Source organism: Haliotis rufescens, unplaced genomic scaffold, assembly GCF_023055435.1.
Source record: "Haliotis rufescens isolate VD_foot unplaced genomic scaffold, xgHalRufe1.0.p SCAF_22, whole genome shotgun sequence".
NCBI classification, from domain to species: Eukaryota; Metazoa; Mollusca; class Gastropoda; order Lepetellida; family Haliotidae; genus Haliotis; species Haliotis rufescens.
The window spans coordinates 450,536-594,714 of NW_025963913.1; the positions used below are offsets into that span (position 1 = coordinate 450,536).

Below are 144,179 nucleotides of genomic sequence, written 5' to 3' on the forward strand. Positions count from 1 at the left end.
CCCTTTACGGAATAAACGCATTTATTCATTCAATGGGATTAATACATTGCATCCATGTGTAGCATCAAACCCAGTCATTCGGCGTGGTGAGGGAAAGCTGTAACCACAGAAAGCTTGAGAAAAACCTTAACTGATGTAAGAGCAGTATGACGTTCTTTGAAATCTTCGTGGAAAGACCATGTTCGTTTGTACCTCAACAGTTGTGAGATGAAGACACTAAAGGCTGGAGCTGCTGGAATATTGCTCGACATAAACTGAACGTTGACTATTGGAAAGTGAAACCACGCTCTTGTCATACAGTCTTGTGGATATTTAGTAAGGATAAGAATTTATGGATGAACAACTTCTTATTACAAATAAGACCGACGCTTGACATCACTTGCTTGATAACGGCGTTAGAACCTACACCGAAACGTCGCTCTTAATTGTAGTAAGAAGTTGTTCATCCATAAATTCTTATCCTTACTTAGTATTCCAACTTCTAGATGCCTATCAAAGTACAGTAAAGTACGGTTATAACGAACTCAAAGGGACTACTAATTTTAGTTCGTTATAACCGTAGTTCGTTATAAGCATATATACACCACTACTACAGCAAATAGTCGGGACCAAAAAAGTAAGTTCGTTATATCCGTCAGTTCGTTATAAGCGTGTTCGTTATAACGGTAGTTTACTGTAGTTGTGGATATTTGTTGTCACACTCTGCATTTGTATGCAGAAGAACGGTCATGAGAGAACCTTCAAGTCCCACTCTACACGCATGACCATGTCCTTGACCCAAGATGATTTCACTTCATGTTTGAGAAAATTAATTTGAGTCAAATATTCGCTCATGTTCAGTTAATGCTTCATGAAACCTCTCCAATCAGATTTTATGCCACATTTTAGCATCACGTTTGCTAATTTATTGCTGTCAGAATTCTATTCTAGTTCTCAAATATATGAAAATAATTTTCTCAAATTATACAGAACCAGGGCCCCAAAAGGGCCCCCATCGCTTTGTCTGCTAATAAATACCAGAAACCAGAAATAATATTTCTTTTCTCATTTTTTCGTAGTACAATGTGCCGAATAATATCTTGATTCGCGTCTTTCCCACTGGAGATGGTCCAACACAGGTAGGGGTGTACGGTGATCGAGAACAAAACACTCAGTGCAATAAGAATAGACCTTTATTACATTTCTGCTGCATAACATTGGAAACCAAGTGTTTAGAAATATAGATGTATTTATAACATGGGCTCACACATTCCATGAACACGCCGTGTCACATTTCCTAGATGTGAACATGTCTAGTTTTCAAATGTAGCCGAAACCGGTACAGTTCCCCTGACAACAATATATATAACCCGACAAAGATTAATTTTGACGAATTCTCCCAAGTATAACACACTTTAAATATTCGGGTCCACGCGCCCTCGCTATTTTGTCATGAAGCTTAAATCAAGCAGACATCAATGACTGCTGTTAATGTTGAAAGTAGAAGATTTAATTAAAACTCTTCGTAATATGATAAATCAAAACAACACACGAATACATTAAGAATTAAAAAACAACAACATTTCTACTCCAACCATATGACATTCACTGACTAATATTGATATTGGGCTCCAAATTATTTTTTAATGACCAGTTGAGGTTTTCTATTCCTAGTAATATTACAATCAGATAATAAAATAAATAAAAAATGTAATTTTATCATCCATTTTCAGCTGGCGTGCTATAGGTTACGTACAACAGAAACAATAGTGCCTCTTGTTTATATGCCGTGACCCCTGGCATGAACTTAACCTAACCACTAGACGTAGACTAGATTACATGTTTTCTAAACACTGTTCTAGGATTTACATGGTGTAAACAAACTCATGGGTATCAATAATTAAACGGTGGCCCCTTGACTGAGCACCTGTTTCATGACGTAAGGATTATTTTGTAGCTGATAGTATCGTGAACAATATTTTGAGAACACTTTTAACACATTGTATTTCATCCCGTAGGCAAAGGACAGCGCCCTGTAGTGTGTGTTGGTACCTCCAGGAATAAAGTTTGAAGTATTCGCTACTCCGCTAACACACCCAACCGTTCAGTTGTAAGCAACGCGCAAAGGTTTTCTCATTTTCAAAGACGGTCCATGTCTGGGGAACGGGTCATGTGTCTCTTTTGACCAATCAAAGCTCAGCTTTTCATCATCTCGACGACATTCACTTTTCCGATTGCCATGGCAACATGAAGACTTGGATGACCTTAGTCGGGTCCTTCCGTTTCGAGAAGCTACCGAAGTCTATAGGGGTCTGGTGCCAGGTCCCTGCCATTGCAGAATCGGTCGAATCTGCAACAAAAATGACAGCTCAATGCAAGAGAACAATCAGTCTAGATTATCCACCGAAACAGATTACATTTGGCGCAAAGGGGGGCACGGGTGGCCCAGTCGTCTCAGGCGCCGCGATTCGCTGTGCAGAGTTGAGTCCCTTGGGCACGCCAGAAACCCACGATTGTGGTTTCGAATCCCGGTTCGCCCCGATTATGTTTCTAGGTTTGTCAGCACCATACCCATGCTCGTGGGTTTCACCGAAGCGGTAAACGTCTGAGACCTGCATCACTTCGGGCTTTCCTCCCACATTAAGCTGACACGCCGTGGTATAACTGGAATACTGTTAAAAGCGGCGTTAAACCCAACTCACTCACTCACTCACTCATTAAGCGCAAAGAGCATACAGCTGTGAAAGTAATATGAATGGACCACTGAAAATCAGTGATGACATCAGTTGAAGAATCTACATCGACACGTCGCTACATGCAATAAATCAGACCTTGTTTTCCACAAAATTGTACTCTTTGTTAATTACTCTCTAACTAGAATAAATCAAACAGTTAAATACAGATGTAATTGTCCACTTATATCTTGACCCTCCCCAAGTTTTACTTTTCATAATCACAAGTTCACGATTGGCACTGTAAACATCGTCATCGGGGGTTATTCTGACTGAGAAATACTATGACAAAAGTGTCCCATGGTATAACCATAAAAAGCGAGAAAACCCTTTCCATAACCCTAAGAAATCTCAGAGTTCATTGTACGATTCTTTTTCCTCGTGCTTATGAACCACTATCAAATAGTAATGATTCCAGGTGTTTGCACGAAAAGGTTAGTGTATCCTACAGTCAAAATACGAAAGGCAACGGACATCATTTTTTCACTGATGCACGTAAAACATCCGATATATTCAAACTAAAACCAATTGTTTGTATTGTTGAATGCATGCACGGACAATAAAACAAATTCCCTGGCATATGTGTTTTAATAACCCTCCCCCGATTTCCTTTGGCCCTTCGCGACCCCCCTCCAATTCCCAGCTTACTCCCACCCCTAAAAACAAACAAACAATATCCCCACCCCCCCACCCCTCCGCCAATCCCCCATCCCCCCCAAAAAAAATGATAATGATAATAACAAATCGAAACCAAAAGAAACGGAACCAAAAAAAAGAAAAGAAAGAAGAAACACCAAACACCAAACCAAAACCAACCAACCAAATAAAAGAACAAAATAAAACCAAACAAAACACACCAAATAAAAAAGCACAAAGTATGTCACTGCAGTTACGCTTGCACATTTTGCTATTCACTGTCAATGTTCTTCAGTATTATCACTGAAGTTCACTTCCGCATTATGTCCTAGACACTGCGCATGTTCTTCAGTTTATCACTGTAGTTTACACTTGCGTATTATGCCCTGGACACTGTAAATGTAGTTCAGTATTTCTGAGTAGACAGGATGGACAGCTCCATGTAAGTGGTGCGATGCGCCTATTTACAGGGTGATCTTGTAGACTACTTTAATCAATTATCTATTTAGTGCACGGATTGTTAATTCCCACTAGACTCCCCATAGACATTCTAAGTAGAGCATGTGTACCACTGTCAAGCCGCAGATTACCGGAGTTGAGAGTTTCCACAAGAGACCATTGTTGCTCCATCACCTCGATAGATGTGCCGCTCCTCGACTGAAGGCGTTATTGACCAGGTATTGGATACATACAATAGAACACACGGCTGACTGTCAGCAACACAGCTATTAGTCGACAAAACTTCCGATCGGGATAAATTATGATTTTTACCTCCGGAAACAACCAATGCCAGGTTTAGTGCAATATATAGCAGTTACGCCGGAAAGCCGTATCTCGACATGTCTCAGGAACATTGAATTATGCCTACACTTTGCATGGGCTGCGAAACCGAGCAAAATGACCGACTTAAAGGACCATATATGGTTGAATGGGGAATGGGGAAGGTATAAAAATTCTTTGATAATATTTTCAGATAGTCCTGGAATGCATGGCTTTAAGCTTTAAGTATACCCTTGGAAAACAGCTCGGCACGACTCTTTCTTTATTTTCCTATACATCAATGCCAAGTGAATACATGGCATTTGATTGGACATCCGACTGTTTGCCAATCACAGCATGGTACACCGCCTCATTCACAACGAGAAAGTTGATACATGTCATCATATACGAAATGCTTAGATGGATGCTCACGATGTCAGTCACTGGATTGTCTGGTCCAGACATAATTATTTTCATGTTGCGGGTGCGGCGTTAAACAACAAGCAGACAGACACGAGAAGGACGCAGCGATACTTCAGAAGGACCTGGCAGCATTGTCGCATTTGGAAAGGAGATGTCGGACGGATTTCCATCCGAAAAAATGCCATACGGATCACAAGCAAGAGACGGCCGATAGAGACATCATACTGGTCATACAGACAATGGAGACAATGTGGAGCAGTATGTACCTCGGAGTCGCCATCTTTGAGGATCTCACGTGGACGAGACATATAAACCAGCTGACAGATAGCCACACCAGGTTTCCAGTGCAGGAATCTGAGAGGGAGTAAACCCGGCGGTGAGAGCATCGCTGCACACCATCTTCATCCGGCCGGAATATGCCGCGTCAGTCTGGGACCCGCACCGACGCATGCCGACAAGGCGGATCGAGTACAACGAGGTGGATCCTGTTTCGCCTGTTACAGCCACACTGATAATAACCCCGGATGCGTGAAAGCCCTGTTGGATGTACTAGGATGCGACACACTTGAGCACAGAAGGACCAAACAGAGGATAACTACATCTTTCGAGGTCCAGTCCGGACAAGTGGACAGTTAACCAGAAAGATATTATACAGCAGGGGAACCCAAGGACCAGGGGCGGACACAGACTGAGGCAGCCGCAAGAGGGGAAGGGCCGTCTACAGGACAAGGACCCAGAATTGGACCCAGAATCCAGGACCCAGAATTGGACCCAGAATTGGACCCAGAAGTGGACCCAGAATTGGACCCAGAATTGGACCCAGAAACTAGGACCCAGAATCAAGGACTTTGAGACCTCAGGAGGCAGCCGTTATATCTGATTCGTTGGAGGAGTTTCAGGCAAACCTGCCTCTTACCCAGCTCCTGGGGCGGTCGGGTAGCCGAGTGGTTAAAGCGTTCGCTCGTCACGCCGAAGACCCGGGTTCGATTCCCGACATGGGTACAATGTGTGAAGCCCATTTCTGTTGTCCCCCGCCGTGATATTGCTGGAATATTGCTAAATGGGGCGTAAAACCATACTCACTCACTCACCCACCCAGCTCCTACCAAACACGACATACAACCAGCAGATGTTTACAATCTTTCACGATTTCACCTCGAACATGGAAGAAGAACCAAGTGTTTCCTTTGTTTATGTATCATAAACCTAAACAAATTAGGCCACTCCCACTCGCGTACTCTCTTCTGATTGGATAATTGTTGTTGAAATTGTGACCTGAGCGATGCCACTAATTTCGTATCGTTGTCTACAGATTTTATGTTAATGACTTAACATGCATAAATACAAAAACAAATATTGATGTCAGTTCTTAAATTTTCCGAACTATGTCTTTTGGAAATATCTAATATGACATTGACGTCATTGTTATGTAATGACTGTCCCCGATACCACCGACACACTCACTCACTCACTCACTCACTCACTCGTTGCACAGTATGACATTACCCAATCTATTTCGGTTTCTGTATTTCAATATAAGTATATCACGTTGTAATCAAAAACACATTTGTTTGGCCTCTTTCGATTAAATAAAATGCTGTATGGACATATATGACTTGGTTTGATGAATAAAGGTTGTGATATCCTCCTTCAATAGGCATTCGAACCATTGTGCCACCCACTACGAAAATAGCTGTATGAAAGCTATTTACATCAATACTATTGCATTGTAAAAGGCAATGTACGCAGGTCAGATTCCGCTATATATTGATATATCTGTAGCGACACATTCTCCTTGGAAATGCTTCACAAAAGATTTCATTTCGATATTCCATTCTGGATAAATCAGTTCTTTCGTAAATTACAACCATCATAAAACTATCACAATCTTTATATTTTAGCGTTCCCTTTCAACATCGAATAGACATTAAGACGGAATAATGTCGATATGGCCGCGATATGGTTAACGACTGCATGTTGCAGCCATGTTTTCCAAATTAGGCTAACAGCAATCTGAGGTTTGGCTCTTTTCAATCAGAAAATGCTTCAATATGTTAGTCGTCAATATTCGCGAAGGCACTGGTTGACAAATCAGAAAGATAGTTGTCCATCATTACGTTCATGAACTTCCTGTAACCACGTGACCCTACATACCACGTGAGTGGAAACGAAGTGTTTCTACTCCGATAGCATAAAATGTGAACTCTGTAATTACTCAACAGGAATCAACATTAATCAACAGGAATGTGTCATTTGTCCTATATACACATACACGAGATCCCCGTGTTCTATATATTAACAGTCAGGTCAAAGCCTGGTCCCATGTTTGACATTACTGCAATATCACAAAATAACACAGTAACAATAACCCCCTCTATTTCTGAAGTCAATAACAGGAAGGAGGCGTTGCCGTAATGTCGTCTCTGTAACGTAAAGCCGCCAGATTACACTGTACGTTAACAAGACTCGTACGTTGTGTGTAGGATATTACCACCCACATCATGACACTTCCTCCACCAAATCTGTCCATTTAACGTTCACAATTACGGGCGAAAAACGTTCGTTGACACGTCTGTACACACGAATTCGGCCAGCCAGTCTTTGTCAGGGGAAACGTGATTCATCACTAAACCATATTCGTCTCCAATGTCGCAGATTCCAGAACCGAACGTTAGTTTACCAACGAACGCATTGAAGGCGCATTGAAGACGTCGTAAGACGTAGCCAAACTAAGGTCTCCTGGCTTTTAATCCAACCTGGCGAAGACGATTCCGTACAGTCTGGGCGCATATCCTTCGTAGTCGTCCTGGCACATTGGCAGCTGTGTGTTCGACCATGACAGTCCGATTACGTAAATACAGCACCCGGATGTACCGACTTGGGGCGGCTGTAGTGACTCGTGGTCAACCGGAACGTGGACCATTATTGTTTGTCCCAGAATGTTGAAATCGCACAACGAGATATTGAAGACATTAAATTGTACTCTGGTTGACATTAAGACGACGGCCAACGGATGTCTGAGACTCTCCAGTTTAAAGTCAGCCTATGGCGATAATGCATGTTGTAGAGTCAAGTTGTGGCATGGTAAAGTTAGTTCTCATCCATATAACAAATCTGTAAACAGGTGTTTTCATTTTGTAGCCAAGTAAAACCTATACATTTTCCATAATTTGCACGTGAGAAACGTAAAATGTTGCGTTTGGACGACAGATTTTAGAAATTTGTGAACAACGCATCCAAAATGAAAATTTCAAAACCAAATGGCACAACTTCGTATACCAAATACTCACATCCGTGTACGCAGATGATCCATGGCATATTTCAACATGTGTGAAGCCATTTTGGTGAAATAAACACCATTCATTGTAATGCAGTTTGTTATGCGTTTTTGTTTTTTGTGAGATTATATTTACATTCTAGAAGAATGTATTTATTGCAGTCATTTTATCTGACAGTGTGATATTTGCTATGATACTTTAATAGATTGACGACATAGTTCTAACCGGTTTGTAACGTCCTGTTGAATGAATGGACTGGTGATTGGTCTTGTTGCGGGTTGCATGGCAACCATTGAGTGACTCTGGTCTTGTCTCCACCAAGAAATGCATTAGTAGACGTCCATTGGGCTTCCTCCCCGCACAATCACAAACCGGAACCATCAACGCAGATAAAAAGTAGGCCTGTCCCATGTCACCAACCAAGAATCATGACGTGTCCTGAGTTCCGCCATCACTATACGTAGTTGTATGGACATCAGTGTCAGAATCCGGGTCACGTTTCCCATCAATGACCCACGAAGAATCGTTGTACTAAGACGGCTTTCTGCAAGTGGCATCAGAGCTGAGCGAACTTGTAGTATCTCAACTCTTCATAATGAACAGATAGATGGCTTGAATAAACATACAGTTCATTCCCCCAGACATCCAGTCAGTGTTCGCACGCCTTGAACAAGGCTGCCGTGTGACGTAATACCTTCACAGTTATTGTATTTCGTAGACGGTGGTGACGTTATCGGGCATTCGTCTCTGTATATAGTAGAGAAAGCTATACTCTCAAACCCCTGAGAACCAATAGCTCGATAAATTTTAGAACGCCCATAAACAGTCGTAACAATAGTCGTAGCACCCTGTCAGTGGCAACAAGGCCCCGTTTCACAAAAGTGATATTTGTGCTACGACCATCGTTACTACGACACATCAACATTGACTTTGGATCGTCGGAGTGCTGAGATCACTTTGTGAACGAGACCCAAAGCTTCTATCATTGCTCGTAATACATTTACCATTATGCACGGCAATGGCATCTTCTCGAGGCAAGGGAGTTCACTGATTGTAAACGTCCAGTTTCTACCCTTGCCAAACCAAGTTGGAATTTCTGGGCTCGTTCGTAGCGCCACCAGTGGCTGTTGCGAGTTATGTCCCTTCTATATACCTACTATTGACCAATCAGATTCCACCTCTCATATGACTTGCATTTGCTTCAAACGAACAAAATGTTGACACCCAGTCAAGAAGATCTGATCTATAATCAAGATTTATATTCTTTTTTTTTTGGTAATAAAATGGGACTTACAACGCGAAGTGCATCAAATCATGTGAGCACCTTGATTAAAACATGAAGAGATTTGGAAAATATCTGTTGGCGGTACTCATGCTTCACAAATCCTGCAATGGACGAAATCTGCACGGCAGTTTATTTCGTTACGCGATTTCGTTTCGCGATTTTGATTGGACTAGGCATAGCCTCGTTAATCCAGCCAAAAAATAATTCTATAATTCCAGCCTCGTTCGGCAAAGATGGAAACTTGACTTTTATAGTCAGTTAACCCCCTCGACTCGGGAAGATGGCCAATGGTTGCTTCACCTACTTTAGAGTTGTTGATTCTTTAGACATATTTACGGTAATAACCGATATCATACAAGTGAGAAGTGCGAGAGCAGTCATTGTGAGTCCGAAATCAGCATACAACCGGAAGCGGTTAAAGTGACAACGCTCCTTCACAATGCCATGTGCCACCGAACATATGGTGTCTTGTATTTCTTTTCCATTTGTAAGAATTGAAAGCGACTCATTTTATAGTCAGTCTTAACTGTGCTTTTAGCATTAAACAAGGAGCATAATGGGCCAGTAGTCATCTAACGGTGTTTACCCTTTAGTGTAACGGTAAAACATCGTGTTACATTGCCCCTTAACAGACCTCTCACAGACAATCCCCCCGACTCAATATTGCGACACAAGGAGAAACGACGGACCGTATTGTCGGCCACGACACTACAAATCATTCTTAATGAATCGAGTATTAGGTATTGACAAATACTGTCTATTGTCTATCGACAGTACTGAACACACAGATGTATGTCGAGGGACACTTCCGACGAGGCTTGAAATAGTGTAGACCAGAATATGTAATTGGTAGACATGCAACACGTGACTGGTGTACAGTATTTATCGTTTTATTAAGACTGATTGATGTTGTATCAAGATTAGCCGAGGGATGTACATTTAAGGTTTAATCTATCCTACAGGGGCAATGTAAATCAGCCCTTCAGAGTGAGTGTATCATTTCCTTTGATAGCACTTAAACAAAATCTCCCCAAACCCTAGGGATGGAGTCTCCTATTTGAGATGCAGAGCTACCACAAAACAGGTGCGACTCACGCGCACGTACAATGTACTGTCTCTCGATGCAGCCGGACATTAGGCCAAGATAAATGTCTTCAGTTTCTGGCTATGTTCTTTCACTCGCTCAACCGCCTCCGTGGTCTAGTGGTAGAGCGTCCGCCCGGAGAGCGGAAGGTCCGGGGTTCGCTCCCCGGCCGCGTCATACCAAAAAGACGTTAAAATATGGTTCTTGTTGTTACCCTGTCTGGCGCTCGGCATTGGTGGGCTAAAACAAGACTGATCGGCTCGGAATCAGTATACTGTGTCTGAGTGGGGTATTCATGTTAAACTGCGGCATGGTATTTCAGTGAGCTAGCACTATAAATCGGCATCAGTCCGGACTAGTACAAGCAGTCACACACACACACGTGTATGCACGTCGCTATATAAGTGCAATAATCTTGGACGCAACGTTAAACCACATTTCACCTCACCTCTTTCACCCGCCCATGTAATCGATCTTGTTTCCATGTCAATTAGCAGTACGCCTTAACGCAATCTGCATCTTTGATAAACAATTATAAAATAACTTCTAGGCTCTGAACCGAACATGTATTATGAAGAAATAATTGCGGCCATAGCTGGGATAATTCAAACAAGTTTCAGCTCAAAAGGCCTTGTGGTTTTAGAGGAGATGTATTACACACTAGAAACACTTGATAAGTGAAGGTCCGAGATTGATGAAATATCAAAATGCTTGTATGCCAAAAAAATATTACATATTATTCTACACATCACATGGGTTAGAATAGATCTTCAGCAACCCATACTTCCCGTAAAAGGCGCATTTGCTTGTCCTAAGAGGCGACTAACGAGATCGGGTGGTCAGGCTCGCTGACTTGGTTGATGCATGTCATCATATCCCAATTGCGATTGGATTGTCTGGTCCGAGCTTGATTATTTACAGGCCGTCGTCATATAGCTGACATATTGCTGAGTGTGGCGTTAAACAACAAACAAACAAACAACATACTTACTACGAATAAAAAAAAAAATATTACATGAAGACATTGCTGAGTAATAATGGCGGCGAGGTTTATAGTCGGATAGAAGTTTGTTAGCTCTTTTCAGAGATACAAATTTTCAGTTCTATCTTTCACAGATGTTAAAAGGAATGTAAAAAACTGACTGACGGACGGACGGACGACAGACAACGCACCGCGACAGATGATCCCTTGACCTTCCACCAAGTCGTCCGTGTTGCACGTGCAAAACAGGAAGGTATCACACCATGTGCTGTGTTGACGCGTTCTCAAATTTGATTGACGAGTCCTTGCCACAAGCAGGTTGTTGAATGGAATTACTCGCGTACCCTTGATATTTCGAGGGGCACAATGCGGACACAACCGGCCCTCGAGATCTCATGAGCACTTGTAATTCCATTCAACATCGAGCAGCTCCTTTCAAGCGTCAGTAATTCCAGGAACATGCTACCTCGGTGGTGTGGAGTAAACAACTCCTTTCCTCATCATCGGGGTTAAACAATTCTTTTTTTGACAACAATTTTTCGAAAGACGAAAAAACAAGTAACTGTTATAATTACTTGGTTCACAACTGGATAAATGTCAAATCAGACTGCTGATAGTTAATAAGCGATGAAGACACGAGTCTTGATTTGAATGTTGCCTTTGTACGTCCAAATTCTGTGCTCTGAAGATACCAAAGCAAAACGTCAGCGCAAATACTGAAAAGGAACACACAATTATATCGCCTCAAATGAGGAAAATAGAAGAAAAAATGGGAATAACCCGTGAAGATCCGTGTTAGAACTGCTCTTCAGCAAACCCATGCTTGTCATAAGTGACGACTAACGGGGTCGGATGGTCAGGCTCGCTGACTTGGTTGATGCATGGACTCTTGAGTTATAAATGATAATGTCTACACACACGTGAAGATCCGGGTTAGAAAAGGTCTTCAGTAACCCATACTTGCCGAAAAAGGCGACTATGCTTGTCGAAAGAGGCGACTAACGTGATCGGGTGGTCAGACTCGCTGACTTGGTTGATGCATGTCATCGTATCCTAATTGCGTGAAACGATGCTTATGATGTCAATCACTGGATTGTCTGGTCCGGACTTGGTTATTTACAGACCGTCGTAATATAGCTCGGCTATTGCTGTGTGTGGCTTTAGACAACAACAAAAAAACAAATGAGAATAAGTGAGCTCAGGTTGTGGTCTACATGACATTTAACAGCAGGTTTGACCTGTAACGTCATATATCTTCAACCAAATGTTTGGTGTGCAGACACCTAGAGTGAAGAGTTACCTCAAGAAGTAATACCATAGTGCCAGCGGTGCCTAACAAGACAAAGCGACATGCCATATGGAAATAAGTGTTACATGGCCGTGCATAATTTTCCTGTCGGAGAGCAAAGACAAGATAACTAGCCCTTGTGGTCGAACAGGATTTCACCAATACTTGTTAGTAAGGGGGAGGGGGGGGGGGGGGGGGGGGGGGGAAAGGGGGAGGGGGGGTGGGGAGGGGGGGGGGGGTGGAGAGATTTTTGATGCACTAATGTACTGCATATAATGACCCTCCTCTAATGGTTGTCATAGTTTCCGCTGACCCTGCTCATGTCCTCATACATTGTTTTCACGATCTTCCCTGATTGAGTGAGTATGGTTTTACGCCGCTTTTAGCAATAGTCCAGCAATATCACAGCTGGGGACACCAGAAATGGGCTTCACACATTGTACCCATGTCGGGCATCGAACCCGGGTCTTCGGCGTGACGAGCGAACGCTGTAACCACTAGTCTATCCGACCGCCCCTCTTCCCTGATACAGACAAGTAGTAAGTGCACATTTGAAAAGGTCAATATCCCTCCCCAAATAGGAGGAACATCTTTTATAATCCTCCCCTGTCATGTTTTAGGTGACCCACCCTTACGGTCAAACTGTAAATCGGTATTTATAATGCGATATTTAATTATTCCAGCAAAGACCACTCGTACTTTTCGCATTAAATTCACGCTCGCGTTAATTTCAAGATTTACAGTAATTCACTAGGAATAATGACAAGGCTTTAACAGCATACATAGTTTACAATATAAGAAAAACCATTCACGCGAGAGTAATCATCTGTGTATGTTTTCGATTGATACAATGCTCTTGAAGATGGGAGGGTTTCTAAAATATGACAAATAGAAGCTCATCCAGCGATAATATAATATCTATATAGGTTTATCTGAACACGTTTCGAAAATAGCAAGAAAAAAACGGAAGGTGTCAAAAGCTCCGATATAAGGAAAATGGTATTCCCAACATGTACTCCTCCCGTTTGGATCCGAGGATGTAACGTTACCCTTGGATGTGCCAAATGTGGTTGTGTGTGAACAGACGGAAGTTACCTGAGGCAGACTGCACAGACGCACATCTGTGGTCGACGCATGTGTAGAAGCCATAACACGAGCACTCGCTGTTGTCTGAGCAGGACTTTGTCAGGATGGTGTCGCAGTCCTTCTGTAAACAGAACAGCAGGTTTATGATAGAGTGTCACTTTGAATTTATGCATGACTCGTTCATGTACCAGAGCTGTTCAAACAACCCATCCCCAAGCTAACCGGTTGGATTCCCCCAAATACCCCAATATATACTGAACCGCAAAAGAAACGTCCCCAAGTAACATTGCATGAAAAGTTGTCATTTAAATATCTGGGTAATTTTTGTCAACGTTTCTAAGATTTAACATTACCTTGTCCGGAAAAATGAAATGTGGTGATAAAAAGACAAAGCAGATGACAATAATACCGATCGCCCAAACGCATCACGGCAACGGCCATGGTAACCCGATGCACGTTCCGTTCAAATTGAAATGCATATGCGTTCTCCGATTTCTTGCCCTATAAAAATCTCCCCACATTCATTCGTTATTGAATTGCTACCACATGCCAATATTGACAAGAAATCAGCGACACCAAGCCCTTGGACGATTGCAAGCTGGACAAACCGCCTGGCAAGTAGCCAATGCATTTCAAGTCCACGTAAGGACCATATACAGGCTCCAGCAACGGTACCAGACCACCAACACTACAGATGACCGACCCCGTTGTGGAAGACCAAGGGTCACCACCCGAACGTCGGATTGTTCGATAGCATTTTAAAGATCGCTTTGTTACTGCTGCGGAAACTGCACGACAGACCATGGGGACACACCAGCAACACATTGGTGCGGACACCGTGTGTCGACGATTCACGAGCAGACACCTCCACTGTCTTCAGTGGGCAACACGGCAACAGCATTGGCGCCACCAGCAGTGGAGAAGAGTCCTCTTCTCAGACGAGAGCCGTTACTGTATCCCAAAAGCAGATGGCAGAGAGAGAGTCTGGCGACGCCGTTGGGAATGTTATTCGGATGCTTGTGTTGTTGAGAGAGACTCGTGGGGTGGAATAGGACTTGCATAGAGGGTCGACCCTGTGGTCTTCCATAACATCGGTCCAGGGAGAGGCAATGTGTTACAGCAGCTGGGTACATTGATCAAGTCTTGAGACCACACGCCATACCTCATTTGGCACGTCGCCGCAACCACGAGTTTCAGCATGATAATGCCAGTGCCCACACTGCGAGAGCAACAAGAGACTTCCTCCAGCTGAATGGTATCAGAACCATGCAGTGGCCTGCTCTCAGTCCCGATTTAAATCTCATTGAGCACCTTTGGGACGAGATTCAAAGACGGCTGAATGCGTCAGGCGTTCCTCAGAGTGTGGGCTCAAGTGCCTATGGCCTTCATCAACCGCCTCATCCATTCCATGTATCGACGTTGCACGGCAGTCATCAATGCACATGCCGATGTTGTAATATCGTAGATGGTTTTATGTCGAAGATTGTGTAATATCGTAGATGATGTTATTTAGTAGATATTGTTATGTCGTGGCTGCTCGTACTAGTCCGGAATAATGCCGGTTTTATAGTGCTAGCCCACTGAGATACCATGCCGCAGTTAACATGCATACCCCCCTCAGACACGTATACTGTCACCAAGTCGACCAGGTCTTGTTTTAGCCCGTTAATGATTTTAGTCCCTTTGGTATGACGAGGCCGAGAATCAAACCCCCGACCTTCCGCTCTCCGCGTGGACGCTCGGCATTAAGGGAATAAAAACAAGGCCTGGAGTTAGTATACTGTGTCATAGTATGGTATTCATGTTAAACCGCGGCATGGTATCTCCGTGGGCTAGCATCGGGATCAATCCAGACTAGTACAAGCATACAAACACACACGTACATGCACGTCGCTATATAAGATCAATATTCTTGAAGGCGACGCTAAACCCCATTGCACCTCACCCATGGGAGAGACTCCGCTACCACACAGAAGTGTGTCTACAGGAGAGGTGGTGAGGTGAGGTGAAATGGGGTTTAACGTCGCGCCCAAACTTATAAAGCGACGTGCATTTACGTGTGTATGTTTGTGTGGCTGCTTGTACTAGTCCGGACTGATGCCGATTTATAGTGCTAGCTCACTGAGATACCATGCCGCAGTTTAACATGAATACCCCACTCAGACACAGTATACTGACTCCGAACCGACCAGTCTTTGTTTTAGCCCCTTAATGCCGAACGCAAGACAGGGTAACAACAAGTACCATCTTTTAATGTCTTTTGGTATAACGCGGTCGGGGATCGAACCCCGGACCTTTCGCTCTCCGGGCGGACGCTCTACCACTAGACCACGGAGGCGGTCCTACAGGAAAGGGAGGCTCCACCATGAAATATACACATGTCTACAAGACATGTCTTCCAAAGGTACGCTTGTACAAGAGAGACTCCACTATCACACAGTGGTACTTGCGTGTTGATAGGTGAGACTCTTTTGTAAGTTTGTCACATCTTAACTGTAAAGATCGATACCACTAATCACGCACTAATTTAGGTGGGGGAGGCGTGTTTACCCATTCCAATGACTTATGAACCATTGCTGTTTCGCTAACAAGCCTGCATTTCAAATTAGCGGAACCATTCATTCCAATCGAAGGAGGATAGAAATAGAACGAGAGGGGCATGATTGGCTTTATTTTGCTCTGTAACTTCTCTCGCTGGTAATTGTTGGTCTTTTCGATAGGGTACATGTGTTCCGTGTCGTATTGATTGGAGTCTTAACCACACATTAACATTTCCCCCAGACAATTCAATTACTGTCCAATAAGACACAGGACCTATTAGGCGAGGATGCGAACGTCTTTGTAACACATTCAGTTTAATTAATCTTTATTTAATGTGTTGCCTCCAACACGACTTATCAAATACGCAAACTTATCATATAAAAGACAGAAAAAAGTGCCCTGTGATATTGTAACTCAAAGAATAGTAACAGCAGTATTGATTTTTAGAGCTATCTGTACACATGGACCAAATCTAACCCTTGCCCTTGAACGATCACGAAGAATGCAGTGCAGAGTTGCCCCCATTAACCATGCCAGGATTTGCTTGTCATGGGTTCAACTCCCGTGTTAGTTCAGATTATGATCCTCAGTCTGTCTGGTACTCCGACTTGTGATCTGAGTTTTATACTAAAGTATTAAACGTCTACGACCTACGCATTGTGTTTGACATTGCTTTTTAATTTAACTTTTTTATTGATGACATGCTTTTAGATGTGTAAAACTTGATCTCGTCGCCCTATAGCTGAAATAATGCCGATGCAACGTTAAATTCTCACTCACTTACTCACTCTACGACCTACATCGGGACGTTATGGATACACCTCCGATGGTATCACACGTCATACCTTCCACAACAGGCGAACGCATTATCCACTGGGCCATCTCAGCGTCCCCACAAACCGTTAAGAAGACACCATCATGAGGTTATGTATTTCATCTTGATAGGATTGTTGTTTGCCACTTGACCGAATTTGGGTTCCATAAAAGTTGACACGACCTTAATTGGTGGTAGCCTGGGAACCTGACCCGACGATCTCAGCACGACATGCATGGATCAATGCTCAGATTATCAATGTCCCAGACCAATGTTCAGATTTCCAATGATTCGGGTCAGTGACAAGATCATTGTTCAGATTGCCATTGAAATGGCTCATTAACAGGATCAATGTTCCGATTGCCATTGAAATGGATCAGTGACAAGATCATTGTTCAGATTGCCATTGAAATGGCTCATTGACAGGATCAATGTTCCGATTGCAATTGAAATGGATCAGAGACAGGGATTCATGTTTGGACTGCCTATGTCTTGGATCAGCGACATAATTCAGTGTTCAGATTGCCAATGTCCTTTATCAATTTCTGCAGGCTGCCGTTCCTGGCCGCACTGCTTCTGACCGTGACCCAAGACCGTGACCTCAGTGTTATTGGAATGTCCATCCCTATGTCAGTGACCTGCATATTCAGTGTTTTCTTGTTGTCGTTGATTGTTGAATCCCATCCACTTAGCGAAGGTTTGGTTAGCAGGGACGTGAATATATGGATGTCTCACGTCACACTAACATCCCATGTACCATAATATACTTGTTCTAGCAACCCACTCAATGCATCAGAGACAGGTTCGTCATTTGACCATTCATGCTTCCACTGAACTGGCTAGTTGTCCTGCCACACATTTTATAATCTTAAGTCTTATAATTAATACATCGTATTTAAGGAGAATGTTTGTTTGTTGTTTAATGCCGCACTCCATCTCTTTGACGGCGGCATGTAAATAATCTAGTCTGGACCAAGTCTGACCACGTGACCTATTCGGGCGCCTCTTACGACAAGTATCGATTGTAAGGGACCTATAATTCTAACCCGGAATCCTCACAAGGGGTTGAAAGAATGTGTATGTTGTTCTTTCTTTTTTGTAACATGTATTCATTACGATGGAAGCTATATCACCGTGCTTACGTACCGTTTCTGCTGAGAATGAACCTCCTCCGATCGTTCCGAAGCCATCACTGCCAGCAGCCGGATTTCCCCAAGTCCCGGATGACGACTGGGCCGCCGAAGAGGCCCCCACAGCTCCGAACCCATCACCTCCCCAGCTCCCAGAGTCGGACCAGGAAGTGTCCCCCATGGACCCAGCGTCAGAAGAGAAGGAGCCTGTCCCAAACCCAGTCGATGTCTTTGCTGCTGTGTCAGCCTCGTTTTTAAGAGTTTCGGATCCTGTTTGACGTATTGGTAAAAAATCATTTGAAAATCCACCGGCTGGCTGTAAATCAAATCCATCCTCGGCTATTGTTCCAAATCCGACGTTATCAAATCCGGATTGCGTTAATTCCTTGACCTTTTTCTTTTGAGAAGTGGATGGTTTCTTGGGTGTGTGAACCATTCCGAACGAATCCTGTACTGAGCCGATACCTCCAAAATGAGACTTGTGTTTCCGAGTCTGTAACGTACTTACTTTTCTGAACTTCTCAGCGGAGAACAGCCTGTTGTCCATCGCGTTCACTGACAACGATGAACCGTACGTTGTAGAGGGGGCGTTAGTTTTCCATACATTTTTGCTTAATATGCTGTTCATCTGCTTTTTCCTATTATACTTGTCCAGCAGTTTGCGGTATTTAGACACATAGGCACTCCTTTTTCCGCTAAACAAATTCCTGCTCCTGCCAAGTACATTAGAAATATCCAATGTAAGGTGACTTCCTTCTCCCTCCTTCCGCTTCCGTCGCTTCCACATATTGTACGGGTACCATTTTGGGACTGACTGGTGCCACCTTTGGGACACCATATGGCTTTCGACGGGGGCAGTCTGTGAACGAGTCTGGCTAGGACTATGCCATGCAAAGCACGTCACCGTGGATATTTCTAGGTATAAAAGTTGTAGCATAATACACAGTCCTAGCTGGGACCAGGTGTGTTGATATATATCCATGTTTACAAGTTGGTGTGGCGGTTCCTTCTGTAGCTGGAAAGAGATAAAAATCCTATAGATGTCGAGTCAATGCAATGCAACACACAGATTTACTACTTATGAAATAATGTTAAAGACTGCTTAAATTCTTGAAGACAAACCTGGCAATCTGAAAGGACCTTTAGATGGCAAACCATGTTCAGATGTTTAAAAATGGGTGGTTATATATTCAGCATTTTGTCCTGGTTAAGATGCTCAATAAGACTGGTGCTCATGTGACCTTTTTAACTGCAAACTAATATAACGTTTAGTAGAAAAAAGCATATTGATGGTGATGTCAAAAGGCGTGATTGAGATGTTCTGAGTCTCACATAGGGAGACTTGACATAAAGACATTAAAATGATATGTGTTTCAAAGTAATCCCTTCCCACATCGATACACTTTTGCCGATGATGTTATAGGTATTTTATCTTAGTTTCGTAGAAATCATTTTCTTAGCTCTTCAAAACGTTCTCAACAGATGCTATGATGTCATCGTTCGATTCAAAATGGGTTCGGCTAGACCTTTCTTCATGCTTTGGACCAGGTGGTTGACGGAGCCGATCAGGAGAATAAGGTGGAGACTGAAGGAGTTTAAAGCCACACCCGTGGATTGTGGCCTTGGCAATTACTGATGTTTCCACTAACGCATTGCCCGGGTGGAAAAGCAATCGTTTTCTAAACGTCTCTGAGTCTTAATTTCACCCCGTGATATTCTCAAAAGTGCACATGATATGCTCTGGTTATTGTCTGAACAGCTGGACAAAAGACCGCCATGATGACACCCTCGGCATCCAAGAACACAGAGGCCAGAGCTAGATGTCACGTGACACATTGTGCCTGCTGCGCTTTTGATCAGATGTCAGAAGCCTTGGAACCCAAAGATCTGATATATTCTTCTAAAGTTTCTGTTATAATGGAATGTACTCACTCCTGTGAAGGGCCTACAGAAATAGAAAAATGGCGCTCAGCGTGTTAACTCCACAGAAGTGCTTATGTGACGTGTTAGCTGCAAAGTAGTGCATATATAGCTTGTTAACTCCACAGTAGTGCTTATGTGACGTGTTAGCTGCAAAGTAGTGCTTATATAGCGTGTTAACTCCACAGTAGTGCTTATGTGACGTGTAAGCTGCAAAGTAGTGCATATATAGCTTGTTAACTCCACAGTAGTGCTTATGTGACGTGTTAGCTGCAACGTAGTGCTTATATAGCGTGTTAACTCCACAGAAGTGCTTATGTGACGTGTTAGCTGCAAAATAGTGCATATATAGCTTGTTAACTCCACAGTATTGCTTATGTGACGTGTTAGCTGCAAAATAGTGCATATATAGCTTGTTAATTCCACAGTAGTGCTTATGTGACGTGTTAGCTGGAAAGTAGTGCTTATATAGTGTGTTAACTCCACAGTAGTGTTTATGTGACGTGTTAGCTGCAAAATAGTGCATATATAGCTTGTTAACTCCACAGTAGTGCTTATGTGACGTGTAAGCTGCAACGTAGTGCTTATATAGCGTGTTAACTCAACAGTAGTGCTTATTTTACGTGTTAGCTGTTCAATAGTGCTAAGGTGACATGTTAGCTTTTCAATAGTGCTAATGTGACTTGTTAGCTGTTCAATAGTGCTAATGTGACGTGTTAGCTGTTCAATAGTGCCAATGTGACGTGTTAGCTGTTCAATAGTGTTCATATGATGTGTTAACTGTGCTCATGTGATGTACTAACGTTGAGATGAAAAGTAATGTGATGTGTTCAGTAGTACTCATGTGACATGTTAGCTACATAGAAGGGCTCATTAGGGGCTTACCAGGTGAGAATCATGTTGTGCGGGGCGGTGGGTGGTGTGGAGGGTGGGAGATGTGATTTTGTTGAAAAAAATATCTGTTCCGAAAATGCTAAAAAAAATAATTTGTCATCCGGTTCTACCAAAAAATCGTAATTGTTCGCGAAGCTCTGCAAAATAGTATTATTGTAAAAATAATTGTATGTCTTCTCCGCTCAGAGAAAACATTGTATGTTTTGAAACCCCAAACATCACCCCACCCCACCCCACCCCACCCAACCGCACCCCACCCGACCCCACCCCACCCCAACCTCACCAATACGCCCTTTTGATGAACGATTTGTCCGTGTCTCCTTGTATCTGGTTCACGGCTGAAGGTACGGTGACCTTGTCAATGAGCACGTCAGTGTCAGAACAGAAGTCATGTTGAAATACAACATTACTACGTCTAAAGGGATTTATTAACCCAGATGGAAAGGGTTTCATTGTGGATATTCAAACATTGACTCTATACCGACACAAAGGGGATCATCATACATCTAATTCCAACACTCACTTTCACGTATTTCCGTCCCAGCTTCAGAAACGTCTTCATTCACTAATTACATTATTTTCAGCTCTTACTTTTTACAACATGCCACGTAGTTTCATTAAAAAAAGACTGATGATAACATTGTTGAGTGCATCTGTTTGCTGATACTTCCAGTGTTGCAGTTCTCACAGCTGACAGCCGCTCGCTGCAGCAAAAGGAAATGAGATAATGCGCCCCCTTCAGCTGGACGCTCTCACCTGAATGATTGCAGTAGAGCACTACATGGCGGTTACAGTTTAAAGCTTTGAAAACAATGCAAAAACACTCTTGTATCAAACTGACAAATGTTGGCATTTCCATTTACTGCTTCTGTTTCTACAATTCATTGTGGTTAGTTTCTGTAAACCTGTAATTTCAATGCGATATCGGAAGAATTAAAGTGAAACAAATGAGCACGGATGTCGAGTGAATGAATGCGCTGGGTTTGACACCGCTCTTAACAGTATTCCAGTTATACCACGGCATGTCAACCTTATGTGGGAAGGAAGCCCGAAGTGATGCATGCGCAGGTCTAGACGTTTACCATGTCGGTGAAACCTACGAGCTGTGGTGCTGACAATATGTATCGTGATCAGAACGTACTGGGAACCCACCACAGGATTCTGGTACGTCAAAGGGACGCAACTCAGCACATCCATAAGTATGGAACTTATCTGAACCAGTCGATCCTGTCTTTTTATTGTAACGGCATGTCATTTGTACAACCGTCTCCTCACCCCACGATTGGTTTTGGAAGCAATGGTTAGCACCATGGCAACCGTGGTTGTCCGAAGAACCGGTTCAACTTCAACCGGTATATCTGTTGATACCGCGGATACAGCTTCAGTTCTGCCGAAACGAACTTTGCTCATTCACCGACGCTTCGATGCAAGTCTTGCACCCTCTTCACGTGTTCAAGTGAATAATTGACATGCCTTTGCAAGTGTTTGTGATGGATACATCGGTGGTGATGGGTACAATCAGCTTGTGTGATGGGTACGAACACCTGGTACCATCACTCTTTCATAGTGATTCAGATATACTTATGATAAAGTCGGAATATTACAATAGACTGTTAACACTGATTTCTATACTCATAGAAAGAGTTTTGTCGTTGTTTTTTTTATAAAAGTGACGCTTAGGTGACGTCACTGTGTGACTTCCACTGGATATTTGTCGACCCTGTAAATTTTAGCAAGCCGACATTGGAACCAACGATCACACGTTTCTGGCACGCCTAAGGGGCGCAACTCTCCACAATGGTTGCGTCGCCTTATACAAGTGAGCTCCACGTGCCTCGCAAGTGCAGCTGCAGGTACTCAAATTAGACGTTTTCTTTCTTTTTTCTTCTTCACTATCTTTTGTTACACAGATGCGAGGACAATGATATTTCTAGTTTTTTTCGGCTGTGGGAGAGAGTATAAAACGCTACATGAATGGAATTAGGGCAAAGTGCCTTCGAACATGAAAAGCCAAACTTAAAAATAAAAAATTGTCTGTACACTTTTACCGAGTGTCCAATGTGTGAACAACGCTGCAGAAAGTCGTGACCAATCGTGCACAAAAAAAAAGAAGAAAAAAGTAAAATATTGGTACATGAAAACCTATCGATCGCCAACTTTAAGCAATTATGCTGTTCTGTTAGCTGTTGATGAATAAACAAAGTTAGCCCTCTCACTCATTTCCTTTATTTTCTTCAGTAACGTGTATGCGCACCATAAATTAAGTTATGATGAACAAAACGTGTACACCGTACGGTAAGCAACCACAACAGCTTTTAAGGTCACGTTAACGTACAATAACGTACGACAGATTAGTCTTTGCTGAGAGAATTATATTATTAACGGATCTTTAGTTGGGATTTTGGGGTGGAACAGGTCCGCAGTACACCATGCTGGTGTGAACTAACTGACAATGAGGATCGGATGGTTACAAAGTGTGTCCATCCAATCAACCACTGGTAACTCCATTACAAAAGGGCCGCTGTACACCATGCTGGTGTGAACTAACTGACAATGAGGATCGGATGGTTACAAAGTGTGTCCATCCAATCAACCACTGGTAACTCCATTACAAAAGGGCCGCAGTACACCATGCTGGTGTGAACTAACTGACAATGAGGATCGGATGGTTACAAAGTGTGTCCATCCAAACAACCACTGGTAACTCCATTACAAAAGGGCCGCTGTACACCATGCTGGTGTGAACTAACTGACAATGAGGATCGGATGGTTACAAAGTGTGTCCATCCAATCAACCACTGGTAACTCCATTACAAAAGGGCCGCTGTACACCATGCTGGTGTGAACTAACTGACAATGAGGATCGGATGGTTACAAAGTGTGTCCATCCAATCAACCACTGGTAACTCCATTACAAAAGGGCCGCTGTACACCATGCTGGTGTGAACTAACTGACAATGAGGATCGGATGGTTACAAAGTGTGTCCATCCAATCAACCACTGGTTACTCCATTACAAAAGGGCCGCTGTACACCATGCTGGTGTGAACTAACTGACAATGAGGATCGGATGGTTACAAAGTGTGTCCATCCAATCAACCACTGGTAACTCCATTACAAAAGGGCCGCTGTACACCACGCTGGTGTGAACTAACTGACAATGAGGATCGGATGGTTACAAAGTGTGTCCATCCAATCAACCACTGGTAACTCCATTACAAAAGGGCCGCTGTACACCATGCTGGTGTGAACTAACTGACAATGAGGATCGGATGGTTACAAAGTGTGTCCATCCAATCAACCACTGGTTACTCCATTACAAAAGGGCCGCTGTACACCATGCTGGTGTGAACTAACTGACAATGAGGATCGGATGGTTACAAAGTGTGTCCATCCAAACCACTGGTTACTCCATTACAAAAGGGCCGCTGTGTTACACCTGGATTAGTGTTGGCAGTGACGTTAAACATCATTCATTCACTCACTCACCCAGATAAGTTTGGAAATAAGCTGAACGTCACGTGGTGGTGGTCTACTGCAAGTGGATTGATCAGGGCTATCAACCATGCAGTCATTCATAGCTTTGTACATACTCAACTGAGAGACATAAAATACGACTAGAATAAGACTTTGACCTGTTGTAGCAGTGGTACTAGTAGCACCCTCGAAGCAATGTTACAGCTTTAAGACAAAGACTTACATTCCGACTGGTTCCAATTGAGAATGATGAATTGTAAAATAACTCAAAATTAGGAATAGTCTCTTAAATGTCAATACGGAACACGGCAATGAATACCCTGTACCCCAACAATATCTGCTATTTGTAATTTTTATTCCCTTTACTGGAAAAAGTTGTTTAAGAAACTATCATGTTATTGTGTGTACATTTGACATCTTGAACGTCAGGAAACGCTGAGATCTTGTTCTAGTGGGGACACAACCAGCATGGGCCATCTGGGTGATAACTATATCACGTGACACCATGCTGAGGGCAAAAGGTCAAATAGCAAACGGAGAGAAATGGAACATACGTTGAGCACCTCCATTAGCAGCGTCATTCAAGGCATTCATTCCACTGAGCATGAAGCTACATGTAAGTTCATTTGTTCGAATAACAATTCAATGAATTCAAGATAGGTCACTGAGAACAGGAATGCGCGTGCTTGCTAAACAAAGTCAAACATTGTATGCAAATAAATAATAGTCCCCGCCATGACGACATAAAGAAATCATTACATTAACGTGCGTGTGTGCCCTAAAGGAATTTGTCTTTGACGTTATATATTTACATTCTATAGTGGTGTGACATACGTGTGGATTACTTTGTACAATCAAACCCACTATTGATATGACGGTCTGGAGGACTATCACAGAAGGCAATTATCGTTTCAGAAACATGGGACCTAAGGGAAAGTGTGACATAATTATACCATAACACACCATGAAGATCACCCGGAACAATAGGTTTTGTGGATTACTTTTTTAAATGGATTGCCATACATGTGGATTACTAGTCCTTTTAAAATGGTATGCCATACTTGTGGATTACTTTTGAAAAGGGTATGCCATACACATGTATTACCTTTTATTATGGAATACCATGCATAAGGATTATTTTCTATAATGGTATGCCATACATGTTGATTACTTTCTATGATGGTATGCCACACACGTGGATTATTTTTTATGATGGGATGCCATACACGTGGATTACTTTTTATGATGACATGCCATACACGTGGATTACCTTTAATAATGGTATGCCATATATTGGGATTACTTTCTATGATGGTATGCCACACACGTGGATTTTTTTTATGATGACATGCCATACAAGTGGATTACGTTTTATGATGGCATGCCATACACGTGGATTACCTTTAATAATGGTATGCCATGATATATTAGGATTACTTTCTATGATGGTATGCCACACACGTTGATTATTTTTTATGATGGCATGCCATACACGTGGATTACTTTTTATGACGGTATGCCACACACGTGGATTACTTTTTATGATGATATGCCACACACGTGGATTACTTTTTTTGATGGTATGCCACACACGTGGATTATTTTTTATGATGGGATGCCATACACGTGGATTACTTTTTATGATGACATGCCATACACGTGGATTACCTTTAATAATGGTATGCCAGATATTGGGATTACTTTCTATGATGGTATGCCACACACGTGGATTATTTTTTATGATGACATGCCATACAAGTGGATTACGTTTTATGATGGCATGCCATACACGTGGATTACCTTTAATAATGGTATGCCATGATATATTATGATTACTTTCTATGATGGTATGTCACACACGTGGATTATTTTTTATGATGGCATGTCATACACGTGGATTACTTTTAATGACGGTATGCCACACACGTGGATTACTTTTTATGATGATATGCCACACACGTGGATTACTTTTTATGACGGCATGCCATACACGTGGATTACCTTTGGTAATGGTATGCCATACATGTTGAATACCTTTAATAATGGTATGCCATACATGTGGGCTACAATTCATAACGATATGCCATACATGTGGATTACTTTTGATATTTGTATAACATACATGGGGATCGGTTTGCTTTATCTGTTTTAGTGACAAAACAAGAGGAATTATTTCAACTTTGCAACAGTCAACTCTCCCTTTCATGTGAAGCAATATTCTAGCAGCTCCAGCCTCTCTATGTTGATGGGCGGTCGGGTAGCCAAGTGGTTAAAGCGTTCGCTCGTCACGCCAAAGACCCGGGTTCGATTCCCGACATGGGTACAATGTGTGAAGCCCATTTCCGGTGTCCCCCGCCGTGTTATTGCTGGAATATTGCTAAAAGCGGCGTAAAACCATACTCACTCACTCACTCTATATGTTGAGGTACACTAGAGCATGTTTTTGTCTGCATTTCAACGAGCGTCAAATGTTTCTTGCTCAAAGTTTGTTTGATCAGGGTGACACTATTCAAACCTTTAGTACAGTTTTCAAAAAGTAATATTGTAGAGACATGTGAATGACATTTTCAAATTTGACGTATCAATGAAAAGAATTATGTCGACGCAATTCTCTATTTTGACTTGTGCCATTTGTTCCAATGTGTTTTCTGGTGAACAGTTCACACGCCTTTGCATGTGTTTGTGACGGGTGCACCAGTGGAGCAGGATAAGTTCACATTATCGCAAACACCTAGTGTCATCTCTATTTGATCAGATAATGGAGATTTCTTGTGATTATGAAATAGGTCTTGTCGCTTTATCTTTATAATGGTATGCCATCCATGGTGATTACTTAATGGTGCAGGTATGTATTCCATAGATTTCTTGCCGAAGTGCCATATTTTTCGTCTTTTTCAGTCGTATTCATAAATTTGCATTCAATGCAATGTAAACCGAACACTGTCTCAAAGCATAATTGACTCTTCTCTCTAAATGCCTCTGTGAGTGAGTGAGTATGCTTTTACGCCGCTTTTAGCAACATTCCAGCAATATCACGCCTGGGTACATACATTTTACCCATGTCGGTAAAACAACTTTTCGGCCTTCGGCGTGACGAGCGAACGCTTTTACCACTAGGCTACCCGACCGCACCCAAAAGCTTCTGCGAAGTACAAGTCAAACAAACAGCAGTTTGATGATAACTATATTTCGGGAACAAATAATAGAGTAATTTCCGACATGTCTGTTAAACTTGTTCTATAGCAGTGGCCTCAAAGAACGCACAGATAAGTGCCTGACCTTTTAAGATCTTATGAGAAAATACTGTGTAAATGTGCCGGGACCTGATCCTTGATAAATCAAAACCTTACCTATTTAATCAACACATCGCACATCATGATCAAGGAATGATTTTGAACTGGATGTTTTTGAACGGGTACAATCTTCATGTATTTCATGTTACCCACGATAATGAAGATAGTGATGCCGCATTCGATTGAACTATTTGAGATGATAATAACTTTTATTTAACTACTTGAACTTCAAATCCCGGAAGTTGATCATGTAGGATGGAACACTGATAACCTGACAATACCCTATTTCCTGCCCAATCTGTCAAGGGATGACTGACATGTATCATGATGTCTGGGGGGATGGGGTAGCTTGGTGGTTAAAGCATTCGCTCCTCATGCCGATGACCCAGGTTCGATTCCCTACATGGGTACAATGTGTGAAGCTAATTTCTGGTGTTCCCTGCCGGGATATTGCTGGAATATTGCTAAAAGCGGCGCAAAAACCATACTCACTCACTATGGCGATCTCGACAGAAGTAATGTCTCATTATTACAAGTGACAATCTGTCAAGGAAGGCCTTACATATGTGGCGATCTGTCAAGGAAGGCGTTCCATATGTAACGAATTGTCAAGGAAGACCTTACATATGTGACAATCTGCCAAGGAAGGCCTTACATATGTGACAATCTGTCAAGGAAGGCCTTACATATGTGACGCTCTGTCAAGGAAGGCCTTATATATGTGACAATATGTCAAGGAAGGCCTTACATATGTGACGAGTTGTCAAGGAAGACCTTACATATGTGGCGATCTGTCAAGGAAGGCCTTACATATGTGACAATGTCAAGGAAGGCCTTACATATGTGATAATGTCAAGGAAGGCCTTACATATGTGACGAGTTGTCAAGGAAGACCTTACATATGTGACGATCTCAATGTGACACATGTGACAAAACCTAACAAAACACGATAACGAAATAATACCCATCCCAACTCTGACCGAATCAATAGCAGTCCAACCACATACAAACTCCATATAATCCCCCTTTCTCGCGGTTACGATGCCATGTATTACCTACTAAGTAAAACCGTCTTGCGATAGTGTTTCAGCCCCGAGGGGTGTACAATAGCACATTCTGAAGTAGGATTTGTGCCAGTATATCCGTATTTTGGAGGCGTTAGCGAGCGCAGGGGCGATGCAATCGAGGGATAATACGCACCTCATTAGACCAATGCACTGTGTTCCGGTTTTAGATGGAAAGATGACCCGTGGGCCAGTAATAGTCCTAGCCTGCTCTGATGGCTAGGGATACTCAGACAAGATCAGGGAAATCCGAACTGCCCAACAAATTAGAGTTCTTTATGAAGACCCTTGTTGCATTCGAAGAACCCACGTATAGAGTTCGTACCCCATTATTATACAGATTTAAGTTAGCAAATATGAGGTTGGCAGAGGTCGGAATTAAAGTTGGTAAATGTCTAGACATTATTGTAGTTGCTGTATAAAGAATGTTTCAGACACACACATACACACACACAGACACAGACAGACAGACAGACAGACACACACACAAACAGACACAGACACACAGACACAGACACAGACAGACAGACAGACACACACACACACATACAGACACAGACACAGACAGACATACAGACAGACAGACACACAGAGACACACACACACACACACACACACACACACACACACACACACAAAGAGGGATAATAGGAGACAGGTACAAGAAGTGTTGACAGACAGGAGCAAGTCCGGCAATCAAATGTTTCATTATCAAAACGATTGACAATAACAATTCTAAACTCCCCCAAAGTATAAATGTAATACAGTATACTTTTGCGTCGAAGAAGAAACACATGTACAATTATTGTAACTTCATTCTTAAATAGACATCAGTCAACAACGTCAATATCTAAAGAGATGAAACAAAAATATCCAACAACTCCAACGTTTCCGTTTTGATATTAACAATCATAACATCAAAGATAACCTATGTGATTAACAACGTCACGTGTATTTATCTATATTAATCACTCGATTAATAGGTACTGGCTATTAATGAAATAATAATAAAACCTTCCTATTGTATAGTAAAGAATACAAAGAGTGCTGACAAAGTCATACCTGTTTCTTATCCTGATGTCACTTCACCTTCTCGACGACTGTCGTGTACCACGACTCAACAGCTACTGTGCTTCGATCTCTTTTCTTGCAGTTGTTGCCGATAAACTCGTAGGCGATACCCCACGTGAAAATCAATCCAATAGCATCGGAAAATATTGGGTTAAGCCCCATTAATTATTACTTTTCAGAAACTACATTAACAGTCGATAACCTGTTTGTTTAAGAATGAAATGTTGTCCCGAGTTCTATTGGTTTGTGCTTCAGGAGAACCTTGATATGGTCGCTCGCTGGCCGTGATGGGATGGGGCCTGTGACGTTGGCTACAGAGTTACCGAGAGGGAGGCGTGCTTAATTCATCACCTTCAGTTATACATCAGCCACTCGGATGTAGAATATATTTACTCAGTTACATTTACAGTTGATGGAAAACAAGATAACAATATTAACGCTCACAATCGCGATTCAATCCTCACGTTTTGTTTTGCTTGCAATATCTTGATAATTCCCAAGTTATAAAAGTATTTATTTTGTTTCAAAGGTCGTGTCAAAATGTGGATGAATGTGATAGCAAATCGTTATCTGAGACATTTTCGACATGGAGAGGACACATATCCTCAGGCTTGGATTTAAATATTTAATCACCCTTTTAAGATGCGTTTCAGCCAATTGATTTATGAAACAACAGATAAGCATGTGTATGATCACGTAGGTAGGATGTTACACGTTCTGTAGGATTTAACATCTTTCACATATATGGAAAACCAATTCGAGTCTTTCGCACAAAGCCATTTCCCGACTGTATTAAGCAATATTATGTGACAATATTTGGATGTTTATATTTGATCATCTTCATTAAGAAGCAATATAACTGAAACTTGAAAGCTCGAAGTGTTTCCTAATTTATGAAGAAACAAAACTTCCCTGGTGTCATTCTTTGATTTGATAACAAAACGCACTTGGCTTGTAGCATGTTTTCGCTGAAATGGTTAATGCTTGTGGAAACTAGGCCCCGCACGGGGTGTACGTGTTATCGCTTGAGGAGTCTTTCCGTAGAAGAATACTTAAATGCGAGGTCATCAAAATATTGCTGATGGCTATTGGGTGACCAACTGTCCTTTTCTAGTTGACGCCCGGGAGCACACAGCACGCAGAAACCATACCCTGGCAGCGTTGTCCGCATATACATGTACCAGCTAATCATCCTGTCATTCCATTATAACGGCACCGAAACAAAACGTTCAAGCTCTCGTATTTGCATTCTGTTTCGCTGGTCATGAAAGAATATTCATCAAATAATATTCCCATATTTCAAACTTAATATTTGAAAAATCTGCAATTTTACCATAATCTTGCATTAGTTAAAAACTCCTTTATAATCAGGTTATGTACTCTCCGTAACGATGGGGCACGGGTGGCCCAGTCGTCTAAAGCGCCGCGATTCGCTGTGCAGAGTTGCGTCCCTTGGGCACACCAGAAACCTATGATTGTGGGTTCGAATCCCGGTTCGCCCCGATTATGTTTCTAGGTTTGTCAGAACCATACCCGTGCTCGTGGGTTTCACCGAAGTGGTAAACGTATAAGACCTGCATCACTTTGGGCTCTCCTCCCACATTAAGCTGACACGCCGCGATATAACTAGAATACTGTTAAAAGCCGCGTTAAACCCAACTCACTCACTCACTCCGTGATAATGCTTCTGCATTCTGACAACATCTAACTATAGGCGACATGAGAATGATAACCTTGACCTGTGTTATCGAAAACAGATTGCACACAGACATGGCCCCGTTCGACAAAACATCCTTAGCTAAGGCTAACCTTAACCACATAGGAACCTTGTCTCGTCCTAACTCCGGAAACCCTTAGCGGTCGTAAGGCACCATATGACACCATCTGGTGAAACCATAACTCGACACAGCCCAAAAAAGTGTAGGTTTCCGTTTTCCGGAAACCTTCCGGATACCTTCCCACTTTGGATCCGGCCCGGAAACCTTCCAGATACCTTCAGCACCCTTCAATTTTCTTGGTAATTTTCAGATTTCAGATTTTCATTTTTTTTATATGTTTCACACTTAATTGAACAAAATGCACCCCCAAATTTTGACATTTTTTTGGAAGGTTTCCGGAAGGTATCCGGGCCGGTTCCAAATTTGGAAGGTATCCGGAAGGTTTCCGGAATGTTTCCGGAGAACGAAAACCTACACTTTTTTTGCTGTGCGATATCCTGTTAACAACACGAAAGTTCAGGATTTTGTTGCCTACTTCTAACACAACTTTCTAGACCTGTTTACATGCACTTCTAATGCAATTTCAAAACATGAACGGCTACGAAACTATCGCTATCTTCCACCACATTGTAACCTATCTATTTCAAATGTATGTCTACGCGTTGTTTGATAGGTAAACACACTGCAGAATTCTGGATCAAGAAGATGAAAACAAGTTAGAGCAGTTCCCCTTCAACTAGACTAAAATATGAATCCAACTTCAGACAAAAATCTAAAGATGAAACAGACACATGCCTCGATAGTTTATCTGAATAATCACCATGCGCTTTTTGAATGTGTTAATTTGTATCTCAGCAGATCGGGTGGTGGGGATTCTCAAACACGGGAGGCAGTGCACAATACCTGGCATCCAAAAGCAAATCCATGTATTAGAGAGTTATTGTGACGGTTCGAAACTAAATGTAAATATGGTTAAACCAAAGTTGTAGTTTTTAGAAATGGTGGTAACGTGTCTAGAAAAGAAAAATGGCATTATAGAGTTGCTCCATTTTATAAATACTAGTACTTGGATGTGTGTTATACAAGTAGATTAACTTGGCCAAAGAATGCACATTAATTACATTTCATTGCAAGCCATGACATTTTTGTCGGCATATTAAAAAGTCTTAGAGTTTTGGACAATATTACATTTAATGTTTACTTTTAAAATATTTGATCCAAAAATAATCCCGACTTTACAGTATGGATCAGAAATTTGCGGCCTAGAAACCTTGACTGTTATTGAAAAGGTACACTTTATGTATGTAAAAAATTCTTGGGTGTAAAATCTAGCACAGACAACGCAAGGGATATGGTGAATGCGGAAGGTTTTCCAAGTCTATCTATAGTTAATTAAAGGTTTTTTAAATACTGTGTCAAGTTATTGAATATGCCATCTTCAAGTTACCCAAGAAAATGTTATAATATGATGTTTCCCTACGGCGCCATAGGAAACTAAACTGGGCATCAAAAGTTAAAAACATGTTACACGATTGTGGATATGGTTATGTTTGGTTACAGCTACATGTAGATAAGCCACAGCATTTCTTCTCCCGTTTGACACAGATCTTAAAAGATATGTACATCCCAAAATGGCATGGTTCCCCGTACAGTTCTAGAAAAGCAAATTACTACACTAGATTTAAGACTAATACAACATTAGAACCTTAGCCATTAAGTGTAAATTTACGTAAGTTTACAGACCCGTGTAGATCCGAGATAGAATAGGTCTTCAGCAACCCATGCTTGCCGTAAAAGACGACTATGCTTGTCGTAAAAGGTGACTAACGGGATCGGGTGGTCAGGCTCGCTGACTTGGTTGATGCATGTCATCGATCCCAATCGTGGATAGATGTTCATTATGTTAATTCACTGGATTGTCTGGTCCAGACTCGATTATTTACAGATCGCCGTCATACAGCTGGAATATTGCTGAGTGCGGCGTTAAACAACAAACAAACAAACAAGCATAAGTTTAGAACAGCTCTTTCTCGATTTCGTTGTAGCTCACATGATCTATTCATTACAACTGGCAGATATGTTGGTATTGCAAGATAACATAGACTTTGTAGGATTTGAAAAACTGTTTTCCTTAAGTTTGTCATGTTGGATTGCAGTGTACAAAGTTGAAAAATCAAATGTTTCTGACAGAATTTAACTTTGAGACAGGGATTTGGTGGTACATTTGCTTAACTCAGCAATTTTTCTTTCTTTGTACAAGTTTTATGGAGCTTTGGAAACAAGTATAAAAGAGGGATGGTCATGTCTTCAGGTTTTAGAGTCAACTCAAAAGTTATGAACACACAATGCCATTTAGAAAGAGGTCAAATGTAACATAAGTTATATTTTGGATAACACTTTCTGAGTAAAGTACAGATTCTCGTGGTGGCTGAGTGGGTTAGAACGCTGACTTTGTGTGCTGGCCACTAGATGCCTCACTCTGGCAGTGTGGGTTCGAATCCCGGACAGGACTCAAGCCAAACAAGAATCTGTACTTTTCTCAGAAAGTGTTATTCCAAATATAACATTTGTTACATGTCAAAAGTTGATGGTATAAGGCAAGTGCTGACCAGAACAACAACATACAAATACAAGTCAAGCTTACATCGGAAACGGACTAAGGACGTTTATTTTCTACCTATGTTCATATATCATGTGGGGCACGGGTGACCCAGTCGTCTAAGGCGCCGCTGTGCAGAGCTGCGTCCCTTGGGCACGCCAGAAACCCATGATTGTGGGTTCGAATCCCGGTTCCCCCCGATTGTGTTTCTAGGTTTGTCAGCACCATACCCGTGCTCGTGGGTTTCACCGAAATGATAAACGTATAAGACCTGCATCACTTCGGGCTTTCCTCCCGCATTAAGCTGACACGCCGTGATATAACTGGAATATTGTTGGGCGTTAAACCCAACTCACTCACTCATATATCATGTGCATATGTACTCATTTCGTCTTGTGGATGTTTGATTCAGTTGCTAGGGGCAGTGGGACAACATCAGTACATTCACACAGCGCCACAACCTAGAGCTTTCGGTTATTTAAGAGTAGACAGCATAAAAAGGGTTATTTCTGCCCCCAAATTGATAAATTGTCATATGTCTGTAACATTAAGGAGAGTAGATGAAATAAGTAAGTGATACAACGCCTACCACTGTTTCGGCAGACCACATTTCCCACTCTGCTATTTAATATAAGGGCGTATATTGACGTGACCACCGCAAATTGCCCTCATTATGATTCTAAACGTCCCTTCGACAAACTATATATGGCGGAATTAAAAACCAATTCTTCCATATTAACTTGGCTGTCTTGTTTCCTAAATTGAATCACATAGTTATGGCGTGCTTGTAGTTTTGTTCTGTCAGAATTGTTCCGGTAATATCACAGCGACCTGTAAGTACCCGGGGTAGAAGACACCAGTGGGTGGTGAGATGGGTACTGGGGCATGACGTCACACAACCATCCCAGTCGCCGAGCCCGATCTCCCTATCTAAATTAGTTGCCTCTTACTATGTATAAAGTGGTGGTGATCTATTCTAACAGTGGTAAACCACAAGGTGCCTCTTACGATGTATAAAGTGGTGTTGATCTATTCAAACAGTGGTAAACCACAAGGTGCCTCTTACGATGTATAAAGTGGTGGTGATCTATTCTAACAGTGGTAAACCACAAGGTGCCTCTTACTATGTATAAAGTGGTGTTGATCTAGTCTAACAGTGGTAAACCACAAGGTGCCTCTTACTATGTATAAAGTGGTGTTGATCCATTCTAACAGTGGTAAACCACAAGGTGCCCCTTACTATGTATAAAGTGGTGTTGATCTATTCTAACAGTGGTAAACCACAAGGTGCCCCTTACGATGTATGAAGTGGTGTTGATCTATTCTAACAGTGGTAAACCACAAGGTGCCTCTTACGATGTATAAAGTGGTGTTGATCTATTCTAACAGTGGTAAACCACAAGGTGCCCCTTACTATGTATAAAGTGGTGTTGATCTATTCTAACAGTGGTAAACCACAAGGTGCCCCTTACGATGTATGAAGTGGTGGTGATCTATTCTAACAGTGGTAAACCACAAGGTGCCTCTTACGAGGTTTAAAGTGGTGTTGATCTATTCTAACAGTGGTAAACCACAAGGTGCCTCTTACTATGTATGAAGTGGTGGTGATCTAGTCTAATGGCGGGCACGGCAAGGTTAGATAGGTACGGGTTTGTAGCAATAATTGAATTATTGAATAATTGGCCTTAAGTGTATGACCACCAATCGTATCATGCGCCATGGTCTGTAGATTATGTTGGCAATGGTTTTCATCACTGCTTATGTACACTTCTAGTGATTTTCCTGAATTAAATAGACATGACACAATGGACTCGTCTATCGATATAGATTGTATTACCCATGTGTCTAAGTGTAAATATGTCAGCAGGAGTCGATTAAAGCAGCAACCATGAACCGACCATAGCGCATGATACAATAAGTGGTCATACACTTAAGGCCAATTATTTAATAATTTAATTATTGCTACAAACTAAAGAGAAAATGTATTACTAAATTACATGAATGGTGTCTGGGATACATTAATTATCCCAAGTGCATTAATAACGTACGTCGAAGGTGACATTGTCGCTTCGGAGTGCTAATTCTGTCTTGGAATAATGTTTAAAGATTATGGAGAGGAACGGCCTAATCCATCTCACAACAATAGTGTATATGGTCAGATTCTCTCATTGGCTGACAAAGAATGTGTCCCCACAAGGTCAGACATCACATACGAAATGAATTCCCGTACAGACTCGTATCAGATTACACATTTCTCACAATGCGCCAGTCACATAAACCTGCTCAAGCTTTGATGTTCCTTCCGTTGTCAGAACAAAAAAATGTACAACTGCTCCAGACATGATGTCAGTTGATGTTTCGTGAAAAATATAGCCAAAAGAAACAACACAGGATCAGACAGTATGTAAAGATAAGAAACTATCACAAGATAACAAATCATTAATGCACACATTTGTAAGAGAATGGGGTTTTCTTTAAAGGGAAGCATAAGAGCAGAAAAAAAAAACCATAGTCGAGAAAGCCATGTCCTCACTCAAAACAGCAACGTAACGGCGTTTCTTGTATGACGCTGTCCTAGTCGGAATTGGTATTCGTCATTAAATCCAGTAAATGTAGTACTAACAACGCGAGTTATTTTGAGATCAAGCAATTAACTTCATCCATGGTATAAATAAAGGGAATCTGGTTTTTCGCTGTACCTAGTTTATCATATAGCTCGATGGGGAGGTTTCGGTTACAAATGATGTGTCAACGTTTATATTCCTGGAGATCGATTGCATTAACGTTCTCCACAACAAGTGTTATAACCGCTCATTCTAGCTTGCCACTAGTACCTGTCTTCAAACGTAGCTCTATCTTGACGTAACAGTATTGTTAACATATTACCTATCTTTATACGTTGCTTTATCTTGACGTAACAGTATTGTTAACATAGTACCTGTCTTCAAACGTTGCTTTATCTTGACGTAACAGTATTGTTAACATAGAACCTGTCTTTCAAACGTCCCTCTCTATCTTGACGTAACAGTATTGTTAACATAGTACCTGTCTTTCAAACGCCACTCTCTATCTTGACGTACCTGTATTGTCAACATAGTACCTGTCTTTCAAACGCCTCTCTCTATCTTGACGTACCTGTGTTGTTAACATAGTACCTGTCTTTCAAAAGCCACTCTCTATCTTGACGTACCTGTATTGTCAACATAGAACCTGTCTTTCAAACGTCCCTCTCTATCTTGACGTAAGGGTGTTGTTAACATATTACCTTTATTTCAAACGGCCCTCTCTATCTTGACGTAAGGGTATTGTTAACATATTACCTGTCTTTCAAACGCCACTCTCTATCTTGACGTTACAGTATTGTTAACATATTACCTGTCTTTCAAACGTCCCTCCCTATCTTGACGTAACAGTATTGTTAACATATTAGCTGTCTTTCAAACGTAGCTCTATCGTGACGTAACATTATTGTTAACATATTACCTGTCTTCAAACGTTGCTCTATCTTGACGTAACAGTATGTTAACATATTACCTGATTTTCAAACGACTCTCTCCATCTTAACGTAACTGTATTGTTAACATAGTGCCTGACTTTCAAACGAATCTCTCTATCTCGACACTACAGCGTCCTTCACACTTCACCTGCGTCTTTCAAACGTCTCTGTCTCACTCTCCGGGGACTAAAAGAAACGATTTATGTTTTATGTCAGGATCTCGCTTTCCTGTTAATAATGACTTTCTAAAATGACATCAGTAGAATTGGTATCTCCCCTGTATGTATAGAAGCAGTTTTGCGTCATTAGTGAAGGTGCAACCTCTATTAGACACGTACAACTACTTGCCTATCAGAGGGATCGACTGTTGGACGAAGTCGCGCTACCTGGATCAAGATGTTCAGAACACAGCTGGGACATCGTCGCAATGATATATGAACCGTCGCATTAACAGAATAATGTATAAGGAGCGTGTCATTACAGATGGTATGGTCCGAGTGAAGTCTTTGCAGGGGACATTAAACGTTAATGCTACTCTGGACCATTAACCCGTAAGTCCGAGTGTCGAGTGGACTATATTTCTCCAAAACAGTGTACATGGTCATCTGTTACTAATCATGTCAGGTTTGTGAGACCACCCCATTGCCAATATCAATCCGTGTGTGTGTATATATCGATGGTTAAATAGTCTTCTACATCATGTAATCAATGAGAATCTATTTGAGATTATGTTCATGATGTCTATAACAAATACAGGACAAGGAACGCGCTTAGGTGTGTGTTTTGGAAATAAATACATTTCTTACAGTGTATTAATTGCGTTGAAGGTTGTAGATTTGTGAATGAATGAAAAAGTAGTTCGGTCGTAACGTTTCACCAATCAAATTACTTAATCAACCCTATCTCTCTCCCATTTCGTTATTGATAAGAAATATGCATTAATTGGTTCTGAGACACATGTAACATATCTGCAAAGTTATCGTCTTTTCGAAACTAGTCAAGACACCAAGTGAGAGTGAATGAGTGATCCTGTCACGCAAAAGGGAGGTAAATCAGCAAAGCGAATTACAGTGCTTTAGACGTTTGTCCATCAGTGCTCATGCACGCTCTGTCTCAGCCATTGTTGTATATTAAAGATGCATGACCATAGTCAAATTAATGTCACCGATGTAATATTGCTGGAATATTGCTAAAAGCGGCGTAAAAGCGGCGTAAGTGCAGATTCGACGGAGCCGCAGTTTCGCCTTACTTTACGGCCATAGCGTTTGTTTTATTTCACAGTTCACATGCCATTATTGACCTCGGAACACTTTTTATGATATTATTGTTTCAATTTACAATAGTCACTGCACAATATTGTGTTATTTGTCGAGAATGCAGCACACACTGTAATAAAATCCACTGTGTTGCAAAACGAACTTATTTCTTAAACGTGTTTTCACTATTTATAAGCAGCAGGCTCTCTGTACTTGTGAACAGAAGACGTAACTCAGAATTAACACTGTGAACTCGTTTTTAGTTCCAAGAAATCAGTAAATGCGCTAACGTGTCACTGGATTTTCTGGTCCTCCGCGTCTGGTTGTTTTACGGCCATCGTGGCATGACAATACTGTTGTGCGACGTCAGACAACAAACACACACTTGCTTTTTTACACATGATGATGAATGCTATCACTTGACTGTCTGGAAAAGATTCGATTGTTTAGAGGCCACCGTCATTTGGCGGGAGTACTGCCGTGCTGCCCTAGGAAACAAACGCTTACGTTTTTATGCAAATTTTGGTGGGCGGGGCTACAGGGAAAGCAGGCAGGCTTACCCCTTTCGCGAACACCTGGTGTCATCACTTATTTTTACAGCCAAATTGCCTTTCACCAAAATGGAATCTGGTTCGTGGGCTAATCGAGACTGGGCATTCTCTTGCAAATACGTGTTATATTCACACACTCTTGTTCCTGTATTTGCGATGCTTCACCTTCATGAGACATAATCCTTTCTCGATTAATAGGAAATTTATTTGTAATTTTATTTTGTGCACAGCAGGGAATCGAATTTTACACTTAGGCATTTTCCAAACATAAACTTTGAAATCTGATTTTACCGTAACGGCAAATACTGCGTGGTCAACTCACTGGTGAGTGCATTGTATGACCATTGTATATATAAGAATAATGTCGTTGTACACATGAAGAAGGCCGACTTCATATCCATTTCAAAGGTGAAGTATATTGCCTTCATTAAGGTGCGAAATTGATCCTCCCTGAGCGTGCGAGTTTTGTTAATGAGACTGCACAGTCCACAGAGATGAGGTGAGGTGAAATTGGGTTTAACGTCGCGTCCAAGATTATTGCACTTATATAGCGACGTGCATGTACGTGTGTGTGTTTGTGTGGCTGCTTGTACTAGTCCGAACTGATGCCGATTTATAGTGCTAGCTCACTGAGATACCATGCCGCAGTTTAACATGAATACTCCACTCAGACACAGTATACTGACTCCGAGCCGACCAGTCCTTGTTTTAGCCCCTTAATGCCGAGCGCCAGACAGGGTAACAACAAGTACAATCCTAACGTCTTTTTGTATGACGCGGCCCGGGATCGAACCCTGGACCTTCCGCTCTCCGGGCGGACGCTCTACCACAAGACCACGGAGGCGGTCCCACGGAGGCGGTCTCCACAGAGATGAAATCATCAGTGTGCGTTGATGCAGTGGATCCGAGAGACCATCGTGGCGCAGCACTGTTTAAAGGAGGCTTTGAGAAACGGAACCGTTACCGCTGTTAATATAAAGACCATGGTGTAAATAAGAACCGTTACCTCTGATAATGTGACGGCTATAGTATTAATAAGGAACCATTACCGCAGTTAATACGGAGACCATAGTATTAATACGAAACCGTTACCGCTGTTAATATAAAGACTGTAGTATTAATACGAAACCGTCACCGCTGTTAATACGGAGTCCATAGTATTAATACGAAACCGTCACCGCTGTTAATATAAAGACTGTAGTATTAATAAGAAACCGTTACCGCTGTTAATATAAAGACTGTAGTATTAATAAGAAACCGTTACCGCTGTTAATATAAAGACTGTAGTATTAATAAGAAACCGTTACCGCTGAAAATGTGAAGACTATAGTATTAATACGGAACAGACACCTCTGATAATAGGAAGACAATAGTATTAATACGGAGCCGTTACCTCTGATAATGTTAAGACTATAGCATTAATACGGAATAGTTACCGCTGATAATGTGAAGATAAAGACTGTAGCAGTAATAAGGAACCGTTTACGCTGATAATATGAAGGCAATAGTATTAATAAGGAACCGACACCTCTGATAATATGAAGATAATAGTATTAATAAGGAACCGACACCTCTGATAATATAAAGACTGTAGTATCAATAAGGAACCATTACCGCTGATAATGTGAAGACTATAGTATTAATACGGAACCGACACCTCTGATAATATGAAGATAATAGTATTAATAAGGAACCGACACCTCTGATAATATAAAGACTTTAGTATTATTAAGGAACCGTTACCGCTGATAATGTGAAGACTATAGTATTAATAAGGAACAGACACCTCTGATAATATGAAAACAATAGTATTAATAAGGAACCGTTACCGCTGATAATATGAAAACAATAGTATTAATAAGGAACCGTTACCGCTGATAATATAAAGACTTTAGTATTAATACAGAACCGTTACCTCTGATAATGTGAAGACTATATCATTAATACGAAACACTAAGTTAACCAGAACGGAAGAGTTTCGTGATTTCGGCCAGTTTAACTCTTTTCCTGATAAACTAATCAAAAACGCTGAGAAATGTGATATACTTTTACATGAAAAATACATAAGAGCTGTTAATAATCACTTTCCGTTTATGATGAGATATACACGAAGTTGTCAGCTGGTCCGATGAATACTGGAAGATAATCATTTGTAAATACTAATATACCAAAACATATTCCAAAATCTCGATTTTATTCATTAAACCAAAGACACTTCTTCCTTGGGAAGGAGTAGGTTTTCATAGGTTCATTTGTCAGTGATCGCCGCCACACGTTAAGAATGTCATAATGGTGCTATGAGCATTTCTCTTTTGTTGGCAGTTGGCATTTGGAGACATGTCTGTAGGAAAGGTCAGTCTGGCAGCAGCATCCTGCTCGGGTATCGGGTTAACATGGATGAGATGGTGATGAATGCAGCAGTGCCAGACAGGGAGTCTGCAGATATCCTTCACTCGGCTCTACAAGCAAGTGGCACAGTATCCCTTACTTCATTTGTCTTACACCTACTCGATTTATTGCACAATTGTTAGAGCCTGTTACATTTTAACTAATAATTTCGGTAAGTTCATCCAACCGTGTACGATACACTGCCTGTACCACACTCCGCCTCTACCACACTCCGCCTGTACCACACTCCGCCTATACCACATTCCGCCTGTACCACACTCCGCCTGTACCACACACCCCGCCTGTACCACACTCCGCCTGTACCACACTCCGCCTGTACCACACTCCGCCTGTACCACACTCCGCCTGTACCACGCTCCGCCTGTACCACACTCCGCCTGTACCACACCCGCCTGTACCACACTCCGCCTGTACCACACTCCGCCTGTACCACACTCCGCCTGTACCACACTCCGCCTCTACCACACTCCGCCTGTACCACACTCCGCCTGTACCACACTCCGCCTGTACCACACACCGCCTGTACCACACTCCGTCTGTACCACACTCCGCCTGTACCACACTCCGCCTAGACCACACTCCGCCTAGACCACACTCCGCCTGTACCACACTCCGCCTGTACCACACTCCGCCTGTACCACACTCCGCCTGTACCACACTCCGCCTGTACCACACTCCGCCTCTACCACGCTCCGCCTCTACCACGCTCCGCCTCTACCACGCTCCGCCTCTACCACATTCCGCCTCGACCACACTCCGCCTCGACCACACTCCGCCTCTACCACACTCCGCCTCTACCACACTCCGCCTCTACCACACTCCGCCTCTACCACACTCCGCCTGTACCACACTCCGCCTGTACCACACTCCGCCTGTACCACACTCCGCCTCTACCACACTCCGCCTCTACCACACTCCGCCTGTACCACACTCCGCCTGTACCACACTCCGACTCGACCACACTCCGCCTGTACCACACTCCGCCTCGACCACACTCCGCCTGTACCACACTCCGCCTCTACCACACTCCGCCTGTACCACACTTCGCCTGTACCACACTCCGCCTCTACCACACTCCGCCTGTACCACACTTCGCCTGTACCACACTCCGCCTGTACCACACTCCGCCTCTTCCACACTCCGCCTGTACCACAGCCGCCTGTACCACATCCCGCCTCTACCACACTCCGCCTGTACCACACTCCGCCTGTACCACACTCCGCCTGTACCACACTCCGCCTAGACCACACTCCGCCTGTACCACACTCCGCCTCTACCACACTCCGCCTCTACCACACTCCGCCTCTACCACACTCCGCCTCTACCACACTCCGCCTCTACCACACTCCGCCTCTACCACACTCCGCCTGTACCACACTCCGACTCGACCACACTCCGCCTGTACCACACTCCGCCTCGACCACACTCCGCCTGTACCACACTCCGCCTCTACCACACTCCGCCTGTACCACACTTCGCCTGTACCACACTCCGCCTCTACCACACTCCGCCTCTACCACACTTCGCCTGTACCACACACCGCCTGTACCACACTCCGCCTCTACCACACTCCGCCTGTACTACACTCCGCCTGTACCACACTCCGCCTGTACCACACTCCGCCTGTACCACACTCCGCCTGTACCACACTCCGCCTCTACCACACTCCGCCTCTACCACACTCCGCCTGTACCACACTCCGACTCGACCACACTCCGCCTGTACCACACTCCGCCTCGACCACACTCCGCCTGTACCACACTCCGCCTCTACCACACTCCGCCTGTACCACACTTCGCCTGTACCACACTCCGCCTCTACCACACTCCGCCTGTACCACACTTCGCCTGTACCACACTCCGCCTGTACCACACTCCGCCTCTACCACACTCCGCCTGTACCACAGCCGCCTGTACCACATCCCGCCTCTACCACACTCCGCCTGTACCACACTCCGCCTGTACCACACTCCGCCTGTACCACACTCCGCCTAGACCACACTCCGCCTGTACCACACTCCGCCTCTACCACACTCCGCCTCTACCACACTCCGCCTCTACCACACTCCGCCTCTACCACACTCCGCCTCTACCACACTCCGCCTGTACCACACTCCGACTCGACCACACTCCGCCTGTACCACACTCCGCCTCGACCACACTCCGCCTGTACCACACTCCGCCTCTACCACACTCCGCCTGTACCACACTTCGCCTGTACCACACTCCGCCTCTACCACACTCCGCCTGTACCACACTTCGCCTGTACCACACTCCGCCTGTACCACACTCCGCCTCTACCACACTCCGCCTGTACTACACTCCGCCTGTACCACACTCCGCCTGTACCACACTCCGCCTGTACCACACTCCGCCTAGACCACACTCCGCCTAGACCACACTCCGCCTAGACCACACTCCGCCTGTACCACACTCCGCCTCTACCACACTCCGCCTGTACCACACACCGCCTTTACGACACACCGCTTCAACCACACTCCGACTCTACTACACCAGCCGTGTACGACACACCGCCTCTACCACACACCGCCTGTACGACACACCGCTTCAACCACACACCGCCTCTACCACACTCCGCCTCTACCACACTTCGCCTTTACCACACTTCGCCTTTAATACCACACTCCGCCTGTACCACACTCCGCCTCTACCACACTCCGCCTCTACCACACACCGCCATTACGACACACCGCTTCAACCACACACCGCCTCTACCACACTCCGCCTCTACCACACCGCCTCTACGACAAACCGCCTCTACCACAAAGCAAACTCGTAATCTACGGCATCATAATAAAGTTGTTCCATTCACTCATTCACCACTGCTGCTGATAATGACAAGTAGTTCTTGTTGTATCATTTTCCTTTCAGCGCATTTGAATAGACATGTCTGTCGACAGCTAATCTATTTATATACTGTGACAAAGGTTGTTCCGTTGTCTGCGTCTTGAGTTGCCATTAAAGTGTCGACAGGCTACAAGATTGATCGAATGTATCCACCCCTTCAGTACTTATCGAGTTAGTCAGTTGATGAACCTCCGGGAAACATACTGATTTCGTTACTACAGATTCCATTTGCCCGCATCAGCTATGCTCTAGATGCAAGTACCCTTCCTCTTACACCTTACACACACCGTCACTGCTGCCATGACATTCCTTTCGCCTTTTCCCCCCGAAAGCAGTGTCGTATTAGAGAGATCCCACCAAATACAAGGATTTCCTTCTGAGATGTACAAGCTACAATGAAGGGGCAACCTAACTGACAGGACAGACAAATGATTTTGATTACACGCAAATCCCATTCAAACATATTGATGTGAGTTCCAGCACCCTCGATAATCAGATAGTGGCATTCGGCAGCTTTTGATTGCAAGATAAACTTCTTAAGGCATCTAATGTAGATACGTCTCAATACATTTTCCCAATGCTGATTGGGTTATAAGGTTTGTAAGTCCAACAACTAGCTAAGAGGTATTTGTTAAGTTTATTGAGTAGTATTTGTTTCAGTGGTAATTGCATACCAGTCATTTCTTTAAGTGGCACGAGAAGTGCAGAGAATGGCCTGGGATTTTATAGAAAATAATTAATTGTCCCCACATTGTCTTCTACCAAGATACATTGTTGGAAGGTGTTTCATTTTTTTTCATTTTGTAACAAAATATCTGGTTTTGCAGCTGAAGCTGAATATTATCCCCATAAAACATCAACCCACTCCCTGGCTCTCCTCTCCACCCTGGCTCTCCTCCCCACCCCCGATACCATTATACATATCAACATCAGTCAGTGCTTACAATGACCATTCCTCTCAGTCCCATATTCCTTCAATCATCGTTCCAACCCCACTGCTCTCCCAGTCATCATTTCCATCCCTCACACAACGTCATCACAATCATAATTCCGCTCCCACAACCACCCTTAACGTCCTCACGATCATAATTCCGCTCCCACAACCAGCCTCAACGTCATCACAATCTTAATTCCGCTCCCACAACCACCCTTAACGTCCTCACGATCTTAATTCCGCTCCCACAACAACCCTCAACGTCATCACAATAATAATTCCGCTCCCACTACCAGCCTCAACGTCATCACAATCATAATTCCGCTCCCACAACCAGCCTCAACGTCATCACAGTAATAATTCCGCTCCCACAACCAGCCTCAACGTCATCACAATCATAATTCCGCTCCCACTACCAGCCTCAACGTCATCACAATCATAATTCCGCTCCAACTACCAGCCTCAACGTCATCAGAATCATAATTCCGCTCCCACTACCAGCCTCAACGTCATCACAATCATAATTCCGCTCCAACTACCAGCCTCAACGTCATCAGAATCATAATTCCGCTCCCACTACCAGCCTCAACGTCATCACAATCATAATTCCGCTCCAACTACCAGCCTCAACGTCACCAGAATCATAATTCCGCTCCAACAACCAGCCTCAACGTCATCAGAATCATAATTCCGCTCCCACAACCAGCCTCAACGTCATCACAATCATAATTCCGCTCCAACTACCAGCCTCAACGTCATCAGAATCATAATTCCGCTCCCACTACCAGCCTCAACGTCATCACAATCATAATTCCGCTCCCACAACCAGCCTCAACGTCATCACAATCATAATTCCGCTCCCACAACCACCCTTAACGTCATCACAATCATAATTCCGCTCCCACTACCAGCCTCAACGTCATCACAATCATAATTCCGCTCCTAGAACAACCCTCAACGTCATCACAATCATAATTCCGCTCCCACAACCACCCTCAACGTCATCACAATCATAATTCCGCTCCCACTACCAGCCTCAACGTCATCACAATCATAATTCCGCTCCTAGAACAACCCTCAACGTCATCACAATCATAATTCCGCTCCCACAACCACCCTCAACGTCATCACAATCATAATTCCGCTCCCACAACCGGCCTCAACGTCATCGCAATCATAATTCCGCTCCCACAACCACCCTCAACGTCATCACAATCATAATTCCGCTCCCACTTCCTCTCCCACAATCACTTTCCCCATCCCACTGCCACAATCACATTTCAGCCTTCATTTTCCCCATCACAATCCCTCTCCCATAATCGAGTTTCAGCCTTCACTGTCCCCTCACAATCCCTTTCCCACAATCACATTTAAGCCTTCATTTTCACCATCACAATCCCTCTCCCATAATCGAGTTTCAGCCTTCACTGTCCCCTCACAATCCCTTTCCAACAATCACATTTAAGCCTTCATTTTCACCATAACAATCCCTCTCCCATAATCGAGTTTCAGCCTTCACTGTCCCCTCACAATCCCTTTCCTACAATCGAGTTTCAGCCTTCATTTTCACCATCACAATCCCTCTCCCATAATCGAGTTTCAGCCTTCACTGTCCCCTCACAATCCCTTTCCTACAATCGAGTTTCAGCCTATATTTTCACCATCACAATCCCTCTCCCATAATCGAGTTTCAGCCTTCACTATCCCCTCACAATCCCCCTCTCGTCTTCATTCCACTCCGTTACGGTGGGAACATGCAAGAGCCAACACGGCTGCACAAGTATTGAACAGTCTAAACTAAACAACCATGTGTACATAATACACAAGGCTCGTGTCTGAATATTCTATCTTCAATGAATGCTATGTGTTGACACTTGGGCTGAACGACGAACAAAATGTCGGGGAATAATTGAACAATGATTGCACCTGCACGAGCAGCGCTGATGACGACCTTCTACACCTTCCTCTGACTTGATACCAAAACTATAAAAACCGATTTTACTGGGAGTTGTGAATGCGATTAATACACCGTATTGAATTATTGCTTATGGATTTTATTAACTCTGTTAGAACCCTATCCTACTCATTTACCTCCAACCAGTCTGTACCAGGTACACGGACTGGTTATAGAAGGAGGTTCATACTCGAGCGTCACCAATTGGCTACGTTCTGACATGTGAATAACATTCGTTGCTATATATGAGGTGAGGTGAAATGGGGCTTAACGTCGCGTCCAAGATTATTGCACTTATATAGCGACCTGCATGTACGTGTGTGTGTTTGTGTGGCTGCTTGTACTAGTCCGGACTGATGCCGATTTATAGTGCTAGCTCACTGAGATACCATGCCGCAGTTTAACATCGAAACCCCACTCAGACACAGTATACTGACTCCGAGCCGACCAGTCCTTGTTTTAGCCCCTTAATGCCGAGCGCCAGACAGGGTAACAACAAGTACCATCTTTTAACGTCTTTTGGTATGACGCGGTCGGAGATCGAACCCCGGACCTTCCGCTCTCCGGGCGGACGCTCTACCACTAGACCACGGAGGCGGTCTGCTATATATGCCGTATCTGTCTCCATTTGATATAGGAGAAAATTAAAGCTGTAAGACAGAGGCCCGAATTCTTTGAGTCTGGACCAGAACAAAACAGAGATTGATATTGTCAACCTGTCTCACAATCAATCTGTCTCACCATCAATCTGTCTCACAATCAATCTGTCTCAAAATCAGGCTCGCTGACTTAGTTGATGCATATCATCATATCCCGATTGCGTGGATCGATGCTCATGATGTCAATCACTGGATTGTCCGGTCCAGACTCGATTATTTACAGACCGCCGTCATATAGCTGGAATATTGCTGAGTGCAACGTTAAAAAACAAACCAACCAACCAACCAAATTGTACAGAAGACGCATGGCTGTAATAAATGGCCCAGGTGGTCACACAAGAAACTGACTTTCACTTTTCATATTCTTATCTGGTGATTTATTTATTGAGAACGTTTGGCATAACTCTTTGACATGTGGTGATCATAACAATAAAGTTTCATTTCAATCCTACTTCTCAATTTGTGTTCATCATATATTGAAGTGTGGCGTTAAAGAACAAACAAACAAACACAATCAATCTAGTGACTAAGCATTACCACCTGATCTATTTAGTCGCATGTAATTTATCATACACGTTTGAGGCACATCATAAAAAAAACATATGTAAGTATCTGAAATCCCAGTATGTATTAGATGTGGCACCAGCGAGCAGTTCGGGGTTTCACTTGTATATAATTAGCTGTATATGTTAATTAAGACCTTGTTGTGGCGTGAATCACTGCCGCTCTGGTTGTACTATCAGCTTTAACTTGTACACAGAAGACCTGTTTTGAAACAAACGGCCTTGCGAGGCTTAAGAAATGGACTGACAACTTTCAACTTGACGTCACGTCATTGTTTTTTGATAGCGGTTTTCCCTCGCGAAAATGTGAATTATTACGAGCAAAATTATAAAGCTGCCGCAGGAGGGTAACGTCACGGATTATGTTTAGGGTTAGTTGTTTATCAGGGAAATTTTCCCAAACATACCTGTACACTCGTTCCCGTTTAATACTGTTTATACTACCATTCTTATTACAAATATACCTTGCCATTTTTGCAACGTTCTCAGTCATACTCGGGGTAACGGGTGTCCCAGACACGCTGTGCAGAGTTGCGTCCCTTTGGCGTGCCAGTATCTACCGTCGTGGTTCGAATCCCGGTTCACCTCGATTGTGTGCCTAGGTTTATCAGTACCATACCCGTGTTGGTGGTTTTAACCAAAGTGGTAAATGTCTAAGACCAACAAAATTTCTGGCTTTCCCCCAACGACACGCCGCCATATAACTGGAATACCTTTCTCACTGTTACATAACGGGAGCTAGTGTTGTAATATTTATAAATACTACTCAAAAGACGTTAAAGGACACCTGATTCTTGCATATTACTATAGTTTGTCTGTCATGCCATGACTCACTATAGTAATATGAAAGAATAGAGTGGCATACAATGACAGAGTAACCTAACAATAATAGTAAATGATTAAGGAAAAATCGGGTGTTCTTTTACTTATTTTGAGTAGTATATGCAACCGTACGTTGTGTTGTGTTGAGTTGAGTTGAGTTGTGTTAAGTTATGTTGTGCTGTGCTGTGCTGTGCTGTGCTGTGCTGTGCCGAGTTGTGTAGTATAGTTTTGTGTTGTATAATTACGTCGTTCATATTCTGCAAATTTGTTTGAATTTCTATTCTCGGGACAACTTGTTTATCTCGTACTGCAACGTTGCACCCTAAACAACTACGGTATATGAGCTAATGATATCATCCTAAAGCTCGTCCCCGACATTATCCAATATTCTCTACACAATTAAGGCCTATATTATTTATAAAACTGCACTTTGGCGACTAATTAAATAGCTAAATAACGATATTTTCCGTCATGAAACCATATTAATATCTCATTAAGCCCATGGAACAAGTCCCCTTGAACTCACTTGTGCGTATATGTAAATATTGTATGTTGAATGATGTGATTCACTACCTCTGGGAAGCCTGCTAATGATATCAGACATAATAGAGTACAAGGCTGTAAACTCACCCTACAATGTCGTACTGGTGACGATCAATGCTGCCAACCACTGAAAGCTTTCCTCTGTCTCATAATGAGAATTCTGGCCAAGACTTTACTATTGCTGTTGATTGGCTCAATACTGTGTAGTACGCTATGTAGAAGTTGGCCATTTATTTGTTAATTGTTCAAGCTTTCTACTTATGCTTTTTTCAGAAGGGAACTTTAATGGCGTGTAATTGATTGAGGATACGGGGTTCAGGGTTATTGTCCTACAACAGACGAATCTTATTTGGAGTGGTTTGCAGTTTGACAGGCGTGAACACTTTATTCGGATGGAGCTTAATTCAACATGATTTACATCCAGGAAAAGGACTAATTATGGAAAATGCCAAACCGATTCTTTTATTATTACATCGGCGTAATTGTGCTTGGCATCTCAAGAGTCGCCGGAACCTTGATTATGTTTTTTTAATTTCATTTGTCCTTTTTCCCTTGATAACCTTTCCGTAAACATTACCGGATGATGTTATCAGTTTAGCGCTAAATAAATTAATGTTTTCAAGAAGTGAAACATGGATTCAGCTCCCCGCGCCTCAAAAGGTGTCATTATATAACCCACACAAACAGAGAGAGGGGGTGGGGGTGGGAAGGGGGGCGTCGAGGACGAGGTGTAGATTAACTATGACCGCCAGACGAAATACACACCACCGTAATCATTGCAGTGCTATTGTGGTAGGTAGCACTTGTGGTGAGGTTGACCTTTTTATAAGAAGGACTTTTACATGACATACATCTTAGGGATTTCTGTGACAGTGGGGCATTGGCTGTATCCGGGGACTGATATTTCACACTAGAGCTAATCACATGACACAAACAAATATGTTTATGTCGCCAAGGTCGCGGTGGTTTCAAGACGGCGTCAACGATAAGTGTGTTACATTTACATGTGTAGAATATGACCTTTATGAATCTGTCCAACATTAGGGTGTTTTGTCGCTGCTTAGGGGATGACACTGTTGAGCTTTCGTACAAATCCTTGTAACTTGAACATGAAATGAAATAAACGGATTGTTTTCGTACTGTTTTGAGTAAGTTAGGGGATTCTCATATCCGTATTGCGAGAGGCCATTGATTGTTGAAGTCAGATGTTAACGTGTCTACGTGTCTAACATAGGGCAGAAGAATACTCATAGGAACACATAGACGCTTAAATACATACATACATACATACATACATACATACATACTTACATACATACATACATACATACATACATACATACATACATACATACATACATACATACATACATACATACATACATACATACTTACATACATACATACATACATACATACGACGGCCGCGTCATATCAATATACGTTAAAATATGGTACCTGTTGTTACCCTGCCTGGCGATCGGCATTAAGCAACTTAAACAAGGACTGTCGGCTCGGAGTCAGTATACTGTGTCTCAGTGGGATATTCATGTCAGCACTTTAAATCGGCAGCCTCACACACACGTGCATGCACGTCGCTGTGTAAGCGCAATAATCTTGAACGCAACGTTAAACCCCATTTCACCTCACCTCTTTCTACACTATTGAGCGCACTAACACCATGGACCCTTTAAACCACTGCCAATACTATTAGATATTTTAGTATTCCATTACAACAAGCACTCATAATGTTCAGTGAAAAATACAGGTACTGTCACCTTCACTGTATCCCCCCCGTGTTACGTGACGTCATCAAGGAATCATAGGAAGGGAATACTGACACTGTAAAACATTTGAATCCCCAGCTCTATCATCCGAAAGGTGAAATTGGCACATTAAGCTAAATGAAAAACTAATTTCTAATTTATATTCCCCCAAACCCCTTTTCTGTATGATATTATACGGCAATATAACAACATGTATAAGCGAGTGAGTTGGGTTTAACGCCGCTTTTAACAGTATTCCAGTTATATCACGGCGTGTCAGCTTAATGTTGGAGGAAAGCCCGAAGTGATGCAGGTCCCAGACGTTTACCACTTCGGTGAAACCCACGAGCACGGGTATGGTGCTGACAAACCTAGAAACTTAATCGGGGCGAACCGGGATTCGAACCCACGATCATAGGTTTCTGGCGTGCCCAAGGGACGCAACTCTGCACAGCGAATTGCGGCGCCTTAGACTGGCCCACTCGCGCCCCCACATCATGCATAAAGACATATCACCTATAACAAGGGGTATTTTCTTTCCGTCATCGTCAGTTTGAATGTTGTTAACAGACGATTCCAGGATCTGCTAATGGGGCGCATACAGATCCACCGCCAACGCAATCATCTCAATACATTTCAAGAGTTCCAGAAAATTATATATTCAACCGGTGTTCGGATAAATGTCAAATTATTGGCTGTACGGAAAGGCTTCACTTTTTTAGATTAAATGTTGATGGCGAGTGGTATAATCACTATGTACTGCTCCCTCATTTGACCGACAACTACTGTTGATTATCAATCATTCCTGAGTCTCTCTGGGTCAGAAAACATGACATCGTCAGCAACAAGCGCAGTATAGAGCTAACAGCAGCAACTGCCGGGAGCCATCCTTCAATGAGAGATGTGGGGGAGATTAGTTGGTGTATTTAAGGAACTAATTCGCCTGTTGACTGCCATCCACGCGGAAGAAATTACACCACTCCATGATATTAATGCGCCCCTCTGAGCAGCGAAAGTCCCGTGACTTAATAGATCGAATAAAGTTTGGCAAATTACATAGCGCGCGTGTAAAAACAATGTTATTAACAAAACTGACGTTTCTGTAGGGTATCTAAAGGATACCTTGCTCGTACAGGAGTTGAAGGGGTCTTGTTAGATAGGACTCCTTCTTGAAAAAAACAAAATGACACTACGGAATACGGAAAGGGCCCAAGGACAAAGACTCGTGTCATCACAGGAACGTGATTCATAAAAAGATTGAAAATTGAATCAGATTTTTTCACAAATAACCCATCTATGTTTAAACATAGAAAATCCATGTGACTTCTTGTATGGTGACACATGATGAATAATGCTATATGATTACATAAATGCAATTATTATATTATCATGTATTTATGTCCTGTTCAAAGCGTTTCCCATGACTCTCATTACAAGCACATTACAATCTAAAGGGGAAGCTACGTGATGGACGGGATTGGCACTATGCACCAAAGAGAAGCGTGGTTGTTCGGTTCAATATGTATGTATTATACACGCATCAGTCCAAGATACATGACTGTATACTACATTCATCTTATTGATATATACGTCAACGATGTATGTGACATAATAGAAAACGCAATCCGCCTGAGGCCGAATGGCGTAAAATTTCTTCATTGAATAAACATGCAAGTCGTAACTTCAGAACAACAATTGCCTTTCTGTGGAAATGATGTAAGCCCAACGATACCATATGCATGGAAACTGTCTCGACGTGATGACCGAATGACTGATTGTATCTCGTTCAGGGCCATTCGGATAATAGTCGTATTCCCTCGGTGCCAATTTATAACTACTAGGCATATGCAGCCTCTAAAGTCTTGTATACAGATGGCTCACACTGGTCGTCTTTGATACTTCACACCGCCTTTTAACTAAACCCACATCATCAGATAGAATACACACTGCTCGTTTTAAAACTGTTTGGTTTGAACGATGCCTTACGGTTAGCCGGTATGAGGTAAAATGCGATTACACATTGCACGATTATCACGGAACATTTTGGCTTCTGATTTCGCTAATTATGTGATTCTGGCTGGTGTGTGTGTGTGTGTGTGTGTGTGTGTGTGTGTGTGTGTGTGTGTGTGTGTGTGTGTGTGTGTGTGTGTGTGTGTGTGTGTGTGTGTGTGTGTGTGTGTGTGTGTGTGTGTGTGTGTGTGTGTGTGTGTGAGTGTTTGTTTGTGAGTGTGTGCGTCCACATAAATTGACGCCGATCAGTTACAAAACAGCGAAAGGACGTGCACACACATTGACGTCGATACGTTTTTGGATACAGCATCTGATTGTGTACACACGTTGACGTCGAACATTGTGGACACAGCACGTGCATGTGCACACGGCATTGACAGTTAGAACGGAGCACGTGAATGTGCACATATTTGACGTCGAAACTGAAGTCGAAACCCATGCTATATGGCAGATGAACGACACTCTTATTCTTGCAGAGTCATATTACGATTAGAAGACATACAAATGAAAGTGACCTGAAGTAAATCATACACTCTCTCACTTATCGTTTCTTGTACGTAGACCGGTGTGTTCCCTGTTATTATTAGACCCGTGAAGATCCGGGGTAGAATAGGTCTTCAGCAACATATATGCTTGCCGTAAATTGCGACTATGCTTGTCGTGAGAGGCGACTAACGGGATCGGGTGGTCAGGCTCGCTGACTTAAGTGATGCATGTCATCGATCCAAATTGCGTGGATCGATGCTCATGCTGTCAATCACTGGATTGTCTGGTCCAGACTCGATTGCTCGATTAGCTGGAATATTGCTGAGTGCGGCGTTAAACAACAAACCAACCAACCTACTTATTATTATTATTAGCGCGTTTCCAAATGATACTCGTTTTCGCCGGTGTGCCTATCACACGAAGTACTTTCTGCTCCTCTTTCATAGTAACAATAATGATCAGCTGCAAAACTGAAAATGCTTTTAATGATTCGTAAATGAATTTGCCCGTCCGAATACAGTTTACTGATCTGAACTTCAAACGCCATACCAGGTTTTGTGTTTAGTCGCCAACCAATTATGAGACAAAATAGTAAGATCTCAAAATCTATATTTCCATATATATATATATACTACTCAAAAGAAGTTAAGGATCACCTGATTCTTTCATATTACAATAGTTAATCATGCCATGACAGATTAACATTACCAATATGAAAGAATCGTGTGATCCTTAACTTCTTTTGAGTAGTATATATTCACATGCGAATGTCTCATCAAAGGTACGCTTCCATAGACACCTTCTGCTTTGTTGTAACATGGCTATGGGGTTGCTGGGGCCACGAGACTTTTTTGCAAACATCTAGTCTCAATGATTTTCAGCTATCCTTTTATATAATATTCACCACATTTTCAAAGAAATTTCGCCCAACGGAATCTGTTTCGACAGATAATCGACACTGATTATTCTCTGGCGTTGATGTTTATATCATAGTCCATCAGTGTTTATTGTACGTCATAAGAAGTTAATTGTAATAGGCTCAGAAAGAATATACAGAGTTTAAATAATTGCCAGATGACCTTTTGTCTACTTGACAAGTAACTGCTACATCTTGTAGCTATTGTGAAAGATCAAGGGTTTATAGAACTTTGTACATTAAGGCTAAGATGACAGGGCAGCCGCGTATCATCAAAAGAAGGGAAGCTATCATCCGCCCACCTACTGAATACAGTGTCACGTGTGAGATGAAATATGCTGATATGGGTCTGGGATTCCACGGTGATTTAAACTCCTAACCATACCTCAACTGTTATACGTTGTTCATGACACGGCCTCAGCTCACTGCGGGAGTGAGTTATATACTCACTGCGAGTACCACACATGTTGGTTAATAAATGAAGACTTACTTATATTCAAGAGGTATTTAAGAGGCTCATGAACGCATCACATGTGACGTCATAAATCCATGACTCGAGATGCACCATTTGTCTCGTGCAGGATTAGCGTGTAAAGTTTGGAAATCACGTGAAGGATATCGTGATAAGAATAAAACACTGTAATTTCTTGACTGATTGTTAGTTTTGTCATTAATTGGTACACATTGGAAACATGTGTTCTTAATCTTAACGTACATACGTCTCTATATGTTTATATGGTTTGCGTTTCTTTTGGCGGTGATTATATACGGTGTGTCTGTAATGGGGGGAGAGCCGGAAGGGTAACATACGTCGTAAAGCAATGGCCAGGGGTAGGATGCTAATGGCCAGGGGTGGGATGCTAATGGCCAGGGGTGGGATGCTAATGGCCAGGGTGGGATGCTAATGGCCAGGGGTGGGATGCTAATGGCCAGGGGTGGAATGCTAATGGCCAGGGGTGGGATGCTAATGGCCAGGGGTGGGATGCTAATGGCCAGGGGTGGGATGCTAATGGCCAGGGGTGGAATGCTAATGGCCAGGGGTGGGATGCTAATGGCCAGGGGTGGGATGCTAATGGCCAGGGGTGGGATGCTAATGGCAAGGGGTGGGATGCTAATGGCCAGGGGTAGGATGCTAATGGCCAGGGGTGGGATGCTAATGGCCAGGGGTGGGATGCTAATGGCCAGGGGTAGGATGCTAATGGCCAGGGGTGGGAGGCTAATGGCCAGGGCTAGGATGCTAATGGCCAGGGGTGGGATGCTAATGGCCAGGGGTGGGATGCTTAAGGCCAGGGGTGGGATGCTAATGGCCAGGGGTGGGATGCTAATGGCCAGGGGTGGGATGCTAATGGCCAGGGGTAGGATGCTAATGGCCAGGGGTAGGATGCTAATGGCCAGGGGTAGGATGCTAATGGCCAGGGGTGGGATGCTAATGGCCAGGGGTAGGATGCTAATGGCCAGGGCTGGGATGCTAATGGCCAGGGCTGGGATGCTAATGGCCAGGGGTGGGATGCTAATGGCCAGGGGTGGGATGCTAATGGCCAGGGGTAGGATGCTAATGGCCAGGGGTGGGATGCTAATGGCCAGGGTTAGGATGCTAATGGCCAGGGGTGGGATGCTAATGGCCAGGGCTGGGATGCTAATGGCCAGGGCTGGGATGCTAATGGCCAGGGGAAGGTCGGTAATGGCCAGGGGTGGGATGCTAATGGCCAGGGGTGAGATGCTAATGGCCAGGGGTAGGATGCTAATGGCCAGGGGTAGGATGCTAATGGCCAGGGGTTGGATGCTAATGGCCAGGGGTGGGATGCTAATGGCCAGGGGTAGGATGCTAATGGCCAGGGGTGGGATGCTAATGGCCAGGGGTAGGATGCTAATGGCCAGGGGTGGGATGCTAATGGCCAGGGGTGGGATGCTAATGGCCAGGGGTGGGATGCTAATGGCCAGGGGTGGGATGCTAATGGCCAGGGGTAGGATGCTAATGGCCAGGGGTGGGATGCTAATGGCCAGGGTTGGGATGCTAATGGCCAGGGGTGGGATGCTAATGGCAAGGGGTGGGATGCTAATGGACAAGGGTGGGATGCTCACAAATAATGGATCAAAATTAGGGCCACCAAGGGATTCGAACACAGGGCCAGCTTTTAGCTGAAGGTTTTAGTTCCTCGAGTGTGGAATATACGTTAAGGTTAAAAAAGAAACTGTGTATCGTACATAGGCGCGTCACTATAAATCCTGCGCGTCACTATTTTTTATTGACAATAAAACATACATACAATCGACTGTGTTTTTGGAAGAGATTTCATGTGGATATGGATTAGGGTTTTGTCGCTTCTTTTACTCTAACATCCATGCTAGGCAGCTGACATTGAATTAAAGAGCAAAGTTCTATGTGTTCCCAATTCAGTTTGCTGGTATACTTGGTGGGTAAAAATCTATAGTGTTTCTCCACCATGACTTTTGCGTCATGAAACACAGTCAAATAGTGATGACGACAGGTGTTCTTGCCCCGACTGAAAGTGAAGTCATCCGTCTTGACACATAGTCTTGTTGATATCTTATTGCAACGCTGAATCTTTATGCCTATATCTAAAGAGATATCAAACAGATGAGGCGATTATACTGGTCTCTTTTTTCAGTTCCGGTTGGTAGATCAGTGGAAGGGAATTGGCTGAATAACAATACGAACCATACAGATCATGGACCTACTCCTTCATGCTTTCGAGAAAATTGGAGAAACATGTTTGTTATGCAGCCTAACGATGCGTTGTTATTCTGTCGTTTCGTCGAGTCTAGACTTTAAGGAAAGCTAACAGAACCGTTTTATTGTGTCAGATGGTTGACGAGAGTCGCCATCCCACCTGAACACACTACATAGGACAAAGTTATGGTTATCATGCTTGACTTTGGAAGATAACCTTGTTTGTTAACGTTGTCCATCTCTTATGCCTTTGATCATCGCTACCAAGAAAGCAAATCTAAGCTATAATTATGTTTGGCGAGAACATCAGGTCCTGACCCACTTCTAACAGCGCTGTGCACTCATGCAGGCGTTTGCCTATCATTTACAATATGGTCGTGACGAGGTTGGCCAGGATGGCCAATCTAATCATACTACCGAGAGCAAGGCGACATCATTACAAAGGATATACATACTATATTTACTAAGAAAGGCTGACTTATAATATATTCTATTACAATACGACTTTACATAAATGTATTCGCCACATGATCCAGTTCCATGGCAAATATCCAAATTACATGCATCGATTAAGGTATTTGTAACAGAAACACTGTCATACACGTTAGCGTGAGGTTCGAATTTGACAAAGGACGACGTGAGATAAGGGTCCTATTTTGCCAACTGGACATTTGCGGAATACTTTGTAGTAGTGTGAATATTATTAAACATGTTCAACTGGTAGATACTAGCCTTTTGCTTTTCTTACGCTTGCAATTTTTTTTACTTCAGGCATCTTCAAGTACATCATTGAGGTTAAATGATCTAATAAGGATATTTTTTTCTAACTTAAGGAGAAAAACAAAGTAAGAGCTAATCCATGACCCAAGAAGATTATTTTGGCCATATGTTTGTACTGTTTTTATGGACATGTCGTAACAAAATCATTTTGGGTCAAATAGTTGTTCACGTTCATATTTGAAAAAAAACCCACTAAAATCTACCTTTTCAACACATTTATAGCTTTGCATACTGATTAGCGTTGTTATGTTTCCAACGTGTTGAAAGGAGGCCCAGTTGTCATTCATGTGCACAAATCTAACGACTGTCATAACAACTACAAAAAGTTTTTTCTCATTTGTTATAATTTCAGATTTCTCCTTTCTGATCCATCCTTTGCCCTTTACGCCCCATGGAATCTGCCTCGGCAGGTAATCGAGGCTGATATTCCCAGGCGCTGACGTTTTATATTAAAACATACAAATCATGTGTGTACGAATCGGAATTCGAAACTTCTTAATTGAAAACATTTCAGGTTTATCTCCATTCTGCCATCATAAAGAGAGAAAATAAACACTAATAATTTCGTGAACGCTGATGTGGTCAGTGATGTCGAATGCAGGAATCAATGGCGATAGCTTTTATTTCGCGCATGTATGTCGTCATCTGCTACATTATCTTAATTTCCTCTATAAAGCCTAACAGTTTTAGTTTGAGAAAATTAAACCCTATAGTGTAGATACTCAGCCTATAAGCAATATTTAAACGGTCCTCCCCAGTTAACATGAGGCGACCTTTGTAATAAATAAAAGCGACAAAACCCTTCTAATGTTCCTATGACACTTCTACCAAAAGCAGAGTCGATTGTAGTACGATTCCGACCATAATATGATCAGTGTTTATAAATAACTATCAAATAGTGATGATACAGGTGTGCGCGAAAAAGTGAGCGTTCCCTGCCCCACCGGTGCCATCCGTCACAAACACATGCAAAGGCAAGCCAATTGTTCACCTGAAAAACACGGGCACAAATGGTACTAATCAAAATAGAACATTGCATCGAACATAAATTTTGTCCCTGATGCGTCAGATTTTGAAATGTCCTCCACATGCCTACCATAACAATTTTTGAAAATTTTGCCTATGCCTTGAATTTTATTTTGTGTGAAGGAGGATGTGTAACCATGTTTCGTGCATTGATATATACTCGAAATGATATATACACTCGTTGGCAAGTGATTCAGGATGTTCGGTTGGCCATATTGACCTCATCTGTGTAGCAAACAGGCGGGGGAAGAGTGAGAATCAATTTTCAGCTTGTTCAACGGCCTAATGACCTACTTCCTTCAAAATCTGGTATTTGTGGGACTTGATTATAGTGTTTGTCACTATGTTGGGTGAAAGATTGACCACTTGCCTTTGATTGCAGGGGAAGGAGCACACGAGAATAAGCGGGATAATAAAATACTTCCTACTTTTTGTGAACAGCAAATAAACTTGGCAATAGAAGGCGGTGGGCGCCACATCAAGTTTCAGCCTTAAGAACGAATCTCTGTATTTCCGACCCCTCGTTACTAAATCGAAAAAGAGTGAGTGAGTTGACAGTATTCCAGTTATATCACGGCGTGGCAGCTTAATGTGGGAGGAAAGCCCGAAGTGATGCAGGTCCCTGCAGACGTTTACCACTACGATGAAGTATCAATGCATTTTGGGGGTATCTCGTTTTTGACATTTTGACAAAGTGGGCATCCCACCACAGACGCATCAGTGCTGATACAGTGCGTCGACGTTTGGCAGCAGGAATGTCCGCTGTCAAAAAATCGTACTATGGCCCCATTATCATAGCTCATCACCGGCATCACCGACTACAGTAGGCCACGCAGCATCAAAATTGTCGGGAGTGAAAAACGTTATTTTCTCGGACGGAAAGCCGTGTTTCCACGGCAGATGGCAGAGTGAGAGTTTGGCACTGGCGTGGGGAACGTTCAGATTGCTGTGAGATGGAAAGAGTGAGTGAGTATGATGTTAAGCAATATTCCAGCAATATTACGGCGGGGTACACCAGAAATGGGCTTCACACATTGTTTCCATGTGGGGAATCGAAGCCGGGTCTTCGGCGTGACGAGCGAACGCGTTAACCACTAGGCTACCCCACCGTCCCTTGTGATGGAAAGGGACTCATGGGATGGCCCAAGCATCATGGTATGTTGGGCTATTGCTCCCAATCAGAAGGTTTGTCCTGTGGTGTTCCAGCATGTTGGCACAGGAAGAGGCAGTGGTGTCACAGCTGCCCGTTACATCATCAAAACTCACGTCAAGCCACAGATTGGGCGTCACTTGCACCACGTCTTCCAGAACGACAGCGCCCGTGCTCATGCTGCAAACGCAACAGGGGACTTCCTGCAACAACCTGGCCTCCGAAACACGCAGTGGCCTGCACTCAGCCCAGATTTAAACCCCATGGAACACGTGTGGGCCGAGGTTCAAAGAAGACCGAATGACGTGCAATCAAGGCCGACAATTGCAGATGAACTCAGTCATGTTTTTCTCAGAGTGTGGGCCCCAGTGCCAAAAGCCTTCATCACTCGACTTATTCACTCTTTGTACAGAAGAGACCCGTGAAGATCCGGGTTAGAATAGGTCTTCAGCAACCCATGCTTGCCGTAAAAGGCGACTATGCTTGTCGTAAAAGGCGACTAACGGGATCGGGTGGTCAGGCTCGCTGACTTGGTTGATGCATGTCATCCCAATTGCGTGGATCGATGCGCATGATGTTAATCACTGGATTGTCTTGTCCAGACTCGATTATTTACAGACCGCCGTCATATAGCTGGCATATTGCTGAGTGCGGCGTTAAAAAACAAACAAACAAACAAACCAAATTGTACTGAAGACGCACGGCTGTAATAAACGCCCCAGGTGGTCACACAAGAAACTGACTTTCACATCTCATATTCTTATCTGGTGATTTATTTATTGAGAATACCCGTGCTCGTGGGTTTCACCGAAGTGGTAAACGTCTGAGACCTGCATCACTTCGGGCTTTCCTCCCACATTAAGCTGACACGCCGCGATATAACTGGAATACTGTTAAAAGCGGCGTTAAACCCAACTCACTCACTATTTATTGAGAACGTTTGGCATAACTCTTTGACATGTGGTGATCATAATATAACAATAAAGTTTCATTTCAATCCTACTTTTCAATTTGTGTTCATCATATTTTGAAGTTAAAGACTCTGATATCTTGCGTCGGAGTGATGTTTCGTTTGTGGTTCAGTATACTTTCCATCACCGACGAAAACATATTTCCAGCTCCTAAATTGACGTTTACAAATGCCTCCGATGCCTCGTCAATGTCAATGAGAGGATCCAGCAAGCACCTTCTGCAGTGGCGAATCTAGGATTTTGTAAACTTTTTCTTACACACTAAACAATTAATTCACGAACCTACATGTTGGGATATATTAATAGGTTGTCATGAGAGGTGTCTAAACGAAGCGTGCGCTCGCAGATCCCCGCTCTGTCGATTCGATTATGCTACGAATGAACCGTTCTACTCTCACCATCATCGTCATCATCATCATTGTCATTGTCTTCTCTGGACTTTTAGCTTTCCAGAACGTCTGTGGTACTGACCAAGAGACATTTAGAGTTATACTCTGTCTGCATCCCCCAAGAATCGTTGTCACATAGTGACACAAACCTAGACTGAGATCACTCTAGTGTGACTAGTGTGTATTGCTACATATTTATTTGTCTTTACAAACTGGCGAAATATTTGTACTTTAGAAATATCTCAATTCGGACTATATACATGATGGGCCAGACATTTCCCCCATGGACAATTCTCCCTTTTGACAATGACCCATTAAGCATGCTGAGTGTTGGTGCTTGAGGATACCAAAGGCAACAGTCTATTATTGGAGGAAATTGGTAGTGAATGCTTAATGCCATGTAAATAGGATATCTTTAGGATTCTTAATCCTTTCATTCTTTGTGGGTCGTCTCTTCACGCTGATGGAAGGAAGTCACTCAACAAGTTCATGCATTCCATGTCAAAGAAGCTCAGACTGGTTAGATTGGTTAGAATCCGTGTTTATCTGTGACACCTTCTCGATGATGGTGTTTTATTGAACTTGACAAGTGAGGATGAATTTTGATATTTATATTATTGTAGTTTGGCCAATTGTAAATAAAACTATGATTGTTATATATATATATATATATATATATATATATATATATATATATATATATATATATATATATATATATATATATATATATATATATATATATATATATATATATATGGTTGTTATATATCACATCTATATTCAATGGGGAAAATGACCTTTGGAGGAGACCCGTGAAGATCCGGGGTAGAATAGGTCTTCAGCAACCCATGCTTGCCGTAAAGGCGACTATGCTTGTCGTAAAAGGCGACTGACGGGATCGATGCTCATGATGTTAATCGCTGGATTGTCTGGTCCAGACTCGATTATTTACAGACCGCCGTCATATAGCTTGAATATTGCTGAGTGCGGCGTTAAACAAACAAACCAACCAACCAACCAACCTTGTGAGGAACTGTCATTTGGGGGTATTGTCTGAGTGGGAAATTGTCCATGTCCTATATACACAATGTACATATTCACTGTTATTCATTAATATAGGTTTTTTGAGTGTGTGCGCGTGTCGGGCGTGTGTGTGTCTTAAATGAGAGAGGCGTTAATTTGGGCATCTTGTATTTAAGCGTCTATGTGTTGCTATAAGTAGGCACGTTAACATCTGACTTCAACCATCAATGGCCTCTCGCACATCGGATATGAACATTCCCTAACTTACTCAAAACAGTTCGAAAACAATCCGTTTATTTCATTTCGTGTTCAAGTTACAAGGATTTGTACGAAAGCTCAACAGTGTCATCCCCCAAGCAGCGACAAAACACCCTAATGTTGGACAGATTCATAAAGGTCATATTCTACACATGTAAATGTAACACACTTATCGTTGACGCCGTCTTGAAACCACCGCGACCTTGGCGACATTAACATATTTGTTTGTGTCATGTGATTAGTTCTAGTGTGAAATATCAGTCAGTATGTATGTATGTTAAAATAGGTTGTCTGCATCAAATGAAATTTAAAATGTCTACCATGTTTTTAAGACTAGAGGCATTTGCTTTAAATACAATAAAAGTTGATGAAGACTACATGTGCGCATACCTTTTGTGACACGAGGATCAGCAGAAGATGGAAACTTCAGACAGTGCCAGACTATGGGTAAAGATGACAGGGGTGTGCTGTTTTACATGTACATGTTGTGTAAAAAACACAGAGTGTTCAATAATAATATCCTCTGATGTCTGGTACTGTGAAATCGAAATGAAATAATATATTCACGAAACGAGGAGATATAATTAATAAGTTATGTATTTGTTATGGGTATACACAATTATATAGATGCATCTTATTCTTTTCATGCGCCGAAGATGGACGTAAACATCATATGATTATTATTATTAGAAAAACCTAAAGTGGCTCCATAGTGACTTTTAACGTAACTATTTGAGAGATCTGACTATTTTCAGGGTAAAATTAAACATCCTTTCAGATCTGTAAAGGGCGATTGATGTCAAGTGTTAATTAAAAAATAATATATGCACATAATTTTCATGCACAACTACAACTAAAAAAATGTATGTCGACAATCACCTAAGATAAGAAGAAGTCACATGAACGTCTGAAAGCGTCAGAACAGTATGTCAAAAACTGAGCAGAAGAAGTAGAATATTGTAAAAATGTAGGGAATTGATTTGAGCCTAAAGGCAAGTGATCTGGACCTGGGATGAGTGTTTTGGGCCTAGGCCTAAAACGCTCAAGAGTGATCTCAGTCAAGGCTCAGATGACGCAGGAGTGGGTTGCCAAAATTACAATTATAAAGAAGTGACCAATTTAGGCAATGACACAGCAATAGGTTGGTTGGTTTACGCCGCACTCAGCAATAGTCCAGCTATATGACGGCGGTCTGTAAATAATCGAGTCTGGACCAGACAATCCAGTGATTGATATCATGAGCATCGATCAACCAAGTAAGCGAGCCTGACCACCCGATCCCACTTGTCGCCTCTTACGACAAGCATAGTCGTCTTTAAGGCAAGTATGGGTTGCTGAAGACCTATTCTACCCCGGATCTTCACGGGTCAGGAACCGGTTGGACACACTAAATATTGTATTGAGCAGTATTGGACAGTTCTCACACCAACTGCTTAAACCACTACTCATGTGATCACACACTACTTTTAAGCAATACTTGCTTATGTAAGTACCTCTCCAGGTAATAACTTAATAGCTGGTTATATACAAGACGGTGCCAAACATAGATTACAAAGAGCACAAATGAAATACATGAAGCCAATATATTGAAATCGGTGTTGTCTGTGAAATATAATATTGCAGTTTCACTTCCTATATGAATAAAATTAAAGCTACTCAAATCTTTTGTTTTGGAAAATAAATCATAAATTGATTGAAGGATGTCAATGTTTGTAGAACTACTGACTGAAACATTTGCCATGTAATATTTTTTTAGGTCATGCCCATATGTGTAAAAATACATAGTGTTTCTGTTATTGTCGTATTTTTGACAGGTAAAGAAAAATTATGTTGCATCTTCAAAATGATCTCTCAACAAGTACTTTGTGGTATGTCTGATACGTGACGACTAAACCTATCAGCGCTTAAGTCACCGCAGCCGTGTCTGAGGCCACAATGCACAATTTCGCATAATCCAGGGCCATATCTTAAGTCTAAGTTATTGGTAATTATATCAGAACGATTAATTAAGGATTTCAATTATTTTGGTGAACGAGCATTGGTAGCTTCGTCAGGTAGATTATTCCCCATGTTAATTGTATCTGGAAGACAATTTGGCAATGGTTTGTGATTTGATTGTCTCTTAGTTCGATCTATGGTTATAATTGTTGTTATCAGAGACTTCGAATGAGATCGTTGAGGTATTCAGGTGAAATAACGTTTTTCATTTTGTAAAATTTAATCAGTTTGAAGCGGTGTCATCTTTCTTTTATAGATTGAAAATTTGTTTCGTTACATTTTTTTTGCCATGACTGGTACCACGAAGTGCCCCACAAACAATTCTCACAAATAATTCCAAATGTAAATTCTCGAGTACGAATTGTTGGTCGTTTGTACAATTGTCCCAAAAGTCGAAGTGAGGCTGGATAAAACATGTACATTATCGCAAAGTCATTTCTTGTTCGTCTGTACTTGAGACTCCTTAAGCAGTTGATCATTGAAATAACTTTTCCGATATTTTTGTTGATTTATATTTGCCATGAACAATTACTTTGAAGTGTAATTCCTAAATGTTTATTACTTTGGACTTAAATTAATAAGAGTACCCCCAATGTATAATTTTGAATGTTATAGTTTTGGTCTTATTGGGGTGGAATCCTACTTGGCATTTACAGGAAAAGGGATACATAATGTACTAAAGGTGGTATGAATGTGGGATGCATGATGTATTTAAGGTGGTATGAATGTGGGATGCATGCTGTATTCAAGGTGGTAGGAATGTGGGACACATAATATATTCAAGGCGGTATGAATGTGGGATGCATGATGTATTTAAGGTGGTATGAATGTGGGATGCATGCTGTATTCAAGGTGGTAGGAATGTGGGATACATAATATATTCAAGGTGGTACGATTGTGGTGTGCATTGTGTATTCAAGGTGGAATGAATGTGTGATGCATGATGTATTCAAGGTGGTATGCATGAATGTGGGATACATAATGTATTCAAGGTTATATGAATGTGGGACACATAATATATTCAAGGCGGTATGAATGTGGGATGCATGATGTATTCAAGGTGGTATGAATGAGGGATGCATGATGTATTCAAGGTGGTATGCATGAATGTGGGATACATAATGCATTCAAGGTGGTATGAATGTGGGATGCATGATGTATTCAAGGTGGTATGAATGTGGGATGCATGATGTATTCAAGTCGGTATGCATGAATGTGGGATGCATAATACGTTCAAGGTGGTATGAATGTGGGATGCATGCTGTATTCAAGGTGGTATGCATGTGGGATGCATGATGTAATAATGTTTTAATTTGAAGTTTACACGATATACGGCTTTTTCATTGGACGAGAGGTCGGTCAAATGACCGCGAAATTGACGTTCATAAGTGTATGAAGGACACAATTTGACGTTCAAACGTTTTTCACGAGACCGTGTTCTTGAAATGACGTAAACACTACTTCCACATTCCTGGGATTTCCCTAGCACGAAAACATACATAAGCATTATTTCTGATAATTTAGAAACTTTTATCTTGGTCTCAGCATTTCAGTATACATTGAGAAACGTAAGAGAGCATGATTGTTCACGAATTTCCTCGCTACGGCCCATCCTAATGAACAAACGAAAAAATGCACATCCAAACTATCGTCAGTATCGAGTCGATCTGTGTCTACGCTGACAGTCTCCAGCAATCTACGAATTTACCTTGGTGTCTGTTTGACGCATCTTTAATCACCTTTCAATAATCGGTCAGTTGATCAATGATGACTAACACATGTAACCGCCACAGGTTCATTAACAACTTCGGAAATCCTCCCGTCACGTTTATCGTGTCGGCCATTTTGACGTCTTGTACTTGATGTAAATGTATTAAAATTTACGACGCGCTGTCTTTGTGACTGACTTACTGAGGTAGTTCTTTACAGACCTTTCTCATCTAATGGTGTTATTATTTGAACACATGTGTTGCGTAAGATGTTTCCGAAGAGCAAGTTGCGCATCCATACGCCCATGTCACCTCTCTTTTTGAGGAACTATTTTACTCCGCGATATAGCTGGTTGTTGTATGGCTGTCAGTGTAAACATGAAGTCACACGTACTAAATAAAATTGTGTTTAGATCTTGGACTGCATCCTTTGAGGTAAGAAATTGTGATAATTTTTTTTTATATGAACTGACTTTCACTTTGTGTGAGTTCATACAAGCTCCGACGTTCATACAGTTTGGCCCTCACTCTTTGAAGGTTCATACTCAAATGAACTCACACAAAGTGAAGGTCAATTCTTAATTGAAGGTGGCATGAATGTGGGATGCATGATGTATTCAAGCAGGTATGCATGAATGTGGGATACATAACGTATTCAAGATGGTACGAATGTGGGATACATTATATATTCAAGTTGGTATGCATGAATGTGGGATGCATAATGTATTCAAGGTGGTATGCATGACTGTGGGATGCATGATGTATTCAAGGTGGTATGAATGTGGGATGCATAATGTATTCAAGGTGGTATGCATGAATGTGGGATGCATGATGTATTCAAGGTGGTATGAATGTGGGATACATAATGCATTCAAGGTGGTATGCATGAATATGGGATGCATGCTGTATTCAAGGTGGTATCACTGTGGGATGCATGATGTATTCAAGATGTTTGGAATGAATGGAGGAGGTTAATGTATTCATGGTGGTATGAATGTGAGATACATAATATATTCAAGATGGTATGAATGCGAGATACATGATGTATTCAAGGTGGTATGAATGTCGGATACATGATGTATTCGTGGTGGTATGAATATGGGGTATATAATGTATTCAAAGTGATGTGAATGGAGGATACATGATGCATTAAAGGTGGTATGAATGTGGGATACATAGTGTATTCACGGTCATATGAATGGAGGCTACAAGATGTATACACGGTTGTCGAACACTGTGTGTGCACGGGCATCCAAACAACACAACCATCGCCGTACCAATATAGTTTTGTTAAGGTCGGTTCGGGACATTGATTGTTTAACACCAAAACACGAACCTCATCTTGGTCTCATAAGATCCTGACATACTCGCATGTCCAAAAAATGTAGTTTGGGTATGTACGTAACGACACGCGTCTATCTTCGACGGATAGGAATTTCTGGCAAGAAAGATGCCCAGGAAAAACACAACACAACCCCCCCCCCCCCCCCCCCCCCCCCATCAACAGTGGAACACACACAAGATGAACATCTTACAACTCTACAGTGAACTATTTGCTTACATGGTTTCAACAATATTAAACACAACACAAACTGCTTCGCGGATGCTTTGCATTCATTTAGCACTTGTGTGGAAACAACATCACAACATGTACCACTCCCTTTGCGTAAACGCTGCACCCACGCTTGTTTAAGATGCTTCAAACCCTAACATCTAATTTTAAAATTAACACAATGATGCATGCGCTTGTCGTAAGAAACCTACCAACCAGAAAAATCAACTGCAAAACAAATAGTTATCAGAATGATACAATGCGACATCCAGCTGAGAAGTTTTCTACTTCACTCAGACGTCCATAAAAAGAACTTAGAACACTGTTCCTATCAAAATTACATGCAAAACTTATTTATTTGAAATTTATTTGAAATAAAACGACCGACCTGTGAGAAAGTTCCACCCCTTGGCGGTTGAATCTTGTTTGTCACGGGACCGAGTTACTTGAGGGCGTGTCTGTCCGCACCCCTCTACATTCCTCCACACCCTAGCTCACCCGTCACAGCTACACCGCGCCGAGTCCACCTCATACATGAGGGTTCAAAGTCGTGTGTTGTCGCCGTGCTGTCGTAGTCTGGTAGTAGCGAGTCCTACGTGGTGGAGGAGGAGACGATCAATGACAGTGACGACGGGGCAGTGTGGAGTTTGTCGCCGCCCGCAGCTAACGACTGGGGTGTTATGGCAAGGGCGTTCTCTTAAGGACTAGATGCTCAATCAGCACTGTCATCTCGGATGGCTTTGAGTAGGAAACCCTTGTGTTATTGCAAGATGCACTCTGGAAATACGTTGATCAATAACGTCATTACTCGTCCCGTAAACGTACACACGGTAAAAGTACGCTACGTATCATAAACCTACTGCACACAAAGAGATAGGTACTTGAGATTTAAGGGCGATGTTTAAAATTAAACGGAATAACTAAATCAGCACGGAAATATTTTTTTCCCTTTGTTGTCAACACCTACACTACTGCCTGAAAGTTCATTCCCCTAACACGTACCAATGTTATCCCACTCATGTATGCAATTGCTGTTACTGTTAATCCTCTCCCGATAATCCTCGACCTACTATATATATTCTGTACTATGTCCCTTATTCAGTCCTGCTTGACAACGGGATAAGGATCTATACCGAAACGTCGCTTTTCACAGTATTAAAGAAGTTGTTATCCATAAAATTGTGTCTATCTTGTCACGGAAATATTGTACAAACGTAACTGGAAGACGGTTGTAAACTCTTTACTCAACGCTAAAACGAATTAACATTCATAAAATAAAATAAAAATATGCTTAAATGAATTTTTATCGTTACCTCGATACACATGTTATAGCACCAACACATCGATGCATCCTTAATATAGTTTTTTGTCATGATGGAGTTGATGAGAATGTAACAAATATTTCTATTCATGTGAAATAACATTTCCTGCTCCTTTAACCCAGGCACATAAATATTTCGTATACCAGGAAACTAAACTAAACTAAAATACGATACTTAAAAATGTTTCAATAAATTTAATAATCGACGCATGCGCATGGAAACAAACCATATACAAGACGTCGATGCCAAACAATAATTCGTCGCGATTATCCGCCGATACAGGTATCGTTGGGCATAAGAGGCACAATTATGATGAAAATTATACGAATAGATTACTGAAAATAAGCGATGAAAAAATAGCCATACGGAAACAACAATATGTTGGTCTTAAAACATATATATAAAATAATATATTAAGAATGGCATAACATTAGGACTGTGTGCACGAGGAAAATACATGCACAGCGTAATTATCATTGGAATCAATCACAATTACCAGCTATCTATATTATGCAGAACCGTAAATATACCTACATAGATAGAGCCCGTGAAGTTCCGGGGTAGAATAGGTCTTCAGCAACCCATGCTTGCCGTAAAAGGCGACTGTGCTTGTCGTGAGAGGCGACTAACGGGATCGGGTGGTCAGGCTCGCTGACTTGGTTGATGCATGCCATCGATCCCAATTGCATGGATCGATGCTCATGTTGTCAATCACTGGATTGTCTGATGCAGACTCGATTACTCGCCATAATCTTGAACGCGACTTTAAAACCAATTTCACATCACCTGTTACGCAACGCATGAAGTTGGTCGCAGTGGGAATTCAGCCTAAATGAAGTCTTGCTCTACCGTGAGCATCTGTCACTGGCACAACTTTCATTAAGAAAGTGCAAGTGAAATATGTACAGCCCATGGCATCGTGCATCATCTTGATAAGCGACGTGTCATATTTAATATATTCATTTGCCTTGCAACCAGAAACATTGTGAAAACAATGAAATGCCGCAAAAAATTGTCCTGCGAGTGACAATGAATTGGATTGTAAATTCACAGCGGCCATATTTAAGCACTTTCGCTGAGCGAGAATGAAACAGTCTTAGCGACAACATATAATTTAATTGTGGCAGGGAATGTCCAGAACATCATTAAATCTGACCTGCACACACTGTTGTAGCATTAAGGGCTGTTCTGGAGTGATGATGTGCTATGGGGATGTCCTGGTAATGTATCTAAGTGCTAGGCTCTATACCCTTTTACTGTTAACACGTACCACCCACGTACCATACGACTGCGTGTGGGACAGATCACTGAGGGAGTAAATACTATACTTTGAAAATAAACTCGGTCTCGTATGTACCAATACATCCTACACGTTACGATTCAAGTGTGAGGTCACTAAAACAATTGTTGACACCATCTGAGACAAAATGTATCTTGAGTTCTAAAGGTTGCATTAAACAGACTGTACATGCGAATGAGTGTTAGCTTTGGAGGTAGTTTATTTGTTTGTTTGTTGTTTAACGCCACACTCAATAATATTCCAGCTCTTCGACGGCAGTCTGTAAAAAATCGAGTCTGGACCAGACAATCTATTGATTGACGTCATGAGCATCGCTCCACGTAATTGGGAGACGATGACATGCATCAACCAAGTCAGCGAGTCTGACCACCCGATCCCGTTAGTCGCCTCTTACGACAAGCAGATTCGCCTTTTTCGGCAAGCATGATTTGCTGAAGACCTATTCTATCCCGGATCTTCACGGATGTGTAGACATTATCATTCATAAGTCAAATGTTGGGTATCAGCTTAAGATATTAATGTTCATTAATTGGTAATTAACAACACGATATAACGCTTTCAGAGAGTGTTCTTGTTGAATATCTCCTTTTGCAAATTAGTGGTTGAATTTCAAGCACATGAACCAAGTGTGTGTGTGTGTGTGTGTGTGTTAGAGAGAGAGAGAGAGAGAGAGAGAGAGAGAGAGAGAGAGAGAGAGAGAGAGAGAGCGTGTGGTCAAGTGCGTCCGAACCCCTCCCCCTGTTTGAAAACCAAATGTAGTGTGTTGTAAAATTAAAATTATCTGAGAGAGTATTTGATATTTTGGACCCATGATCCATCCTTGCATGCCCGCCCTTGCATGTTGCACTGCCACTTGCAAATAAAGTCTACCTGTTTTGTATTGATAAAGTATGAAAAGAATAAGATGCATCTATATAATTGTGTATACCCATAACAAATACATAACTTATTAATTATGTCTATGTATTAATTCGTGAATATATTATTTCATTTCGATTTCACAGTACCAGACATCAGAGGATATTATTATTGAACACTCTGTGTTTTTTACACAACATGTACATGTAAAACAGCACACCCCTGTCATCTTTACCCATAGTCTGGCACTGTCTGAAGTTTCCATCTTCTGCTGATCCTCGTGTCACAAAAGGTATGCGCACATGTAGTCCTCATCAACTTTTATTGTATTTAAAGCAAATGTCTCTAGTCTTAAAAACATCGTAGACATTTTAATTACATTTGATGCAGACAACCTATTTTAACATATTTTGACTGATATTTCACACTAGAACTAATCACATGACACAAACAAATATGTTTATGTCGCCAAGGTCGCGTTGGTTTCAAGACGGCGTCAACGATAAGTATGTTACATTTACATGTGTAGAATATGACCTTTGAATATGTCCAACATTAGGGTGTTTTGTCGCTGCTTGGGGGATGACACTGTTGAGCTTTCGTACAAATCCTTGTAACTTGAACACGACATGAAATAAACGGATTGTTTTCGAACTGTTTTGAGTAAGTTAGGGAATGTTCATATCCGATGTGCGAGAGGCCATTGATTGTTGAAGTCAGATGTTAACGTGCCTACTTATAGCAACACATAGACGCTTAAATACAAGATGCCCAAATTAACGCCTCTCTCATTTAAGACACACACACGCCCGACACGCGCACACACTCAAAAAACCTATATTAATGAATAACAGTGAATATGTACATTGTGTATATAGGACATGGACAATTTCCCACTCAGACAATACCCCCAAATGACAGTTCCTCACAAGGTTGGTTGGTTGGTTTGTTGTTTAACGCCGCACTCAGCAATATTCAAGCTATATGACGGCGGTCTGTAAATAATCGAGTCTGGACCAGACAATCCAGCGATTAACATCATGAGCATCGATCCACGCAATTTGGATCGATGACATGCATCAACCAAGTCAGCGGGCTTGACCACCCGATCCCGTTAGTCGCCTCTTACGACAAGCAGATTCGCCTTTTTCGGCAAGCATCTGAGAGAGGATTTGATATTTTGGACCCATGATCCATCCTTGCATGCCCGCCCTTGCATGTTGCACTGCCACTTGCAAATAAAGTCTACCTGTTTTGTATTGATAAAGTGTCACAAAACGGAGTTATTATCTTTGCTAGTGTTAATACCGATGACATTTGACATTGACATGATTCGTATTTTTGGAAATTAAAGAACCATTTTCGTATGCAAGTCATGCAAGTTGTCACGAAAATCTCGTTTTGACACGTCTTTCAGTTATAGAAATGAATTTTAAAACTTGTCATACCAAGACTCAGTTCTAATGCGAGAAATAACTCTGTTGGTAGACCTATAGCTGTTAAATCACATGCATCAGTGGCAACGCATTTCAACGTGGCCCACAATATCCCGACTTTGGGCACGATATCGGCCAGGTGACACGATCTGAGATCTTCCAGGTTTAGGGAGACCTCGTTTCACCACGCCGCCAAGGTTCGGTGCACCCGGGGCCTTCGCCTTCGAATCAGGACACTCACTGCAACGAACGCTGGAACACAAACTCATATAGGGGCGGTCGGGTAGCCTAGTGGTTAAAGCGTTTGCTCGTCACGCCGAAGACCCGGGTTCGATTCCTGACATGGATGCACTGTGTGAAGCCCATTTGTGTTGTCCGCCGCCATGATATTGCTTGAATATTGCTAAAAGCAGCGTAAAACCATACTCACTCACTCACTCTACCTCCTATATCTGCACAGACTGCCCGTAACAGTTTACGGAGTACCAGACTGAGTGTGAAGGCCCTACGTTGGCTTTAACATACCTCAACGCAATCGTCTTCAACTGCATTGGTGTCGATTGCATCATCAGTGGCTTTCCCAACGTTTTGTGACGAATCCCCGTTTCCTTCTTTAAAGTAAAGGTGGACGATCCGTGTGTATCTGCTATAGAATGAGTTGTACCGGACATTGAGCACAGGAACTCGAAAATATCGGTAGAGGAAGTGTCATTTTGTTGGAACCATATCTTATGGGCGAGAACAGATCTGGTTCATATCCTGGGCAACATAACACACGTAATGTAATCGTCACGATGACGTAATCGTACGTCCTCACGATGCCCGGCTCTGTAGACACAATGCGCCATGTTTCCACCTTGTCAATGCTCGTCCTCGAGGCCACAGCACGGGTCTGTAATGATTTCCCGAGAGCTTGGAATATAAGCGTAATGCCCTGGCCGTCAAGGTCACCGGATCTCAACCCAATTGAGCAACTGTGAGACATTTGCGTCAACTAGGGCCACAGACCATGCAGTAATTACACCAAGCTCTTCAAGAAGAATAGGCTTCCACTTCATAAGGAGACTTCCACTGGCTTCTTGGTTCCATGGGGAAGGAGGTGTCGTGTAGCCAGTCAGGGCAACTGAAGACACAAGCGGTACTTGGCTTTACGACGACCGTGCTTCAGATAGGGTAGGAACGCAACCGGCACATGCAAAGATTTATCCGTAACAGGTTGATGAACTCTGTACTTGTAAGTCAAAGAATTAATCTCTTGAAATCACAAATACTTTTCTTTTTTGGTGAGATGTACCACATACACACTCAGAGTCATACTTATATCACAGTGTGTCAGCTTAATGTTGGTGTAGTTTTGTAGACATGGTGCTGACAAGCCAAGTATCATTCTGCACATCGAACTGTGGCACCTTAGACAACATGATCAGGACCACCCGTGCTCCGTGAAGACATAGGCATATTGCAGGTTAATGGTTCCCGTTGTGTTCCCCCTGAATGTAAAGCTTGGGCACAGTTTCCAAGTTATCAAACATTCCATCTTTGTACCGCCTAATGGGGGGCACGGGTGGCCCAGTCGTCTAAGGCGCCACGATTCGCTGTGCAGAGTTGCGTCCCTTGGGCACGCCAGAAACCTATGATTGTGGGTTCGAATCCCGGTTCGCCCCGATTGTGTTTCTAGGTTTGTCAGCACCATACCCGTGCTCGTGGGTTTCACCGAAGTGGTAAACGTCTGAGACCTGCATCACTTCGGGCTTTCCTCCCACATTAAGCTGATACGCCGTGATATAACTGGAATAATGTTAAAAGCGGCGATAAACCCAACTCACTCACTCACTCACTATACCGCCTAATGATGATATATGCCAGATGATATATATAAAAGTTTGGGATTTACGCAATTCATTTCATAATGACGTAATTCTACCGTCAGTACTTACCAGAGTTTCTTGTGATACAGAATGACATACTCATTACAAGGAGTCTTGTAAAGTTGTTTAATGGCGTTTTTGCCGAGGGCCATATGTTCCTGGGGTTTTAGGTGAACTATTGGCGTGTCTTTGCACTCCTTTTTGCGAACATCTGGTATCATCACTATATGATAGTTATTCATAAGCACGTGCTTATCATGTAGTCGTTATCTACATTGGACTCTGCTTTTAGGTTTTTTTTAGGGTTTTGTCGCTTTAAGTGAGTGAGTGAATATGATTTTACGCCGCTTTTAGCAGTATTCCAGCAATATCATGGCGGGGGAACACAGGAATGGGCTTCACACATAGTACCCATGTCGGAGTCGAACCCGGGTCTCCGGCGTGACGAGCGAACGCTTTAACCACTAGGCTACCCGACCGCCCCTTGTCGCTTTAAGTTCTCCGTCACGCAGCTGGGCGTGCAAAGTACATTGACGCTGGAAACCAGACCAGGACTAATGACACGGGCAATCTCGCTTCTCTTCCTGTGATATGTTTCCCAATGCAGGTGCATTAACGCCCTCTAGTGACAGACTGCGTCGTGGAGGTAGTCTTGGCTCCCAGACAGGTACTTCCGGCCGGCACGTCTACGTCTTCTCACCATCAATCTATTGTTTGATTTGGGCAGTAATGAATATGTACAACTTGTTCAGCCAATAAAGCGGACAGTTTGAGTTTATTTCCGTCAATGGGTGACAGGCTCTTCGCTTTAAGAGACTCTTTTGCAGCGTGTATGGAGCAGCATTACATGATCCACGTGGTACAATTACTCGCAGTATGTGTTTGTTGAACACCTATAGATCTTATGGAGTATGTGTTCATCTGACGGTCCATCAAATAATCACATACGTTTATATCGAATGGCATTGGAGTATGAGCAATCGTAGAAAGATAAGCTAATAATAAAGGAATAAACAGTACCGAATTATAGTATTGTAATCCTTATCTTGGAAAAACATTTCAGTCTTTCTTTGGCAATAGAGTCAAAGTGATTGGAAACAATCAATAATAACACACAGTCAGCAATCTATGTAAGATTCAAGGCATCATGTAAACCACAATACAATATCCCCTTTTTGTTATAAGTGCTAAGCTTATTATTAGTTTTTGCTGACAGATATTCCAAATAAATAGCATCTTTTAATACTTGTTTAAAAACGTCTAATGAGGGTTTCCTTTTCTTTAAACTAGAAATAAAAATGTGTCTGTTAGCTAACATAATAATATGATTATTTGCAGGTTTTGCACTTATTTCACCAAAACATACATTAAATCTTGTAAAAAGTTTTTGATCATTTCCCACAGAATTCAGGAAAGCCTCCAAGTTTTGCCAGAATTCGAACACATATTCACAGTCATAAAATACATGCATCAAATTTTCTTTCTCTATCTTGCAAAATTCACATAAATCATCATCGACAAGTTTCATTTTATAAAGTTCTTTTTTTTGTACATATCATCCTATGCAGAAATCTAAATTGAAAATCTATCGATTTTACATCTCTAATGTCTTTTCTAAAAGAGACAAAAAATTTAGCCCATTCTAAGCATTCACCAAATTCAATTTCCCATTTCCTACATATTTTAGGTTGTGAGTCAGAAAAAATAAGTTTATCATAAAAGAGTCTTGAACCTTTTTCACAAATCAATAAGTCCTGATAACAAGGAAGAATATACATTTTGGAGTAAGATATCCCCCCCCCCCCCCCCCCCACCCCCCACCCCCCCCCCCCCCCCCCACCCCCACCCCACCCCCCCAAAAAAGGGGGAAAAAATCAGAAAATACAACAACAAAACAAAAAGAAAACACAGCAGTCCAACTGTTTCAACAAGGTAAAGTTGTCACATGTGTAAAAGTCAGCGCCAGGAGGTGAGAGACTAGATCACACGACCGTGGTACCGGTGACATGGCAATTAGCGGTAGGTCGACTTTCAGGTGTCAGGCATATTGATTGCAGATGGAGACTGGCTCAACAGACGCTCCTAATTATCAAGCAATCAATGCAAGACAGAAAGGAAGTTTAGCCAATGAAACGATCTGCCTACAGGATCAAGTGTACCCTGCACTCTCTACTTCTTGTCATACACGGTAAATGAATTGTGTTGATGGCCATCAGTTACGCGGGCTTATCAAGCATAAGCATCTGTTAAAGCGTGTTCTCATGCTCGTCATGAATACAAATGGACGTGCTTAAGTGTTAGCCCCAATCTCAGTATAAAATTACGTAGATAATTTTAAGTGTTATTTTGACGCATGGCATCAATTAAAATGTGACCATCAGTTCAGGTGTGTTTTATTCACTTGCGTCGATTAAGGTGTATGTTCATGTACATTATGTTTATGTGTGGCATCAATCAGTATGTCCGTGCTTCAGTTTAAGTGAACCATGCATCTGTTTAATTGTCTGTGTATTCACAGCATCAAATAAAAATAAACGGTCATCAGTTTATGTGTGTTTTTTGCACATATATCAGAAAAATGGACCAAGACATCAAAGCTGATTGTGTGATCAGTGTAAAGTGTGTCGTTATATATAAACGTCAGTAAAAGATACAAAGATGACACTGGTTTTAGTACGTGTATCTGTCACGTGAAGATTCCGGGTTTGATCCGCAGCAACCCATGCTTGTCGTAAAAGGCGAGTAACGGGATCGGGTGGTCAGGCTCGCTGACTTGGTTGGTGCATGTTATCGTATCCAAACTGAGTAGATCGATGCTCATGATGTCTATCACTAGATTGTCTGGTCCAGACTCGATTATTAACAGACCGTCGTCACATAGTTGGAATATTGCGTTAAACAACAAGCAAACAAATAGTACGTGTATATCATCATTTCCATGTGACGACAGATGGGCAAAAACACTCATCACGTCCTCTCGCCTGTTATGACAAGTTCAACTGTTTCGTGACGAGGTTGGATGTATTTGGCACTTTGTTAAAAGCACGAAGCTTGGCATGGTGTTAGCTCTCGCTTCATAGATTATGGTTTGTAATAGGGACAATCAATTTTACCAAAACGGCTTCAAAAACGATTGAAAAAACAGATTGTCCTATTTGCACACACGCTTCCTGTTTTAACCCCAGGTACAGCAGTATACACGGTGCGGCTGCACTGGACCCTAATCTTGGTTGCCATGGGAATGGGGAAAAGGCTATCTAGTCCAGGGGTAAGAAAGCCATTAATCACTTTGTTAAAATAAGATACATTTTTTTCTATTTTACACTTTGGGTCAATGTAAGCTAATTATATAGGACCAGAATAACTATCAGGCAAATGTTGCAGTATCAAAAGAAATGATTTCAAGAATATCGCAAACTCAACATTGAGGAACGAGATGCACCATCGTCAGCTACAAACTTGTGTTAGCCCTAATGGAGCCACGCATTACGTATACGACAGGGCATCACTTGGGTGAAACACTGATGTCGACCTCGTACGTCCCACGCAACCTCACGACACTGTAATTCACATACAACGCAGACAGGCTTTTAATAAATCTGCATGATTAAACGTTTCGAAATTCTAAATGGAGTTTCTTGATGTTTAAATCGATGTTTGTTTCACATTTGATGAATTATTAATCTATTTGGAATGTTTGTCTTGAATCCCCGATCTGTCTCTTCTGGCGCGAAATGAGATAATGGTTATTTTAATTGAATCCGCAAATATTGATAGGTAGAATGTCTGTCAAAAATCACGACGAAAATGACGTTTATTTCTGTTCATAATGTATAGGTAAGATGTTAATCAAATGTAATTGATACTGTATTGTGACGTGTAGAGACAAAATGGCGGAATCGTTAAAAAAGACCGCAATTTCGTCGCTGTGTCAAATGAATAAAATGATTTGAACAAAAATCAATATCCCATGCTTGCAAATAACCAATATTATTACTGTAACCTACATTTATTCATTTCATCAAAATCCCTATTCTTTTGACAAGTGTTGATGTAGCCAAGATTAATGGTCAATGATCAAGGTGCCACATGAGTCTATTCTGTGTAATGTAAAAAACTTCACCCTTTTATTGGCATTGGAGATGGGTGGGGGGTCAATTTCATATTCGCCCGGATTAGGATCTTTGGTACAGTCAAGTCTCGTTCATCCGACATAGTTGGTTGCACATGATTGTGTCGGATTAACGAGTATGTCGGATTAACGAAATTAAGTGATTTGTGATCGAAAATCGGACGTCTTCACGATAGATAATAACCGTGTGTACCTTGTAATAAAATCATTAAAAACGAAATATTAATATTGTTATGTTGTTTATTCATTCATTCCTTAATTTATAATCAATGACTGTGCAAAAATAATAATAATTTTCCCATTTATACATAACAATAGAGATATTACTCACTGAATTTATCACATGATCAACGACACACGTTTCCTCGTGTAAATGCAAGTGCTACTGTCTTAACAACTTGCTTCATCTACTTAAAATAGTCTGTCAGTGTTTTCTGTTTCTAACATTTTGAAGGCACATTTCTCAAAGTCCCCTGCTCGCTTGTATATAAGTATGGTGCTCAAGGCCGCCGGTAACCATCCACAACGGCGTCACTTTCCACATTCCTCCCACCTTAAACTGGACCCGTGAAGATCCGGGGTAAAATAGCCTTAAGTAACCCATGCTTGCCGTAAAAGGCGACCATGCTTGTCGTAAGAGGCGACTAACGGGGTCGGGTGGTCCAGTCGTCTAAGGCGCCGCGATTCGCTGTGCACAGTTGCGTCCCTTGGGCACGCCAGAAACCTATGATTGTGGGTTCGAATCCCGGTTCGCCCCGTTTATGTTTCTAGGTTTGTCAGCACCATACCCATGCTCGTGGGTTTAACCGAAGTGGTAAACGTCTGAGACCTGCATCACTTCGGGCTTTCCTCCCACATTAAGCTGATACGCCGTGATATAACTGGAATAATGTTAAAAGCGGCGATAAACCCAACTCACTCACTCACTCACTATACCGCCTAATGATGATATATGCCAGATGACTGACTTTCACATCTCATATTCTTATCTGGTGATTTATTTATTGAGAATACCCGTGCTCGTGGGTTTCACCGAAGTGGTAAACGTCTGAGTCCTGCATCACTTCGGGCTTTCCTCCCGCATTAAGCTGACACGCCGCGATTTAACTGGAATACTGTTAAAAGCGGCGTTAAACCCAACTCACTCACTCACTCACTCACTCACTTATATGGGATAGGGCGGCGGGGTAACCTAGTGATTAATGCGTTCGCTCGCCACGCCGAAGACCCAGGTTCGATTCCACACATTGGTACTGAACTGAACTGCAGCTTGAGGTCCTGGTCCACGGCATTAAAAGAACGTATACACATACAGTAGAGGGACACGGTGCGATGTCGTTCTGAGGACAGGGAGTTTTGCAACTTTGCAAATAATAGTTCATACAATATATGAAGATAACATGTCATCTGCAGGTTTGTATAAAAACTTTGCCAAGGTTATTTCATGTTTTTAACAATGCTATTTTCTATTGGAAAATAACAAGACAGACTTCGGAATGGTGAGATATTTATGAGAACATATAAGGGCTACAAATATGTCTCTGTTAATGAACAGATTAACAGATAATAAAACTCATCCCCGAAGTCACTCGTATCACATAATAGACGTCGTCTATGCGTTAATGGTACTTTGTTCCATCTGTGTTTTTCAACCGGAAGTCGATGATTTGAAGTTCGAAAATGACATATTGATATTCTGTATTTATCATCCAAAATTTCAATATGGTTCAAAACATTTAGATTTAAATATCTTATGTGTTGTACATTTGTATTTTCTATTTCATTTCTCCATGATCTCACATCGATCAGGCTATATTGTGGAAATAACTTCTTTGGGGCGAGAAAGTAGTAAAACCATTTTGGGATTGTCATACATAACTGAAACCCAAATGATCTACAAAGTTAATCCATTCATGTATGTAATGTTCAGAGTCATTGTCTGACAATAACATTTTGTATACAATATAAACCAGTTTAGAATTACTTTGCATTAGTTGGGACCGATACGACATTAAACAGTTTCTGACGTTAATAAATAAGTTGGATAAACTTGATTCTCTGTATACCATTTCCAAGTGTGTTTGTACCGCGCTAAATTCCATACAGTATTTCTGCCCCATAGCGCTACAATAGACAAAGATATACAAATATACAGATCAAGGGTTTGCAATAAGATTTTAGACAGAAGTAGATTGTGAACAGAAAGGTCTTCAGCTGACCCTTGAAATAGTTCAGGGAAGTAGAGAATCTCAGGTTGTGTGGCAAACGGTTCCAAAGAAACGCAGCACCATAGCTGAGGGATCTTTGTCCATTAAGTTTCAGGTTTCGCCTCGGAATGGTAAGACGATATAAGTAAGTAGATCATAAACTTAAGGCACCAAATGGAGAGTGTCTTGGCAGTAGCTTAAGCGTAGTCTGGTGATAACACAAGTAAGCCAAACGTCCGACATTATTGTCTGCCCTTGTTCTAACAGACAGCGGATGCAGGACTTGGAGGTGAGGAGGGATGTGACTTTGGCCTAATACTACGAGCTGCAGCGTTCTGAAGACATGGAGTTTGGATAGGGAGTGTTTCTGACTTACCGGACTCCGTTGCAATGGTCAAGCTCTGACAGCACCAATCTAACAGCATATGAGTTGCATTGTTGCAGGAGAGTTGCGAATGTTTTTGACGTTCCCGAGGTGGAAGTACCATGACTTACAGGTGGACCTGACATGACTCTACATTGTCAACTCTGCGACTTGCTGCGATCCTACGTTCTTGACACTGCTGGAGAATGGGATGCTTGAAACATTAACTTGGATGCTTGTCTCCATAAGACGATATCGATTTGCACCATTCTGAACAAGCAATGCTTGGGTTTCCTTCATTTAATTTAAGTACGAGATACTGATTGGCCAGTCGGAGGTTTCAAATGGCAATAACCATTTGTGATTGAAACAGCAGATTTTTTTCTCAATCCTTATAGGCAGGCAATTATAGGTTACAAAATTCACGGTTTCGATCGTTACAATATTCAAAGTATTTTAGACAATATCGATTGGAAGGGAAACACGATATAGATCGCCTTAGAGAGTGTATGTCATGTTTTCGGAACAACAGCGAGCGCGATTCTTTATCAGACTATGACGCATTACAATGAACGCTATGACGTCATAATAGTGAAATCCGTCGTAGAACTAAACGTTCCTAGGCTTGCTTCATTTTAAGGCGTGCCAACTATATGTTAGCTTACCAAGTAGCCATGCTACACACTTGCACCATATGCCAGAAGAGATATGTATGTCATAATGATGTAAAGCTACAATGTTTGAGCGCATACAAGGTCATATTAAGTTTAATGGCTAGTATCGGCGTTTCTTTGTTTCAGATCTAAATCCCACTCAAAACGCTGAACTCAACAATACCGTGTCACTCGGTATCATCTCGTTCGCGTTTAGTTTTATGACGTGCGTTTCCAAATTCAATTTAGCGCGGTTAAAACTACCGGTAAGCTACCTCTACATTAAAAACTCAGTATGTTTATCTCCTCACTACTATCTTCGCCCCGCCGTGATATTGCTGGAATATTGCTAAAAGCGGCGTAAAACCATACTCACTCACTACCAACCTTGACCGCTCATTTAACACATAACCATACCCATTGACTAACGTAGGAATGCTTTAAGGTGCGATCATGTATAGTGGGTTCGATTTCGATTCCCACGCCAGTTCCTTGCATTGCCTACAGGACCGCCTCCGTGGTCTTGTGGTAGAGGGTCCGCCCGGAGAGCGGAAGGTCCGGGGTTCGATCCCCGGCCGCGTCATAGAAAAAGACGTTAAAAGATTGTACTTGTTGTTACCCTGTCTGGCGCTCAGCATTAAGGGGCTAAAACAAGGACTGGTCGGCTCGGAGTCAGTATACTGTGTCTGAGTGGGGTACTCATGTTAAACTGCGGCATGGTATCTCAGTGAGCTAGCACTATACATCGGACTAGTACAAGCAGTCACACACATAAATGTGCATGCACGTCGCTATATAAGTGCAATAATCTTGGACGCGACGTTAAACCCAATTTCACCTCACCTCACCTCACCTCACCTCACCTCACCTCACCTCACCTCACCAACTTGCCTACAGGTTGCAGGAGTTGTTAATATGTACGATCGTCGTCCATGGAGGTTTCCCTGTAACATAAAGCCGACAAGGTGAGGTGAAATGGGGTTTAACGTCGCGGCCAAGATTATTGCACTTATATAGCGACGTGCATGCACGTGTGTGTGGCTGCTTGTGCTAGTACGGACTGATGCCGATTTATAATGCCAGCTCACTGAGATACCATGCCGCAGTTTAACATGAATACCCCACTCAGTCCAGTCCAAACGGGTTAACAACAAGTACCATATTTTAACGTCTTTTGGTATGACGCGGCCGGGTATCGAACCCCGGACCTTCCGCTCTCCGGGCAGACGCCCTACCACTAGACCACGGAGGCGGTCTAAAGCCGACAAGCGCTGATACAGCTTAAACACTGTGTAACACCGCAGTAATACACCCACTCACCCACTGTGTTTCTGTCTGAGATAGAGAAAAAGAGATGACATCACGACACGAGTGAGACAACAGGTAGTCGATATTGTTCACATAATGGTCGCCGTGATTGTCTCACAGCGACAGCCCAAGTAGCAGGGGAAACCACATAAGTGGAATCAGGAAATGTAATTGACACCTACAGAGAGGATATGATTACTGGTGGAATCATGTTTCTTGTCTGGGCAAATAGAATAAACCTGATTACACATCCGAGCATATCAATCTACAGGATCAACAGAACAGCTTTCCTTTCCAAATTGGTAATCTCGAATATATATGTTATACATGAGTGTAGGTCTGAAGCAAGCTATGGAAACGACACTCTCTGTGTGCAAGGATGATTCATAACATATGTTTCTTACATAGAAAGCTAGTGAGCAAGTATGGTTTTACGCCGCTTTTAGCAATATTCCAGCAATATCACGGCGGGGGACACCAGAAATGGGCTTCACACATTGTACCCATGTCGGGAATCGAACCCGGGTCTTCGGCGTGACGAGCGAATGCTTTAACCACTAGGCTACCCGACCGCCCCTACATAGAAAGACTTGACCGAAAGACATTCAAAGGATATATTTTCCAGTATCACTCTTCCATATTGATACACTTTTGCCAAAGATGTTGGAGGGATTTTATTCCAGTTTAGTATAAGTCTTTCTGTTTGTTGTTCAAAAGGGGCGGTCGGATAGCCTTGTGGTTAAAGCGTTACCTCGTCACGCCGAAGACCCGGGTTCGATTCCCGACATGGGTACAATGTGTGAAGCCCATTACTGGTGTCCCCCGCCGTGATAGTGTTGGAATATTGCTAAAAGCGGTGTAAAGCCATACTCACTCACTCACTGTTGTTCAAAAGGTTCTCCGTCGCTGCTTTTACGGCATCGTTCGAGTCGAAATGGGTTCTGGCGTGCTGATGACGTCAACTTAGTTGTAGCCTCATGCATGGTAAATATTCTCACATGCATTATATACCATCATGTTCATGGGGGTGTTGGGGCGGTCGGGTAGCCTAGTGGTTAAAGCGTTAGCTCGTCAAGCCGAAGACCCGGGTTCGATTCCTGACATGGGTACAATGTGTGAAGCCCATTACTGGTGTCCCCCGCCGTGATAGTGTTGGAATATTGCTAAAAGCGGCGTAAAACCATACTCACTCAGTCAGTCATGGGGGTGTTTCTCCTCACTTGTGGCCAGTGGAGTCTCTGTACTATACATGTCAAAGTTAACGTATCGTTTCTGGTTTCAACAAAGTCGGTAAACGCTATCGTGTCACTGGAGTGTCTGTCACAGGATTATATGGCGAAGATTCGATTGTTTAAAGGCCGCTCCTTTATGCAAATTGTGTGAAAGTGGTGGGTGCTACCTTTGGACAGGACATGCTTGCTCTTTTTGCGAGCGTCTTCACCGATTTTCAGCGATCCATTCATACAATTTTGCCTTTTAGGCCTAGTGGAATCTGTTTAAGCATCTGATGGGTCATTCTCTGATGTGAACGTTTTATATTATATATCATAATGCACGCAGGCAACGGCAAAGGCATCATGGCCATGGGATATTACTATGGTTTACTTGAGGCAGAATTGGATTGTTAAACAGTTTTGTGATTGTGCGATTGTGTAGTCCTACACGTGCATACATGTATGTAAGGCCGCTACACTGAGTATTCTACAGACAACATGTACAGAGACTCTGCTCTGTAATCCATTCAAATTTATCACAATACACAATAAAACATGTGCAATTTTTTACTTATGCATTTTAAACATGACGAATTAAATATGACAGTTATTCTAATATCCAGGCAACAAGACGCCGGAACTGTCATCCTAATCCAGGAAATTTTAAACGGCGCCTTTTGATAAAATATGTAATGAATTGATCGTTGAAACGTTCAGAAACATACACGTTTTTTCACTGATCACCGAGATTAGACACCGATGTTGGTTTTGTTTAACATGTTGATTAATTCGTTCTTGCCGTTATGTTCATTCGGGTATATGGGGCAGGTATTGTTGGATTCGATAATAAATGACAACATTACCATAACATATATTTCGGGGTGTTTAACAAGTCGCAATAAAGGGTCATTTCAAATTCATACAAAACGTTTTGAGGCGATAGAATATCACAGAACCTCAACTACAGCCATGCATTTATTGTTATTATTGTTTTTGATGGTGGTGTTATTGCAGATGTTGTTGTTGTTGTTTTATCAATTTAGTTCAATGTAACATGGATCAGGTCAAGCTATTACAACTTGAACTGTCTTTTCCAATATGATAATTATAACGTACATTCATATAACAGCGGGAAAGGTTTCTGTACATCACTGGCTATCATGGAAAATGATAAACAAATAAAATAAATAATAAGTACGACTTTGCACAGAACAATACATGAAATATCATGACAATGTCCTCTGTAAACGTCATCCCTGGCTGAAAGTGGCGGGGGTTCAATTGTCAGTTCACAAGTCAGTATCGGGTTTGACCACCATTGCCAGTGGCACAAGCTTAACAACGGCGCCTCATTGACGACACAGGGTGGTTGAGGAAGGTTTGTGGGATGTCATTCCAGATCTGGACCTAAGATTGGAAGTCGGCGTAAACGATGTTTCATTTCATCCTACATATGTAGGATGGGCGACAGATCTGGGGAACAGCTGGCCAAGGGAGTGTGAGGATGTCCTGTTGTCCAGTGAAGTCTGTGACCACACGTGGAACGTGAGGGCGTCGTTGTACTGATGTAACGAGATGTCACGTCCATGGGTCTCATGTAACAAGCCACCTACACGATATACATCCTTTGAAGAACACTACCTAGTAAACAAGCAGCTTACGTGATGTGCGTCCTTTGAAGAACACTACCTAGTAAACAAGCAGCTTACGTGATGTGCGTCCTTTGAAGAACACTACCTAGTAAACAAGCAACTTACGTGATGTGCATCCTTTGAAGAACACTACCTAGTAAACAAGCAGCTTACGTGATGTGCGTCCTTTGAAGAACACTACCTAGTAAACAAGCAACTTACGTGATGTGCATCCTTTGAAGAACACTACCTAGTAAACAAGCAACTTACGTGATATACATCCTTTGAAGAACACTACCTAGTAAACAGGCAACTTACGTGATGTGCGTCCTTTGAAGAACACTACCTAGTAAACAGGCAACTTACGTGATGTGCGTCCTTTGAAGAACACTACCTAGTAAACAAGCAGCTTACGTGATGTGCGTCCTTTGTAGAACACTACCTAGTAAACAGGCAACTTACGTGATGTGCGTCCTTTGAAGAACACTACCTAGTAAACAAGCAGCTTACGTGATGTGCGTCCTTTGAAGAACACTACCTAGTAAACAAGCAACTTACGTGATGTGCATCCTTTGAAGAACACTACCTAGTAAACAAGCAGCTTACGTGATGTGCGTCCTTTGAAGAACACTACCTAGTAAACAAGCAACTTACGTGATGTGCATCCTTTGAAGAACACTACCTAGTAAACAAGCAACTTACGTGATATACATCCTTTGAAGAACACTACCTAGTAAACAGGCAACTTACCTGATGTGCGTCCTTTGAAGAACACTACCTAGTAAACAGGCAACTTACGTGATGTGCATCCTTTGAAGAACACTACCTAGTAAACAAGCAGCTTACGTGATGTGCGTCCTTTGTAGAACACTACCTAGTAAACAGGCAACTTACGTGATGTGCGTCCTTTGAAGAACACTACCTAGTAAACAAGCAACATAAGTGGTATACATCCTTTGAAGAACACTTCCCAGTAAACATGCAACATACGTGATATACGTCCTTTGAAGAACACTACCTAGTAAACAGGCAACTTACGTGATGCACGTCCTTTGAAGAACACTACCTAATAAACAAGCAACATACGTGATGCACGTCCTTTGAAGAACACTACTTAGTAAACAGGCAACTTACGTGATGCACGTCCTTTGAAGAACACTACCTAGTAAACAAGCAGCCTACGTGATATACGTCCTTTGAAGAACACTCCCTAGTAAACAGGCAACTTACGTGATATACGTCCTTTGAAGAACACTACCTAGTAAACAGGCAACTTACGTGATATACATCCTTTGAAGAACACTACCTAGTAAACAAGCAGCCTACGTGATATACGTCCTTTGAAGAACACTACCTAGTAAACAAGTAACATACGTGATATACGTCCTTTGAAGAACACTACCTAGTAAACAAGCAGCCTACGTGATATACGTCCTTTGAAGAACACTACCTAGTAAACAGGCAACTTACGTGATAAACATCCTTTGAAGAACACTACTTAGTAAACAAGTAACATACGTGATATACTTCTTTTGAAGAACACTACCTAGTAAACAAGCAGCCTACGTGATATACGTCCTTTGAAGAACACTACCTAGTAAACAGGCAACTTACGTGATATACATCCTTTGAAGAACACTACCTAGTAAACAAGTAACATACGTGATATACTTCTTTTGAAGAACACTACCTAGTAAACAAGCAGCCTACGTGATATACTTCTTTTGAAGAACACTACCTAGTAAACAAGCAGCCTACGTGATATACGTCCTTTGAAGAACACTACCTAGTAAACAGGCAACTTACGTGATATACATCCTTTGAAGAACACTACCTAGTAAACAAGTAACATACGTGATATACTTCTTTTGAAGAACACTACCTAGTAAACAAGCAGCCTACGTGATATACTTCTTTTGAAGAACACTACCTAGTAAACAAGCAGCCTATGTGATATACGTCCTTTGAAGAACACTACCTAGTAAACAGGCAACTTACGTGATATACATCCTTTGAAGAACACTACCTAGTAAACAAGTAACATACGTGATATACTTCTTTTGAAGAACACTATCTAGTAAACAAGCAACTTACGTGATATACTTCTTTTGAAGAATACTATCTAGTAAACAAGCAGCTTACGTGATATACATCCTTTGAAGAACACTACCTAGTAAACAGGCAACTTACGTGAAATACGTCCTTTGAAGAACACTACCCAGTAAACAAGCAACTTACGTGATGTGCGTCCTTTGAAGAACACTACCTAGTAAACAGGCAACTTACGTTATGTGCGTCCTTTGAAGAACACTACCTAGTAACAAGCAACTTACCTGATTTGCGTCCTTTGAAGAACACTACCTAGTAAACAACAGCCTACGTGATATACATCCTTTGAAAAACACAACCAAGTAAACATTGCAATCTGCGTGATTTAGGTCCTTTGATGAAATTTACTCAGTAAATAATCAAGGTGATCCAACAGCAACATGCGGTCCATTTCTAAAGTTCTGGGCTTCGAGTCAAAACTGTATCCACCTAGATACAAAAGATATAATGAATGTAGACATGTGTAGAATTTTAGCCTGGGATTTCGGGAACCTGGGTTCTAAACGATCGTAACACGCTTCACTTAAAAAGCATGACTTTTACACGACAATTAACAGTTTAATTGCTATAAATTCATCAATAGTTTTGGAAAGAGTAAAACTTTATCAGATCTGTAACTATCAATGTTATGATAATATTTTGTTTTGTATAATTTAGCATACATAACCATACATATAGAGGACCAATTGCGTATAACCAAAGGGAGATAATGTAAGATTTTGTCGTTCGAATCAGCTAATAGTCATGTAATTATGGACAGTCCCCTTTATAAGGCATCGTCAATATCACGGCTTTGTTTTATTTGAAAAAGTGGAGGCTACATTCGAAATAAGGTTTTTTCAGGGAATATGCAAACAAAACCTAAAATATTCCCTTGTTTCGGCGTACTGCATTTCCAATATTTCTAATTACATTAGACTATTCAGATTCAGTGCAGCAAATAAGTTACCGGTAATACGAGCACGACCTGTAGATTAGCTTCTCAAACTTTAAATGTCTTGGAACGGATAAAGACGTTATACTTGTATTCATTGTCTCCCGAGGAGTAACTGTAACTGGCTAATAAAGATTCCCTTTCGCTTTAATTGCTTACGTTATTTGTCTTTAAATGAATTTTACAAAGGGCAAACATCTTTAATCCACGGAACATATTCAGAGAAGGAACGTTATTACGGACACTTTGTGAGTGTAATCACTTATATAATTCAAATCTAACACAAAATTACAATTTCGTTGTCCTCGGCATGTAGCTCTACTATTTTAAATTCCCCGAAGAACAAATACTGCAGCGCGTTGGGAAATCAGAGCATTTAGGGCAGGTGTAACGTGAGCATTAGTCGCTCTCTGGTGGCGAGAGTCGCGAAAGAGATAGGTTCCCGTCATGACATCCGTCTTGAGTATCACCGACCATCAACACAGATACTGCGAGCCTTGCCTTTTCTATATACCTGTAGTGACAATGTCCTATTGGTCTTGCAGGGAAAGCACGCCAAATCAGTTGCTAGATTCCGAGTGAGTGAGTGAGTGAGTGAGTGAGTGAGTGAGTGAGTGAGTGAGTGAGTGAGTGAGTGAGTGAGTGAGTGAGTGAGTGAGTGAGTGAGTGAGTGAGTGAGTGAGTGAGTGAGTGAGTGAGTGAGTGAGTGAGTGAGTGAGTGAGTGAGTGAGTGAGTGAGTGAGTGAGTGAGTGAGTGAGTGAGTGAGTGAGTGAGTGAGTGAGTGAGTGAGTGAGTGAGTGAGTGAGTGAGTGAGTGAGTGAGTGAGTGAGTGAGTGAGTGAGTGAGTGAGTGAGTGAGTGAGTGAGTGAGTGAGTGAGTGAGTGAGTGAGTGAGTGAGTGAGTGAGTGAGTGAGTGAGTGAGTGAGTGAGTGAGTGAGTGAGTGAGTGAGTGAGTGAGTGAGTGAGTGAGTGAGTGAGTGAGTGAGTGAGTGAGTGAGTGAGTGAGTGAGTGAGTGAGTGAGTGAGTGAGTGAGTGAGTGAGTGAGTGAGTGAGTGAGTGAGTGAGTGAGTGAGTGAGTGAGTGAGTGAGTGAGTGAGTGAGTGAGTGAGTGAGTGAGTGAGTGAGTGAGTGAGTGAGTGAGTGAGTGAGTGAGTGAGTGAGTGAGTGAGTGAGTGAGTGAGTGAGTGAGTGAGTGAGTGAGTGACCTCGGGTCTTCGGCGTGACGAGCGAACGCTTAAACCACTAGGCTACCCGACCGCCCCATTCCTTGAGAACGCCCTCGACTTACAACTTCACTGAAGAGTGTTACATCGCCATGCAGTTATAAACTTCCCTTTAATATGCATCATTTGTTGATGTTTGACTGGTTAAAAGTCACGATTTATTTGTATGAGTAATTATTCTATGACGTGAATCGAACTTTGACCCTCGGACTCTTTCCTGGCTTGAAGTTTTACATTTTCAACCTGGGTGTCGTGTTTTAACTGTAACGTAATACCCACGAGTAAAGCCAACCCTCCCTTCGTGTGATATTCGTTATGTCTAATCGGACTTTTAATTCAAAAGGTTAAATTTCCCTATAACCATGCCATGTAGAATCTAAGGTACGATTCATTGACTTAACTGCCACTGTCTAGTCCGTTTAACTGTTAGTCCTCGTGTGTACGACTCTATATAGAATCTCTGTGAGCAATTCTAAACTAGCTGTGCAACTGTGTCATTGTTTACTATGACCCGTGAAGATCCGGTTTAGAATAGGTCTTCAGCAACCCCCTAACAGATGACTATTTGTGTCGCAAGAGGCTACTAACGCGATCGGGTGGTCAGGCTTGCTGACTTGGCTGAAGCACGTCATCGTATCCCAATTGTGTGGATCGATGCTCATGACGTCAATCATTGGATTGTCTGGTCCAGACTCGATTATTTACAGTCCGCCGTCATATAGCTGGAATATTGCTGAGTGCGGCGTTAAACAAGAAACAAACAAACCGTATTTATGTATTACTCAAAGAGATACTTTTAACACTACTCGGAGCCACGATGTGCAGGTTGAGGTGACCAGTACCATGCGTTGTTCTGAGAAGAATGATAAACTGGTAGAGTGAGTGGCTGAGTGAGTGGCTGAGTGAGTGAGTAAATGGGTGAGTGAGTGGGTAGGTGGGCGGTCGGGCGGTTGGACGGGCTAGCGAGTGGGAAGCCTGTCTGTGATGCCCCCTTCACATACACGGATTTTTCTTATGAGTCCTTACGGGTCGCCCAAAATCACAAATCCTTACGCTTTGGCCACTTTTACGACCGATTTAAAAGTTGTTACGAGTTATTACAAGCGTTTTAAGGTTTATTGCGGATTATTACCAGTTATTACGATGTATTTACGGCCAAATTCCACGATTTGTTACGAGTTATCACGGATAGCTACGAGCAGCTTACGGGCATTTGTACGAGCTTTTTACGGATTGTTACGAGTATATTACGGAATGTTACTATTCATCGAAGCTTTAACGTGTTAGTTACGACCTGTTTACGTGTTGTTACGAATAGTTACGAGTTAGTTACGAGCATTTACGAGTCCTTACGATCGATGTTTTGCCAAAAAAAAGTATAAATCCTGCAAATCTCAATGTCTCATCATTCGACAACTGACATCCAGAGAGACAATTTCAGTGTCTTCTGTGTCTTCTACATCAACAGAGTCTAGCTGCGGGGGGGGATTCAGGGGACGGCGAGCGTGTCCTCTTCTTCCGTGGAGATTTTCGAAGAGCAGGAGACTTCTTGTTGACTGCCTTCTTCTTTGGAGCCACGCTTGTAGATATTGTAGAGTAGATATGCAGAAATGTGACTTCTATGGCTTCTTAATAACAACTGAAAATGAAGTGATCGATTTTGCAGCTTTTATACCTTTCCCGAAATCGTAAATAATACGTAAGAATACATAAAGTATACGTATCTATTCGTAAAGTACTCGTAACTACACGTAAAGTGCTCGTAATAACTCGTAACAATCCGTAAAGCCATCGTAACACGACCCGAATGAAATCGTAAAGAACGCGTAAGCACTCGTAATAATCCGTAAACAAATCCTAAACTAATCGTAACAAATCGTAAAAACAATTGTTACGAGTCATTTACGGATTCTTGCGAGCAGTTTACGGATGTTTACGTGTTGTTGCGAGCGGTTTACGATACTCACGGATTGTTACGAGTTATTTCCGTGGACAATCGTGAGATGATATTTGACATGTCAAACAGTTTGCCTCTCCTTCCACGGATCCTTAAGAGTGTCTGCGAGTCGTTGCGAGTAGTGACGAGTTATTTACGGATACCAGCGAGTTATTTACGGATGCTTGCGATTGACTACGAGTTAGCGATCCGTAAAAACTCGTAAGAAAAATCCGTGTATGTGAAGGGGGCATAAATAACTGCAATAATCTTGACGCGAAGTTAAACCCAATTTCACCCAACCTTCTATCCAGATAACACAGAATAGAGTACTTCATTTTAAATATCAGACTGTATTCATATTAGGTCTCACTGTCTAGACTATAAGCATACCATAACTGACATCGAATATTGTATTCGTGAATAGCTGCCGTTACCACACGTATTCATTGACAACGTTTCTGTGTATGGTTTTAACGATAAGGTTCCCTCGCTCGTGGCGACAGAGCAAGGCTAATCTCTTCCGACCATAGAAAGCGTGTCCAAGTAGCTGTCTCAGTGCAGTTGACGAATTAGAAGCACAGTGTTACATCAAGCGAAGCCAAACCAAGCCAGCAAGGAAGGACCGAATAGATCAGAGAGGAAATTGTACCTTACATGAATCGAATGTGCGGCCCGGATTACAGGAAGGGGAAACACTACAAGAATTTATCCATAAAGATTAGAAGCTTCTGAAGTTCCATGAAATTTACCAATAATGCCATGCGGTGCGTAGAGCGGAAGCACTTCCGGTGGTAGCCAGTGATCTCCCTGGGGCGAACTCAGGGACGGCAAACACCATCGGGATCATGGAATAAGGGAGGTCTGATGAGGCTGCTTAACGATCTGCACCTTCACTTGGACTTGCCTATCAGGTCACGGAATAACAGTCAACTCAATATAATAACGTATAAAGTAACGAAGCTACTGCCAGAATTAGTAGATAATTCAATACAACACGTCTCATTTTAATTCTGGAAACCCAATAGTCCAGAAACTCTACGGTCTTTGCCTATAGTCACGGTCAAAAGTATTTACAAAATTAAACATGCTGCTTTCATGGGAACATACTAAGCATGGAAAAATGAAAACAAAATTGTTCAAAAAACTCAATATTTTCACTATGTCGCCCATGGGCGAAGAGTGACCGATGGGCAGGCCAATGGGCGAGCCCATGGGCGAGAATATGTTCCTTTACTTAAAACTCATGTTACTCATGTAAAATGTATTTCTTTCAAGTATCATGACACAAAATTCAACTCATTTTAACTTAATTCAATGATTTTATAGCGATACTGAAATATTTCGCCCATGGGCGAGGAAAGGGTATGGCCCATAGGCGAGAATATTTTCCTTTGCTCAAAACTCATGTTTTTGTTTCGCAAATACATACAGGTGTTCTTACAAGTTTCATGACACATAATGTAACTCATTTTAACTCAATTCAACTATTTTATAGCGTTATTGAAATATTTCGCTCATGGGCGAGAATATTTTCCTTTGCTCAAATCTCGTGGTTTTGTTTCGCAAATACATACAGGTGTTCTTAGAAATTTCATGATACGAAATGTAACTCATTTTAACTTAATTCAAACATTTTATAGCGTTATTGAAATATTTAGCCCATGGGCGAGAAAGGTTTTGGCCCATGGGCAGGCCCATGAGCGAGAATATTTTCCTTTGCTCAAAACTCGTGTTGTAGTGTCGCAAATACATAAGGGTGAGAAGTTTCATGTCACATTATGAAACTCATTTTAACTTAATTCAACTATTTTATGGCGTTATTGAAATATGTCGCCCTGGACGAGAAAGTTTGGCCCGTAGGTGAGAATATTTTCCTTTGCTCAAAAGTTTTAGTTTCGCAAATACATAAAGGTGTTTCTACAAGCATGACACATGATTCAACTCATTTTAACTAAATTCAACTAATTTGTGGCGATATTAAAATAGTTCGCCCATGTTTTCGTCAGTTCCTTTAAAGCATTAACTAATTGTATGCAAAGTATATTGTATCATGTGAAATATACATTACATTATATCATTACATTACTATTTAAAAAGGGCCTTTGGTTGGATGTTTCCTTTATAGAAGTTTAACAAATTTCACCATTTTGACCTTTTGTAACGATCTCTAATGAATCCGGCATTACCTCTCAAATCGTTTTGATAATATATCATACGAATTCATGCGCGTGTACTCCAATTCATTGGCGTTATTTTCCACAACATTAAAGTTTAGTTTGTTTCCTTGTTATTTCCACTGGGCAATTAAGTGACACTAGGTATGCAATATGCAGGTACACGTGCGCGTATTTTAATGGGAAAAACAGATTCGTCTTTCAATGCAAGTGTCTGGTTGAATATCTCACATTCTAAAGAAATCTCGAAATAATAATTTAATTATAGCGGTGTCGAACTGACAAATTGGAATCATGTAAAACTTAAGTGAATATTATGACACTAAAGCAACTTTTAAATGCATTGCCACTTTTAGTCTGAAAATGGGAACAGTTCCGAAAAAAACAGCCTTCTTATGATAATTCTTATATTCTCATTAGTACGTTGTGTCTAATTACAGTGTCGGACTTATTTACAGGTGAATCTACAATACCTGCTCTCGGTCAAATACAATCTACCACACCAAGCGTGAATAAAACACTTATGCAGGTGTTTCTGTGGGCAAATACCTTGCCTGTATATATATATATATATATATATATATATATATATATATATATATATATATATATATATATATTGTGGATACATCTTGTATTTTCTCCGCGATACTGATGTGTGTCATCGTTTAATGAGTCATTCTATAAAAATATGTTGTGAGGCGATATCTAAGGCGCCGCCAAATTTACACAGTGTCGTCCGTTTCGCGTGAACTACCACCCCACCCTGTCAGTAAGACTTATGTAATCGGTACACAATTATCTTTGATGCGGTGTCAGTGTGGAAGGAGTTTGAATTCCGTCCGCAACTGGCCACAGAAATCCTCAAAGTATAGTAACAATCAACAAGGCCAATGCCGTACTAATAACCCCGTGACGCACGTAACAACGACTGTCAATCTGTCTGCTACAGCTACCATACCATCATCCCTGTCCCAACTGGCGTATAAACTGCTTATTCAAAATATTAATTGTGAAAAGTTCTTTAACAGACTAACGTTTGTCGTATACAGTCCTCAACTGGATGTTACATTCCTTATATCAGCTAACGGCCCTGTTTGTGAAAATATGCACAAGACATTTGAAATTGAAAGACTACTAAATTCAATTTTAAGACCGCATAGACCATAAAAAAATATGTCTTGGTATCATCTCTCGTGTATTAGATGATAGTAATGACCTGAAATGTTATAACGTTAGATTAGGAAGAAGAAACATTAAAGTGTACTTGGGAACGTGAACAATAAGATGTAGCAACATAAACATGCATGGAATGGAATAGGGAAAATGGTGAAAACATATTGAATTTTTAATACAAAATTATTGAACTAAACAGCTTACCTGAACACAAGCGATACCCAAACTTATTTGACAGTGTTAGTGTGTTGTAGACTGTCAAATGGGACACATGTGTGTGCGTAGGGTACACATATCTATTGCGAGTTTTAGTATTCATGCACTTTCTCTTTTTGTGTTGATATGATTTCTATTTTCGTACATGATATGATTTCATTTTTATCTTTGGCTGCTCTGTTTATATATGTTCGAGTAGCTGTCTGTCCCTCATAAATTAATATAGTTCTGCCTCGCTATTGCATCTCTTGACTACAGGAGATCGACAACAGATAGCGGATATAACTGCAATTCTTGTTTTAACCAAGCCCGGGCTTGACATTCCAGTAAATGGAATCACGTTGATTGCAAGATAGGTATACCTCGTAAATGTGATTGTTGTGAATTCCTCAAAGTTTTGTTTGTTTGTTAGTTGTTTAACGCCGCACTCAGCAATATTCAAGCTTTATGACGGCGGTCTGTAAATGTCAGTGATTGACATCATGAGCATGGATCCAAACAATTGGGATACGATGACATGCATCAACCAAGTCAGCGAGCCTGACCACCCGATCCCGTTAGTCGCCTCTTCCGACAAGCATAGTCGCCTTTTACGGCAAGCATGGGTTGCTGAAGACCTATTCTAACCCGGATCTTCACGGGTCCATTGACGCAGGGATTTGTGTAAAGTCATTCCGACAGCATACAATGTCAACTCAAAATGATACTCAATGTCTCCTCAAAGTAATATAGTACGGTACTTAGAGTACATATGAGCTTATACTCAGGTTAGGGAGATTTGTGTTATTATTCTACCTAACAATGTATTTAATGAAATTAATGCAAAACAAACTCAACGGTTAAAAGGTTTCATTGAAAAAACTACTCCTGGGGTTGCCTAATAAAACACCTGCAACCCGACAAAGATCAAACGCAACTTACAAACACAATCATAATCTGGTTTATCTGTATCACTCAACGAGTTGGAGTAGCTTACACTGCCCACAGTATGACAGTATTAGGCGCCTCGGTAATTAGTAGATAAGACCAGGCAGGTACACTGGTCACACTTGACTGGTCTGTCCGATGATCAGGTCATCTGACAATTGGGAGTGAACCATAGCAAGTACAGCGGAATATCTGCGAAACCAGTTGCTCCTTTTATGGGACCGATTAGTTTTATGACCACGGGCCTCGGCACAAGAGTGGTGTTGGAAGACAACTTATACATGTACATCCCCTATGGTGACTGTATGGTGTCTAGATCATAGACTATGGCAACAACTGCGATGGAGACAAGTTTGTTCTTGTGACGAGTAACGTTATAAACTAGGCGTCGCAGGGAACGTTATGCATAAAATTGCATACAGGAAGTTTACAGTTTTGGTGGTGGTAGAGTGATGATGTGGGCAGCCATCTCCTACACTGATAGAACAGACTTGGTGCAAGTTCTGGGGACTGTCACAGCACAAGGTTACACGGATAAGATTCGTCATCCTTCCATTATGCAACACGCGAACGTCATTTTCCAACAAGACAACGCGCGACCTCACACGGTAAGACTGACAACAGCCTTTTTCAGGAATCACAACATCCAGATTCTGCCATGTCTCCCAGGTCTTAAGATTCAAAACCCAATCGAATATTTATGAAAGGCACTAGATCAATGACTGCGAGCAGGTCAGCAACAACAACAGAACCTCCGTTGGCACAAGCACTGCAGGCAGAGTGGGTGAGCATTCCCCAGGCCACAATTCGGGATCTGGTTGCTTCCATGGGACGACGATGCCAGTCAGTTTAGGACTCTAATGTTGACCAAACAAGATATTGAGAACAGATTACCTTCATCTTGAAAATCTACTGTTCCATGTGTGTGAGACTGGGTTAAAGAAAATGATGTGTGCCAATTTTGATCAATCGATTACCAACTGTTGATTATTTATATGATATATAAAATGTATATCATAAAATCACTTTTGCAGGGTTTTTTGCTGAGTGACAAAAATGATGTCCGATGCAATTCCCTATTTTGGCTTTTGTCGCTTCTATTTCAGGATTAATGTGTCGCATCCTAAATCTGGCAATAAATCGGACAATGTCGTAGTTTTCGACACGTCTGTCACCTCGCACAGGACTTGCCAGGATTCTTACCGACTCCACGAAGAAGCTTAATGATGTTGATAATTTGTTGCCGGTAACAACGTTCAATTGTGTAACAAGCCTACTGTAACCATCAACACGTCCATGCAAAACTATGCGTCCGTGGATCCACTTGTGGTTAATGTCCACATGCCACAACTGATTGGATCCTTGCACGTTGTATACACTGCGCCGAATGCATGTTCGTGGCCGCAAGTCTCTATTTACAGAGTCCATTCAGGTGTTCCCGGTCACGTCCCCTCGGAATGTGCAGACCTCTGCTCCTAAGGCCTCCTCGGGCATACGTTTCACCAGCGCCATGGCTTTATTTCATATATCTTGGATGGCGCAGTAAGCATCGTCTATATCTAAAAATCCAGCAGGCACATGGCGATCACGTCGTCTCCTATATGATGTAGAAATTCTTTCTCAAGGAAACATAGCCATTCGTTGCCATGACGTGCCAGTTTCACGTGAAATATCAATCTGGTCGAATGTTATGTCGTTATTCGACCGACCTGTAGCTCCTGTGAATTCAAGATAAGTGTTGCAAAATTTTTAAAAAATGAGAAATTTGAATATCCCTTTCCATGTTTAAAAAGATCTTGCAAAACTTACAAACATCTGCAAACTTTAAATAAACATTGAGAGATTTAATAGTTTCGTGTGAAATACATAATATATTGCAAAGTTTTTAATTACCGATAAGTACACCTCAGCTTGAGAAGTTTTAACTAAAATTTAGTATTTAGAACTATCTTGCAACGTTTAAAACTATAATGCACAGTTTAGACACATCTTGCGAATTTCAAAACTGTCTTGACAAGTTTAATTTTATCTTGTCAAATTCAATAAAGATCTTACGAAATTAAAAAATCTCTTGCGAAGTATAAACATTTCATGTCTTGCGAAAGTTAAAAAGATTTTGCGAAGTTTAGAAATATCTAGCGAACTTCATATTTTTGTACGTGTTTGGTGTGCCATACAAAACGCCCGTGAACAATAACATTCCGTATTGGTAGGTCTTAAGCAGCTTATGCTTGCTGTAAGAGGCGACTATGCTTGTCGACCGCCTCCGTGGTCTTGTGGTAGAGCGTCCGCCCGGAGAGCGGAAGGTCCAGGGTTCGATCCCGGGCCGCGTCATACAAAAAGACGTTAAAAGATTGTACTTGTTGTTACCCTGTCTGGCGCTCGGCATTAAGGGGCTAAAACAAGGACTGGTCGGCTCGGAGTCAGTATACTGTGTCTGAGTGGGGTATTCATGTTAAACTGCGGCATGGTATCTCAGTGAGCTAGCACTATAAATCGGCATCAGTCCGGACTAGTACAAGCAGCCACACACACACATACACGTGCATGCACGTCGCTATATAAGTGCAATATTCTTGGACGCGACGTTAAACCCAATTTCACCTCACCTATGCTTGTCGTAAGGGGCGACTATGCTTGTGGTAAGGGGCGACTATGCTTGTCGTAAGAGGCGACTAACAGGATCGGATGGTCGGACTCGCTGACATGGTAGATGCATGTCATCGTATCCCACTGGATTGTCTGGTCTAGACTCGATTATGTCCAGACCGCCGTCATATAGCTGGAATAATGCCGAGTGCGGCGTTAAACGGAGAGAGAGGTCAGACACCACAGACAGACGAGTATAGTATTATCCATGCATTGTGAGGGGCGGTCGGGTAGCCTAGTGGTTAAAGCGTTCGCTCGTCACGCCGAAGACCCGGGTTCGATTCCCGACAGGGGTACAATGTGTGGAGCCCATTTCTGGTGCCCCTCGCCGTGATATTGCTGGAATATTGCTAAAAGCGGCGTAAAACCATTCTCAGCCAGTCAGTCAGCTATGCACACAACACCACCACGTAGCCAACACAGGTACTTAAAGGTACCTAAAGCATAGGAACGTAATGCTAATGCTCATCTTGATTATCGTGATTTCCAAGCGTAGCTAATATTTCAGCAACGTTATAGGTATCAGTCGTTAACTCGGAAGACATAGCACTTCCGTTTTATTGATCCTTGTGGATAGGATGTTCAAAAGTGAGAGATATTACATAGCAAATTAAACCCAAAGAACTGTGATTAACTTGATAAGAACCACGTGTACCGTGTGATCAGTTTGGTGCATGCGTCTCGCAGGTTTTTTTAGTGTAAACAAGTCAATAAGGTTGTTAAATTACAACGTTAGGTTGTCTTATTTTCTCACTTTTCTTCATTAAACATAATCCTTTCATTAAAATATTTACTTGAGCTTCGCCCGCATCTTCCTTACAAGGTGAAGTGAGGTGAAATGGGGTTTAACTTTGCGTCAAAGGTTCTTCCACTTATAAAGAGACGTGCATGCACGTGTGTGTGGCTGCTTGTACTAGTCCGGACTGATGCCGATTTATAGTGCTAGCCCACTGAGATACCATGCTGCAGTTTAACATGAATAGCCCACTCAGACACAGTATACTGTTTTAGCCCCTTAATGCCGAACGCCAGACAGGGTAACAACAAGTACAAGCGGAGGCCACGGAGGCGGTCTCTTCCTACAAAGCGTTATGTAAGGAAATACAGGAGGGAGAGGGTAGATAAGACTGACAGACAGACGTTTATTATCGTCTCACTGACGATACAACAGGTATATAATAAAAAGTAAAAGATCTATAATTGCAGGTTGATCATGACCAACCGACGATTTTATGAGAGATAATAACATGCTACTAATGAAAACACACACAGACACACAGACACACAGACACACACACATACACATATATATATACAGACACACAGACACACAGACACACACACACACACACACACACACACACACACACATATATATATATATATATATATATATATATATATATATATATATATATATATATAAAATTCATATCATTTATTTAAAATATTTTTGAAATATTGCCGATGTAGCGTTACATCTTAACTCACTCATCTTAACTTAACTAATCAGTAAAATGTCGTGGAAGGCTCTGGCCACGTGAAAGGTGAGACAATGGTTTTTAAAAATATAGCACATATTTTCTGTTCAAGCCATGTGAATAAAAATTAATAAAACACATGATTGCACGAGTTTCTCTCTAATATCGGCACATGAGGTACATAACAATAAAACACGCATTTTATCTTCGATGCAATTAATACAATAAAAACATGATAATATTTTCACGACGACCCTTTTCTACTCTCAGGGGTGGTACTCCACATCTAAATGTGTCGAGAGCACTTGTATGGGATCGTTTAAATAGGCAGGTCAGGAGGAACTGTTAAATATTCCAGTATAAAAGTCGATACGTTCGTAGTTTGTTTCTTCACGCCCCTCGTTGTGATGTTATCTTGTCGAGATCTTTACTCCATTCATTGATGTATTTCTCTACCATAGCAATCTAGACACATTTAATGAGCAGTGTTTTCTCCAGGCAATGTAGGGTAAGCGAGTGTGTCGGACCAAGATTTATTACGTTATCCCTTTTTCTTGCGTTTCAATCTTTCTTTCTCTGTTGTGTAGCTTCCTTATCTTCCCATATGGATATTCTCTTGTTTAATCTTCCCACGTGGATATTCTCTTGTTTAATCTTCCCATGTGGATATTCTCTTGTGTAACCTTCCCATGTGGATATTCTCTTGTGTAATCTTCCCATATGGATATTCTCTTGTTTAATCTTCCGATATGGATATTCTCTTGTTTAATCTTCCCATGTGGATATTCTCTTGTGTAACCTTCCCATATGGATATTCTCTTGTGTAACCTTCCCATGTGGATATTCTCTTGTTTAATCTTCCCATATGGATATTCTCTTGTTTAATCTTCCCATATGGATATTCTCTTGTGTAACCTTCCCATGTGGATATTCTCTTATTTAATCTTCCCATATGGATATTCTCTTGTTTAATCTTCCCATGTGGATATTCTCTTGTGTAACCTTCCCATGTGGATATTCTCTTATTTAATCTTCCCATATGGATATTCTCTTGTTTAATCTTCCCATGTGGATATTCTCTTGTGTAACCTTCCCATGTGGATATTCTCTTATTTAATCTTCCCATTTGGATATTCTCTTGTGTAACCTTCCCATGTGGATATTCTCTTATTTAATCTTCCCATATGGATATTCTCTTGTGTAACCTTCCCATGTGGATATTCTCTTGTTTACTCTTCCCATGTGGATATTCTCTTGTTTACTCTTCCCATGTGGATATTCTCTTGTTTAATCTTCCCATATGGATATTCTCTTGTTTACTCTTCCCATGTGGATATTCTCTTGTTTAATCTTCCCATGTGGATATTCTCTTATTTAATCTTCCCATATGGATATTCTCTTGTGTAACCTTCCCATGTGCATATTCTCTTGTGTAATCTTCCCATCTGGATATTCTCTTGTTTAATCTTCCCATTTGGATATTCTCTTGTGTAACCTTCCCATGTGCATATTCTCTTATTTAATCTTCCCATATGGATATTCTCTTGTGTAACCTTCCCATGTGGATATTCTCTTGTTTAATCTTCCCATGTGGATATTCTCTTGTGTAACCTTCCCATGTGCATATTCTCTTGTGTAATCTTCCCATATGGATATTCTCTTGTTTAATCTTCCCATTTGGATATTCTCTTGTTTAATCTTCCCATGTGGATATTCTCTTGTGTAACCTTCCCATATGGATATTCTCTTGTGTAACCTTCCCATGTGGATATTCTCTTGTTTAATCTTCCCATATGGATATTCTCTTGTTTAATCTTCCCATGTGGATATTCTCTTGTGTAACCTTCCCATGTGGATATTCTCTTATTTAATCTTCCCATATGGATATTCTCTTGTTTAATCTTCCCATGTGGATATTCTCTTGTGTAACCTTCCCATGTGGATATTCTCTTATTTAATCTTCCCATATGGATATTCTCTTGTTTAATCTTCCCATGTGGATATTCTCTTGTGTAACCTTCCCATGTGGATATTCTCTTATTTAATCTTCCCATTTGGATATTCTCTTGTGTAACCTTCCCATGTGGATATTCTCTTATTTAATCTTCCCATATGGATATTCTCTTGTGTAACCTTCCCATGTGGATATTCTCTTGTTTAATCTTCCCATATGGATATTCTCTTGTTTAATCTTCCCATATGGATATTCTCTTGTGTAACCTTCCCATGTGGATATTCTCTTATTTAATCTTCCCATATGGATATTCTCTTGTTTAATCTTCCCATGTGGATATTCTCTTGTGTAACCTTCCCATGTGGATATTCTCTTATTTAATCTTCCCATATGGATATTCTCTTGTTTAATCTTCCCATGTGGATATTCTCTTGTGTAACCTTCCCATGTGGATATTCTCTTATTTAATCTTCCCATTTGGATATTCTCTTGTGTAACCTTCCCATGTGGATATTCTCTTATTTAATCTTCCCATATGGATATTCTCTTGTGTAACCTTCCCATGTGGATATTCTCTTGTTTACTCTTCCCATGTGGATATTCTCTTGTTTACTCTTCCCATGTGGATATTCTCTTGTTTAATCTTCCCATATGGATATTCTCTTGTTTAATCTTCCCATGTGGATATTCTCTTGTTTACTCTTCCCATGTGGATATTCTCTTGTTTACTCTTCCAATGTGGATATTCTCTTGTTTAACCTTCCCATGTGGATATTCTCTTTTGTAATCTTCCCATCTGGATATTCTCTTGTTTAATCTTCCCATATGGATATTCTCTTGATTAATCTTCCCATGTGGATATTCTCTTGTGTAATCTTCCCATATGGATATTCTCTTGTGTAACCTTCCCATGTGGATATTCTTTTGTGTAACCTTCCCATGTGGATATTCTCTTATTTAATCTTCCCATTTGGATATTCTCTTGTGTAACCTTCCCATGTGGATATTCTCTTATTTAATCTTCCCATATGGATATTCTCTTGTGTAACCTTCCCATGTGGATATTCTCTTATTTAATCTTCCCATATGGTGATCTCTTGTGTAACCTTCCCATGTGGATATTCTCTTTTTTAATCTTCCCATGTGGATATTCTCTTGTGTAATCTTCCCATATGGATATTCTCTTGTTTAATCTTCCCATATGGATATTTTCTTGTTTAATCTTCCCATGTGGATATTCTCTTGTGTAACCTTCCTGTATGGATATTCTCTTGTTTAACATTCCCATGTGGATATTCTCTTGTGTAATCTTCCCATATGGATATTCTCTTGTTTAATCTTCCCATATGGATATTTTCTTGTTTAATCTTCCCATGTGGATATTTTCTTGTTTAATCTTCCCTTTCGGATATTCTCTTGTGTAACCTTCCCATGTGGATATTCTCTTATTTAATCTTCCCATTTGGATATTCTCTTGTTTAATCTTCCCATATGGATATTCTCTTGTGTAACCTTCCCATGTGGATATTAATCTTCCCATGTGGATATTTTCTTGTTTAATCTTCCCATGTGGATATTCTCTTGTGTAATCTTCCCATATGGATATTCTCTTGTGTAACCTCCCCATGTGGATATTTTCTTGTGTAATCTTCCCATGTGGATATTCTCTTGTTTAATCTTCCCATATGGATATTCTCTTGTTAAATCTTCGCTTATTCATGTTAGTTCAACGTACCCAGTTTCGAGATACGCCGAGCAACTGTCTAATTATCGGGGATATCCATCCTATCTCTCCGTTTATTGCCAGATTTGGTACAGATTTTTCTACTCCAAGAAAACAATCTGGAGTATGTATCTGATGCACCGCGTTAACGCAGTAACATGTTGTAGTCCCATATATAGAGTCTCCGTATCCAAACAACAACCACACCATCGAGTTTTCTAAATCATTGAGAGGCATGCCACCTAATGATTTAAACTTATTTAGACCCTTTGCTCTAATTGTGGACTTAGAGATTGATTTTGCCATGGTTTAGTAGTTCAAGTACTCGGTCAGAATTCCGAGGTAGGTATAGCTGTCCGGTGTTTCTATGATGGCATCTCTACATTTGAATTTAAGTTTGTTCGTGGGTTTGACGGTGTTCTGAAATGCATAATTTTCGTTTTATCACAGTTTATATTCATATTGTTCATGTGGCACCATGTGTTGACAACAGCTAAAGTTAGGCTGAGCTCCTCCTCGGGAGCTATCACACTCAAAATCCATATTTCTCCCTATATCTAAATTCAGAACTACTAATCATAGATTAAACTGGTCGATGGCTGAACGTTCCCAGGGAAGACCGCCAGTCCCCTTTGTGATTCAATCGCTGTGGGAGATGAATTTCATTATTTATTTCGATTTGAAGCTTTTCACCAACAGCGATATGAACTCTTAAATAATCAATATCCTAATTGTTTCAAACCTGTCCCAATTTAAGAAGCTGATAACCACTAATAGTTTAAGAGATCTAAAAGGCCTATCTACATTCCTTAACAATGTGTACAATACAATTGGTAAATTGTATTAGTATCCACGTATCCTATTTTTACTTTTATTGTTAAATGCTGTCATGTTGTACAAAAATTGCATATAATTGTATCTCATGTACCACAGTGGGTGGTCACCATACCCGTGCTCGTGGGTTTTCACCGAAGTGGTAAACGTCTGAGACCTGCATCACTTCGGGCTTTCCTCCCACATTAAACTGACATGCCGTGATATAACTGGAATACTGTTAAAAGCGGCGTTAAACCCAACTCACTCACTCACTCACTCACTCACTCACAGTGGGTGGTTTTTTAAAGAATAAATTACTTTGAGTTTGAGCGGCCAGTAGAACTATGTTGTCTGCATGAGCTAAAAGGTTAACAGATTCGCCGTCCACATCCACCTCTCGTCTCATGGCACTTGTCATCATTATCAGGTTATTTATGAACAAGCTGAACAAAAGCGGTGACAACAGACAACCCTGTGGTACTCCTTGATTGACGTCGAACCATGGTGTGTAACACATTGTTGCCAACACTTACAGCTGTCGTGGGTCTGTCCGAATTGCATGTACTCTTGTGAGAGGAGAGCTTACCCGAAATTGATGCCTTAGTAGTTTGTGTACATTAAATAAGTTTGATTTTTTTATCTTTTCACGTGTATATATTTTTGCTTTTATTCTAGATTATCTCTTCAATAGCTTGTGGTTGAAAGTTGTATTACAATATTTAGGTGCAGCATGTTCATTAAGCTTTCTCATTTTATTTTTGATCTATTTGCATCATGTAAGCAACTTATTTACGTTTTCCTAAATTTTCCTTCTCTTAAAGACCCGTGAAGATCCGGGTTAGAATAGGTCTTCCGCAACATTTACTCAGCATTCACATGCTGAAGGAGCAAGAAGAAGCTCTGAAACGTCGCGACAAAGACAAATCTCAACTACATAGGAAGCCCACCACAATTAGAAACAGCCCAACCCTCAGCCCACATGGGACTGTGCAAAGACTGATTGGCCTAAATTCATGAAGGAATGGACATCATTCAAATTTTTGCCAAAATTTCGCATGAGCAATTAATGCCGTAGCTGAAAAATCAATTAAAAAGAGCCCACAAAATCCGGCCAAATTCCGGTACCATGGTGGGACAGGGAAATAGCAAAACTTTTTTCTAAATGAAAAAAAATGCTAAAACAGTCTGGAGCAAAATACACGCAATCAGGGGTAAGCGTAAACCTACTAAATTCCCAATTTAGCCAACGCCTATACAGTCAAAGAGAAGGCAAACATTCTAGCTGAGCTCTTCTCATCTGTCAGTAGCAACAAATGTTGCGGCAAAGAATTCCAACAGGAAAAACTGCTTATGTCCAAGATATGGAAACAGCCATAAAACAAGCATCTGGTATTCAATATATCATTAACTGTGACAGAGTTTGATGATGCAATACAGCAAAGTTAAGGCACTGCAGCTGGTCTTGACCCTACCATTTACGAGATATTGAAAAACCTACCTGATCAAACCAAGAGCTTACTCACTGAGTTGTACAACGCGATATCGTCCAAAGGAGAAGTCACTTTAAACATGTGCAAAGCTAAGGAAGCCATGGTTACAAAAAGGCATGCATGCATCAACTTGAAAGTGGTAACCACATCACACCTGATCAAAGCAGTTTTAGGAAGGGACACTCATGTCTAGATCATATACAACGACTGGCAAATGAAATAAAAAAAACTCAACTGAACAGATAATACCTAGCCGCAGTATTTCTGGAATACAGCAAAGCCTTCGGCATGGTATGGTATGACATACTCCTCACAGTACTGGCACAGAATGGAGAAGAAGGGAACATGGCAAACTTCATAGACAGCTACCTGCAAGACAGGTCGCTATCAGTTAAAAATAGGGGCAACCAATCTGATCCTATGCCACTGGACAATGGCACGCCTCAATGCAGCATTTATAAGCCCAACCCTGTTTAATTTGGTTTGTTTGTTTGTTATTTAACGCCACACTCCGCAACATTCCAGCTATATGGCGGCGGTCTGTAAATAATCGAGTCTGGACCAGACAATCCAGTGATTGGCATCATGAGCATCGATCCACGGAATTGGGATACGATGAAATGCATCAACCAGGTCAGCGAGCCTGACCACCCGATCCCGTTAGTTGCCCTTCACTGCCAGCATGGGTTGTACATCACGTCAACACTCCAACAAACAAAAATTCTAAATTCGCTGATATCGGAGCAATATGGGTAAAACACAGAGATGTTTCACAAATAAAAAATACACTCCAGTCAACAACAGCTACTTCTCTAGAAGCACTACAAGTAGAAACAGTAGAACTCCCATTGAAACTAAGAAGAGAGCAGGCAATATAATCGTTATAGGAACGAAAATCAAACCCTTAGGTGAAAAAGATAGGATAAGACAAAAACACACGAGATGAAGCCCTAGTTCGGAGAAAAATCCCTCACTAAAGCCATCTGGGATATTAGTATGTGAACACATCCTAAGTCACAACTGTTATGACATTCAGTTACCAGAAAGTCTCTACAAAGGGTTACAGTTTCTATAAAGGCTTTTGTATCACGTGCTGCGTTCTGTATCATGCACTACGTTATTATGGGACCCGTGAAGATCCGGAGTAGAATACTCCTTCAGCAACCTATACTTGCTGTTATGTGTCACGCACTGCGTTATGTATCATGCACTACGTTCTATATCATGCGCTACGATCTGTATCACGCACTACGTTATGTATCATGCACTACGATCTGTATCACGCACAACATTCGGTATCATGCACTACGTTCTGTGTCACGCACTACGTTATGTACTATGCACTACGATTTGTATCATGCACTACGATCTGTATCACGCACTACGTTATGTATCATGCACTACGATATCTATCATACACTACGATATGTATCATGTGCTACGTTCTGTATCACGGACTACGTTATGTATCATGCACTACGATCTGTATCATACACTACGATATGTATCATGTGCTACGTTCTGTATCACGCACTATGTTATGTATCCTGCACTACGTTCTGTATCACACACTACGTTATGTATCATGCACTACGTTCTGTATCATGCACTACGTTCTGTTTCACGCACTACGTTCTGTATAATGCACTACGTTCTGTATCAAACACTACGTTATGTATCATGCACTACGATCTCTATCATACACTACGATATGTATCATGTGCTACGTTCTGTATCACGCACTTCGTTATGTATCACACACTACGTTATGTATCATGCACTACGTTCTGTATCACGTACTACGATCTGTATCATGCACTACGTTCTGTATCATGCACTACGTTATGTATCATGCACTTCGTTCTGTATCACGGACTACGTTATGTATCACGCACTACGTTCTGTATCACGCACTACGTTATGTATCACGCACTACGTTATGTATCATGCACTACGTTATGTATCACGCACTACGTTATGTATCACGCACTACGTTATGTATCATGCACTTCGTTCTGTATCACGGACTACGTTATGTATCATGCACTACGTTCTGTATCATGCACTACGTTCTGTTTCACGCACTACGATCTGTGTCATGCACTACGTTCTGTATCACACACTACGTTATGTATCATGCACTACGTTCTGTATCATGCACTACGTTCTGTATCACGCACTACGTTATTTATCATGAACTACGATCTGTATCACGTGCTACGTTCTGTATCATATGCATGCACTACGTTCGGTATCTTGTGCAACATCCTGTAAGGTTTCTGTTCAGATGTCTTCAGAAATTAAGTAATACATTCCACACAAATACCTTGGACAGTTGCAAATGTGTTAATTCAACTTTAAATACAAATTGCAACAATTTGACTGCCAACATGATTATGTTGTCTCCAGGAAACACTATGATAAAGCAGTTTCCTGGCTCCGAGTTTTAATGAAATACGTGTTGTTTTCAATCAGTCAAATCCCAGGACCTAGGGTTGTTCAATTACCAGAAGGTGGCATCACCACGTTAAAGCTCGGATACGTATGGTTGCCGAGCATGAGAACGAGGCTGGTAAAGATGTTGTATCTGTGACGTTTTCGTTATAGCTACTAATAACATATTTCCATTAGTTGAATCTCCCGATGTTTCTTTGCCCTTGTAATCTCCGTCAAACATATTCAGAGTAATTGTTCTATTTTGGGACCTTGATTGGACCATTTCGCCAAGTGTAAACACAGGGTATCAGTGGCCACAGTGCAAGGATCAGATGGGGCATTATGGGGGCATTATGGGGGCCATCGCCTGTATTCTGTTGCCATATATTTCAGGACTTATTGATACACATAAGGGATAGGGAGTTAAAAGTGGCTCAGGGCGCTTCAATTGGCTGTGAAGAAATGCATCCCACAAGCGTATAACATTTGTCTGATTGGGATTCAAATCCCAGAATCTCCCTGAGAATTACTACAAAATACAGCAACGATGTGAGGTGAGATAGAATGGGGTTAAAACGTCACGTTCAAGATTATCAAGAGTATTTTATTTATATGCATGCAGAGTGCATATAATTAAATCCCATTCATTAAACTCAATTTTAAATCAAAATTACTAAATGCTTGCCAAATTGATGTTGTGTCTTCAGGAAATTGTGTGATCGAGCTTTTACCTGAGAGTCCATAGGATGGTGGAATGGACTTTGTCGCTTTTATTTATAAATCATATCAGATTTCATCAACTGTTGAAGAGACGATCCCATGTATCGCCATTACAGGTAACCATCCGCGTGTAAATAGTCATCATCTATGCATTCAATGCCTTCTCACTTACGTTTTTGCTGATGATCAAATAGTCCTCTAAATAACTAGTATGTAATAGCAAATGATCAAAGGGAAGAACTGTTTGATCATCATAAATAAGAAATAAATCACCCTTACAGGCAATTTATCGGTGAAACTTAAACTGACTAGTTACAATAAGCGAGTGTGTCTATTGTGTCAGGACGTTACTCTGGTCATAACTGGGCTAGGGAGATTGTGTGCCTGGTTGTAAATTTGTGAATGAATGGTAAGTAGTGATGTTATAACTTCTCAACTAATCAGATTTCGTAATTTATTACTGTATTAATCACATTGCTAGAAAGTCAACTCTCTCACTGAGAAACTACCGAAATGTTAACCCTCGTGTAATTACAACGGATAAAAGTAGATGTCCTGTTTTGTTGCTGATGTTTTAAACGTCTGCATCACTTCGATCTTTCCTCCCACATCAAGCTGACACTATTTGTTTATTTATTGTTTAACGCCGCAATCAGAAATATTCCAGCTATATGACGGCTGTCTGAAGTGGCTTCATTGGCTTATAAAACAGTCACTGTTCGTAGTGGTCACTACATTTGCTACAAACAGAAATACCACCGCCTTCATACCACTGCTGTTTTCATGTGAACATAACAAGAAACACAAAATGAAAAAAACATTTTTTTCAAAAACTCAATATTTACACAATATTTTATAGCGTTATTGAAATATTTCGCCCATGGGCGAGAAAAAGGTTTTGCCCATGTCCGAGAATATTTTCCTTCGCTCAAAACTCATGTTTTTGTTTCGCAAATACATGCAGGTGTTCTTACAATTTTCATGGCACATAATGTAACTCAGTTTTACTTAATTCAACTATTTTATAGCGATATTGAAATATTTCGCCCATGTGTTCCTCCTTTGTATGTACCCATGAAAACAGCATGTTTAATTTTGTAAATACCTTTGACCGAGACTGAGCAAAGACCGTAGAGTTTCTGGACTATTGGGTTTCCAGAATTAAAATGGGACGTGTTACGCCATTCAGCGTGTCGTATTTCAATGTCGTATTTTCGCGATGCCCGTCGTCGTCGCATCTCAGTATCCATGGGGGGCACGGGTGGCCCAGTCGTCTAAGGCGCCGAGATTCGATGTGCAGAGTTGCGTCCCCTGTACACGCCGGAAACCTATGATTGTGGGTTCGAATCCCGGTTCGCCCCAATTATGTTTCTAGGTTTGTCAGCACCATACCCGTGCTCGTGGGTTTCACCGAAGTGGTAAACGTCCGAGACCTGCATCACTTCGAGCTTTCCTCCCACATTAAGCTGACACGCCGTGATATAACTGGAATAATGTTAAAAGCGGCGTTAAACCCAACTCACTCACTCACTCACTCACTCACTCACTCAGTATCCATGACGTGGTTGCGCCAGCATCGATCATGGAACATCAAACATCGAACATTATATTTCTAAATTGCTATTGTAATCCGATGCTGTGTCTCAGATACCTTTCACTCTCTCTAAAATAGACATTACAGAAAAAATAAGTCGTTGTATGTTTCTCAACCGTTCCTAGTTTGAATGGATGTAGAAATAACTTCGTCTTGTTGTAGAAAAATACGGAGAATGTTCTTTGGTCTCTCATCCACAAACTGCCATCTTCGACCTTCAAGATGTCAGCCGATGGCTGAAGGCCCATGACAATATTGGCATGGGCCAACTCGACCATGACCTCGTGCTTCAGGAACACAGATGCAATCTGTATATACTGCCTCTTGAAGATCATGGGCAGGTAAATGAAATCACATCCTTGACGAAACACGTACTTATAATTCTCTGAGTTTCTTTCAAATGTCTGTATATAGGAAAGAAAAATGTCGTCTGCTTCACCGGAAGCGCCCAGGCTATTGATATCATTGAACGTTTCCAAGATAGCAGGTTTGCCGTATTCATCGGTCCACCATTGCCACTCCGGTTCGATCTCATCAAGCGACAAGTTCAGTTTGTCCATTCCTTTATGAAGCCATATCGTGTTCCGAGGAAGATCAACAACATTCCATGGGTTCAATAATGTATCATCGCCAATCTGTATAAATCCATTCACATCTAAATTGAGTTGCATCGCCAGCATTAAGCACTCATAATAGAAATACCATCCCTTGCTATAAGCCTCAATAAACACAAGATGAACAATATCCGAACCGCGACTTGCGTGATGTGTGAATGAACCAATTTCAGGCCCGCAGTATACAATGTGTTTGAAATAACCTCTATACATTGATTCAAGAAGAGGTATATTATAGTAAAACGTTGCCTCGTTGAAAGCTATGATCAGACCTATATCTTTAATTATCGGATCGGCGTTTGTAAGAACAACATCAGGGCACTGTTCAGAAAAGGATATCTGTCCAGGTCTTCGTGATGAGTGTGTACGTTGTGTCAGATTGGACCCCGCAGTATTTATCCCCTCTGCTGGCAGGCTTCTGAGAGGCTCACTGTAGCCAACACTTTCCAAATCACTCAGCCATGCGTGTACAAGTTCCACATCAGACACAGCCCATAATGGGCCATGTACCAGTGTATTGGCAATATCTCTCACACAGCCGAAAAACGACTTCGTATTATCACATTTCCACTTCAATAGTGTATCACGTAAATTTGTCAGATCTTCCCACGAATAATTCCGCGCCTTCATATTTTCTTCATGTTTCCACGGGGCTTCTGTGAACAACAGATCGGTGTAATCTCTCGGAATAGTATCTCCTCCCCTAATTTCTGATAAAAGCCTCTGTATTAATATCTTGCCCAAGGCGCCGTATAGACTGTGAAATAATAGTCCCCAGAACGTTGAGTATTTGTAGGAAGCAATAGACGAGTACAACATGGTGAACCCAATAGGATTATGTGTCCGCTTGCCGCCTGTGTTGAGCGAGGACGCCTGAACACAACTCTCCGGACACAGCAGAGTGTACTTGTGGTACATGAACCAAGGCACCAGGTCAGACTGCCCTTTGGTCCAGGCCTGCTTCATGTCGCTTGTGACTTCTCTATCCAAGAACACCTCCATGACGGTGTACGTGTTTCCTATGGTCAGAGTGCGGTTTGGGGTGTGTTCCTTCCGGTTGTAAATGTACTTCGTGTAGATTACATTTGCTCCTTTAGAAACTGCATAAAGATAGCCGAGTAGTCTCTTTGAATAGGTGCTGGGTGTAAGGTGACTGGTTATCTTGTTTGCGAAGGTGCTTTGATTTCTGATTCCAAGGTAAATGCAGTCTGGTGGTCTGAAACGATTTTAGGTAGAGATAGACTCACACATGGGACGAACATGCGATTGTAAGTTACACCCTGAATGTATTGGTGAGCAGGATGCTATGCAATAGTAAAGTTTAGGCTGAAATATCATATTTCTTAGTGTATATACAACGTTAAATTATCTTTTTTCCCGGAGGCTAGTTAGCCTTAACTCCATATTGATACAAAAGTACCCTAAAGAACAGCCCCGTCATCCTTCGTTGTGGATGTGCACCGTGTCTTGGGGTAAGTGCGTGATATGAGGGAATTTGGATTTGCGCCGCTTTAGGCAGTATTCCAGCCACATCACGGCGGAGGACACCAAGGATTGACGACACATCATGTGGGCAATCAGACCTGCATCTTGATCTGGACGTGACGTGAGGCTACCCTACCGGCAGTGATGGTTATTCAAGATTATACCCGTGTACCTGTGTCCAACTTCCGAAAAAGAGGATAATGAAATTCTGCTTAAAGTTCAATGCATTTCGGGGCCAGGACATTTAAGGGACGGGGACAGATAGCAATAGCATAATCATCCCTGGTTATGCTGTGATAGGATGCCAGCTTAGTCTATCATTGCATGCATGTATAATTAATTACTCGAGTTTCACACAACGTCCTTATAATCTTCCACACAGGGGAAGCGCTTTTTGACTGTTTTGTAGTGTGATAGAGGTACCCAATCTGATTCCCAGATTTTGGTTGAAAATGTAAACGCGAGGGCGACGAATATAGGCCCAAGGACCGAGGTCTTTTCCTGACCCCGATTGTATAACTTGTCTTTCAAAACCGAGAAGTGTTTTTTTCTGGCTTATAAACAAACTTGAAGTGTTCAATTGTTCCGTTCTTTACAAAATATATGACCAGTTCAGTCATATTTCATGAATTCGGTTTTCCTGATATGAAGGTCCTATCTGGACAATGGCAAACATCTGCTATATTTTTATGGTGAAGATTAGAACTCCAGCGTCAGCAAGATCCAAATAGGCACAGTGACGTACAGACGTCGAGTTCAACAAACGGGTTTGGCATTCGTTTGGATTAACACTACAATGGCCTTGACTACTGACCGAGAAGGATGTATATTTATGTTATAGGCCTTGAAGTGACACGGGCTTATGCGCCTCTTTGAAGGGCGTTCATTTAGTGGGTAGACGTCACATTGTGGAGGGTACGAAGGAGGTGGAGGCGGGGTTACCTTATGTTGGGTAAGATGGGGTCGCATTGTGATGGGTACGAAAGGGTACGAATGGTTACGAAGAGGTCACATTGTGGTGGGCACGAATGGGTCACCTTGTGGTAAATACGAATGGTCACATTGTGGTGGTTACGAAGAGGTCACATTGTGGTGGGTACGAAGAGGTCACATTGTGGTGGGTACGAATGGTCACATTGTTGTGAATACGAATGGTCACATTGTGATGGGTGCGAAGATGTAACATTGTGGTGGGTACGAATGGTCACATTGTGGTGGGTACGAATGGTCACATTGTGGTGGTTACGAAGAGGTCACATTGTGGTGGGTACGAAGAGGTCACATTGTGGTGGGTACGAATGGTCACATTGTTGTGAATACGAATGGTCACATTGTGATGGGTGCGAAGATGTAACATTGTGGTGGGTACGAATGGTCACATTGTGGTGGTTACGAAGAGGTCACATTGTGGTGGGTACGAAGAGGTCACATTGTGGTGGGCACGAATGGGTCACCTTATGGTAAATACGAATGGTCACATTGTGATGGGTGCGAAGATGTCACATTGTGGTGGGTACGAATGGTCACATTGTGGTGGTTACGAAGAGGTCACATTGTGGTGGGTACGAAGAGGTCACATTGTGGTGGGTACGAATGGTCACATTGTTGTGAATACGAATGATCACATTTGGTGGGTACGAAGAGGTCACATTGTGGTGAATACGATCGGTTACATTGTGATGAATACGATCGATCACATTGTGGTGGGTACGAAAAGGTCACATTGTGATGGGTGCGAAGATGTAACATTGTGGTGGGTACGAATGGTCACATTGTGGTGGTTACGAAGAGGTCACATTTTGGTGGGTACGAATGGTCACATTGTGATGGGTGCGAAGATGTAACATTGTGGTGGGTACGAATGGTCACATTGTGGTGGTTACGAAGAGGTCACATTGTGGTGGGTACGAAGAGGTCACATTGTGGTGGGTACGAATGGTCACATTGTTGTGAATACGAATGATCACATTTTGGTGGGTACGAAGAGGTCACATTGTGGTGAATACGATCGGTTACATTGTGGTGAATACGATCGGTCACATTGTGGTGGGTACGAAAAGGTCACATTGTGGTGGGTACGAATGGTCACATTGTTGTGAATACGAATGGTCAGATAGTGGTGGGTACGAAGGGGTCACATTTTGGTGGGTACGAATGGTCACATTGTGGTGGGTGCGAAGATGTCACATTGTGGTGGGTACGAATGGTCACATTGTGGTGGGTACGAAGAGGTCACATTGTGGTGGGTACGAATGGTCACATTGTTGTGAATACGAATGGTCACATTTTGGTGGGTACGAAGAGGTCACATTGTGGTGAATACGATCGGTTACATTGTGGTGAATACGATCGGTCACATTGTGGTGGGTACGAAAAGGTCACATTGTGGTGGGTACGAATGGTCACATTGTTGTGAATACGAATGGTCAGATAGTGGTGGGTACGAATGGTCACATTGTGGTGGGTACGAAGAGGTCACATTGTGGTGGGTACGAATGGTCACATTGTGGTGAATACGAATGGTCACAATTTGATGGGTACGAAGAGGTCACATTATGGAAGATACGAAGGCGTCACATTGTGGTGAAAGCGAATGGTCACATTGTATTGGGTACGATGGGGTCACATTGAAGTGGGTACGAAGGGGTCGGGTTGTGGTGGGTACGGCGTCCTTGACTCACCGGCACCAAGGTATGTCTCCAGACAGGTCCAAACTGCCGACAAACACGATGTGAACACCCGGCTGTTTCAGTGGCCTGGTCATGCTCCCTGTCCGGCCGACCAGTACCAACCACGTATTGGCGAGGCTCCTAAAGAAGAGGTTTGTCAAAATATCAATATGATTTTTGGTTTTGTTTGTTGTTTAACTCAGCAATGTGCCCACTATATGACGAAGGTCTGTAAATAATCGAGTCTGATGATATGAAATTAAACCACACAAACGATGTGTATGGAAGCCTGACACCTTCCCTTGGGTCTCCGTGTCTCCGTGCCTTAGTCTGCGTGTCTCTCTGTGTTTGTGTGTGTCGGTGTTTGTGTGTTTGTGTGTGTGAGTCGGTAGGTCGATCGGTGTGTGTGTTTGTGTGCGTGTGTGTGTGTGCGCACGTGCGCGCCCGGGTCGTTGTGTCGGTGTGTCGGTCGGTGTGTGTGTGTGTGTGTGTGTGTGTGTGTGTGTGTGTGTGTGTGTGTGTGTGTGTGTGTGTGTGTGTGTGTGTGTGTGTGTGAGGGGGGGGGGGGGGGGGGGGGGGGTCATTTATCTAATATTTCAGATAAACCTGGATCGCCCAAGGCTCCTTCCTATCCGTCGAAGCGTTTAATAATTAATACAAGTGTACCCCCCAGAGATGTACTTCCCAGCTGTCAACCTATCAACACATCAGTACAAAGGTCATATGGCAAAGGTAGGAAAATGTCATGACAGGTGTCAGACTCAGGTACCTTTCAAACAGTTCATCCCAACCATTATCGGGAAGGCTATCTCGCCGATGGGCGTTCATTAGATAGTGTAGGACTACTATCGATACAACACTCGCCACTGTCAACCCAAGGAAACGTCGTCTCAGCTGATCTGCAACACAAAGGAAGGGGGCAGATACAGAATATGTCCGCCATTTGTGGATGTACAGCATCTCACCATGCATGGTACTTGTTGTTACCCTGCCTGGCGCTCGGCATTGAGGGGCTTAAAGAAGGACGGATCGGCTCGGAGTCATCTTACTGTGTATGAGTGGGTATTCATGTTAAACTGCGCCATGGTATCTCAGTGAGCTAGCACTATACAATCGGCATTAGTCCCGACTAGTATAAGCAGCCACACACTCACACGCACATGCACGTCGCTATATAAGTGCAATAATCTTGGACGCGACGTTAAACCCCATTTCACCTCCTCACCAGGCAGAGGATGTTTCGCTTTAAATCCATTCTTACGGTGTATCGGGTTTTTTTTACGGGCATGTCATCATTCAGTGAGTATTGCTAGTTTGTCTTTATGGAGAGGTATACTGCAGAAATGGATTCTGATATATTCTTCGTCTACAGGTGAGCGGATTTGGTTTTATGCGTTTGTTTGGAAATATGCCAGCCATATCACGCATGTGGAATCGAGCCATTCAAGGAAACGATAATGATGGTTACTAGGCTACCTACTGATGAAGTCTTTTGGAAGCACTGAAACATAAAATATAAAGGAAAACTATTATGTATATGCGCTTGTTGATCGGCACAAATAACAGCGGTGGTGGTGTCGTGTTTTTTACTTACCAGTCATGTTTAGTCGGGTACAAGACGATCAGTGGCATGAGAACACGCACATGTCGCGAGCCGCTCCATGTCAGGTCAGTAGATAAGTACAGAACGAAGAGCATATTTATTATCTTGTGTGCGTTGGGCCAGATATTATAATCAGTGAAAGTGCGTAAAAGGTTAAAAGGGAGGGGTCCAAAATATGAAAATTACCTTTCAGTTAGTTTTACTGCCTACAACATACTACAAATGTTTTTTTAAAGGGGGGGGGGGGGGGGCCACGTGTGGCCCAGTCGTCTAAGGCGCCGCGATTCGCTGTGCAGAGTTGCGTCCCTTGGACACGCCAGAAACCTATGATTGTGGGTTCGAATCCCGGTTCACCCCGATTATGTTTCTAGGTTTGTCAGCACCATACCCGTGCTCGTGGGTTTCACCGAAGTGGTAAACGTCTTGGACCTGCATCACTTCGGGCTTTCCTCCCACATTAAGCTGACACGCCGTGATATAACTGGAATACTGTTAAAATCGGCGTAAAACCCAACTCACTTACTCACAATTTTTAAAGGGGGCATCCAGACCCTCTGGACCCATCCCCAGCGTAGCGTTGTTTTACGTGCACTGTAACTAGTTGTCCGGAGGATAGTTGTGCACATTCGGCTAGGCTCCGTTAGCCCTAACCTCATACGTTACCACTCGCCCCTTTGCGTAACCTGCAAGAAGACTCGTCCCCCATCGATGAATGTTATGTGCCAAAATACGACAAACCAATCAGAATGCGCGTATGATTTCAGGTTCTTCGTCAAAGAATCCCTCACAAATAAGTTTTAATTTTACATATGTCTTGCATCTAAAAATATACCCCAGACACAGTTAAATGTGTTCAATCATACTGTATAATTCCGCACGCTCCGGTGTGATTTAAATTGCATCTGAAATATATATAATATTTGGGGAAATATATGTGAACCATTACGCAACGAGTTGACAATTGTTTTAGGTATGCCCGTTTGCGTTAAGACAGAACCCGGTCGCAAAAATGGCCATGAGAGGGGCACGAGTGTGTACAGGTCTACCTCTATTTGGGGTATTGACTCCAGACCCTCTGGACCCATCCCCACCCTCTGCAGTGTAGCACTGTTTTACGTGCACTGTTACTAGTTGTCCGGAGGATAGTTGTGCACAATCGGCCATGGCTCCGTTAACCCTAACCTATATACAGGTCTGCCTCTATTCGGGGTATTGACTCTAGAGGTCTGCGCTCCTTCAAAACATTTATTACATAATCCATAACATGTCTTGTAATTGTGTTCCTTGTTCCTTGGTTCCATGTCGTCATATTAGGTTTATCTGGCTCAAAAGCAATATTTTAAAACTTCATCGTCTTGACATAAATTTCGATTCGGGATGTGGGGATTGTGCAATTTGAGACATCGGCGACGGGGGTGTGTGGGGGGTGGGGGGCATTGTGGCAGTGCCGGTATAAAAAACATTCGAAATTCAGGCACTTGCCATGTTGCGTTTTCCTAATAGACCGACCATTGTTTGCGGTTGATCAGATAGCTGACAAATTACTACTCTTGACTGCGTGTTGTGATGACCACAAATATGACTCACAAAGCACAACCATGACTCACTATGCACGGACCTCGACGTATATTGCTATCTGTTATATTCAGATAAAAGTCAGGTGACATATTTCACCATTACCGTTTATCAGTGACACACAATCGTCGACCGAATTATTAATGGAGACAAGAAACGCCGCGTTTAGACTCGTTAAAAGGGAACGGCACATGACGGAGTAAAGTTTAAAAAATCGTGTTTCCCAATAACTGACGCAAAGGATATGCTAGATAGACTAGAAAACAAAATATATACAATTTCCTTACCATTTATTTAACTAAATACATTCCGTCGTACCTATATTGACTAACAATTATTTGTAGATGCAATACGTATCCTGAATATCAACAGACACAATGTGTATAACAATGTTAAGCATAAATGATTGTGATTGTGACTGCTGACCCATGGCTTTTCAGATTAAGTAAACACATGTACATTGCTGATAGCATACAGATGGCATATAGGCTATCAGTGATAATCAGGATGTCACTAGGTGTCGCGGGGCTTTTAGTCTACAATTGTGTAGGTACCACGAATGATCGTCAGGTATCTCGTCAGTCTGTTCGGCCATGTTGGATTGAAAAAAAAGAGTTAAAATGAAAAGACGTTTATCGTTTTGTTTGTTAGGTATTTGACGTACTTAGCAATATTCCATCAATTATGAAAATAATCGAGTCCCGGCAGACACAATTCAGTGATTGACACCATGACCAAAAATCCACGCTGTCAGTGTGCAAATAAGGCCACCTAAGCAAGATGGTGGACAATAGAACACAACTATTGAAATGTGCACACTGTGCGTGCGTGCGTGCGTGTTTGCGTGCGTGACTGCGTGCGTGACTGCGCGCGTGTGTGTGTGTGTGTGCGTGCGTGGGTGGGTGGGTGTGGGTGGGTGGGTGTGTGTGTGGGGGGGTGGGTGGTGTGTGGGGGTGTGGGTGTGCGTGGGTGTGGGTGTGCGTGGGTGGGTGTGGCTGCTTGTACTAGTACTAATGCCGATTTTCTATTGCTGGCCCACTGAGATACCATGCTGCACTTTAACATGAATACGCCACTCAGACAGAGAATCCTGACTCCAAGCCGACCAGTCCTCGTTTTATTTAGTCCCTTAATGCCAAGCACCAGGCTGGATAACAACAAGAGCCGTCTTTTAACCTCTTTTGGTATGACGCAACCGGGGATCGAACCACGTGACCTTCTGCTTTCCGGGCAGACGCTCTATCCACTTGGGGTCGGTGGAGTTAAAGGAGTAGTGAGACAATGAAACAGGCATCTGGTGGTGTGGGCTACGGCAAGTGGAATAACTATTTAATAAAATCATGTTTAATATCATCGTCGACCCGTGAAGATCCGGGGGTAGAATAAGTCTTTAGCAACCCATGCTTACCGTATCAGAGGACTATGCTTGTTATAAGAGGCAACTAACGGGATCGGGTGGTCGGGGTCGCTGACTTGGTTGATGCATGTCATCGTATCCCAATTGCGTGGATCGATGCTCATGATGTTAATCACTGGGGTGTCTGGTCCAGACTCGATTATTTACAGACCGCCGTCATATAGCTAGAATATTGCTGGGTGCGGCGTTAAACAAAAAACAACAACAAAAGAACACAAAAGCAAGTGCCAGTGAGTAAAAAGGAGGTATGAACGATGTGTAAAGGTAAAAAATTTGGACAGTATCGCGGCGTTAACAAACAAACAAACAAACAAACAAACCAATGATATCATCTTCAAAACTATATCTCACATGTGCATCAGCGTCACAACATTCAAACCCTTAAGTTTGCAAACGTTTTTAAGTAGACATTTGGAGGATATGTCCAAATTTGAATGATCAGTGAACAAATTGATGTCCGATGCAATTACGTATTTATAGTTGTATCAAATGTTCACGTGTTTGTTCAGGTGAATAGTTGACTTGCATTTGCATGTGTTTGTGATGGCTGCAACAGATGAGGCAGAATACGCCCACCTTTTCGCAAACACCTGATATCTTCACTTGATAGCGATTAATAAACATATGCATATATAGTCGGAAGCATTCACTTGACTTTGCCTTAGCAGAAATTTGATTAAGCATATGGAAATGGTATTGTCGCTTTATTTCCAGCGATATCTTAAGATAATGTAAATAGTTTTACCCCGTTTAAATAAATAGTAAACCTCTTTCTCTCGTTTAAAGAACGCGATATAACAAGTGTTGGGTGGCTTCAACACCACTTTGAACAGTATATAACGTGTATCTGGCTTAACAGTGGGTGCGAGGCAAACCAGATGACGTCGTACATGTTTACTTCTTTTGTGATCAAAATAGTTCGTAATGTATTCTTTAATGTGAAATTTACACTGATTCCTTATTATGTGTTATGCAACGAATTAATACGTTTATTGTGGACAGAAAGGAACTTAGGTATTGATTTTCATGCATTTATAGAGATTTGATTCCGTGGAGTAAGGAAGCGGTTCTTTTTCACAAGGCCACGACGTTAACCCAGATGCTAGAGCAGCATCACCCAAGGACATACACAACCTGCCTGACGCAACAAGGCTTTTAGGAAGGCCTATTTTCGATCATGCCTATTCGGGCAAGTTGTAATAGCAATGTTCGAGACAATATTGAGAAAAGAATTAATTGTAAAATATTACGGTGTTCGATTTTGCCGTGTTCCATTTCAGAACTGTGCAATTTCTTTTTTGCGTTTCCGGTTGCGGAGAAAATAAGAATATTAATTGGATTTGACGTAAAGCGTATTGGTAAAGGATGGGACATCATGGGAGCTTTTTTGGATTTGGCAATTTACATTCAGTACTCCTGTTACTTTGTGGAAATGTGTATATCTTATCATCTGTACCATTAATGCACCAGCGGCCCTGTAAATGAAGCAAGCAGCACCTTGTTAGTGAGAGATTGTAGAGGTCCAAGATTGTTGCATTATATAGCGACGTGCATGCATGCACGTGTGTGTGTGTGTGTGTGTGTGTGTGTGTGTTTGTGTGTGTGTGTAAGCCGATTCATAGTGCTAGCTCATTGAGCTACCATGCCATAGTTTAACATGATACCCAACTGACTCTAAGCCGACCAGTCCTTGTTTAATCCCCTTGATTCCTAGCGCCAGACATGGTACAAACAAGTACCATCTTTTAACGTCTTTTGGTATGACGCGGTCGGGGATAGAACCCCGGACCTTCCGCTCTACCACTAGACCACGGAAGCGGTCCTAATAGTGAGTGAGTGAGTGAGTTGGGTTTAACGCCGCTTTTAACAATATTCCAGTTCTATCGCGGCGTGTCAGCTTAATGTGGGAGGAATGCCCGAAGTGATGCAGGTCTCAGACGTTTACCACTTCGGTGAAACCCACGAGCACGGGTATGGTGCTGACAAACCTAGAAACATAATCGGGGCGAACCAGGATTCGAACTCACAATCATAGGTTTCTGGCGTGCCCAAGGGAAAGCAGCTCTGCACAGCGAATCGCGGGCCACCCGTGCCCCCCGGTCCTAATAACTAGAAGAAATATAAATGCATATTTAATCATTTCGAACTTGTTCTTGAGAAGTTACATATTGCAGAACACAGTATCTATATGGGCTACAAAATGTGTAAGTTTTGTCGTAATGGCCAGCATTGTAATGACACAGTTAAAACCCAAGTCTGTGAAATCGATCGCAAAACCTAATGGGTTCCTAAAAGCGAATGTTCACTGAAGCCCTTCACTAGATTTTATGCAACGAAATAAATAACTCATTTCGGAAAGAAATGAAATGAAATGAAAATCTGACAAACTGAACAAGTTCTTTTGTGAAGTATCGGGCATGGTGTAATGGTTACAGACAAAAATGTAAAGAGTTTTAGCAATAGTGTTGATAGTGGTCGTATATGTAGGATTTGACCGTGGTTTGTAAGTCAATTCGTGGTAATTGTGTGTTACCTTAATGTGGTTGCAGTTATAACAAATCAGTTTTTTGTCATTCTTAATTCAATTAAAGAAACTAGTTTGGTATTGATGCAATGATCATAAGACCAGTCAAGCTAATTTACCAAGCTACAATGCTGAAGCAAGAATGTTCATATCAGCTACCTCATCTCTTAACCGAGGTGTTTCATGCAGGAACACAAGTACAGCAATACTCACGATTAAGTTCCCCTTAATGTAATCTGAAAATGAGTTTCTTACTTCTGTGTAGACAAACCCGTTTGGCTTTATGCATAAAATGGGGAAACGGATGATACGTGGTCTAAGCTAGTACTTGTGATCCTTGACAAGAGAGATATTGCTAAAACACGGTGGTTAAAATGTATACGTACTCACATACTCGCACAGTCACTTACTCAACAGCCACACACAGTGTGTGAGATTGCTACGTTAGACCAAAAAGAACGACACGCGGACTTAAGCACTATGTAAAAAATCAATGTTTCAATTTTAACCATTTTCATTTAACGAAGAGTGTTAAGTTAAAACATGTAAATGAATACTTTTCTAACGCCAGTGTACAAGTGCTGCAGATATACACTAACGGAAAATACTGTGCTCCATATATTGTTCAATAAAAATATATTTATTCTGAAATTAAAAAACTTCAACTCCAGCATCTTTCAATATATAGTCATGAAGACATCTCCCCGACGTTTAGGTCAGGATTCACAATTTGCACGAGCATTTTAATGCCCGGCTCATAATTAGTGTGTTTGCGTGTTTGTTGGGCGTGTGTACGCATACACGTGTTTTTTTAAATGTGAACATCACACAACGTGTTTTTAGCCATGTCAACAAGACAGCCTTATTCAGTTGGTGCATCTTCGGAATCGATATTAAACTCGTACATTGACAGATCAAACAATTCCTGGGTTGAGACCAGTTAGTGACAGAGCTGTAACCAGTTGAAGGCTCACACCATCCGGCCTGACGTCCATCGATACGGCCGATAGTGCTTCCGCGTCACCATCAGTCACGTCTAACTTGGTGTTGACAGCATCTGAGGACCAGAAGACAAGACTTGGTCAGTAAACAGTTCACAGACGAGTCGAGGTTTCATTTGCACAGCTCGGATGGTCGTGCAAGGGTCTGCAGCGTCAGTGGTAAAAGCTTCCGTTACGCAACGTCGTCTCGTCAGTTAGGGAGTGGAAGTGTAATGGTATGGGGTGGCATCGGACAATACCGTGCTTAGTGTATGTCAGTACAGGGGCCACCTGCACAATAAATATTGGCTTAAGAACGCGCGTTGGAAGAGAGATATGACACAATCTAAGGATGTTGCTTCTCTTTCGAAATTTATACGTTTTTTAAGCTAAAAAGTCAAACTCAGCATAAGCATTGGTATCATGTATCTGTGTACACTGAATTAGTTCAGTTTGTGATGGAACTGTTCTCAGGGAAACCTAACCATAATTAGGATTAACGAATCACGTGTTATACTGATGTACGCATAGTAATGTACAGATGCACGTTCCCTTCGCACGGAATTAAAAGTGACAAATCCCTTTCCATAATCATTAGAAATTTCTGCCTAAAGCAGAGCCCATTGTACGATTCCGACCATGACATACGCATGTGTTTATGAATCACTATTAGTGATGATATCAGGTGAGGGCGTGTGGCCGGCTAACTCGGTTAGGGTTAATGGAGTTTCACTGTATTGCCACGGCTACGGAGGCCCAACACGATGCCCTGCTTACTCTGGTGGCATACCTAAGACAAACAAGGACATACACGTGCATATTTTGGCTCTTGAGACTGAATTATTTTCTGGCGTTGACGTTTTATGTTTACTTAAACTGGATCGATGTTTCTGCTGGTGTACAGAAGTCTCAGCTTTTCATCATACGTTTAGTAGCATATATCAAATACGCTGAGTCAACTGCACAAGAAATGTTTTGACCAAGACAATAAAACTGCCCCTTAATATGCTGTAAAACGAATATATTTCTCAAGTGGTTCTCTTACTTGTAAGTAGCAGAATCTATGCGCTTGTAAACAGGAGATGCAATTCAAAGTTAATGTATCGATATTAGTGTCAACAAAATAAGTAAATAAGTAAATGCCACTAAAATGACTGGTCGAGACTCGATTGTTTAAGGCCGACGTCGTATGGCAGGAGTACTGCGCATGCTGTGAGGCGTTAGGCAACAAACGATCAAATACGTTTCTATGCAAATTGGGTGAGTGGCTTAGCGTTTTTACGAATATTCTGTCGTCATCGCTGATTTTAAGTGATCCAGTCATAAAATTGGCGTTTACGTCCAGTCGAATCAGTTTCGGCAGATAATCGAGACTTGTTATTCTATGGCGTTAACGTTTCATATATACTTCATCTTCATTGATGCTACTTGCAGCTTGCAGTGCATAGTTGGACAACATATATGATTCCTGTTTGTTTAATCATCTAGGCTGACATTAGTTAAAACAAAGAAAGGACACCATATTCAGTGACTTATCTGGTTAGTAGAGGGATGATTTCGATTTTCAGATCATTTCCCATTCATATCGAGCATTACACCATCAGCTCCAACTTATTGCGTTCTTCTTTTTTTTTGCGGCGGTTCTTCATTGTCGACAGGCCTTTGTCGACGAGACGACTAGCCGTACAATCCCCCATCCGCTGTTGTCCTTCATCTGGGCTTGTCTCTCTGACGAATATGATCAGTTGCTTGAGACCGAGGCTGTCGCAGTATGAGACTAATAGTTCATTATATCTGGCCTTTTTAACTTTAACTATTGTTAATACACCAACGTCCAGGGGGAGCAAAATGCCTGATTACATGAGAAAAGAAAAGATGGACTTTTTTAAACAATGAATTTACTTACAAGATCCAGTTTGGTGGAAAAAGACGATGACGTAAAATGGGTCTGGTTCCAAAAACTATGGTATCAGATGAGTATGGACAAAAGCGGGAAAAAACGTTTCCTAAATCATAAGAAATCTCTGGAAAAGGCTCAGTCGAGTGCAGGGTTCTGACTATATTGTAAGATGTTTCAAGCTGTTTCAACACACTCCTTTGGATTAGATAGGGCTCTCATTTATCTTTTTGACATAAAGGTCATCCTGATTCCGGCCGTCATTATGTAAGACAAAACACCTTCTACTGCAGCTTCATAGGGTTTCTGTGCAAATTGGGTGAGTGGCTTAGCGTTTTCACGAATATCTGTCGTCATCGCTGATTTTAAGTGATCCAGTCATAAAATTGGCGTTTACGTCCAGTCGAATCAGTTTCGGCAGATAATCGAGACTTGTTTTTCTATGGCGTTAACGTTTCATATATACTTCATCTTCGTTGATGCTACTTGCAGCTTGCAGTGCATAGTTGGACAACATATATGATTCCTGTTTGTTTAATCATCTAGGCTGACATTAGTTAAAACAAAGAAAGGACACCATATTCAGTGACTTATCTGGATAGTAGAGGGATGATTTCGATTTTCAGATCATTTCCCATTCATATCGAGCATTACACCATCAGCTCCAACTTATTGCGTTCACATTTCTTAATTACGGCGGTTCTTCATTGTCGACAGGCCTTGGCCGACGAGACGACTAGCCGTACAATCCCCCGTCCGCTGCTGTCCTTCATCTGGGCTTGTCTCTCTGACTACCCATGGCAGTCATGCTCAATGTATCCAAATTTCACGGAATGTCACACTTTGCTTACAACTAACCATCATTTGCCTGGTTCAATCATGTTATGGTAGATATTCACACTCATGTACTGTATGTGACGTGGCGCTTGTCAACATGATGCGCGATACTGTCCAAAGATTTTACCTTAACACAGCGTTCATACCTAATTTTTACTCACTAGCACTTGCTTTTGTGTTCTTTTGTTGTTGTTTTGTTTAACGCCGCACCCAGCAATATTCCAGCAAAATGACGGCGATCTGTAAATAATCGAGTCTGGACCAGAAAATCCAGTCATTGACATCATCAGCATCGATCTACGCAGTTTGGATACGATGACATGCATTAACCAAGTCATAGTCGCCTTTTACGGCAAGGATGAGTTGATGAAGACCTTTTCTCTACCCGGATCTTCACGGGTCCTTGTTTTTGTGAGGAAATTTGTGTAATTAGCGGGAGCAGGACATGCTTACCCATTGTCAGTCATCCATTCATGAACCGTTCATCTCTATTGTGTCTTTTACGCCCTAAGCAGTTTGTTTCGGCAGATACCCGGAACTGATCATTCTCTGGCGTTGACTTTTTAATAGTATGGTGGCTACAATATATATCACACATAAAGTGTACTGTTGATGAAGTTTTAACATGTATTGTGTATCTTGATTCAATTCACACACACCAAGGCCTGAGCAAAAGACGGAAAAAAAACGTCCGTTATTCTTTAATGAGAAATTTACACGGAAGCCCTTCGTCAGATGTTATTCGACGCGTTAACAATTCATTGTGGAAAGGAATGTATTTGTATTGATCATAATTCATTGGTATAAAGAAGTCAGCAGATGGTCGACGGGGTCACGACGTTAAACTGAACTTGTCGCTAGAGCACCAGTGTAGCAAATACATTCGCCTAACGCAACAAGGTGTTATGGAAGGCCGTTCGAGACAATTCGGGCATGTGTAATAGTACTGTACAAAGGAAACGTAAGGGAAATATTTACGATGAAGATATTACCATTTGACGATAACGTTCGCTTTCTCTAGTTTTCTTGGTCAATTTTACATTTGTAGTAAGCAATGAATGTCTTTGTACGGTTTCGTTTGGAGTACGGGAAAAAATGAAACGAAAGGTAGTTTTGACTTAAATCTACTTTAACACCAGGTTCTTCGAACCCAGCGATGAAATCGTGTTTCCTGAAATACAATTCTTCATTTTTATTGTGTCGTTGTTGGCAAGCAAGTCTTTGCTTTATACATATCACAGTACTAAAGACTAGCATAGAGTGGGTTACGAGAAGCACATGCTTTAATTTTATGTACACCAAGTTCGGACAGCCTTCATAGAAGTGTTAGCTCGTCACGTCAAAGATCGGGTTTTTTTTCTCCCCACAGGAACAATGTATGAAGCTACTGCCTGGTGTTTGGTCGTGATATGGCAGACACAGAATGATGGATAGCGGAAAGGTGTATCTTTGCCACCCTTTGGTTTAATTAAGAATGTTATGTTTGACTCAATCTCTTCAATACGTTTCACACGTCAGTGTTCCAGAGGCTGTTGGTCTGTATTGAGTGTAAGAAGTAGAGACTTTCTCACCTTTGTAATACAATCTGACACGTTGTGTAAGCTAAGTTCAAACGTGATGGATCATATTAATTAGGGGGCTTTGTGATTACAAATGATAAATGACTGGTGGCATTCTGTCCAGAGAGAATCTCATCATAGTTAATTTCATGTATAGCGAAATAGGTTCGACTATAATAAGTACTAGCAAAGTACAATGACATTCCAGGCATTGCTGACTAATCCCAAGTAATTAACTTCATAATATTTGAGTTTGTGCACAACGCTTCCTTCAGATCAAATCCAACCGATAATAGCGCCCACGAGGAAAGAGGGAAAACATCAATTATTTGTCTTTAATTAAAGTTGATACCCATTTTGATTATTCTTCATCAAAGAACAAGAGGCGTTATTTATTGACTTCATTGATATTTGCTACAACTTGAAAGGAAGTCAATGACACCTAACCCTCTCAATGTTACAGTGATAGTTTGTTTCATGATTGACACATAGGAGCGTTGTCTCAGTAAAGACGGCTGCACTTCTGTGTGTGTTTTCCGTCGTTCTTTAATAACCATTCCCATGGTCCCAAATGACGGCCAATCCCGCAGCCTGGATGTACATCATTTGCCCAGGACAAGACAACCTTCAAAATATTTTCGCTGTATCTTATCTGAGTGAGTGAGTGAGTTCTGATTTCAAATAAACGTTATAAAAATACTAAGCGGATAACGAATGTTAAGTTGTTTATCATATCAGAACTTGATATAGCCTGATATATCTACTAAATAAAAATATCAGAAAAACATCTAAACACTTTCTGAAATTAATCAAGGTGTGAATGTGGAGAATAACCAACGAACTGCGAGAAAATACAGATTATCTGTAATTAATTTTTTTCTTATATTCCAATATTTCCTGAAATAAAATAAGAGATTTAATGCTGGGGTAAATGGGTGTAATGCTAATATCATAACTGTGCGCCTTGTATATCTCTAAATATAATATAGAAAATATTCCCTATCCACAAATCCCGACCAGGAGCTGTCACTGGCCATGTGACGAGCATACGAGCATACGAGCATATGCTTAACTTCTTGACCTTCCAGCATCGCGGCACAAGAATAGCAGTTTGGGTTCGATACATGCCAGTATTCATGTGCATGTAGATTTACAAATTATATTGACTAGTTGAATTTCAATCAAAATATCAAACATCATTTGTTGGATGAAATGATCACATTCCTTTTTAAATCCAACAATAGCGACAAATCCTTTGTCGAATATGATCAGTTGCTTGAGACCGAGGCTGTCTCAGTATGAGACTAATAGTTCATTATATCTGGCCTTTATAACTTTAACTATGGTTAATACACCAACGTCCAGGGGGAGCAAAATCCCTGATTACATGAGAAAAGAAAAGATGGACTTTTTTAAACAATGCATTTACTTACAAGATCCAGTTTGGTGGAAAAAGACGATGACGTAAAATGGGTCTGGTTCCAATAACTATGGTATCAGATGAGTATGGACAAAAGCGGGAAAAAACGTTTCCTTAATCATAAGAAATCTCTGGAAAAGGCTCAGTCCAGTGCAGGGTTCTGACTATATTGTAAGATGTTTCAAGCTGTTTCAACACACTCCCTTGGATTAGATTGGGCTCTCACTTATCTTTTTGACATAAAGGTCATCCTGATTCCGGCCGTCATTATGCAAGACAAAACACCTTCTACTGCAGCTTCATAGGGTTTCTGTGCAAATTGGGTGAGTGGCTTAGCGTTTTTACGAATATCTGTCGTCATCGCTGATTTTAAGTGATCCAGTCATAAAATTGTCGTTTACGTCAAGTGGAATCAGTTTCGGCAGATAATCGAGACTTGTTATTCTATAGCGTTAATGTTTCATATATACTTCATCTTCGTTGATGCTACTTGCAGCTTGCAGTGCATAGTTGGACAACATATATGATTCCTGTTTGTTTAATCATCTAGGCTGACATTAGTTAAATAAAGAAAGGACACCATATTCAGTGACTTATCTGGATAGTAGAGGGATGATGTCGATTTTCAGATCATTTCCCATTCATATCCAGCATTACACCATCAGCTCCAACTTATTGCGTTCACATTTCTTAATTGCGGCGGTTCTTCACTGTCGACGGGCTTTGGCCGACGAGACGACTAGCCGTACAATCACCCATCCGCTGCTGTCGTTGATCTAGGCATGTCTCTCTGACTACCCATGGCAGTCATGCTCAATGTATCCAAATTTCACGGAATGTCACACTTTGCTTACAACTAACCATCAAGTGCCTGGTTCAATCATGTTATGGTAGATATTCACACTCATGTACTGTATGTGACGTAGCGCTTGTCAACTTGATGCGCGATACTGTCCAATTTTTTTACCTTTACACAGCGTCCATACCTCCTTTTTACACACAGGCACTTGCTTTTGTGTTCTTTTGTTTGTTTTTTTGTTTAACGCCGCACCCAGCAAAATCCCAGCTAAATGACGGCGATATGTAAATAATCGAGTCTGGACCAGACAATCCAGTGATTGACATCATCAGCATCGATCTACGCAGTTTGGATACGATGACATGCATCAACCAAGTCATAGTCGCCTTTTACGGCAAGGATGGGTTGATGAAGACCTTTTCTCTACCCGGATCTTCACGGGTCCTTGTTTTTGTGAGGAAATTTGTGTAATTAGCGGGAGCAGGACATGCTTACCCATTGTCAGTCATCCATTCATGTACCGTTCATCTCTATTATGTCTTTTACGCCCTTAGCAGTTTGTTTCGGCAGATACCCGGAACTGATCATTCTCTGGCGTTGACTTTTTAATAGTATGGTGGCTACAATATATATCACACATAAAGTGTACTGTTGATGAAGTTTTAACATGTATTGTGTATCTTGATTCAATTCACACACACCAAGGCCTGAGCAAAAGACGGAAAAAACCGTCAGGTATTCTTTAATGAGAAATTTACACGGAAGCCCTTCGTCAGATGTTATTCGACGCGTTAACAATTCATTGTGGAAAGGAATGTATTTGTATTGATTATAATTCATTGGTATAAAGAAGTCAGCAGATGGTCGACGGGGTCACGACGTTAAACTGAACTTGTCGCTAGGGCACCAGTGTAGCCAATACACTCGCCTAACGCAACAAGGTGTTATGGAAGACCGTTCAGGACTATTCGGGCATGTGTAACAGTACTGTACAAAGGAAACGTAGGGGAAATATTTACGATGAAGATATTACCATTTGACGATAACGTTCGCTTTCTCTAGTTTTCTTGGTCCATTTTACATCTGTAGTAAGCAATGAATGTCTTTGTACGGTTTCGTTTGGAGTACGGGAAAAAATGAAACGAAAGGTAGTTTTGACTTAAATCTACTTTAACACCAGGTTCTTCGAACCCAGCGATGAAATCGTGTTTCCTGAAATACAATTCTTCATTTTTATTGTGTCGTTGTTTGCAAGCAAGTCTTTGCTTTATACATATCACAGTACTAAAGACTAGCATAGAGTGGGTTACGAGAAGCACATGCTTTAATTTTATGTACACCAAGTTCGGACAGCCTTCATAGAAGTGTTAGCTCGTCACGTTAAAGATCGGGTTTTTTTTCTCCCCACAGGAACAATGTATGAAGCTACTGCCTGGTGTTTGGTCGTGATATGGCAGACACAGAATGATGGATAACGGAAAGGTGTATGTTTGCCACCGTTTGGTTTAATTAGGAATGTTATGTTTGACTCAATCTCTTCAATACGTTTCACACGTCAGTGTTCCAGAGGCTGTTGGTCTGTATTGAGTGTAAGAAGTAGAGACTTTCTCACCTTTGTAATACAATCTGACACGTTGTGTAAGCTAAGTTCAAACGTGATGGATCATATTAATTAGGGGGCTTTGTGATTACAAATGATAAATGACTGTTGGCATTCTGTCCGGATAGAATCTCATCATAGTTATAGCGAAAGGTTCGACTATAATAAGTACTAGCAAAGTACAATGACATTCCAGGCATTGCTGACTGATCCCAAGTAATTAACTTCATAATATTTGAGTTTGTGCACAACGCTTCCTTCAGATCAAATCCAACCGATAATAGCGCCCACGAGGAAAGAGGGAAAACATCAATTATTTGTCTTTAATTTAAAGTTGATATCCATTTTGATTATTCTTCCTCAAAGAACAAGAGGCGTTTTCTATTGACTGCACTGAGGTTAATCATGATATTTGCTACAACATGAAAGGACGTCAATGACACCTAACCCTCTCAATGTTACAGTAATAGTTTGTTTCATGCGAGACACATAGGAGCGTTGTCTCAGTAAAGACGGCTGCACTTCTCTGTGTGGTTTCCGTCGGTCTTTAATAACCATTCCCATGGTTCCAAATGACGGCCCATTTCCCAGCCCTGATATATACAACGTTCGCTCAGGACAACACAGCTTTCACAATAATATTATCGCTGTATCTTATCGGAAGGGTATTGGGAGAAGGACTAACTGTGCCAATAGCTTCACTCACTTAATCCCTCACCATCTATAAAGAAAACGATGCATTGATGTACAGATATAGCACAATAACCATGAAACCAGATTTAAACTTTAAATCCTTGTAATAAACGTGGCTGTGTACTTGACGTTAACTATGAGTCTCTCAGGTGACCTCGGTGATCTATTCCTTGACAGGATACCCTACTTATCAGTACTAACAGTAAAGCTTTGTGTCGATGGTCAATAAACAAATGACAGTGAAACGTCACTCCAGGAACGCGTCACTTGTCCTGTCCAAAAGATATATTTGAACCTCTCGTGGACTTGAGCTATACTGCAGGATGCGGCACGGCATGACATAAAGATGTTACAGACTGTGTCAGGGAAGAGTTAGTGAGTATAGTTTTACGCCGCTTTTAGCAATATTCCAGCAATATCACGGCGGGGGACACCAGAAATGGGCTTCACACATTGTACCCATGTCGGGAATCGAACCCGGGTCTTCGGCGCGATGAGCGAACGCTTTAACCACTAGGCTACCCGACCGCCCCTGTCAGGGAAGAAGTCATCATCATCAGCAGCAGCTTGTGATCCTTTCATCTCCTAAAAGGAAAATGTTAAAGAAATATTTCGTTTTTCGTTTTCCAACTGGCCATACAGTGAGTGAGTGAGTGAGTGAGTGAGTGAGTGAGTGAGTGTCATGTTACATGATTTCCTGAAACATCTCTGATTTCAAACAAACGTTATAAAAATATTATACGGATAGCGAATGTTGAGTTGTTTATTATATCAAAACTTGATATACCCTGATATGTCTATGAAATAACATTAAACTTCTGAAAAACATCTAAACACCTGAAATTAAACAAGGTGTGATTGTGGATATAGATTTGGAAAATAATGGACGAACTACGAGAAAATACAGATTATCTGCAATTAAATATTCCTGAAAATCGAATATTTCCTGAAATAAAATTAGAGGTTTCAGAATGTTATCAGAAATGGGCGTAAGTTGCTAATATCATAACTGTGTGCCTTGTATATATCTGAATATAATATCTAAAATATTCCTTATCCACAAATGCCGATCAGTAGCTGTCACTGGCCATGTGACGAGCATACGAGCATACGCTTAACTTCTTGACCTCCCAGCACCGTCGCACAAGAATAGCTGTTTGGCTTCGACATACACCAATACCCATGTCGATTTCAAAACTTACATTGACCAGTTGAGTTTCAATCAAAATATCAAACATCATTTGTAAGATGAAATGATCACATTCCTTTTTAAATCAAACAAAATCACAAATTCCCTCGTAGAATACGATCCGTTGCTTGAGGTCGAGGCAGTCGCAGTATGAGACTAATAGTTCATTATATCTGGCCTTTATTAACTATGGTTAATACTCAAGCGTCCGGGGGGAGCAAAATCCCTAATTACATGAGAAAAGAAAAGATGGACTTTTTTAAACAATGAATTTAATTACAAGGATCCAGTTTGGTGGAAAAAGACGGTGGCGTAATAAGGTTATGGTTCCTATAACTATGGTAACAGGTTAGTGTGGACAAAAGCGGAATAAACGTTTCTTTAATCATAAGAAATCTCTGGAAAAGGCTCAGTCCAGTGCAGGGTTCTGACTATATTGTAAGATGTTTCAAGCTGTTTCAACACACTCCTTTGGATTAGATAGGGCTCTCACTTATCTTTTTGACATAAAGGTCATCCTGATTCCGGCCGTCTGGGACAAAATTAAATGGCCATTATTATCACATGCGCAAGACAAAACACCTTCTACTGCAACCTTCTAGCGACATGATAAATACTGCTTTGTAGTGGCTGCGGTAGACCTAACGGCTTATTAGCTTGTAAAGGACAGAGGATAATAAAGTGAGATGTACACAATGGTCATAAGGCACCAGCTATATGGCGACAGACGGTATCAGGTTAATCTTCTCCACTGTAAATTATCAATTAATTTTAACCGAAGCATCACATGTACTTATTCCATATAATATACAGGCATTGGCTTCAACAGAAGTGTGTTGAAAACCTTCATTCCTTGATCCATGGGGCTTTTGTTTCAAAACGTGGTGGCCATAGATACAGTTACATATCTATCTTGGGAGGTTCTGGATGCCATCTGCAATTTACTGAGAAAACAAACATGTGAAATGCTACACTTCCCCATTGATATTATATGTATAAATTGTTGGGGTAAGGCTTTTAAGCAAGAAGTAGGCATCCTTATTGGTACCAGTTTGGCTCCCCTTCTTGCTGATGTTCTTTATGCACATGCATAAGAATTTGTGCTCGGATTGGCACAGGCAAAACGGGTATGCTTTTCGCGAATACTTGGTATCATCACTATTTGATAGTGATACATAGACACATGCTCATGATATAGTCGGAATCGTACAATCGGAATCGTTAATCGACAGGAGATTTAGTGTCGCTCGGAAAAGGCTTTTACTTTTTAGTAGTTATAGGTGAGGTGAAATGGGGTTTAACGTCGCGTCCAAGATTATTGCACTTATATAGCGACGTGCATGCACGTGTATATGTGTGTGTGTGGCTGCTTGTACTAGTCCGGACTGATGCCGATTTATAGTGCTAGCACACTGAGATACCATGCCGCAGTTTAACAGACTACCCCACTCAGACACAGTATACTGACTCCGAGCCGACCAGTCCTTGTTTTAGCCCCTTAATGCCGAGCGCAGGACAGGGTAACAACAAGTACCATCTTTTAACGTCTTTTGGTATGACGCGGCTGGGGATCGAACCCCGGACCTTCCGCTCTCCGGGCGGACGCTCTACCATTAGGCCACGGAGGCGGTCTAGTAGTTATATCACAGCAGGTTAGCTTAATTTAGGTGGAAGATGATAGAGGTGAGAGATGTTTACCACTATGTGAAACCTTTTAGCATTAACCAAGGATCATAATCAGGGGGAATCTGGGATAAAAAGATCCTGGTTCGGCTAAGGGAGGAAACACTGCCACTGGCAGTAAAGACATTGTAGATGAACATTGAAGTATGTTGATGTCAGTTGATTGCTACTGGCAGTGAAGATTGAAAACTGTGCTGTAGGTATCGGTAAATGTTTGTTGTTTAACGGCGCACCCAGCAATAGTCCAGCTGTATGACGGCGGTCTGTAAACAATCGACTGGTCAGACAATCCGGTGGTTGTAACCTGAGGTGCTGTAGGTAGCCTAACGAACGCTGCAATATTCTAAATTCAGTGATGTAAATATCATAATAAACACTAGAATATATTGATGGCCTTGAGGACATTGTGTGTCGAGACAAGTAAAGTGGTGAACACTGCAATATGTCGACGGTCGTGATTTCTAAATTCAGTGATGTAAATATCATAATGAACACTAGAATATATTGATGGCCGTGAGGACATAGTGTCGAGACTAGTAAAGTGGTGAACACTGCAATATGTCGACGGTCGTGATTTCTAAATTCAGTGATGTAAATATCATAAGGAACACTAGAATATATTGATGGCCGTGGGGACATATTGTCGAGACTAGTTAAGTGGTGAACACTGCAATATGTCGATTACTGAGGGCTATGCTGTAAGTATCGTGCAAAACCTGCAATACGATTGGTAGGCTTAACATAATGGGCGAGCGATGAAGGATGTGTTGTACATGTACACACTTAACAGCTTGCAAGCAAAAAGTACAACACTTGTCATGCTTGCAGGCTGCAGTTGAGCGAAATACAGAACCAGGCAGTATATTTCTGCAGGCATCAAAGAGAGTAGGTTTTCTCGGTTGATGAAAATAAACAAAATTGGCTACCGCGCTATCTTCAAGTAGCTGAAACGGCGAACTCCCACAGCTATCCATGAGAACTCTCCTGAGAGAGTTGTGAACATGGCGAATGGACCAGGCATCCCTAAGGTTTCAGCATGGTGGCTTTTACAGCTTCTGACTCCTGATCAGAAACGCTCCAGGTTCATCATTACTCGTAAAAAATTTACTTTGTTTGGAAGCAGACCCAACTGATTATGTTGAGCAATTTGTAACCGTGGATAACTCCTGGGTTCATAACTATCAACCAGAGACTGAACAACAGTCAAAGCAACGGAAAAGTATGTCGTCTCTCTCCTCCTCTGAAGAAGGCAAAAGTATGTTCCACCAGGCGACTTCAGTTTTGGGGGATTCCAAAGGAATCCTACCTGTGGTCTGCCTCCTGAAAGATCAGAGGGGATTACGTTGAAAAATAATTAGCAACACCTCCATCAACGTTGTCCATCATAGTTAGACTCAGAACATTTCAGTCAGGATCGTATGTCAATTGACATGAATGCTGAATGCAGTATCGTGGCAAACACTGGAATATGATGATGGCCATGAATGCTGAATGCAGTATCGTGGCAAACACTGGAATATGATGATGGCCATGGATGCTGAATGCAGTATCGTGGCAAACACTGGAATGTGATGATGGCCATGAATGCTGAATGCAGTATCGTGGCAAACACTGGAATATGATGATGGCCATGGATGCTGAATGCAGTATCGTGGCAAACACTGGAATATGACGATGGCCATGAATGCTGAATGCAGTATCGTGGCAAACACTGGAATATGACGATGGCCATGAATGCTGAATGCAGTATCGTGGCAAACACTGGAATATGATGATTGCCATGGATGCTGAATGCAGTATCGTGGCAAACACTGGAATATGATGATGGCCATGGATGCTGAATGCAGTATCGTGGCAAACACTGGAATGTGATGATGGCCATGAATGCTGAATGCAGTATCGTGGCAAACACTGGAATATGATGATTGCCATGGATGCTGAATGCAGTATCGTGGCAAACACTGGAATATGATGATGGCCATGAATGCTGAATGCAGTATCGTGGCAAACACTGGAATATGATGATTGCCATGGATGCTGAATGCAGTATCGTGGCAAACACTGGAATGTGATGATGGCCATGGATGCTGAATGCAGTATCGTGGCAAACACTGGAATATGATGATTGCCATGGATGCTGAATGCAGTATCGTGGCAAACACTGGAATATGATGATGGCCATGGATGCTGAATGCAGTATCGTGGCAAACACTGGAATATGATGATGGCCATGGATGCTGAATGCAGTATCGTGGCAAACACTGGAATGTGATGATGGCCATGAATGCTGAATGCAGTATCGTGGCAAACACTGGAATATGATGATGGCCATGAATGCTGAATGCAGTATCGTGGCAAACACTGGAATATGACGATGGCCATGGATGCTGAATGCCTATTGTAGGTACCGAGTCAAACACTGAAACATATCAATGGCCGTGAAGACATTATGCGTACCAAGACAACGTCACACGAGGTTGCGATGGTGTAGCTCTTTCTGAAATGGAGGACACAGTAGTATTTCTGTTATGTTAACTCGGCCACACGACGCTGACTTGTATGTGATTGCATGCCGCCCTCCGTCCTCCATTTGCACGCTACCAATAGCACAGCTGTGACGAACTTTGTGACTTATATGATGAGTTGTGTGTTCATGGTGACACCATTATCCTCAGTGATCGCAACTCGGATACATGTTTAATGTTACGAACTTTTGTCTCACTTTGTTGGTACTCTTTATTTAGTGAATGCTATTCGAGGCGTAGGTACATGTACTTTCAGAAACAAGTATAACATTATCAAGTCTCCAATTGATTATATCCTGACTCCTTCCTATTTGCAGAGACCGCCTGCGTGGTCCAATGGTAGAGCGTCCGCCCGGAGAGCGGAATATCGTGGGTTCGATCCCCGGCGGCGTCATACCAAAAGACGTTAAAGGATGGTACTTGTTGTTACCCTGGCTGGCGCTCGGCATTAAGGGGCTAAAACAAGGACTGGTCGGCTCGGAGTCAGTATACTGTGTGTGGATGGAGTATTCATGTTAAACGGCGGCATGGTATCTCAGTGAGCTAGCACTATAAAATCGGCATTAGTCCGGACTAGTACAAGCAGACACACACACAAACACACACGTGCATGCACGTCGCTATATAAGTGCAATAATCTTAAACGCGACGTTAAACCCCATTTCACCTCACCTCACCCTACGTTTCCTTTGTACAGTACTATTACACATGCCCGAATAGTCCCGAACGGCCTTCCATAACACCTTGTTGCGTTAGCGAGTGTATTTGCTACACTGGTGCTCTAGCGACAAGTTCAGTTTAACATCGTGACCCCGTCGACCATCTGCAGACTTCTTTATACCAATGAATTATAATCAATACAAATACATTCCTTTCCACAATGAATTGTTAACGCGTCGAATAACATCTGACGAAGGGCTTCCGTGTAAATTTCTCATTAAAGAATACCGGACGTTTTTTCCGTCTTTTGCACAGGCCTTGGTGTGTGTGAATTGAATCAAGATACACAATACATGTTAAAACTTCATCAAAGTACATTTTATGTGTGATATATATTGTAGCCACCATACCATTAAAAAGTCAACGCCAGAGAATAATCAGTTCCGGGTATCTGCCGAAACAAACTGCTTAGGGCGTAAAAGACCCAATAGAGATGAATGGATGACTGACAATGGGTAAGCATGTCCTGCTCCCGCTAATTACACAAATTTCCTCACAAAAACAAGGACCCGTGAAGATCCGGGTAGAGAATAGGTCTTCATCAACCCATCCTTGCCGTAAAAGGCGACTATGACTTGGTTGATGCATGTCATCGTATCCCAACTGCGCAGATCGATGCTGATGATGTCAATCACTGGATTGTCTGGTCCAGACTCGATTATTTACAGATCGCCGTCATTTTGCTGGAATATTGAGTGGAGTATTCATGTTAACCGGTGGCATGGTATCTCAGTGAGCTAGCACTATAAAATCGGTATTAGTCCGGTCTAGTACAAGCAGACACACACACAAACACACACATGCATGCACGTCGCTATATAAGTGCAATAATCTTAAACGCCACGTTAAACCCCATTTTACCACACCCATTTGCAGAGTGGAGTCACAAGGTATGATATATCTGATCACTTTCCATGTATAGCTACCATACCATAAAGTGATAATGTAAAGCATAATATTGAGATCTCTTCATACAAGATTTTTGTTTGGTTGGTTTGTTGTTTTACGCCGCACTCAGCAATATTCCAGCTATATGACTGCGGTCTGTAAATAATCGAGTCTGGACCAGACAATCCAGTGATTGACATCATGAACATCGATCCACGCAATTGGGATCGATGACATGCATCAACCAAGTCAGCGAGCCTGACCACCCGATCCCGTTAGTCGCCTTTTACGACAAGCATAGTCGCCTTTAACGGGAAGTATGGGTTGCTGAAACCCTATTCTACCCCGGATCTTCACGGGTCTCTTCATACAAGAATTGTCTTGATACACTGTTAAACAATGCAAATAACTGTTCATCAATAGATACACATGGTGATATTGAATCATTTAATGCAGTGATCGGTGAATGCAAGATTGATGCCATAGTCCGTCTCTACCAGTAGGTAGTTTCAAGGCTCATCTAAAGCCTTACTGGAAACAGGATGAGCTCCGTGAATACTATGTTAACATGCGAGTTGCAAGGCGGAGATGGCTGGGCGAGGATAAGCCAAGAAGCGAGAATTTCGATACTTATACATCATACAAGCAAGCTAATCGAGAATTACGACGTCGTTACAGGCAGTCAAAATGGGCTTATTTCAAGAAATTTTGGTCGGGCCTAGAGGTGATAAGCTTGTGTATGATGACAGGAATTTAACAACCCCAACTGATGTATGTTAACTTTGGGGTAGATACCATGTGGATATAGAAACACCATATGACCAAATTGATCAAGACTTTAAACGATATTGCCTATAAAATTTAATACAATAGCAATGGAAATAATTCCTGTGTTGACAACGCACTATTATATGGCAGTGTATTGTATTGACAAACAATATTGTAGTTATTAGTAGTATAACATTGTTTCTGTTGAGCTCCAGTAGAAGTTCATAGCATTGTGATTTGACAATGGTTAGTTGTCAGGAATGTATTTTTTTTTACTTTATAACGTAAGCAGTGATGTGAAGTTACTATATTTAGATGCTTTTTGAGGATAATCTGGAACCTTCTAGAACAGCTAGACAAATCCAGCGCAGTATAAAACCTTCATGGATGTATTTAGACAAGTGCGCAAGAGTGTGTCAGTACATAACTGAACAAAAAAGATCATGCATATTTTAATAAATCATATAAAGTGTGTCATTATATTGCACAGTTAACAGAATGCGGAGCATAGTTGCTGTAAGATTTCCATATGGGACGATCCATCTGGGTACTTACTTTTGATTTATGCTGTAGAGACACAACAGAAAGTGTCGATACGAGTCAGCCAGCATAGATCAAGCATCAACAGAAATGGTTCCGATTGTGTCTACCAACATTGCAGTTTGCATAAGAAAACAGACAATCCATCTTATAGCCTTAAATTAAGTTGATCTTTGTAGGATGTCCAGAGAAAATCATTGCTGTGAACAGCAATGTCGTATGGGCCTAATTACGAAACAGAAGACGTTCACATTCTCTATAACCAACCAACGGCCAACGTCAATGTATTTGGTCTGCGTCCGGCATCCGAAGCCATGGTCACAAGAGAGGACGAAGGCCAAATGACACCCATCAGGAACTATTGGGATTGCATAAAGTAAGAACAAGTCCATATTCTCCGTTGTGAAAATCACTTAATACCTTTTTCTACAATAAGTAAAAACCCACAGTATCGACATGAGAGTAAGTTCTTGATAATGCTTTTGGTCTTTTGGTCAGACCAGAAACAGACTCCACTAAATTAGAAAAAGACGCATCTTACTAAATTATAAATTTGCAAATAAGGGAATTGATGCATTAATCTCAAGTAACATTCTCAGACAAAAATCATTTTCCCTAAATGCCCCACAATACTTCAAATTTCCAGAACCCCCAACAGTTCCATTTTCCTACACGAACACCATTACATCTAAGTTGTTCAAGTATAGTCACGTGTTGCAAGAAATGGACAGTGCAGCTCATGATGCAAAGTCAGTACCTGTTCGTCATATAATTGCAGGCACTTCTGTACTGTTGCCTGTAACAGGCTTCTTCAGTTGGGGCCCAAACCATCAAGAACAGATTGCTACAAATTGGGTCACATCTTAAAAGCATAATGGATGCTGTAGAAGTGTATGCCAAACATTGGCCAATAGGGATGACCTTGTTGAACGTCTTTCAGAGTGTGTTAAATCAATGCTCGGTGTTGTCACTGATGGACACACAAACTGTAAAGGGGCCAACAGTTGGACTAAATCCATTCTGTCACAGATAGATATCATCCATGATGTGGCTTCCCTCGTGAAGGAATGTAGGTGTTCCGACTGCCAAGGCCTCAAATACCCAACGCATTATCAAGTTATCAAAGACTATGGTATAAGGGACGCATGAAATAATGTCACATGAAAGATCGGTATGTTCAAAACCACGCATCGGTGCTCCCCAGTTTTACAGAGAGGAATATATTGCAGGGTGCAGTAAATTAACCACCAGTACCCTGTCGCAAAGATCACACATAATCCTCTTCCATTCAAGGAAGGACATACTTGTTTTCCATTGATTTACCTACCGGAACTAGAAATAAACAAGGGGGCACGGGTGGCCCAGTCGTCTAAGGCGCCGCGATTTGCTGTGCAGGGTCGCGTCATTTGGTCACGCCAGAAACCTGTGATTGTGGGTTCGAATCCCGGTTCGCTCCAATTATATTTCTAGGTTTGTCAGCACCATGCCCGTGCTCGTGGGTTT

At 41.8% G+C, this 144,179-nt stretch overlaps 5 protein-coding genes across 6 annotated transcripts in view; 1 reads left to right on the forward strand and 4 right to left on the reverse strand.

Annotated features, from left to right (window-relative positions):
* Positions 1 to 1,154: 1,154 nt before the first annotated feature.
* On the reverse strand, positions 1,155 to 69,510 carry LOC124117376. 2 transcript variants are annotated; one of them, XM_046479207.2, is made up of 4 exons: positions 69,224 to 69,510; positions 18,034 to 19,032; positions 13,542 to 13,653; positions 1,155 to 2,329 (listed from the first exon to the last, which is right to left on the reverse strand). In XM_046479207.2, the coding sequence occupies exons 2-4, from the start codon at positions 18,997 to 18,999 to the stop codon at positions 2,202 to 2,204; spliced, it is 1,206 nt and encodes a 401-aa protein (XP_046335163.2). In that variant the 5' UTR covers positions 19,000 to 19,032; positions 69,224 to 69,510; the 3' UTR covers positions 1,155 to 2,201. The 2 variants fall into 2 exon arrangements, with proteins under 2 accessions (XP_046335163.2, XP_046335162.2); XM_046479206.2 differs by lacking the exon at positions 69,224 to 69,510 and adding an exon at positions 29,727 to 29,964.
* On the forward strand, positions 39,731 to 44,158 carry LOC124117356 (extensin-3-like). The gene is made up of 4 exons (XM_048401549.1): positions 39,731 to 39,787; positions 41,678 to 41,735; positions 41,921 to 42,270; positions 42,353 to 44,158. The coding sequence occupies exons 1-4, from the start codon at positions 39,731 to 39,733 to the stop codon at positions 44,156 to 44,158; spliced, it is 2,271 nt and encodes a 756-aa protein (XP_048257506.1).
* LOC125383240 (calphotin-like) lies at positions 56,008 to 57,992 on the reverse strand. The gene is made up of 2 exons (XM_048401550.1): positions 57,985 to 57,992; positions 56,008 to 57,340 (listed from the first exon to the last, which is right to left on the reverse strand). The coding sequence occupies exons 1-2, from the start codon at positions 57,990 to 57,992 to the stop codon at positions 56,008 to 56,010; spliced, it is 1,341 nt and encodes a 446-aa protein (XP_048257507.1).
* Positions 69,511 to 112,706: 43,196 nt separating the features above from the next.
* LOC124117363 lies at positions 112,707 to 119,150 on the reverse strand. Its single transcript, XM_046479189.2, has 4 exons — positions 119,054 to 119,150; positions 118,229 to 118,358; positions 117,472 to 117,600; positions 112,707 to 114,521 (listed from the first exon to the last, which is right to left on the reverse strand). The coding sequence occupies exons 1-4, from the start codon at positions 119,058 to 119,060 to the stop codon at positions 112,718 to 112,720; spliced, it is 2,070 nt and encodes a 689-aa protein (XP_046335145.2). The 5' UTR covers positions 119,061 to 119,150; the 3' UTR covers positions 112,707 to 112,717.
* Positions 119,151 to 125,492: 6,342 nt separating this feature from the next.
* LOC125383241 overlaps positions 125,493 to 144,179 on the reverse strand; it is a 32,186-nt gene continuing 13,499 nt past the window's right edge. The window contains exon 3 of the mRNA XM_048401551.1: positions 125,493 to 125,635. Coding sequence (XP_048257508.1) covers positions 125,493 to 125,635 — 143 coding nt within the window. The remainder of the gene's footprint in view (positions 125,636 to 144,179) is intronic.

Bases quoted from the DNA above. Each gene is read 5' to 3' on its own strand.
- LOC124117356 (XM_048401549.1), top strand. From the start codon at position 39,731: ATGAAGAAGGCCGACTTCATATCCATTTCAAAGGTGAAGTATATTGCC. The intron at 39,788-41,677 runs GTGCGAAATTGA...TTTTGTTGGCAG, and splicing joins AGTATATTGCCTTCATTAAG to TTGGCATTTGGAGACATGTC. The intron at 41,736-41,920 runs GTATCGGGTTAA...AATTTCGGTAAG, and splicing joins GGCAGCAGCATCCTGCTCGG to TTCATCCAACCGTGTACGAT.
- LOC124117376 (XM_046479207.2), bottom strand. From the start codon at position 18,999: ATGGATATATATCAACACACCTGGTCCCAGCTAGGACTGTGTATTATG. The intron at 13,654-18,033 runs GTACGTAAGCAC...TTCTGTTTACAG, and splicing joins GTTCATTCTCAGCAGAAACG to AAGGACTGCGACACCATCCT. The intron at 2,330-13,541 runs GTAACTTCCGTC...TTTTTGTTGCAG, and splicing joins GTCTGTGCAGTCTGCCTCAG to ATTCGACCGATTCTGCAATG.
- LOC124117363 (XM_046479189.2), bottom strand. The intron at 117,601-118,228 runs GTACCTGAGTCT...CCTCTTCTTTAG, and splicing joins TGGGATGAACTGTTTGAAAG to GAGCCTCGCCAATACGTGGT. The intron at 114,522-117,471 runs GTGAGTCAAGGA...AAATCGTTTCAG, and splicing joins GGAGACATACCTTGGTGCCG to ACCACCAGACTGCATTTACC.